Source organism: Diadema antillarum, unplaced genomic scaffold, assembly GCF_040938485.1.
Source record: "Diadema antillarum isolate AM-2024a unplaced genomic scaffold, OU_Dant_1.0 seq00000719_RagTag, whole genome shotgun sequence".
Classification (NCBI taxonomy): domain Eukaryota; kingdom Metazoa; phylum Echinodermata; class Echinoidea; order Diadematoida; family Diadematidae; genus Diadema; species Diadema antillarum.
This window is the reverse complement of record NW_027271623.1, coordinates 939,514-1,083,692: the sequence shown is the minus strand read 5'-3', so window position 1 is coordinate 1,083,692 and position 144,179 is coordinate 939,514. Positions and strand designations below refer to the sequence as shown.

General features: G+C 37.6%; 3 protein-coding genes across 3 annotated transcripts; all 3 read right to left on the bottom strand.

Annotated features, from left to right (window-relative positions):
* Positions 1 to 12,308: 12,308 nt before the first annotated feature.
* Positions 12,309 to 14,162, bottom strand: LOC139738023 (uncharacterized). Its single transcript, XM_071648688.1, has 2 exons — positions 13,904 to 14,162; positions 12,309 to 13,771 (listed from the first exon to the last, which is right to left on the bottom strand). Exons 1-2 carry the CDS (start codon positions 14,160 to 14,162, stop codon positions 12,309 to 12,311), a joined length of 1,722 nt encoding a protein of 573 aa, XP_071504789.1.
* A 75,856-nt stretch (positions 14,163 to 90,018) lies between these two features.
* Positions 90,019 to 115,389, bottom strand: LOC139738041 (RUS family member 1-like). The gene is made up of 14 exons (XM_071648703.1): positions 115,249 to 115,389; positions 113,706 to 113,783; positions 111,039 to 111,153; positions 110,187 to 110,232; positions 108,482 to 108,514; positions 107,838 to 107,943; positions 106,233 to 106,334; positions 105,383 to 105,453; positions 103,740 to 103,930; positions 101,780 to 101,837; positions 100,490 to 100,563; positions 98,141 to 98,253; positions 91,930 to 91,987; positions 90,019 to 90,209 (listed from the first exon to the last, which is right to left on the bottom strand). Exons 1-14 carry the CDS (start codon positions 115,387 to 115,389, stop codon positions 90,019 to 90,021), a joined length of 1,377 nt encoding a protein of 458 aa, XP_071504804.1.
* A 20,750-nt stretch (positions 115,390 to 136,139) lies between these two features.
* Positions 136,140 to 137,915, bottom strand: LOC139738022 (uncharacterized). The gene has a single exon (XM_071648687.1). The coding sequence runs from the start codon at positions 137,913 to 137,915 to the stop codon at positions 136,140 to 136,142; it is 1,776 nt and encodes a 591-aa protein (XP_071504788.1).
* Between the last annotated feature and the right edge of the window lie 6,264 nt (positions 137,916 to 144,179).

Sequence of the window (144,179 nt, the reverse complement as noted above, 5' to 3'; positions counted from 1 at the left end):
TGGATATCTGCCTCTTCAATCTGATGTCCAGCTTGTAAATGTTTTAACACGCCGCATTTATGGCAGACGTACTCTCGACAATTGATACAGAAACAGTCTTCATCCTCATTAGGGTATTTCATGCACTTCCGTCGCCTCTTGATGGATACTTTCCCCGAGAGCACCTCATCCATGGGAAACACTTTATGGTTAGAGACCGGTTTAAAGGCAAAGTGGTTTATCTCACATGATTTACACATATAGCTCCCACAGTCCTGACAGTAGGACACAGTTGGAGATTCTTGGTCTGTTTCACAAAGGGTGCATGTTGGATTCTTGGCTTTTGCTTCGTCTACGAGAGAACGCAAGCGTTCGTTTGTTTGTAACTTACTCACATCTCCACTGAGTGTTTCTTTCCTGCATACAGGGCATGTTATAGTTTGTTGGTTTGGCTGAGTGAGAAAAATACGTTCCAGACAGTCTTTGCAGAAGGTGTGAGAACATGTCAGTGATTTAGGTTGGTTGAAAAGTGTCAGACAGATAGGACACTCAAGTTCCTGGCTGCTGATTTCATGAAACGTTGCCATCGTGTCTGTCTTTCTGTCTGTCTGTCTGTCTGTCTGTCTGTTTAACAGCAATAAAAACAGAGGTTAACACATAAGCAAGCATCAGCAGAAATATATCTTTAGTATGGGTCTCATGTATCAAATAGAAAATGGAAGGTTGTATAGCTCGAAAACGCTATGAGAATTTTTGCATTTGTGAAATCGAACTCAAGGATGGAACACAATTTTAGTACGGGATATCATGTGCTACGTATGCTTTATGTGAAGTTCGATATTGCTAATTTATCGAGGTTCATTTAGTTGGAGGAGACCACAACCTGTTATCTGATGAGCCTGTCAAATAAGATGGTGAGACATAGGAATGATATGATATTAATTTTCAACATCGTAGAAAAGTATTCATTTTGTTCAATAAGATAATCAATTTTGATGCACTCACACAAATATGATGGGATTATTCCAGCAGTTATCATGAGGGGTGTATTTTTTTTTAAAATCGTGACTCTGTATATAGACCTATTATATAAATTATCATTATATAGGGCCTACAACTGTAATACATTGGTATTTTCAAAATGTTGATGGCATATTTACGTTGTCACTATAAATGCAAAACGCATCAATACATTGCGACAAGGTTAGTGTGATACTAATATACATCCTTCTTGTAGTATTAATTACAGGTGAGGTATATAGTATGGATTTATGCTGAAAAAATAAACATAACGATTACAGAATTCATAATGTAGGCATGATTGTATGAAACGACAATAATTGTGTAACATCAATGACTTTGATACCATTAATAACAGTGCATAACATTTTATGGTGAAAAATCGATTTTTCAATTTCAAAAATCATTTTGTCTTTTTGAAGATATTCTAAATCTTCCCTACGTTTCACTCTGGACTTTTGAAGCCAATAAGAGTAAGAAGCTTGTCTTGGAATTTGCAAATATATATGCAATATTTCAAAAGTTAATACCTTGTAATCAAGAAAAAACATCCATGTGAGTTTGATAAAGAAGAATGCAAAGAAAAAGAAAATCAATGAAAAGTGAGCAAATTATCATCACTTATAGAATATGGCTTGGCACAAGTCAGTCAAAAGATTCTTGACAAAGGTACATAAAGTGTAGAATGTATATGTATATATGATATTCTTTACTTCAACTTCAATCGTATACATACAAGTATTTGATAGGTTTCATATCTTACTATATATATGCAAAAATACGTTGTGCGGTGGAGGCATAATATAGGCATAAGATTATAGTGTTTCACTGTTCAAGACATAAAGCATCTGCTTTCCCTTTTCTTTATGTAGTTAATATTCATTTTGATGAAGGAAAGAGAAAGCAAAAGCTAGTCTGGAACGGCGAAAAACTACTATCTTATGCCCATGTGTGTGTGTGTGTGTGTGTCTGTGTGTGTGTGTGTGTGTGTGTGTGTGTGTGTGTGTGTGTGTTGTGTATACATATGACAGTGCAAGTGTTGTGGTTTGTTCAACAGGAACTACAGTTCCTTTCGATTACAATAAAAATAATAATTTCGATGAAATGTTTGCAAAACCAATAGATGGTATAAGCAGTTTTTGATATGATGCTTAGTTTGCAGGTTTGGTTAGGGTTGTTTTCAGGTCCCTTGCATTTGTTTCTAGACATGCTGTAATGACATTCAGTTAGACTGATTGTAATATGTGCTTGAAAACCTTAATTGCGCTCTTCATTTTTTTTTCTTGTATGCCGTACTTCAACGTTCAACATTGCTACTTAATTCCGAGTTCCGACGAATATTGAATAAAAAAACCCTCTCTTTATGTTTTGCATTACAGCGTCACGTGACATGTGAAAGATGATATTCGGGTATATAAAATGATCTTATCTGTAAGACTCCAAGGAAGTATTCATCGTTGATGAAATGAGAGTAGAAGTACACTGTACAGAGAACTCATAAGGTGATTCTGTTATCAAGACTTGGGGCGTTCCTCGAGACCAAAGGTTCTCTAGACCAAATGTTTGCCGAATGATCTTGAAAAAATGCACGTAGACACAAGTGAGTTTTGTGTGCCTACTTGAAATAGGGGCATGATTACGAATGTTGTTGCACTGTCAAAGTAAAGTACAAGTGAGTATAGAAAGAAGTTATGTTCAAACTGCTGCTATCTTTGGGAAAACTATTCCCGTGCTTGTGATCTTCTCATGACATTTCATGAAAATCAGGGACAATTTCCTATCCTTTAGCACCTGACATGCCTGTAACGAAATAAACGCCTTGTGTGAACTATCCTTCCCACCAACTCTAACACCTTCGAACTTGTAAAAATGTGTCTATAGGGAAATGAAAGAATTTACTTAACAATATTACACTTGTATGTGGTACTTTGTTAATTTATCCCGTACTTTATTACACCTTTCAATACGTAGAAACTATCCTGAAACCGTTTTTTTTCCCACTTATGTTTACGCTTTTTTTTTTTTGGGGGGGGGGTAAATATTGTTGACGTATCTTTTGGGAGGATTGATTTTGATGTAATTACATTAAGTCTATGGTAAGTATGCTTCTTTTTTTGTCACCCCTGTTTTCTTTTAAACTTATTGTCAACCTTATTTCACTTTCACTCGCCAACTATAGTGCGTCAGACATAAACAGAAATCAGATGAGATGTTATACTGATTCAAGTAAATGGGTTTGTTATTTTTCCTTTACCTGCTAAAGGGGAATATGAGTTCCTCTTGTCTCCCCAATCGTACTCCTTTCCACAGATTACAATAGAGCGTAAACTATCCCGGTTGCTAAGACTTTGTAGACCGTTTTCTTTGAACTCCATAGGCCTTCAGTCATCAACACCTTTATAGCCAATTATGAACTTATCTGAGGCCTGTGAATACGGCTCTTAGATTGACTATGAGTAAGTGAAATGAGACGCATTACTTATAAGCATAGTTTACCATTTGCAGAATGTAATAAAAATCCATCATTAATGCTTCAAAATAGCTCTAAAATATGGGATAGGGACAGAAACAAACACTGTGAAAATTAGAAGGAGTATGATATAATGTTAAATATTGTTAGGTGATTGATACAAAATTTTTATAATAAAATGTTTCCAGACTAAACCGTCTACAGTTACGGTTTATTTAGAAAATTATGATATCCCTTTATTTTTAAAGTTTTACTGCAAAACTCTTAAATAGTAGGATGATTTGTCATACAAATGACCTATATGTCATCATTAATGAGTTATCTTTCATATTTTTTTTTTTAGATTACTGCTTCCAATAGTAAAGAAAACCTTTAAAGCACTATATCCGTGTCAATGTTTGTCACTATATCTTGGAAGCCGTATTCATATATAAATCATCACTAAAATTTAGACTTTAGCATAGATTTTGTTGTGCAGGGTCTTCATCTCAAAATGTTGGAAGATAACTTATTTCTTTTTCTCTTTTCTAGGTTGAGAGGAAATGCTGGTATATCTCTGTGAGAAGAGGATCTGCAGTTTGGCCAATTTCCGTCATATATTATTATCCCCTCACTTTATAAACTTTTCCAAGAAAGAATGTATAGCCTACTTCTTTGTGTGTTTGTGTGTGTGTGTGTGTGTGTGTGTGTGTATGTCTGCGTATGTGTGTGTCTGTTGGGGGGGGGGGGTCGAGGATTTCCATGATGCAGCAATCATGAAGTGCTCAATAGCACTCATGCGATCACGGAAAATGTGAAACAAATAACTATATATCTTATTTAGAAAGCAACAAATAATGGGCAAATGGCAAGCACTAATATGACTAAAAAGATGATTATTATTCGGCACAGCTCAAAGTTGAATACTCCCTAAAAAGATAACAAAAGAAAAAAAAATGAAACAAAAGGACCATACATGCAGGTTATTTTAGTAGTGGAACGACAGCGCACCATGGTGAAGAACTTTCGTATTCTTAGGGCTGAAATGTTCAATGAACAAAGCAGGATAATGACGAAAGCCGACAAACAAAGTTATTCTAGTTATTCCTTGCATTTTGTAAATATGAAGAGTTTGCTCGCAAAAACCGATAAGTCCATGTTTGCCAAATGGAGATATTTACGATTCTGTCTTCATTATTATTTTTAAAATGTATTACAATAACAGTAAAGAAAACATAAGATGTCAAACGCCACCAGTGGACTGAATTACAACACAAATTAATTTCTGCAAATTCGTTCGGAAGTTAGATTCGATGCTGAGCATTATGGAGTTCCGTTGAATTTATTTACATGAAGATACAACTACCAAAGAGGATATGTGTATATAAAAACAGTTTCTTGTACTTACCAAGTAGCCAGTACTCTCGAGTCTAGCTTTGCTGACTGATGTTTAGCTCCAACATATATTCTTACAGATAACGGCGATCGTCGCAAACTGTGTGTAAAGCTCATGGAGCGGTCCGAACGGAAATTCGAATGATCATGGATTGTATTCAAGACTCAAACGGAGAGAAAAGAATTTCGCATTGCGATGCACTGACAAATTGCTCCAACCATTAGTTTGTCTTGGAACATATTTCGCAAGACCAAAGGTTGGTGAGAGCAAATGTTTGCCAAATACAATGTTTGAAATACGCACTCGAGACATTTTTTTATTTTCTCGTTTTATCATCTCCACGTGATTAATCTTATCTTCCATATGAGTACGCAATGCAGTCATCAAAATGAATGAAGGCAAGATATGCCTACTTTCAATTGGTAGGTTTATTTCATCTGCTAAAAAGGACTACGAACTTGATTTTATAGTTTTCATCCTATTTTTTCTCCCTCTCCATTTCACAACTAAGTCAACAGCTGAGATTATGAAGTGCCATTAACATCTATTACGACGGCTTCAGAAAACAAGATCTTTGAACTAGAACAGTCCCCAAACCCTACAAACATTGACAAACCCATCGCACAACTAATCAGGTTTAGGGCTATAGATAAAGCCTGTCGATTGGCACTGTGATGAACAGTATTCTTTGGGGAAATACAACTATCAGACAATTAGATTCAGAATTTCCCACCTCACAGTGTGAAACACACGTAAAAGTCGACCAGTGTTGAGTGACAGTATAGACACCAGGAAATTTCATACAATTTTTAGGCCTACCTATATACCAGAGGATATTTCAGCTGCAGATTTTAACGAGAGTATCAGGGAGGGCGACAGATTTTCTTCGAGATGTATTTTTTTTAAAATAAAAGTGTTCTCTTTCCACTGCACTCACAAATAATACACAAATGGGAGTAGACAGGGGATGGAGCGAGAGTATTCATATGCATGACACAACAGCTGCTCTCAAGGAAGGGGGAAAGGGGTCATGTATAATAGCCATCTCCCTGGTACAATGGACCCAGGTTCTGGGGTTTTCTTAAAAGATCATGTATCATTTTTTTTTTTTTTTTTTATCAGGAATGGAAAAATTATTCAAGCTGCCAATACCAGCGCAATGGCTGTATTTACCGCGACATTTACACTGCGAACCTTTCTATTTATAGAAGCTGGTTTTTTTTTTTGCTACATCTAAAGTACAATGTGTCTATCAGAAAATCACAGCGCAAAATGAAATGTTGCCTTGTAGTGTGAATGCATGCGACTCTGCAGGCATAGATGAGACTTTTCTCAAAAGAGAAAGATAAAACATATCAAGTGAATATCGTCGTGTGCAAGAAGGAAACGACGAGAATCTAAAAAAAAAAAAACAGATTATAAATTAATGGGAAAATCATGTCTTTTTTCCTTTCTTGAATTCCTAAGCTGCGTTTACACCATATCCCTTGCAACCACGGCAGCCAGTTTCTCGCCATCGTGGACAAAAACGCAATGGACTTGAAACAACACGATAAGATGGGACAGACAAACACGACAGGCCATGACTGCCTCGGATGCTGTGTCAGATTTTTAGAATGTAAAAAAAAAAGAAGAAAGAAACAAGCCAGCGGCAGTCGTGTTGATAATGATTAATTTAGTATGCAGTGATAAAACTGAGTGAGCGCAACAAAACGGTGCGAACACGTAATAGGCCATAACAAAACTTGGAGGCTGTCCGTAGCGGGACGAGACAGAAAATATTGATAGCCTTGCCTGACCAGACGCAATGAGAACAGCGTCTGATAGCTATTATAATATTCACCGGGCGAGGTCTGGATCGAATAAGACTACAATGCGAAAGGGGGGGGGGGGTTAAAAAGAGGAGACTGTCTCATCTACCCACTACGTTTCGGGCAAATTGGGCTGCAGTGATCGCAGGGAACATACAATGGTGTAAAAACGTAGCCATCAGACCAGACCGCGACAAAAAACAAAACAAAAACAAAATAAAATATAACATAACACGTTAGTGGATACATTGGTTGTGGAAAGAGGTGGGTATGTCCAGGGAGGTGTTCTCTTCTCCTTGGTATGCTTGTTCCATGCACCATTGACAAAAGTGGAGAAGTATTCAATGATATCTGAATTTCTTTGAATATCCAGCTTGAGGTATTTTCATTGTTCATAAGTTATAATCTTCTTATAATCTGCTCCTCTACCATGAATGCTCATTTCAGCACATGTTTGTTTCGTCGTGAGGGTCCGTGGTGTGACAAAGCTGAACACTGGCTTTATGACAAGGGTACTCGAACTCTTACCACCCGACAGCAGTATAGGAATGAAAAAAAAAAAGCCGCACAAAGTTCATGTTTGATGCTGATCAGTCTCCTGCCTGGTTTATTGTGACATAATTTACAGTCGTTGTTGTTGTTGTTGTCGTTGTTGTTGTTGCTGCTGTTGTTGTTGTTTTTGTCATACAGCTATATGTTGAGACTTCCTCAGCTATCACACTGTAAATCGTATTGTGGTTTGTCTTTGTTATGCTCGTCCGGAGGGATTCATATTTATGATCTCTTTTCACATGATAATTCATAATCATTATATTGGATACATAAATCAACGAATCATTCGGTGTGTTCAAGTGGCTAACCTTTCATGTACAAAGAGCGCCAACTATTGTTCGGCTGCTGCCATACTTTATTTATTTCTTGTCTATTTTGTTTGTCTTGTTTTGTGTTGTTTTGCTTTGTTTTGTTTTGTTTTGTTTTATCTTTGAAATGCCATGGGGGTGCTGTCAATGGGATCCAAACGCAGCACCGGCCAGCCAGGGGGAGGTGTACAGCACTTAAATGGCCGAAACACTGGTGATCCCTGGTGTGCTGCTGACGACCCATGGCATTTGCGGAGTTAAAATCTTTCTGTTTATTATATTGCTCTCTTCCCCCCTCTCCCACCTACTCTCCCTCCCTCTCTCTCTCTTTCTTTCTTTCTCTTTACTGAAAGACAAGATGAGCCAAGAGAAGAATAGAGACACTCTGAGTGGATTACTGACAATCTTCAAAGATATAAAAAATAGAGTCGCAGTCATTAATTCTTTATACCGCACTTACCGATCTGATTTACCCTCTAGAAAAGTGCTGTAGGAATGAGAAAATCCTAATTATGATGATTAGCAGTAATTGTAGTGGTTGTGTCGTACCACCAGCGAGGTAGTCAGTATGATGATAAATTAACTAAGAGGGAAAGTAATAATATTGAGATGATTCTGAGTATCAATCAACATGATGAATGATATTCTTCTTCTAGTGATCACACTCCATACGATGTGAATGAATAGGGCATCAAGAATCTAACGAGGAACCTATCCCATTATCATTTACTTCAAGCGATGCTCCCCAAGCGTATCCGATATTAAGGCTGATTGACATTTTATCGTCGATGCTACCTATTAGAGCCTGTCCAGTAGAAGTTCATGAGCAATGTTGGGAATGAATGGATTTTTTTTTTTGTCATCAATGAAGACACACACGCACACACATACAAGCTTGTAAATAAATTTCTCAACAGATATTGATAATCTAATAAACTCCTGTAACCACAAATACAAATGAATACAAGGATGGAGAAAATTGTTGAGTGATTGCAAGCAATTTGATACAACAATAAACACACACACACACACACACACACACACACACACACACACACACACAAACTGTATACGTAGAAGAACCAGAGCAGTTACGGGTATTAACAGACCAATATAATATCACAAGTTATTTGGGTAAACATGTCTATTATTTGATTAGATTAAATTTGGATGAAATGCAGAACTCTCAACTAATTCAATTCTTGCTCAGAGGGGAGAGAGAGAAATAAATAGGGCAAAGATGAATTCAAAGACTGAAAATAACGTTTGTAACGCCTAGGGGTTGATGGATTATCAGATTTCTGTTGTCATTATTACAGTTGAGGAGAATTTATTAGCGAAACATTGAATTTTGGTTAGACAAAAACGATTATCACAACCATATGAATGCACTAAAAAAACAACAACTAAATCATATAATCGCTTATTATCAATCAAAGCATAGCAATGTAGTATAACATTCCTTTTGTCTTAAATATAATAGAGTAATAATCTTACCATCATGTAAAGCGTGCTGTACAGGACTGTAATAAGATGACAAATATAAATTCGAAAGAAGTCTAATACTAGCAAAAGCTATTGTGCTGCAAATGGCAAAAAACAAACAAACAAACAAACAAACAAACAAGCAAAACCTTATTGTGTGTAATATAATAGTTTGGAAATATGACCAATACATTCTTAAAGTTATATACATTCGAATAGATTGAAATCTTGCTATGTGACTACTAAAGTGAAAGTTTGAAATCGGTCTTACAATCCTATCATGCCGATTTGGTGATGCACGTGTACGATAAATCATGGGATGACATTTAATCAAACATATTTTGATGCTATACTATACGGATAACCATATATGGTATTTTAGTTTAATTCTTTAAACGTTGATCATTATGATCATCCTTCTTTTATGTTATTCTGTTTGGTTCACCACAATATCAGAAATAAAATTCTACGTAATACAAACAGTAACGTCAGTAGTTTATACTCCACTGTTTTGATCCAAACTTTATACAAAGAGGGAACAATCTCAACACGCATACATCGGTCCGCAAGAAATAATTATCATCAGACAGAAATGTGGATGTTATTGAAAATGAAGATGAGAGAAAGAGAAAGGGGGAGGGAGGAGAGCTTGCTGGACGGGGAGGCCCGGATTAGTTGAAAAGGGAAAAGGAAAGATGAAGCAGAAATTATGATATGTTTGTAGAATTGCCTGTATTATGATTAGTCCGAAATATGATAGACTTTTCTGAAACTTAGAGAAAAAAATTCTTCCACCGAAACAGTTATTTCTTGTGCAACAAAACAACCATACAAAACACACCGCTACCTAATTACAAGAAGAAGAAGAAGAAGAAGAAGAAGAGCAGCAGCAACAACAACAGCGCATCAAGAAGAAGAATAATTGTTACAATTTCATTGCTTATAAATACATTATTTTTCCTCGCACCTAATGATGAGATAAATTATGAATTATTACTCTCTCAATGCTGAAGCAGTAAACCACTGTCCATCCTCATGTTCTATAATCCCGTGGGATGTGAATTTCTGCGTTTCAAAGCCGGGTTATGCTACTAGTCATGCCAAATAATAACTCACTTACAATCTCACTCAATGCATTATTAAGCACACTGAGACATTAATACCAACAGTGCAAAATAATCTGATTCAACAATAAATCGAAAAGTTCAGTTTACCTCCTATTCGATCAAACCATGGCAAGGCATATCAATAGCAAACCTAACAACTAGGGAATTTTAGATTCCCTGGCAACCTGCGTCTACCAAATTTGTAATATTTTGATGATAGTGGTGTTGAGCAGAGTAAACCACCTGGGTATACATTTCTAATCTGTCATGTTTTAGGTTTTGGTATTGAACACCGCACATGATTGAACCTAATACCAAATTATTTTTTTTCTGTTCGTTGTAACATTTAAGCTCAAAACCATATCAAGGCTCCAATAAAGACTGCATTTTAGGTTTACATGAAATTGTGGCTCATGTAACAATCCATTTAACGATCTTTTTTTTTTCTCCTGCATTCCATTTCAGTCATGTCATATTAGAATGGATCTATGTACAAAACCTAATACTGTCACCTGCTTGATTCTGCTCAATTGTGGTCAGATTTGTGATACTCAATAAGAGTAAAATGTGATGAGATAATCTCATATTCAAACTCTTCTCTTTTCTTTTTACGATAACAAAATACTACAATTCTGAAAATTTTGAATCCACCATAACGTACTAATAACTCAGGTGGTCATCTGTACCGATTGTGCGTTCCCGATTTTTAGGGAATAGGGACATCATTTAGAGTCTCCAATGCGGGAAGAAATCAAAGGGACTACTGATTTCAATATTGATTTCGTTTTTCAGAAATATTTTTGATTAGGGATAGTTTTAAAATCTTCCCGGAACAATCTTGAAATAGGGTCCAGTATTGGATTAATATAATCATAAATCCCTGAAAGATTCCGAAATAAGGGAAGCGTGGCTTTTTCGTGTATGCCCGATTCTCCTGGACGTGTTTACTGTTCATGTTCTGCTGCAAAGCATATTGGGCTGGCCGCCTTTTCGCACGACATCACTTTTAGCCACATGCGGCGTGTGTCGATCAGTAGGCGTACGCTAGCTGGCTTCCCTTCTAGAAGCCCGTGAAAGGTGGTCAAAATCCTAACCCCTTCCCATCCTTAAAATCCTTAAAGGGTCTTTCTCTAAGAATCTGGAAAAAACACAATGTGTATGGCTGACTGCCTGAGTTGGGGGGGGGGGGGGGTTGAATCTCCACTGTTAGATCCTTTACATGTAGGCCTAACATAATATCAACATATTCTATAAAATGAAGACATCTAGCCATTGGCTCTAAAATGGTTTTTCACAAAGTATACACTCATCAAACATGAGATGAATGTTTGACTTAAAACGGCTAGAGAAATAGAGGAACTGAGAGGACAATGGATTCAGTGAGATGGGGACTGTAATACAGGCACGTTTGACATTTTTATACAGTGGGCAAGCATTACCTGCCTGGTCCAGGAAGAGTGCGCTCCTCAGCTCATATAGTTCAAACTTGAGAACGGCACTCAATGTCATGACGTGTCATTATGCGTATCTATAACTCAAGACAGAATTGTAATGTAACGTATACACCATGTTAAAACAACAACAACAACAACAACAACAACAACGTACCAGCCACAATACTTTTATGAAAAAACCGATAACGACAAGATCGATGATTCGTAGATCATAATAATTGAAATTGTCAATCATTTTTAAAATGAGTTAAACATTGTATAGTATTATTATACGGAAAATTATACACGTATAAATCTGAACTTAAGAATCTTGGATACGCATTCATTATATTATGTAGGCCATCGCTACAGGGGGTTATGTACACCCGCCATTACAGTGACCCCTCCCCCCCCCCAAAAAAAAAAACGCTTTAGAACTTACGGTGAATAATATGATAGATTTTCACTGATTTCAGTTGAAGAGCATTTCCCCCAAACAATATAATATTTAGAAGGGTAACATCTAAATACATGTGCTGTTACAGACCATGTTTTACGTTAAGATCGATCATCTATGAAAAAAAAATTAACATTACGACATAATCAAGCTCCTTATAAGAATTTGCATGTTAGTATAGACGTGACACACGTGTATCCAATTATTACATGTAACTGTATCCAAGGTGTATGTCATTTACTCAGAATATTTTACCCAAAGATTTCTTTTTATTTTTTTTACCATGATATTACTGCAGAAGAACAACATCTATCACACTTCACATTTCACATCAAATATGTAAAGTCTATCTGGAGTACAGAAAGCTATCTCACCACTCTCAAACTCTTGTAGATAGTACCAATCTGTTTCTGGTACTATTATTTTGAAATCAGTGATGAAATTGTGCACGTGCTCCAAATCTTTTGTGTATCGATCGATACTGACGAGACCCTCGTTGTACTTCACCCAGGCTACAATCACCGAATCATCTCGACAAACAGCTGGGATGGCATACATACCCTCCTTCATCAAGATATTCTCCTCCTTCCCCTTACCATCAAGGCACACGACAGCTGATGTGTCTGTCAGAATCAGTTTTTCCGTGGTGTGAAAGGAAAATAATAGCTCAGGTTTATATCCATCACACATTATTTCTCTGACTGCTTTACCTCCCTGTGGGGTAAATACCTGGATCTTGTCGGAATTCCAATAACCCACGTAGATATTATCATCTCTACCCAGAGTGAGACCACCATACCCTCCTTCATCCTCACTCATTGTCTCGAACGTGACGTCAAGCTTCTCCCACTGTGAAGTGTATAGTGACATCTCGTTGTTTGTATCACACACAGCAATTCGACCATCAGACAAGAATCCCATTTCAGAGACATAGACATCCTTCAGCACGGTCTGCTGTAACTCTCCATCAGGGGAGTAGAGATGGATTCCGCTTTCCTCCGATACCACTGCCATCTTCCCGTCTGGTGCAAGAGTCATACACACCATGCAGTGTTTGACTGGGAGCTCTACGTCTGCTTTGACATCCCACGTGTAACCTTCCAGGTCTCCAAGACAAAGTTCGTTGACCTTCACGTATCTACGGAATGACATCTTCTGAGCTCGTTCTGTCACACCTCTCGGTGATTGATCGTCAGGATCAACTCGTCCAAGAAAGCTCTTCAAGTTCTCACACAGCGTGTCGTGTGCAATCACGGTGTCTTTCTCTAGCGGTACCTTTACACCGTTAGCTACCAGCTCTTCCATTGCGTTCATTTGAAGAATTGTTTGGTGACTCTCTTCCTCCATAGCTTGTAATTCCTTCTCGAATTTTTCAGACAATCGTTTCACTTGACATTTCAGCGCCTTTCTTCTGTTTGATAATAGTTGCATGTATTCCTCGTACGTCTTGTCGATGTCATCGTTGAGCCTTCTCATCATGTTTGTTATTTCATTGCGTTGTGTCTCTATGAAATCGATATGAATTTCAATATTTGTTTTCTTTGATTTTGCCCTTTCTTGTAACTCCTTGATATTTTCCATCAATTTCTCCTCATGGATAGCTGCCTCTTCGATCTGATGCCCTGCTTGTAAGTGTCTTAACATCCCGCATCTTAAGCAGAAGTACTCTCGACATCCGGTACAGAAACACTCCTCATCATCGTTAGGATGTTTCTTACACTTACGTCTCCTCTTAAGCGAAACCTTTTCTGAAAGTATCTTACTCATGGCTGCCACTATGTGAGTGGAAAATGGTGCCCAGCTAGAATGTTTTGAGTTACATGATTCACACATATATTTCCCACAGTCCTGACAGTAGGACACAGCGGGTGGCTTTTCGTCCATCTCACAAACTGTGCACGTTGGGCTCTTGGTTTTCACTTCGTCCACAAGAGAACTCAACGGTACGTTTGTTTGTAACCTACCCACATCTCCACTTGGTACGGGCGTTCCTTTCCTGCATACAGGGCATGCTATAGTTTCTTGGTTGGGTTCAGTTTGAGAGATACGTTCCAGACAGTCTTTGCAGAAGGTATGAGAACATGTCAGTAATTTGGGTTGGTTGAACAGTGTCAGACAGATAGGACATTCCAGATTCTGGCTGCTGATTTGATGAAACGTTGCCATTGTGTCCGTCTGTTATAAGCAAAAGAATCACACTGCGGTAAAATAAACATCGACAAGTAGGCCTACATCAGAATAATTACTATGAATGTTATCGATCACAAAATTAGCAGTATTAGCATTATCAATAAAACAATAAAAAGGAAAGTTTATGCAAGAAGTGTTAGAACCAATGTATTCTTAAATCAAACAAAGTAATGAAGCTCATTTTAGGAAAGTTGTGTGAATAACATTGTTTATCATTCAGGTGTGAGTTTCTTCAGTTTGTCTCCCTCTACAAACTGAAAATATTTGTAGAGGGAGACAAACTGAAGAAACTCACACCTGAACCTTCACCCCTCTGAATGATATCCTTCTTTCATTTATTGTTTATCATGTTCACTGTTTAAGGGATAGTACAGTATTGGTGGAGATGAGAATTGGGCTTTTAAAGGAACTGTACAGTACTAGTTGAGGTAGGGATTCATGTTTTGAACATTTCTAAGTGAGATAATGAAAAGCCTCTTATGAAATATGAAAGAGCATGTAATTTTAAGAAGGATTCAACGTTTATTTGATGAAAATTGGTTTTCAAATGGCTGAGATATCCAAAAAAGTGCTGATAATAAAAGACGACATGCCCCAACTTTATTAGTATCTCTTTGTTTCACCTTTGTTTTTAGATATCTCACCCATTTCAAAACTGATTTTCAACGAATAAACTTTTGATACCCCTTAGAACTGCATGCTCTTTGACATCTCATAGAGTGGTTTCTGAATATCTCACAAAACGTTAAAAGCCAAATCTGCACCTCGACCAGAACTGTACACACCCTTTAACTTTTTGCGAGATACTAAGAAAACACTTGCGAAATAGTACAGAGCATACCTTTTTAAGAGGAATTCAAAGTTTGTTTGATGGAAATCGGGTTTGGAATGACTGAAACATCCAAAAACAAAATTAAACAAAGCGATCGTAATAAAGTGTGGGTCCCACACTTTTCTAGAATCGCTCTGTTTTGGATATCTCATCCATTTCAAAACCAATTTTCATCAAATAAACGTTGAATTCCTCATGGAATTACATGCTCTTTCATATTTCATAAGAAGTTTCTCATTATCTCACCAAAAAGTGTTAGAAACTAGGTCTCAACCAAAACTATACGATCCCTTTAAAGTATGCTCTATTTCCGGGCTCAATAAAACGGATTTATGGTAATTCGTTTGAGTGAAGGAAGTCCCATTAACTAGTTTAGTGAGCCCGTCATGGGAAGATTCAACTTAGAATGAAAACATACAAGAAGGAATACTTAATTGTTAATACTTAAAGGCGTATCACAGAAAAAAACAAAGTGTTGCATTACAATGCACTCACGAAATGTGACTTGATGATTCGAGCAGATAATGGACGGAGGGACTTTTTATTCGATCATTGTTTATCTATAGTAGGGAATTTTCTCCAACGATGTTGTATACAGAATTTGAAGAGAAAACGTGAGCAAAATGAGAGAAATTATTGTTTAGAAACATGCGTTCGTTTGGCTGTTTGTATGTCATGTAACAAGGTGCTTCTTGCTTTTTAGTGGATCGCTATTTTCCATGATTGAAGTTATTTTCCGACCGCGGCATGCATTGTTCCTCGTAATTATTGTACATTATGTTGTTATGTATAATTTATTTCATATACTACATGAATCTTTTGTAAACGTTTGGACAATTTCATTTCATAACATGTATACTTTGTATTATGTTTATGATCTTCGTTGATTGGAAATAAACTATGATTGAATTGAAAATTGAATTGAATTGAATTGAAGATGTCCTTCAATAAATGCAAAATATCCGTATAATTGACAGCTTGAAAGATTGTCTAGATTTTCTCTTTTTTTAACTTGCATAAAGATACTGACTTCACTTGTGTTGCAAGACTTGTGGAAACTTTATTGATATATCTTATACATCAAGAGTTGGGTACAAAGAAACTATTTCTTCCCGGGATTAAATTATGTTACTGAAATCCCATGGACAAACAAAACTGGTAGGAGCATTTTTAGGAATGTTAAACGATTTCTGTTAACAATGGGACATGGAAATTGAATAAAGTAAATGAGTAAAGAACAATGACCCTTCAGTCCTTGTATGACTGAAGGCAGTCAAATAAGATCTACAGTCACTGTAAACTCGATGTCCCATCATGGTTTGCTCACACGCTATTAAGCTAGCATCCCTAGAAACGCTCCTCTAGACAGCTGGAAAGATTTGACTGCTATGATTGGCTTCCTTTATCCCTTACCAGTCATTCATTGTCTGTTGATAACCCCATTTGAATTTGAACGTTGAGTGTCGTCTGGTGACTAGTAAAAAGAAATGCTCACATCATGGGAATAATCCTTGCATTGTTGATTAATCATATACTTATTCAAATTTTGATTAACACCCCTTAACAAAAAAGAACAAAACAAATAGAAAAAGAATGTAGTGGTAGAACATCTAGCAGTCCGGTTCTTTCTTCCAACATTCCTCATTGCTTCTCTTTCTGAAGCGAAGGCCAAATATTCGCTTTCAGGTCATTAATTATCCACAATTAATTATTTTATGAGTAAAACAATAAACATCCTTCACACAAGGGGAAAAGTAACTCGTGTTCCAAAAGAAAGAGGACAACAAAAAGGAAACGGACATCGTCATAAAATTTGACGGATGTAAACATCCTGAGGTCTCGTTCAAACCGTTTTCCAGATGCAAGCATATTCATTCGCTACTTTCCTGTGGCTATGTTGTGTACAATGTATTGGCTGCTATGCTAATGGTCCTGAAATTTTGCTGTCATGTTAACAAATTTGGTGGGACTAGCATGAGGCGAATACATGTGTAATAGGATTATTATTCATAGCACCAATGAGAACGCGGGATGAACAATACAACAAGCACTCTTTGAGTAATTTTGTTCTTTATACGCAGACGCCCTGATCAAGTTCCAAAAATTCTATAAGCATGAACAGGCACCTCTCTCTTGTGTTTCATTTGTTGAAGTTAAGGAACAAGAGATTTAGCAGGCCACTTTTAATATATCAAAAAGGAGCGTCCTAAAGAGGTCTGACCTATATTAAGTTTGATGCATACACTGTATCTCATGATCCCCAAACTCTCTCTTTACACTAATCTGTGCTTCATTCCCTAAGTCGTTGACTTATTTCCAATGAGACAATGATTGCTATTTTTATTCAAACATCACTTTTGTAACAGGTTATCCCTATAAAGGTTTTATTTTCGGTACGCTGTTAGCTAAGTAAAGATATAAGTATAGCTTTTGGAGTTAAAGATGTAAAACAAAACCAGCAAAAGGATAATAGAAATGTTAAACAAACAAGTAAAAATCATATTTAGTGATCATGCATTCTTTGTTAAACTGCGTACCAGGCACCATACTCAGTAACATGCGTGTATGGGTATCGTTTCGTAAGCTCACCAAGTACACTGTACTTCCGGGTTCAATTTTGCTGATTTATGTCGGGCTCCGAAGTACAGTTAGACATGAGATCACAACCAGTACTCTGTTTAACCTGTAGGAAGGTTTGCGAACATAAATAAGATTGAATGTGGTCTGACTTGTAAGACCCTATCAAAATATTAAGAGTTCGTTTAAGGACGCAGAGAGATGCAGTACGTGGCACACACAAAATGATCGGGCGATTCAAGTAGCTTTCAGAAGCTCGTCTGTTTTTTCTATGACCTTTTCATTCTGACCCCTTATATTTATAGAAGCGGGTTTTCCCAATACCTTAAATGTTGTGTATGTGAAAATCACAACGCCTTAATGAAATTTCGCCATGTATGCAGTGAGCTGCTCATGCAAAAATGAGCCAGACGATAACTTCTCAAAAGCGAAAGATATTGAAAAAAGTCGTCATGTTCAAGATTCTGATTGCTTAAATTTTTCCAACCCGTGAAGCGCATCAGGGAAAGTCTGACATGTTATATTACGCATGTTTTGTTTGCTTGTCTATTGTTTTGTTATTAACTTGTATAATGTCTTGCAAATGCCGAAGAAATCATAATAGTAGTAGGAGTAGTGGTAGTATAGTAGTAGTAGTAGTAGTAGTAGTAGCAGTAGTAATAGTAGTATTAATAATAATAATAATGATAATGATGATGATGATGATAATAATAATAATAATAGTAATAATAATAATAATAACAATAATAATAATAATTATTATTATTATTATTATTATTATTATTATTATTATTATTATTATTATTATTATAATTATAATGATTACCTTAACGAAAATCTGAGTAATTAAAAACAAGTAATTATTTGAAATATTATGTAATTCATCGGTTCGTTGTATATTCGTTGTCTAATTCTTTAGTCAATAAGACGTATCAAACCATGACAAAGAAGATAGGTTGTGTGCTGATAGAAATCGTTTGATGTTCTGATGATATGGAGGAAAATGCACCTTTTTACTGGTAATTTTGTGAGCACATCGTATTTCAATTTATGTCCCATAGTGTTAAATATATATCATCGGAACATCCTGTGTGTTGCGGTGGGGGGGGGGGGGTGGAAGATAATGGTTAGACATAAATAGTGGGAATTTTCCTACCCTCCCAAGTTCACCATAATTTATGTTATATGATACACTCATGTTTGAAAAAAGTGTAGAAATATTTCAGACCGGTCTTGAATGATCAACGGTCTTAAAATGATCGAGGTAAATTGAACAACTAAACTAAATTTAGACCTACCGTATATTCGATGATATTTTCGTCCTCTTTGTTTGTTTGTTTGTTTGTTTGTTTGTTTGTTTGATTGTTTATTTGTTTGGTTTCTTTACTTGTTTCATTTTCCATCTAAGAAGATAACTGGAGAGCCCATTAACTGCACTATATCTGATCTCCTTATCCCTGACTGTGGGGGTTCAACTGAATGTCACACGAGACCACTTTATATACCGGGTTATGAACCCTGCTCTTTGCCATGAATAAACGAAGCGGGATCTTTTACAGGTTGTAATTTTCATTCACGGGACCTCTCTAATTAATGCTCATCCGAGGGAACGTGTTTTGCCCGGTTCTAGAGGAGACGGAATAGAAATACACACAACATAATTGCTTAGTTTGACTCAGAAATCGAGCCCTGGTCTTTTGGATATGAAGGCAGACGCTCTACCGACTGAGCTAAATCACCGCCTTAATACTGGTGATACCACCTGATGTTGACATTGGGATGGGGAACTGGAGCCTATAGGATCTCAGATTTCATGTGAATTGGTGCTTGTACTTTCTTTGCTATACTGGCATAGCAAATTTATGAATTCATGCCAAAATTGCCAATACGTTTAGTATGAGACATGCATATGTGTCACAGTCTGGAAAACAACAACAACAACAACAACAACAAAAAGAACAACAACAACAACAACAGCAAGAAAACTTTGATAACGTTATAGGAGGGGAGGTATGTTTTGACAACAATCCTCGAACCATCTATATATAATGTTGATTTGTTTTTGTTATTTTTTTATATCTTTCGAAAAGCGATTCGCTATTCACTCAGGTAAATTTGTGAGACATTTCTTGCGAAGACATACAGACTGAGACATGCACGCACGTCTCATACTACACGTTTAGTTCAGGCTTGAAGTCACTTATTAACACTATCAATTCACATCAAAAGTCTAAGAGCTTAGGTTTCAGTTCAGTGAGACTTTCTGGCGAAGCATTATTTCCCTGTAATTCAATAGATTGAAGTGATGCCTTTTGTTGACAAGCATAGACCGAGAAAAACAACTCTTTTTTGTCAATTTGTCTGATACCAGACTATTTAGAGAACATTTGAGTGGATGAATCTGTCATTTGTATTATTTTACTCGTAGAATCGGAAAACAATTTGCTTTTCACCCTTATCATGACGTCGAACAGAACTACTTGTTTTTTAATAAATTATAAATCCATGAAAATATTTAACCTTTTTTATACGTATACTCTATATGCAACGGGAAGCTTCAATGCGTACAGCTTTTCTTTCTTTTTATCATTCTCTTTCTCCCTCTTTCGCTCTCCATCTCTCTCTTTAATAATGATCATGTTGTGAACACTCTTAGAGCTTCCTTAGTATTTTAAAGATGTTTGCAATATGAATACGATGCTTAGATCATGATGAAAACAATAGCATGGAAAAGTCTCAACAAATCTATACCTCATTAAACATAATATCTCTTATATTGATCACATCATTCCTTTAGTTTTGGTTTGCATAAAATCTGCATTTGCAGACTGAAGGATCGTAGTTCAAAGCTGCTGTTGGGTCACACTAATTCTTACATGGCCCTTGTTAACCAGATTCAGTGAAAAGTCCTAGCAGCTGGTTGAGAGTTCTTTGCAAGTCTTTTCCATTCCACGTTCAGCCATTCTTCTACAATAATAGTCGCTAACCACGAGAAGGCGTTTTGTTTAGTCTTTTCACTAAGTCCAAATTCGACTAACACTTTACGTATAAATGTAAATGCAAGCATCAACTAGAAATGTCGCTATGGCGACTGTTATGCCTCCGCCATAATGCATGATTCTCCTAATAGGTCTAGATAGTACATGTGGACAATGTGTGATTACATTTTCACAAAACTGGCAAAATATTGAAATGACAAGTTTGTCACAAATGTGTTGAATGTTCACCTTCCTTGACCTTGGTTTAATTGGATGAATAGGAGAGCATGTATTTGGGGATTTAAGGACTTTAACTTGACTTTGACCCATTCATACATTTATGCATTGAGTAATTTTCATGGTACCAGTATGGAGAAAAAGTGCAATTTCTGTACTGAATAGTAAATTGTTACCATGTTCATCTGGCCTTTGACCCTAAAATTCATAAGATAATCACTTTCAGGTAGAACATGCATAGATATGCAGTAAGTTTCACGATAAATTGAGCCACTTCCGAGATATGGAGGAAAAAGTTAGTTCAGCACTTTCACTTGATCTTTGACCTTTTGACCTTTGAGGCAATAAAAAAGAAAAAGAAAAAAAACTCTCCAGAGAATTTCTATTAGGTTACACATGCATTCACCGAGTGTAAAAAAAAAAAATACTAATCCTGCTGGCATTGCATGAACATGAGGTAAATAGTAAAATTTTGAAGTGTTGCACTTGACCTTTGACCCCTGACCTTTGACCCCATGAACCCTACATTCTCTAGATAATCACTGCCAGTCAGTACATGTATATATACTATGTTCCATGAAGATACCTTGAACAATTTTCCAATTTACAGAGAAAAAAAAGAAGTTTTAATACTTTTACTCGACCTTTTGACCTTTGACCTTTGACCTCATGACCCAAACTTTCACCAGAGAATCTAAATTGGGTAATACATGCATACACTAAGTTTCAAGAAAATATCTTCAGGCTTGCATAGATATGGTGGAAATAGTGACATTTTATGTATTTGACCTTGACCTTTTGACCTTTGACTTTGAGCACGTGCACCCAAAAGTTGATAGGCACAACTTCACCCCCTAATACACATACATGCCAAGTTTCATTAGGATACCTCAACAGCTTTTGATAGTTACCTTGTCCACAAAATTCATTACGGACGGACGGAAAGACGGACGGACGGACGGAAGGACGGACGGACGGACGGACGGACGGACGGACGGACGGACGGAAGGACGGACGGACGGACGGACGGACGGACGGACAACCCGAAAACATAATGCCTCCGGCACCACTTCGTGGCGGAGGCATAATTATTTAAAATCTAACGTTATGACTTGTTCAACTGGCTTCGCCGTAATGGAGAAAGAGCGCCAGCTATCCTTCATTGCTGCCACACTTTGCTGATTTCTCGTCTTTTCCACTCTTCTCTATACCTTCCTAGCCTCCCATCATTTCTTGCTTTCTCTCTCCCTCTCTCCCCATTTCTCTTTGCCGCAAGGTTAGATGAGCAAAGAAAAGGTGAGACATTGTGCACGGATTACTACCAATATTTAAGACAATTAAAAACATAACGTCGTTACGTCGTCATTACTTCTACTATAATACTATGTGCTGATCTGATTTACACAGTAGCAACGATCACTGGAAAAAAAACACATAATGATGATAAGAACGGTGTGGCAATAAGCACTGCAGCAACTGTTGCAGTGGTTGTGAAGTAGCATTTCATTTTCATGTCATTAAATATTTAACTTATTTCCAACGATGCAAAAACATTTACATACACATATTATCACAACATCAGAGGTAGTGGTTATGATAATACGACTATTTTCATTATCATAACCACTACTTTATGATTGTCTAAATGTTTTGCATTTGTTTGAAATGAAATAAGATTCAATGAAAATGAAATACTACTACTAAACCACCTCAACAACGGACAAGAAGAGGAAGGAAACAATCACGATAGTTATAAGTATCAATCAAAACGATGAATATTTTTTTTTCCGATTTGTGATTGTATTCCATAAGATGTAAATGAGTGTGGCATCAAAAAGGTTTAATAGATTTCCGACCTCATGTTATTTACTTCGATCAATGTTCCCTAAATATTACCGAAATAAAGGCTGATTGACCTTTTATTGTCGATGCTATCTAGAACCTGCCCAATAAAATTTCATGAGCAATGTTGGGAATGACTGAAATTTATCAGGAAAGAACATCCCCATCCTGTCACGCGCACACACACGAAGAAACATGGAAACAAACTTCTCAAAATGTATTAATGATATAATGACCTTTTGCCGTAAACACACAACAAACTAACGGAAGTCAATATACGGTGGTGATAAACAACAAACAGCACTGAACATAATTACACAAAATTGATTTTATTCGTAGACGAATAAAGGAGTAGTATGAACAGACAGATTACGGGGTCATCCCACAAGATCGACACCCGTGAGTCATACAGCCCACGAGTCCGACATTGAAAACTAGGTCCATGAGTCATACTGTACAGCTCATGAGTCATACAGCCAACAGCCTATGAGTTCAACACTAGGTTAAAAAAAAAAAAAACAGCCCACGAGTTCGACAAATACAACGTAGGGCTTAAAGGGATGGTATAGTTTCGGTTGAGACCTACTTTCAGGTTTCTAACATTTTCTGGTGAGATAATGAGAAACCTCGTATGAATATGAAAGAGCATGTATTTCTACGAGGAATTCAACGTTTATTTAATGAAAATTTGTTTTGAAATAGCTGAGATATTTCAAAAAAGAGCGATTATAATAAAGTGTGGGACCCACACTTTATTATGATCACTTTGTTTTACTTTGTTTTTGGATGTTTCAGTTATTCCAAACCCGATTTTCATCAAATAAACTTTGATTTCCTCTTAAAATGGTATGCTCTGTATCATACCATAAGTGTTTTCTTGGTATCTCGCAAGAAATTAAAAGTCCAATTCTCATCTCCACCAATACTGTACCATCCCTTTAATGTGTCGGTCTCGTGGGCCTTGTTAGCTTAGCGTGGAACTCATGGGCTGTATGAATCGTGAGCTGTATAACTCGTGGGCTGTATGACTTGTGAGCTGTATGACTCGTGGGCTGTATGACTCGTGGGTGTCAGTGTCGTGACGTTCACCCAAGATTACAAGTTATGTGGGTACATACTGTATGTTCATTTTTTTATTGAAGGCATAATTAACCGTTTGCAGATGAAACAAAAACCCAGCATTAGTGTTTAAAAATAGATCTAAAATGTGAGTTAAGAATAGAAACAGCCATCGTAAAAAATTGAATCTGTATAGTCAATGTTACGTGCAATTTCATTGTTAAATACACTAAATGTGAACAATAGTTATAATAAAAATGTTTCCAAACTAAACCGTCTATAACAGTTATGGGTTATCAAGAAAAAACACTGTATCTCCTTATATTTTCGGCTTTATTGTGAAGATTGTATAAGGTAGGGTGTTTTGTGACACAACGGACCTACACGTACACATTGTATGCATCAAATGTGATATCTTGAACATTTTTAAAATCACTGCACAAAGGTTCAAATTCAAAGTTCTGTTATACCAACACACTCACAAAACCTAGAATGTATAAATGCACTGTACAGATATAAAATGATATTTCATCATTCATTGAAAGTATTGGTACATGTGGAGGTTCTCGTTTTGTCTAGACGAGTGTAAAATGAGCTGTAAAGGACTGTAGCAGAACGCCAATTATGCATATGAATGAACAAAGTGAACGCTTTCTACTACAGTCAATCGTAACGTGCTACAAATGGCAAAAGACTTGCCGTGTAATAGTGATTTTATGATATAACCAAAAAACATACTATTTTCAAAGACGTTGAAGCCATTTACATTTTATGCTCAAATTGTGCTTAGCAAATGGGTAAAACTGGTACTCACAGTCCCATCATGCCCATTTGGTTATACGATATTCATGTGACGTTAATCATACATATTTTTTGATGCTACGTGTAATACATGCTATATACGAATAACTATAAAGGCATTTGAGTTAAACTCAATTATATAATGTTGGTTGCAATATACTGCCTCTCGATCATTATATTCGATACACCACAATATCAGAAACACGTCACCTCAAACTTTTCTTTTACAACAAGAGACGTCAGTAGGGAGGCCAGTGTAGGAATGAGAGGCGAATTCATTTTGATGATATCATCGCCATTACAATCATTATTATCCAAAATCTGGCAGACTGACTTCTAGCGCAAAACAAAAAATCTCTCGCTCATTACACCAACTTTACAGATGAGTTTTGACATGGAGACCGTTCCCTGGCTGTTAATCGCAGCTTGCTTTCATACAAGAAGTATTCGGATATCAATTAACTCTCTGAATGCTGAAGCAGATCATCACTATTCACTCTCATAATATCAATTTTATCCTCTGGGATATTAACTTTTAAATTCAAGAACACGCCAACACTACCAGTCATAATAGCAATACCTCAGTTATAATCTCACTTCGTTCATTACTAAACAGAAAACACAAAATTATGAACAGAGCAAATATAGTTCAGTTTGTCTCCAATTCAGTCAAGACGGGGTGATGTTTATCGAAGGCAAACCCTCCAAAAAGGAGGATTTCAGTTTGCCTAGCAAACGTTTACCAGACGTCATGGAAATTTGTGTTTGGACTGAATTCCGGTGGCTGAGTTACACCAAAAATAATAAATTCTCCAGCTCATTATCTGATATTGTTAGCTCAAAATCGTATCGAGGATTAAGAGGTTGCATTTTTAGGTTTACATGAAACTGAGGGGTATGTTTGTAACAATATCCATCAAATGAAAAGTTTTTTTTGTCTCTCTCTCTCTCCTGCATTCCATATCAATAACATCATGCATAATGAAGAAGACCTACAAAACCTTATTTTATGACTTGCTTTTGACTTCTTAATGGTGGTCAGACCTGTGTTACTCAAAATAGATTAAAGTTTGATGAGACTTACAGTCATAGATGTGATACCGTTTGTTAACAGCTCGCTGAAGGACATTCATATTCAATCAAATTATGATTGATAATATTATTGTCCTATGCCAGAATATTGCACCTTCACTGTTAGGTCCTATATAGTATTAACACATTCAAACAACTGTTTTCTTTCGAAAGCGTGAAAATATCTGAACCATTAATAACGAATGGTTTAAACCAAGCATACTCTCGTTAAACCTCGGCTGCTTGTTTGGAGTGGCCAGGGCTTAAAGAAGAACTGTAGGGTAATGATCTGATAGGCATAGCAAGATGAAAAGAGCCCAGGATTAACAAAATTAAAAATAAACATGGAAATTTAACGAAGAGCTCTCATCAACAGACTGATGGATACAACCATGAACCATCAGTGTGCACGCATTACTAGGTGACTAGTACTGGTACTCATCCAAAAGAGGGCGCTCTCCATCTCATGATTCCATTTGGTGAAGGGCATTGTAGTCTTGTTGTGTCATGTCTCAGTGATACTCAGTATTCCATTTCATAATACCACATCCATAACTCATCACGGTATAGTAAAGTACACATCACTTAAAGATTAAAAAAAAAACTCTACCGCAGCCAGAATACTTGAAGTAAAAATCGATTATAAAACTTAATGATTTAAGGATCATAACTATTGGCATATTCAATCAGATTATAAAATGAGCTTTAGAACATTTTTGTAAGAGAAATAAATTGCACACACATTCTGAAAGTGGGCTTGGATACTCATTCATAATTAATGTAGGTATACGCTGCAGCAGTGGGGCTGTAGTATCTGTTTCATTTCAGTTTTCTCAGAAACTATTTCGGTACTTGCAGTAAATATTAGCTCTTTTTTTCTGATTTTATCTAGAGACCCCTCCGATTAATGTTGTATCATAGCTTGATGCAGCACAAATATCGCAAAACAAATGATGTAACTGATGGACCCCGTTGTACTTTTTGGAATGGTTAACCGTTCATAGAATGAATTTTTCCGACATATATTAACGTCGTTATAAGTTTATGAATATTCGGGGTCATCCCACGAGACCGACACTGACGAGTCATACGGCCTACGAATTCGACAAGGTCCATAAGTCATACAGCCATAAACTCGATACTAGGCAAAATAAGGCCCATGAGTCCGACGGTAGGTAAACGAGGCCCACGAGTCCGACACGAAACAAATAAGGTCCACAAGTAACACACTATAGGCAAACAAGAATCACGAGACAGACACTACGTACATAAAGTCCCTTGAAGTAATGAATGTCGAACTCGTGGGCCTTGTATGCCTAATGTCGGACTCTTGGCACTTTTTTTTTTTTTTTTGTCTGATGTCGGACTCATGGATCTTGTTTGGTGAGTGTCGGACTCATGTGCCTTATCTGTCCGGTGCCTTAAAACTTATGGGATGTATGGCCGGCGGGCTGTACGGCTCATGGGCTATAGCTCGTGGACTGTGCGACAAGTGGGCTCTATGACTTCTGGGTGTCGAAATCGTGGCGTGCACACATATATCCATGTGCGTAGGCGCGACGCATTCATGTGCAATCCATTATCATTATACATGTAAATTCATCCAAACTGTATAACTTTTTTTCTAACGTGCCACTGCAGTACTGCAGTGTTTTACCACAGTATCTACCACATGTCATACTATATCATTAAATCAAATATTTAGAGCCTATCGGGAGTGCAAAAACCTGGGTCACCACTCTCAAACTCTTGTAGATAGTATCAATTTCTTTCCGATTTTGTATTGTGAAATGGGCTGTACTACTCATGGGTGTCCAACTTGTGACGTGCACCGGAATATTCGTGTGAGTAGGCTGGCGCCTGCATGTGCAGTCCATTTGTTCATTTCCATTTTGGAAGATGGCTGGATAGCACATATTCAGCTACGTTAAGGTGGTCTTCCATGGTGTCCAGTTGGATTTGATGTGCTACTGCAGAACAAAAATCACCCAGTATTTTAACAAAGTATTCTACTACATTTCATATCATATCATTATCAAATATGTAGAGTCTATCTGTAGTGCAGAAAGCTATCTCACCACTCTCAAACTCTTGGAGATAGTACCAACCTATTTCTGGTATTAGTATTTTGAAATCAGTGATGAGACTGTGTGTGTCCGCAAAATCTCTCGTGTATCGATTGATACTGACGAGACCCTCCGCTCTCTTTACCCAGGCTACAATGACCGAATCATCTCGACAAACAGCTGGCCAGGCATACATGCCCTCCTTCTTCAGGACATTCTCCTTCTTCCCATTACCATCAAGGCACACGACAGTACATGAGTCTGTCAGAATCAGTTTCTCCGTGGTGTGAAAACTGAATAATTGCCATGGTTCATATCCATGGCACACTATTTCCTTGAGTGCCTTACCACCCTTTGGGGGAAATACCTGGATCTTCTTGAGCTCCCAATAACCCACGTAGATATTATCATCTCTATCCACGGTGAGACCAACAATCCCTCCTTCATCATAACTCATTGCTTCGAACGTTACGTCGAACAGCTTCTCCCACTGTTGAGTGTATAGTGACATATTGTTGTGTGTATCACTTACAGCACATCGACCATCGGACAGGAATTCAATTTCATTGATACTGACATCCTCCAGCACGGTCTGCTGTAACTCGCCATCAGGGGAATAGAGATGGATTCCGCCTTCAGATAATCCCACCGCCATCTTACCGTCTGGTGTACGAGTCATACAGTTCATTATGTTTTTGCTAGGGAGCTCTACGTCTGCTTTGACATCCCATGTGTAACCTTTCAGCTCTCCAAAACAAAGTTCATTGACTTCCAAGTATCTACGGAATGAAATCTGAGCTCGTTCTGTCACACCTCTCGGTGATTGGTCGTCAGGATCATGTCGTCCCAGAAAGCTCCTTAAGTTCTCACACAGCGTCTCGTGTGCAATCAAGGCGTCTTTCTCTAGCTGTACCTTCATACCGTTAGTGACCAGCTCTTCCATAGCGTTCATGTGATGGATTGTTTGGCGACTCTCTTCCTCCATGACTTGTAATTCTTTCTGGAATTTTTCAGACCATCTTTTCACTTGACATTTCAGGGACTCTCTTCTGGCTGACAGCAGTTTCATGTATTCCTCGTAAGTTTTGTCGATGTCATCATTCAGATTTCTCAGTATGTTTGTAATTCCATTGCGTTGCGTCTCTATGAAGTCGATGTGATTTTCAATGATTATTTTCTTTAATTTTGCCCCTTTTTGTAACTCCTTGATATTTTCCATCAATTTTTCCTCATAGATATCTGCCTCTTCGATCTGATGCCTTGATTGTAGGTGCTTTAACATGCCGCATTTATGGCATACATACTCTCGACAATCGATGCAGAAACACTCTTCGTCCTCATTAAGGTGTTTCTTACATTTCTGTCGCCTCTTGATGGGAACTTTCCCCGAGAGCACGTAGCTCATTGGCACCAGTAAGTGGGTTGAGAACGGCTTCCATGCTAAGTGGTTTATTTCACACGTTTTGCACATATATTTCCCACAGTCCTGACAGTAGGACACAGTTGGAGATTCTTGGTCTGTTTTACAGAGCGTGCATTTTGGAACCTCGCCTTTCACTTCATCTACGAGAGAACCCAAGCGTTTGTTTGTCTGTAACTTACTCACATCCCCACTGGGTAGGGACGTTCCTTTCCTGCACAAAGGGCATGTTATAGCTTGTTGGTTTGGCTGGACGTGTAAGATACTTTCCAGACAGTCTTTGCAGAAGGTGTGAGAATATTTCAGTAATTTCGGTTGGTCGAAAAGTGACAAACATATTGAACACTCCAGATTCTGGCTGCTGATTTGATGAAACGTTGCCATGGTGTCTATCTGTCTGTCAGTCTAGCAGAAATAAAAACACAGGGAAACACATGAGCAATTATCATAAGTAATATATCTTTAGTTTAGGCCCTATATCTCAAATAGAAAATGGATGGTTAGCTTGAAAACGCTGTGAGAATTTTTGCATTTGTAAAATTGAACTTAATGATGAAACACAATTCTAAGTTCAGGATATCATGTACTAGGTATTGTTTATCTGAAGTTCGATATTGCTGATTTATCGCGGTCCATTTTACTGGAGGAACTCACATCCTGCTATCTTATGAGCCTGTCAGAAAAGATGGTGAGATTCAGAAGTCATATGATATTACTTTTTAACATCGTAGAGGAGTATTTGTTCAACAACAAGATAATTAATTTTGATGCACTCAAACAGATATGATGTAATTATGCCAGCAGCTAATTGAGGGATGTCTATTTAAAATCGTGACCTTGTACACTGCTGTAAATTATATGGTACACTGGTATTTTCAAAATGTTGATGCCATATTTAAGTTGTCACTATAAATGCAAACACATCAATACATTGCAACACCTGTGGTATTGGTATTGTTCTACAGCCTTCTTGTATTAATTACAGGAGAGTAATATGATATGCATTGTTTCTTTAATGCTAAACGAAATTAACAAAACTAATTGATCACAAAAGTCATTATGTATGCATGATTTTATGAAACAACAATAATGTTAATTACTTTCATACCTTTATAAAGAGAGCCTAATATTTTGAGTGAAAAAAAAAATCGATTTTTCGCTTTAAAAAAAAGCTGTTTCGTCTTCTTGAAGATATTCTTAATCTCCCCTACGTTTCATACAGGGTTTTTAAAGCCAATACCACTAAGGAGCTTGCCTTTGAACTTGCAAATATGAATGCAATATTTCAAAAGTTGATACCTTGTAATGAAGAAAACCTGCCGTGTTTTGAGGTTTTTCGATTCCCTTCCATTGTTAATGTGATATATCGTGTTGATAATTCAATACTATATATAATCATAAATTTTATATGTAAAAAATGTTCGGTGGAGGCATAGACATAATGTATGTATCGTATGTCACTGTTCCAGACGTAGCATCTGCCTTCCCCTTCCTTTATTTAGTTAATATTCATTTAAATAAAGGAAAGAGAAAGCAGAAGGTACGTCTGGAACAGTTGAAAACTACTATATTACGCCCATGTGCTTGTCTATGTGTATGTGTGTGGGTGTGTGTGTATTTTGTGTATACATAAAACATTACCAGTGTCGTAATTTGATCAGCATAAACTAACCATTTAGATTACAATGAAAATAATATAGGTTTTCCCGGTCAATTTCATACTTTTGTCATTCAAGTTCCTATTCCGAGCATTCGATTTCACGCATTCCACGCTCGCAGCACTGAATCAGCAATCAAATTCAAAATCCGGTCATTCGAATTCACTATCCGAGCATTCAAATTCACTGTCGGAGCATTCAAATTCACTATCGGAACATTCAAATTCACTATCGGAGCATTCAAATTTAAGAGAGGAGCACGCATTTCATCAATGAGCAGTCAAATTCATGTCAAGCTGGCGACGGAATCTCGTCGGTCATTCAAATTCGTGAATAGGCAACCATGTTCCAAATAACTGCATTCAATTTAAAAGAAGTCCTGAATTTAGTTAGTTTGGGGTCGTGTATGCATGTGCTTCTCATTTGGCTTTGAATATATTGGGATTTATGATGATTATCTATTTTGCAGTAGAGGTCCACCTGTTCATTGACAATTTTGAACTCGCACTTAGCAAATAGGAATATACAGGCACATGTCCCTCGGATTGGACATAAAATGGAGGTCCCACGTGGAAGAGAGTCACAACTCATGCACGTAAAAGATCCCATGCACTTCATTTATTCATAGCAAAGAGCAGAACATCAAACTGGACCCCATATTATGGAAGACCACCTCTTGCAGCTGAATATGGGTTATCCAGCCATCTTGTTTGATAGAAAACGAAACAAACAAACAAAAATTAGGCACTGTATAGGCCTACAGACGAGCATAATGCGGATGGTTGGTTGACACTTTCGAGGAAAAAAAAACAATTTCGGCTATATTGAAACTGATACTTTAACATTTTATACGTGCTGTTTGTTGTGTATTGCTGTCTTATTGGTTTACATTTGCGGGACTATGTGAGATCACTGTGTGTCAGTTTGTCTTTAAATTGATGAATTGTCATTATCACGATTATGTGGTTGGTGTTGGGGCGTTGTCAGCATTCAGTATCACCAAGAGATATGATTACTAGTCGTTGTGTTGTTTGGATGCACTGATGATGGCTGATTGGACATTGCAATTTGAAATTTATTGAGATGAAAAACAAAGAATACGTGAACAGAGAACAACGTAGAACCTGTAAACAACCATAATTACACTATATGCAAGCCTTTATTGATTGTGTTGGCCCTTTTCCCTTTCTTAAAAGTCTACTTCATTTTCCTCGTTAAATTGATTGCACGAAGTAGGAACTTGATCGCCTAAAAATGAATTTGAACGCTCCAAACAAGCTCATTGGGACTATCACGTGACTATCGCATGAATTTGAATGCACGAGTACGAAAGTCGGTGCTCGCATTTTGAAATTGAATGCCCAATCGTGAATTTGATTTCACGAAAACGAAATAGAACCCCCATAAATGAAATTGATCGCTCGGATTCTGAATTTGAATGCCCGAATATTTTCGCGTGCGTGCGCTGCGTGAATTTGAATGCACATTAATGAATTTGAGTGACAAAAGTATGAAATTGACCGGGAAAACCTATATATAGTACCGATGATTATATGCAATTATAGTGGGCGACAGCAGCAGTTTTGGGTATGATGCTCAGTTTACGGGTTTGGTTAGGGTTGCTTTCAGGTCCTTTGCATTTATTTCAATACATGCAGTAATGACACTCGATTAGACTGATTGTATGTGCTTGAAAAACCCTTAACTGCATTCATCATTTTTTTTTTGTTTTACGCCGTTTTCCACGTTCAACATTTTAAGATTTATTTGGAGTGCAGACGAATATTTCTGAAAACCAAACATCTTTTTATGTTGCACGCCGTTTCGTGACAGGTGCGAGCTGATATTCGGGTAAATATGATTTCATCTGCAAGACTCCAAGGAAGTCTTGATGAGATGAGACTTGAAGTGCACGGAGCAGAGAAATCATAAAGTGATTCTGTTATCAAGATTTTGGGCGTTCCTCGAGACCAAAGGTTCTTCAGACCAAATATGCCAAAGGTTTGCCGAATGATCTTGTAAAAATTGCACGTAGACACAAGTGATTTGTGTGTGTGTGTGTGTGTGTGTGTGTGTGTGTGTGTGTGTGTGTTTGTTGCTACATATTGAAAAGAAAGAAAGAAAAGTAGGGGCATGATTATGAAAGTAGTTACAGTATTGAAGTAAAGTACAGGTAAGTATAAAGTGAAATCATGTTCAAACTGCTGCTATATCTTTGTGAAAACTTTTTCTCGTGCTTGCGATCTTCTCACGATATTTCATCAAAAATAAGGACAATTTCCAATTCCTTTACAATAGCACCTGTCATGCCTGAAATGAAAAAAAAAAACGCCTTGCGTGAATTATACTTCCCATCAACATTAACAACTTTGAAATTGTAAAAGTCAGTCAATAGGGAATGAAAGAACCTCCTTGACAATATAAGGTCCATGTATGATGTTGTATGTATGTTTTGTCATCTTTTATGTTTGTATGTGTAGGGCCCCCAGGAAGAACAGTACCTGCCTACTGATGGGGCCACCCTGTTGAAATAAGACTGAAATGGTAGTAATGGCACTTTGTTAACTGATATTGCACTTCATGACATCTTTAAAAACGTAGATACTCTTCTAAAACCGGTTTCTCACTTGTATTTACGCTTCTTTATTTATTTTTGTTATATTGCTGACGTATCGGTTTGTAGGATTGACTTTGATGTAGTCGCAATTGTATTCTAAGGTAAGTAAGTTTTTTTTTTCACTCCTGTTTTCTTTTAAACGTATTGTCAACATTATCTCACTTGCCAGCTAGTGCATCAGACATAAATTGACACAAGGCAAGATGTTATTCTGATATCAAGTAGATGAGTTTTTCCCTTTTACCTGCTAAAGAGGAACACGAGTCCCTCTTTTGATTCCATATTGTACTCCTGTCCAAATATTAAAATAAAATGTAGGCTCCCAAATCATCCCTGTTGCCATGGTTACTAAGACTATGTAGACCATGTTCTTAAACTTCACCAGCCTCCAATGATCAACACCGTTAAAGCCAATTATAAACTTTACTGAGACCTATGAACACGGCTTCTCGATGAGACACGTCACGAGACAAATGATTTATCATTTGTAGATGAAATAAAAACTCATCATTCGTGCTTCAAAATAGTTCTTAGATGTGAGTTACGGTAAGAAACAAAAACTGTAAGAATTTGTATAAGTATTATTAATATTAAGTATTGTGGAATATACAAAGTGTAAACAATGGTTTAATAAGTTAAACATATTTCCAAACTAAACCGTCTAAAGTTTATTGAGAAAAATGGTGATATATCTTTATATTCTTAGTTTTACTGCAAAATTCTTGTATAGGTAGTTGGATTTTTGTGATACACTTGACCTACACATATGGATTAAATGAGTTATCTTGAACATTTTTTTTTAAATCACTGCTCCCAATGATTTACAGGACCTTTAAAGCACTGTGTAAATAGTGTTGTCACCATATCTTCCGTCTTTTTAGGGCTAAAATTTCTAATGAACAAAGCAGGATAATGACGAAAGCACGAACAAAAACAAGTTATTCTAGCGATTCCTATCATTTCTTTAAATACATAAGCAGGGATGAGAATATGCTGTAGCATTGTCATAGTATGTCCTTATCATTGTTTTTAAATGTATTACAATATCAGAAACGAAAACACAAGATATCAAAATATGCTGGGGGCGAACTGAAGTACGACATGAATTAATTTCTGAAAATTTCTTAAAAAGTGAGGTTCGATGCTGAGCATTATGGGGTTCCGTTGAATTTGTTTTACATGAAGGTATAGCTACCGAAGAGGATGTGCGTATACAGTTTCTTGTGCTTACCAAGTAGGCAGTACTCTCGAGTTTAGCTTTGCTGATTGATGTTTAGCTCCAACATGTATTTACAGATGAAGGCGATGGTCGCAAACTGCGTGTTAAGCTTCTGGAACGGTGCGAATGAAAATTCGAATGATCATAGCATTGTATTCAAGACCCACACGGAGAGTTTAGGAGAAAAGAAACACCAAAAGAATTTCGCATTGTGGTGCAGTGACAAATTGCTCCAACCATTAGTTTGTCTTGGAACATATTCCGCGAGACCAAAGGTTGGTGAGAGCAAATTAATGTTTGCCAAGTATGTTTGAAAAACGCACTCGAGACATTTGTGTTTTTATCTTCTCGTTTTATCATCTCCACGTGATTAAACTTATCTTCCACATGATCGAGTACATAGTGCAGTCATCAAAATGAATGAAGGCAAGATATGCCTTTTATACTTTCAATAAGTAGGTTTATTTCATCTGTTAAAAAGGACTACGAACTTGATTTTATAGTTTTCATCCTCTTATCTCTCCCTCTAAAATCATCACAACCAAGTCAACATCTGAGATAATGAAGTGCCATTAACATCTATTATTACGGCTAACAAGATCTTTGAACTAGGACAGTCCCTAAACCCTACAAACATTGGCAAAAACATCGTACAAACAATCAGGTTTAGGGCTATAGATAAAGCCTGTCGATTTGCACTGTGATGAACAGCATTATTTGGGGAAATACAGCAATTAGATTTAGAATTTCCCACCTCACAGTGTGAAACTCACGTGAAAATCGACGAGTGACGAGTAACGGTATAGACACCAGGAAATTTCACACAATAGGCCTACCTATATACCAGAGGATATTTCAGCTACAGATTTTAACGAGAGTATCAGGGAGGGCGACAGATTCTTCGAGATGTATTTTTTTTTAAAATAAAAGTTTACTCTTTCCACTGCACTCATAATACACAAAGGGAAGTAGACAGGGGATGGAGCGAGAGTATGCATGACACAACAGCTGCTCTCAAGGAAGGGGGGGGGGGGGGGGGGGGTTATGTACAATAGCCACCTCCCTGGTACAATGACTCCCGGGTTTTGGGGTTTTCTTAATAGACCATGTATCATTTTTTCCCCTTTTTCTACTCCTCCTTCTTCTTATCGTTTTGTTACTAAAACAATTATCTTCTGTTTTTCATGACAATGTTTGACGCATGTTATCAGTCCGTCTACCTTACTGACCAAAATTCCACTCATGACATCCCCATGAAATTCTATAGGGGAGGCTCTAATAGGTAACATCGACAATAAAAGGCCAATCAGCCTTAATTCCGCCAGTGTTTGGGAGCATTGCTCGAAGTAAAATAATGAGGATTAGATAGGTTCCTCGTTAGATTCTTGATACCATGTTCACATACATCCTATGGAGAGTGATAAGGAATGGGACAATTATTCAAGCTGCTAGTACCAGGGGACTGGCTGTATTCACCACGACATTTTAGTCCATGGGCCAGGCCAGATATTGGTACCACCTGAGGTGGCAAAACCTTTTCGGTGTAATTTTGTTTGTCGGGCATAGATATGCTTAACAAGCTATGATAGCATTTCCAAATGAGTAGCTTAGTAATAATAAATGAATTTTTAACCAATTTGGTCCCGTTGTTATATCCCTGTACTTCTGAATCGAAACTAACCGCTATACAAAGAAGAGCACTGTCTTCTGTTTGTTCACAGGTGTTCTGTTGTAAACGCGGTGCGCTTAGTCTTATTCAAGGCAGCGAAGGGAATATCCAAAGATTATGATGTCCATAGCGCTTAGTCTTTATTCAAGACTGCGAAGGGAATATCCAAAGTTTATGATACAGTGTATATCCCTTTATCTAAAAACAACGACAAAAAAAGGCAATTCCTCGTGAATTTTACCGTATTTTTCAGTTATTTATCATTTTCCGGTGAAAACGCTGCGGTGAAAACGCTAATATCACGCCAATGTCGCTTTATTTCCATCCAACAATGAAAGATAATGCAAAAACAATGTACCGGTACACTACAATACATTATAATGAATAATATTGTAATGAACAGAGTGATTTTTTCGTTTAAAACTGATGTATTTGTTGAGAGGTAGTATAAAAACAGTATAGATAATCCCTTTTATTAGGAACTTTAGATATTAAAACGGTACGTTGTTCTAGATAGAGACTAAGCGCACCGCGTGGCAGCTATGGACATCATAACCCTTTGGATATTCCCTTCGCTGCCTTGAATAAAGACTAAGCGCACCGCGTTTACAACAGAACACCTGTGGACAAACAGAAGACAGTGCTCTTCTTTGTATAGCGGTTAGTTTCGATGCGGAAGTACAGGGATATAAAAATGAGACCAAATTGGTTAAAAATTCATTTATCATGACTAAGCTACTCATTTGGAAATGCTATCATAGCTTGATAAGCATATCTATGCCCAACAAACAAAATGACACCAAAAAGGTTTTGCCACCTCAGGTGGTACCAATAACCCATTTTTCGAGTCTTGGACCATGGACTATTACATTGCGAACCTTTACATTTATAGAAGAGTTTTTTTTTTTTTTTTCCACATCTAAAATACAATGTGTCCATCGGAAAATCACTGCGCATAATGAAATGTCTCCCTCTATTGAAAGTGAGATTTTCATGCTACAATGCGAGCGTGAGCTGAGACATTTCTCAAAAGAGAAAGGTACAACATATCAACCAAATGTCGTCATGAGCAAGAAGGGAACGACGAGAATCTTGAAAAAAAAGCAAAAAAAAAAACAGATAATAAATTAGTAGGAAAATGATGTTTTTTTATTCTTTCTTGAATTTCTAAGCTGTGCTTACACCATATTCCAGGCAACCACGGCACTCCGTTTCTGGCCACCGTGGACAAAACGGAATGGACTTGAAACAGCGCGATAAGATGGGACAGGTAAACACGACAGGCCATGACTGCCGTGGTTGCTGTGTCAGATTTTTAGACTGTCAAAAAACAAAAACGAAAACGAATAAAAAACAAACAAAAACAAAAAAACACGGCAGTCCTGTTGATAATGAGGAATTTAGTATGCAGTGACAAAACGGAGTGAATGCAACAAAATGGCGCAACAAATAACAGGCCATAACAAAATTTGGAGGCTGTCCGTAGCCAGCGGGACGAGACAGACGCCATGAGAACAGCGTCTGATAGCTATACTTATTATATTCACCGGGGCGAGGACTGGAACGAATAAGGGGAGGGGGTGGGTGAGGAACAGATGAGACTGTCTCATCTGATGTAGAAAATGTTCTGCTGAGTTTACATGGACGAAGGAAACTCAATTTCGCATGGGGGTGATCACGGGAATATTGCGTTCTGCGGTGGGGGGGGGGGGGGTACGTTAGTGTATACATTGGTTGTGGAAAGAGGTGGGTATGTCCAGGGAAGTGTTCTCTCCTCCTTGGTATCCCTGTTTCATGCACCATTGACAATATTATTTCATAATCTCTTCGTATACTCAGTATCCAACTTGAGACATTTTCATTTGAAATCTCAGGTTCTTTAAAAAAAAAACTATTACGGATAAGTTATGAACTCCTGCTCTACGGCGGATGGTCATTTCAGTTCATGTTTGTTTCGTCTTAACACCTCTCCGACACAGTTGATTCAAAGTCTGCTGAATACTGTCTTTATGACAAGGGAACTCGAATTCTCTCCACCACAGCAGCACAGGAATGAAAAAGTCGCACACAGTTCATTTTTGTTGATCAGTCTCATGCCGGTTTAGTGTGACAGTTTTTTTTTTTTTTTTGTCATACAGCTGCAGCTATGTTCTGAGACTTCCCCAACTATCTTATATTACATTGTATAAATCGTTTTGTGCTTTATTTTTGTTTTGATTTGATTTGATTTATTTATTCACCGTAAATTCAGCATAAAAAAAGAGTACAGTAAAAGTATGACAAGCACTATACAACATATTATGATCAACAGTAGAATAATACATAGAATGCATCAAATATGGAAAAGAGGAAGAAAACAAGAGAGAAAAATAAGCAACGAATATGTACGGTAGGATAGCCCATTCAGCTCAGTCTACGAAGACATGGCTGTTCTTTCATGGGGTCCTAGTATAAAATTGATATTGACATCGGGAAAAAAAACACATTCAAACTGTAAAGAATATGTATATAACTGACAAGAGAAAAAAGTACATTGTTTGTCGACTAAGCTACAAAGAAAATAAACATACTATAAAAGGATCACAAAAAATCTGGAACAAATGATATCAATTTATTAGAAAATGAAGCAGGACTACAAACAAATTTTAAGCTTGGAGGGAGATTGTTGTATTGCACAGCACCCCTATAATAAAAAGTTCTTTTACAGTATTCTGTCCTGGGTTTTGGCAATGCTAAGTTACCTGTTGACCTAAGTAAATAATTAAAATGAAAATATTGGAATTGATCTTTTAAATACGGAGGTGCAAAATCATTTAATGCCTTAAAAACCATGGTGTTCAAATGGCAACAATGGCGAGCTGCTAAAGACTTCCAGCCTAGACGTGCATGCAGCTCTCTGGCCGACATATGTCTATACGGACTTATTCCTAATATTATTCGACATGCTCTGTTTTGAAGTTTCTGTAATAACATTGTGTGTTTAGTACTGGTTGTGTCCGTCCGGGGAGATTCATAACTTCGATCTCTTTTCACATGATAATTCATATTTTTGATATGTACTATGATTGTATGCAACAACGAATCATTCGTTGTGTACTGGTGGCTGACCTGTCGTATAGAAAGAGCGCCAGCTATCGTTCGCTGCTACCATCATTGCCGGCGCAGCCGTGGGGGCCGTGGGCCCCACACTTTTTGTGCAGCATACAAAGGAATACATAAGGTGTCATCACTTTGGGCCCCCACACTTTTTTTTAACCCGGAAGTACGTAAGTGGCACTAAAATAGAAAATAGATGGGGATCTTGAAGTAAAGCGGCGGTAAGGTTATGTTTTTTCTCTGAAGACCTTTTTTTATTTTTTTTTTCTTGTTAGCTAATGAAACCCGGAAGTCACGTCTGGGCCCCTCACTTTTGAAAACACTGTCTCTCTCTGCAAGGCAAGTTGAACAAAGAAAAGTGAGACTTTGTGAGCGTATTCTTGATTGAAAAAAGCGTTTTTATCGCAAATCGAGCTAACTCCATTTTTGTTAAGTTGAGATATTTGTGATTAAAGCTGCTAAAAAAACAAAGAATGTGAAAAAGTATATGGCACATATCTAAGCTTTTTATTGTAACTTCTCGAATATTCCTTGGTATTTCTTAAAGAGAATAAGATTAACGTCGAAATCATTACGTCTCCACACAATGCGTAGAACGGAATTACCCTGTATAGGAATGATCATTAACCGGAGAAAACCATATGACAGTATGAATGGCGTGACATTTAACAATTCAAATTCAAATTCAAGTTTATTCCGTTTTTCGACAATAAAAAGATGACATAACATACATCACTCTTTCTTCAGTGATAAAAAGCGTATAAAAACAAAAACAAAGTGAGTTTAACAGAGTAAAACAGTACTTGTATACTTGCAGTAAAGATACATTACAATGCCTCAAGTAAATTGAAATAAAGTGGAATATCGACGTACACAAGGCGAAAAACGGAGGGACCCACTGAAAAGACGAAGCTTGTAGAGTGTGGGCCCCTTGGGAGAGAAGGAATCAGTGAAAATATTGGTAACAATTATCGGCATCAGAACGGTAACGAAAATGTCTGAAGCAACAACAGCGAAAATAGTTGTAACAGCAGAAAAAGAAAAAAAAATAGAGAGAAAAAAATGTTTAAAAACATTGACAAAATAGAAATAGAAATGGAAGCCCGTGTAAAGAGTCAGACAGAAAAGGAAAAAAACACATAATGACAACATTAACATATAAACGGACATAAAGCGACACTGGGACATCGACGAGGCTATAGTTAAACGCAAAAGACAGGCTATCACAATAATAGGATAGCAGCAGATGTAGGGAGTGTGCAGCAACCCCGGATGCAGTATTACGATATAGTGGTAATGATGACAGTTGTAATGTACAAGAAGTCATAGAAGGGAAGCAATTATGATAATTCTAAGTATCAATCAAAAAGATGTTATTCTTCCATTCCTGATCACACTCCATAGGATGAATGTGAACATGGCATCACGAAGCTGACGAGGAACCTATCCTCGTATCATTTACTTCGAGCAATGTTCTCCGAAAATTGGCGAAATTAAGGCTGATTGACCTTTTATTGTCGATGCGGCCTGAAGCCTGCTCAGTAGAATTTCATGAGCAATGTTGGGAATGAGTGGAATTTTGGTCGGTAAGGAAGACGGGGTGATAACATGCGACAGACGCAGTTGACTGGATAGAGAGAAAGGGAGAGGTTATATGGAAATAATAGAAGGAGATAATGGCGGTGCATCCGCCTTCTCGATGAAACACAATACCGCTGACATCATGCAAATCCGTTGCAATGGAATCTACAGAGAATTGTGACGGAAATTGGCAATCGTCATGCAGAGGCATCACACAGGACCATCGAATCGGATTTTGAAAGATTCGAAGGAGCTGAAGAAAGAAAACACTTCTGTGATAGAGCGGGGGTAGATCCATAAATACGTATTTTTTTAGTCGTTTTAAATCCAACTACCTCATTCCCATCGACTATGTCTGACAGAAAAACAAAAATGTCTGTCCATTGTTTAATAATTGCTTTCTTCCTAGGCTGGGGTCTATAGCTTCGAGGAAAATATATGCCATGATGAAGGCGAGGTCAATCTAAGGCATTTCTATTTTTTTCTAATTCCTTACCCATGCTTTCTCAGTAAGCGGATCACATAAAGACGTCAGCGGTTATGTTTTAAATCTTAGAATGTGATATTCCTTGAATAAAGAGTGCGGTTTCTATACCTATTGAAATATTCATCTATTAGCATCATCTGGCCCTTTTAAAGGGGGAACCAAGAACAACGTACCTATGACATTCAGCTATCTATCTAAGTGTGGTCGTAGCGTAGAGCGTCGTCGCCCATTCAATCATATTGTACATGGTCAATCAGCGCGATTGGTGACATGATTAAATCGAATTAGATAATTAAACAAATACCACAAAAATGTTTGTGTTACTGCTCAAATACTCGTAGATCGTGCAGCAGAACGGAGTTAGTTTGCACATGTACAAGATACGTGGGTGTGTGAGGAACTGGGGGGGGGGGGCACTCATCTGACAAGCATAAAAGGAAAGTCGCCTCATGGGTTTGATCTTTATTTTCGCGTGTAGCCTCCTATTACATTCATCAAGAAGAGACTCTATCTAGCTAATTACATGTTTAATAGACCTGTACGGTGTGTACACTTGTTTGGTATTATGTTGGAAAATATGCTTATCACTATACTGAATAGTAATGGCAGTATGAAGCATATTACAACAACAACACCAACTACTACTACTAGTAACTACTACTACTACTACTACTACTACTACTACTACTACTACTACTAGTACTACTACTACTACTACTACTAGTAACTACTACTACTACTACTACTACTACTACTACTACTACTACTAGTACTACTAATGCTACTAATACTACGTACTACTACTACTGCTACTGCTGCCGCTGCTTTTGCTGCGACTACTACTACAACCACTACTGCTACTACCAATACAATAATGATAATTATGTTAGCAATGAAAATATGATGACAACGGTGAAGATTACCAGACCAGTAGTAAGATTGAATTCAAATATGATATCGGTTACATTTACAGCAAAAATAAATAAATAAATAAACTAAAAAAAATATATTTGCATTGAAATATAGGCATGATGTTCGTAAAACTAACACCGAAAATATGCTTCTCTTGTGAATTGCCTGTCAGCTTACTGCGTCGTAGAGTTCAGTACTCAAGGAATCCTAGGGAAGAATATGAGTTTGTTTGTTTTTTGTTTTTTGTTTTTGTTTTGTTTTGTTTTGTTTTGTTTTGTTTTGTTTTGTTTTTTTTTTGGGGGGGGAGGGGTTGAGGGTTGCCTTTTTAATGAAACAATGGAAAGAGAAATAAATTCCAGGCACCGGAATCGTATCTTCACAGACAGTGGACTTACGATGTAAGTGTATTAATTTGGATATAGAGCAAGAGGATGGGAAAACGTGATTAGAAAGGTGGCAAAAGTTACTTTTGTTGTTTGTTTCAATGCACAGTGTATTATGCTGTCATGTATGCTGAAAATTGGCAGACAGAGGACGTAAGACACGTGCTGGGGAGATCAGGTGTGATCACAGTGTGCTGATGTATTTGGATTATTTGGATACACATCTCTCGTGAGGGAAGACAGAGAATTCCTTAGGCGAATATAAAGGCGATATCTTCTTTTGCCATCATGTTATTTCTTTCTTTTAGAGGGAGTGGGGGGGGGGGGGCATCAAAAAGCTTGTTTAGAACAATAGAAAGCAAAGAAACTACACCAATAAGATTCTCCTGCATTCAATGACACACTGCAATAACACTGGTAAAATAAGATGATATTGAAATAGTGTACGTTCAAATTTTGAAAAAGATCGGACAAATCATGTCAAAATCGATGTGCAACATCGAAAAGTAATCCTGCATTGATCTGAAACTAGACCAGTAACATAAAAGTGAAACATGCCAACTATATAATGTACAAAAATTGAGGGCCTATTATTTTTAAACTATTTCCGTCTGTGTTCTATACATTTTTAAATAATTTGTGAGTATTGATTTATTATCTTATTTACTTTAAATAAGTTATTGTGATCAAACTTCCTTCTCAACCAGAGGCAAAGTTGGTCTTCATGAATGATTATGGCAATTATTATAGTAATAATGACAATGAAAGTAAAAGCTCTTATATATATATATATATATATATATATATATATATATATATATGTATATATATATATATATGTATATATATATATATATATATATATGTGTATATATATATATATATATATATATATATATATGCATATTTGTATAATGTGCATACATGTAGCTGATGTATTATCGTAATGCAGCAAAATGTGTTATGGCTTGATATAAGCTAGGAGGACCAAGAGAGAGAGAGAAAAAAAACAAACAAATATCATGCAATCCTAGTAGATGTAATGCGTTTCTTTTTTTCTTTCTTTTTGATCTGTTACATGACTTTTTATTTCCTTTTAAATCCTTTCCTTTCGAGGCCTTCTGTCGTTTAATTTGATCTAAAGTGACCCCCCCCCCCCACCGTCCCTCTTTGACCGTGTCATTTGACAAGCAAAGATCGAGGAATGGTAGTGTGAATCGTTGAATAGTTGTATTCATCAGAGAGCATTACATCGTTAGGTGCCCTTTATGAACGCCATACCTATAATGTGTAAACACCGTGGATTCGATGAAGTGGTTTTCATCGGCTGCTATTTATACCAAATTACGAACCTTATTGAGATATTATGAAGTCACTGAGACTGCAAAAATCGTGACGTCGTCGATGGATCGACTATAATACAGCTCAGGCTGTGGCAGGAAGATATGACCTTTAAAATAAAGGGTGATGGGTTCAACTGTAGGCCTAATCAGTGCTCCGATAGAAATTCGATGCTGCAGTTGTTATCGTAGTTGGTTGCATCTTTTCCTTTCATTTCCCTCTTCAATTACCATTTCTTTTCTCTTTTTTTACGATTTCGATTTACGATGTTTTTGTTCTCTCTCAATCTATATTTTCTTCTTTCACCGCGTCAATATACTTCTTCAAATATATCAATTTCCGTTGTGCCTTCTTACCGATTTGCATCTAAACAATTGCAGACAATAATTATATCCATCTTTTCCTTTGTATAATAGTACCTCTTCAGTGCTTATCACTCTCGTTAGATTTACTTACAATTTGCAGTATCGAGAGTCCTTTTGTAGTGAGGTAGAGATTTCCTAGGACTCTTCAAAATCTTATTGACACAGTGTATTTATTTTACTTTCAATTTGAATTTCGTTTCGAACGCAATTTTCACATTCCAATGTGTTTACTCTCCTCGCTCCATAGCATCTATAATTATGTTAAGCTTTGATAGGGTAAGTGTTGTAGATCCAATGATTGAATACGCAGTGCTATATTCTGCAGTTCGTTTAAATTTTGATGCCAGAAGTATCAGTAGGCATTTAACAGTCACTCGGCTAATAAAGAAAATATTAGCGCATCTCTGAGTCTTTATCATTAATAATTATCATAAATATTATGCTGAAGTACGCGGCGCTATAAGCATATAAACATGGAAAGGGAAAACACTTCATTAGATTGATTAGATATTGCTTGGTTTAGCAGAGAGGTATCATATTGTGCTCTGACTGATCTATACCAGTGAAATATCAATACATATACACGTGCAGCAATAGTGTGATTGTGTTCGTTCCCATCATCTATTTTCTACATTCACACGAAGTGTGGAGAGGTTAGAAGCGCTAATGAATTTCAGCCGCTCGTTTCTAATGAGTGTCATCTCCGAATAGTAATAGCAGTGGGAGCAGCATTTGATTGGCTCTAACGAGCTTGCGCAGACGACACGACAATCATCAAATTTACTCGGATGAAGGAGAGAGAATAACGTGCAGTTGGAGCGTCATAATGATCGCACGTATATCCGTCGTTCTCCCAACCTGAATTGGTGTATTTCTCACTACGTGAGAGAGGTGGGCGAGAAAATGGACTGTTTTGCCTGTTTTAAATCCCTAGTGGAGTTCAGCAAAAGAGGTGAGACTTTTTTCTCTCTCTCTCACTCCCTCCTCTCTCGAGACTTCGCCTCGTCTATTGATTGCCGCTTCTTTCGGTAACTGCGTTGACGTAGAACGCGACGACGTGCAGTACAAAGCTAAGCGCTGAAATTAGCTTGCTAGAGTGGCGCCCACATAAGAGAGCTGCGTAGAGGGAGCGGGGTCAGATCGTGTGTTTGCGCGAAAAGGATCACATTGTGGCGTCTTCCTGCGAAATCTGTCATCATAATCAGATTTCGCCACGCTGATTGTCTTCGATTACTGTGACTCTACCCCTAACCCGTGTCTGAACGAGTCTTTCGATACACCATACTCTGGTAGGAATACTCTCTGATGTAAGCTATAAGTACGAGCTGCTGTTTGTGATTCATATTATTTGTACATAACAATTTCCTGTGACGTTCACTTGGAATCGATGATCGTAATGCCTCTTCGAATCGGACGTCCACGGAGCCTGTCTCCGCAACCTCATCATAGGCAGAACTTCCAGCATGCGCCTCATCCTCCGGATCACCATCCTCCGGATCACCATCCTCCGGATCACCACCCTCCTGTTCATCGTCAACACAGCGGCTCGAATCGAGAACGAGGCTCAGTGGACGCCATGAACTCGTTTCTCAGTGGCGTCGGTGTCGGTGCTAATGCTTCCAGTGTCGAACCAGGGATCGCTCGATTACGAAGTAAGGAAAACTCCGTGCTGGATGCAGCAGCCGTCAAGAATCGGCAGCTTGCCCTTAGGCTTGGTGAAATAGATCGCGAGTCACAACGACTGCTAAAATTGAGGCAGCGCGAAGCTGCAGAGGTGCGAAAAATGAAAAAGGATATTCAAAGGCACAGCGTATACGGTAATTCCTCTATGCCTGGAAAGGGCAATACTGACAAATTTGACAAATTGGCGGACGTTTTGAGTCATTCTCCAATAAGTCTCAACCTTCCACGTGTGTCGTCGAGACAGAATTCCCCCCAACATTCTCCAGCCCGTACCAGAAAAGCAGAGTCAGGGAAAAGGGTGACTCCAAATGAGCAGATTAGAGTGGTTGTCAAGGATTACTCCAACGTGTCCAAGTCGTGTGAACCTCAACGAACTTCATCCGATTCGGACTTACGTGGAAACGAAAACTTGTTATCTCCAGGAGTCAGGAAGCGGTCCATGTCAGCGTCGAGTTTGTTTCCCAAGGAAGTCATTTCACACGAGTTCCGTCCACCGGAAATGACGTCGCGAAGCGCTACGTCGTCGCCGCAACACACACCCACTATACATATAGAACCATGTCTAGAAGACTTTGCGTCCTGTGCGATAGATGACTCCTCAAGAGAAGACTCGTGCGATGGAGGTGAACGAAAGTCTTTCCACTCCGAAAACGATGACCCAAGTGCTGGAAACGCGAGACGTGCCAAACCCGTTTGGGAGCTTGGCTTATCTCCAACGCGCCGTGCAAGATCACCGGGCGAATTGCGAAAGTCGCAAGGTGTCTGTTACTCTTCCACACCCCACTGTAAGCAACATCACCTACATCACAGCCTTCCTCAAGGGGAGACGCCGCTTCGCCACTCCAGGTCAGAAAGTACTCTCGACTCTGTCGACGACACTTCCGTATCAGATCCACGATTCCAACGCCTTGCCTCTGTTCTTGTCCCGAACGACGTATCAAGATCTGACGAGAACATCGGAGCGAGAGAATCAGAAGAGAGCTGCACTGTATCAGAAAAGTCAGGTCACTCCTCATCCTTTTTGCAGCTGCCGACGCTGAAGGTACCTGATGGATTCTACGATGAGATTCCTGTAGGATTTGTACGGCAATCAAAGGAGGTAATTCGCCCAGGATCACCGCCACCCGAACGTCGACCCACTTCGCCATCTGCCAAGATCAGTCAAATTCCGCAGTTGCCCGAAGTTAAATCTTCTGCGTCCCCTTCGGTGAGTCCGAAGACTTCACCCAGGGGCATTCCCACGAGTCCTCGTCGCCATACTACAGGTTCAAAGACCGATCGTTGTACGTCGGGCGGCAGGAAATCAGCGCCAGTCATCAGCCAATCTTTCCCTCCTTCAGAGAGCAGCTACCTCAGCCCTGGTCCCGTCGACATGGCTTCACCCCCTCTTACACCTGCTCCTCCATGATGTGAAATAGGCGATGTGTATACGAGGACTTCCGTATTTTGGATATTTAATGACCAAGTCACAGGTAGACATCTTGTGGATCTTAAACCTATCCCCTCCAGCAGCGTAAAGACTCTGCACACCGCCATCCGTTGCTCGCTCCACAAGTTATTTAGTGAAATGAGTTTAGTATATTACTTGGTACTGATGATTGCGGTTTTTTTGTTTTATTCTAAAGTACTGGTTCATTCTGGACAGTGGTAAGACCAGAGTATCTGGGACAGGTTTTTGATGGGCAACGTACACCACTGTACTCATATCAACATTATTATCATTATGGGGGTAATTCCTTCCACAGTACACATTACATTTCAAATATTGCAAGATGTACTTGGAACGTTTGTTGTTGTCGCGTGTAACGAATTTCAAGAGGTCAACGATGACCTTTATAATACATCAAATCGACTGATAGGCTCTGACGGTATCTGCCAATATGTGTGATGGATATTTCCGCTGTAAACACTGCACTTTTTGGCACTTTAACTTGTAAACACACAGTGTATTCTTACTTCTCAAACAAGTACACTTCAATAATCAATGTGTTAATATCTTGTTGTTGTTTTTTCAGCGCGTATGTCCGAATAAATGTCAATTGACACTTGGCAGGGCTTATTCTGCTTCAACGAATTATTATCGAAGCATTTAAAGAAAAAGTATTTATTTACAGAAAAAAAGACTTCCAGAGACTTACTATGATGCTTGCTCCGGATCAATATTATCGCCCTTTTAATTTCGAGCATGAATTTATATGAAATAAGCTTTGTTTATCACTGAATTATAACTACAAGTTAGGTGATTCACGGAGTATTTATATTTATATTTGTATTATTTATGATTTATACAGTGCGTCCGAGAAAAACAACAACAACAAAACCGTAAAACAAGGTCTTAGTGGCTTTTGGCTTAGACTCTTAGCACATCAGAAAAAAAGGAGAGATATACATTTCTTAGCTCATTTATTATTAGCTTATTATTCTTCAAAGCACTGTTAAAAGATTTGTTACAAAATCAATCATGTGTTATTCCCCAAACGTTTCAACCTGACTGCCTGCCCTGTCATGGCAAAGTCCACATCGTCTCCGTATGCCAACGACAGCACGCCTCACCAGTAATGTATATGTGTCTCTTTTGTGTATGAATCGAAAAATGTTTGTTTAAACATAATCATTTTGAACATTTGCTTTTAATCATACACCCCAGTGATGCGTCCACCTCAGTTTTCTTGATGTGCTCACTGTCAAAGCCAACAAGTGTTATACGAGAGATATTTTTTTCTTTTTACATTAAACTTTCAAAGACATGATTCTGAGAAATGTATTAATAAAAAGTGAATGTACCGTTATTTTAAAAGACAATTAGTCAAAGTTTATTTCAACGTGAGTTGTTATTTTTCGATCATACGCCCCATCGCTTGCTCATGATAAGTCATTTATTCAGGGTTCTGTTTTCTAGGGTGCACTGTACAGCAGAGCACGCAATTGTCCTTCAGAACTGATTATGACGTTTGTTTGCACATGTCTTCAGAACGTTGTAGGGAGAGCGTGAAATGCTATCTATATTCACATTGGATTTTTTTTCCTTTTTTGCGCTCTTACTTTGGAAAATGTCCACATTTATGTGAGTTATGCATATCACCTATGGGCTGGCACCATGATTGGTATGGATTGGCTGAATAATTTGAATTTGGATTGTCTTATTGATGGATGGAGGAGGTGCAAAAATATATCAAAAGTGGTCGAAGTGTAAACTGACTTGCCTCTGTACTCGTTTTTCTTTCTTTCTTAGTACGCTAACTTACCGCTGCATAATTCATACTGTTAGTAGAATTTGAGAAAGATGGGCTTAATATCCTATCCCACACCCCGCTAAAGCTGGATTGATAGGTCGGGTAACACCAGAAATTTCATAGCTAAAGCAGGCAAAAGAAAGTTATGAGACTCAGAAGTTTCACATGAATTGTGTTCACCAAAATAATATTATTGGTAAGCACAAACTCAATGGAGTATCGAAGTGATGATGTCACCGTTTTTTGTTTTAACTTGGGTTCGAACCAAGGGCGAACATGGTTAACAACAAAAATGTTCAGAGATATTCGAACCAGACAGGTCCACATGAGGTTGTTTGGAACCAGTTTCCATGGTGATGAACGATTATGACATCACACTTTGGCACTCTATTTGGTAAATGCAATGACGTCATCACTTCTCTTTGAACTCATGATGTCACCACTTCCAAAACTATTACGCACTTTATCTAATGTCAGGGGAATCATGTTTGTTGTATTCGATGATTTAGCACCTTCAACACTTTCCCCTTATGTGTAACCTTTACAAGGTTATGATAAGACTACAATCATTGATGCGAAAGAAATCTGCATTTCTTTCCCTCATGCTATCATGCTAAAATGAGGAGAAATGAGGAACATTATCAGTATTCATGAGGTAACGAAATCATCACCTTCCTCCATTTTGCGTAGGTAGTTGGCCCTAATATCACTGGTTTAACGAAGCATAATGGAACATTTTCCAATTCAGAGAGAAAAAAACTTCAGCCATTATGTTCTTCTGACTTTAGTCTATCTGTAAAGAAAAGAAATACAAACGTATTTGACCTCGTGTGGATGTGTGTAAGTGCGTGTGTGTTTGCATAATGCAGATTGTGAACTGACCGGCCATTTTATGAGAACTCGGAGCGAATAGAATAAAGTGAACTCTCCCCCAGACAATCCTCCTTCATAATAATGTCCCATTTCACAGTAGGAGCAATAACTCAGTGATGGAAATGATGATTCAAACTTTTTTTTTTAATAATTCGAACTTTATTTTCATTTTATAACAGAATGTACAATGTAATTTATGAAATTTGACAGGCGTGTCGTTAAACACATACATAACCCGTCAGAGATAACAACATATTCACGTCCATGTCTATGTGATCAGTACAAAAAAAAAAGGACATACAATCGTATTTATACAATCTGCGAAAAAAGGTGGAGGTACCCGCTAAAAGTCTAAGCCTGTATAATTCTGTGGGATGCACCTCTAATTTTGACGAAATCATATATTCTAAATGTATATATATATATATATACATATATATATATTTATATTTATATTTATAGTACATCTGTACTGCCACCTTATGCATTTACGGGTGTGTTCGCGTTGTGTGTTGCTTGCTGTTAAAGATAATATAAATTTTTGGTACCTCAACGTTTCCCTGAATTTCCTTGTCTTAGTTTGTGTTTCAGGTTAAAGTACCTTTCATATAACTAACACTGTGAAACTTACTCGCCCCCAAGTGCTCTCATGTCTTAGTAATCATGCAATTAACTGCGACCAACAGCCCCATACGCATAGCGACCAGCAGCCCCATACGCATAGCGTAATGGAGCTTCGCATTGTAGCATTCAGGATCATGACAGACTATACTATCGCGGGTAAATATCAACTTAAAATCCAAAAATTTCCTCAATTTGAAGACTTACCAATTAAGTTGAAATATTGAAAACAGGCTTCGGTTAACGTTTGGTTCTGCCAATAGTCCCTTTCTGTTCGAATTGATGACTGAATGTGACTCGGTCGAGAGGACCTTGGGAGAGCTACATACACTGGATACTACGGCCAGCGCATGCTCACACATCACATGCACACAAATTTCAAATCCATGAACGGATAAAAAGTTTGTGTGCGCATGAGCTGGCCGTCAATTCAGTGTAGCTCTCCCAAGGTCCTCTCGACCGAGTCACATTCAGTCATCAATTCGAACAGAAAGGGACTATTGGCAAAACCAAGCGTTGACCGAAGCCTGTTTTCAATACTTCAACTTAACTGGTAAGTCTTCAAATTGAAGAAATTTTTGGATTTTAAGTTGATATTTACCCGCGATACTAAATCTGTCATGATCCTGAATGCTACAATGCGAAGCCCCATTTAGCTATGCGTATGGGGCTGCACGCTGCTGGTCGCAGTTATTATACAAATGATGCACAGGATAGAGTGCGTTAGTGTAGGCGTATAGTGCACTCGAGGGTAACAATTGTGAAACATGCACGAGGCGAAGCCGAGTGCATGTTGCACTACATTGTAAATACCCGAGAGTGAGCTACGCACTAACGCCACGAAATAATCCTGTGCATCATTTGTTTTATAAAATGGGTCGAAAATTCGAAAACTAACAGCATTTGTCAGCGTTTTTCACGTACCTTTGTGGGTCAAGACGTCCGAGGATGTTCGTCCCAAACATTTACACACGTCGAACTCGGAAATCCCGCACATGTAAGTACTGTACGTATAAGCGTATACGTACGCTACATGATTGTTGTGCACAAGAAAGGCCGGCTGGCAGCCCGAACGAGAAGTTGTTTACAGGATTGACAGCGCGTATGGTAGCGCGCGACGCACTTGTAACAACTGATTAAGTGCGCACTGCTAGTGTAAACATTGTGACGTCAGTGACTTTACGCTTTTTTTTGCAAGGCCGTGCATTATAGTAAAAATTAATGCACGCACACGTGACTCATTTCAGCGCTTCCAATTGGCTACATTCTTGAACCCATTTTATAATATACGAATAATTTATGAGTTGTGAGTGCATCAGGGCACGAATCTCGCGCCGAGTGCGATATTACGTGCCCCAATGCACGAACAAAATCATAAATTATTCGTTTTATACAACACCTTGTCCACAATCACAGTAATAACTTAGTGACCGCCAGCTCATGAAGGCCCCAAAAATAAATGTAACAATTAGGCCGAGAATTGTAAACCACCCTGTGTACTGCTTTCAAACACTCGTCATGATTCGACCACACAGTCACAGGAATCACAAACTCTGCAGGGTCTATACCCATTCTACACTAAGTTAGATCGAGTTAGGCCTGACTGTTAGGCCGATCTGAGATGTCGGTAGATCTAATGTTAGTAGTAGGTCTAGACTTTGTCTATTTCCGAAAATGATTTTGTATAAAAACACAGAAAATAATCAAATTACGGTTTCTCAGCTGAAGTCTTGATTTTGGGATCACTGTGGTCCACGTAGCAGATCAGAGTCAAAAGTAAAAACACAGCAGTAGGTAAGGCCGCAATACATGCAACTAGCTAGGTAAGGTAGCTAGCTGCGCGTACAGGTTAACGTTGCAGTACTCCGCCGCGCCTGGTCTGTGAGACTTACCGGCAGCGCAGCGCAGCCGGCCAGCACGTAGTTTGCTGGCGCTTTGCTAGTGTGAGCCACAGAACTCTACAGTGAGCGGCCGTGCAATAGTAGCCCCCCTGCGAAGCCGTGCTATAGTACCTTCGAGCCGTGCAATAGGCCCATGCCAGGGGCCTATTGCATGGCTGTCACTCTCAATGGGTTTGATAGGTATTTTCTATTGAATGTCATGTGACATGTTCTTGGCCAATCACAATTCGACATCATTCTGAGGTGTTGTATAACATGCAATAATGGTTTCGTACAATACGTGTACTACCTCGCCGCCTTATTGCATGGTTACTAAGACATGAGAGCACTTTGGGGCGAGTAAGTCTCACAGTGTTAGTTATATGAAAGGTACTTTAACCTGAAACACAAACTAAGACAAGGAAATTCAGGGAAACTTTTGAGGTACCAAAACTTTATATTATCTTTAATGAAGATGGAAATTTACAACAATTTGCTCATCTTGGAAATCTCTAGACAGAACATGGGAGAACTGTGCATAGGAATCTGAATTAAAACTTACAAACATGAAAAGTATTATCATTATTGTTATTATTGTTATTATTATTATTATTATTATTATTCATTATTGTTATTATTTATTCGGCATACAAGTGATGACAGAGAAACAAATAAAACAAGCAAAACACAAGAAAACAAAGTGTCAGGCTTTCCCTGTTGAGCTTCCCTATTCAAAGGAGCCGGGTTGGAAAAAAGCAATGGCAAAATCACTATGACCCTTCGCATATGAATAAATAAAACATAGGCCTAGACACAAACGTACACATACACACACAAGATAAAATTCAACAAACAAAAATCAAATATGAAAAAGACCACCTTTCTGTCATTTTCTCCGTGTGCATTTTTTTTTTCATGCCCAAATGTGTCTATGGAGACACATGATGGTCTCAGGATGCTGGTATCAGTCAGTGTCAGTATGTGTAAGAAAACACCATATTTTAGTATGGACGCATTATATGAGGTATGAGGGGTAATGTTCTCCTTGTAAGCTTTACTTCTGCGTTACATCGTTGGTTTTTCTAATGACATCATGTCTACTCTATGTACATAATCATATACATACATGTATCTAATGACATTTTCAGATTTGTCAGCTCGCGTTGCCCGCTTTCTTGATCATTCACACCTATACGTACCTGTCAATGGCGTCATAATTACATATTGTCAATTTAAGATCAAGGTACAACCTCATTCGGCAGATAGAAAATAATACTCCGTCTTAAATCAACTCTGACTTCGTCTCATGCGTTCGGGAGTCTTTCATTTGGACAGCTTTATTGTATAACTGTCACATTATGGCTAGGACTGGTTAACTAGAATCCCAAATTTTGACATGATGCGTTCGACTTCGTTGATACCGCAATCAGGCAATTTGCTTACTTTGAGCCGCGGTGAGACAGAAAGATACTTATCGTTCTTCCTTCTCGGCACCTTACATAATATTTAATGTTCGTTCCGTCGTCTTTCCTGATCAGCCTTGTCTTGTTCCTCTTTCGAATTTCCCATCATCGTCTTCCCATCGTCCTCTTCAACCTCCTTCTCCTCCTCCTGTTCGTCCTCTGCTCGGTTTTATATTCTCCTGTTTAGATTGATGTGATTGGGATAGTATTGTCTTCCCTCTCTCTCGGAAGACTGAAGGTGAGATGTTCTGACGTGATACCATAAAATGACTCGTTGGCTCCTTTGATGTCGCAGGTTATTAATGGTCGGCATGGTGATAGCAAGATGCTTGCGGTGATTAATTTGTTATTTAATCCCGTCAGCCATCTATTACAAGACGTCCCGCATCCAAGAGCACACTTCTCGAAGGACAGGTACAATGAAACCACTGTAATGCTGTCTCTTCAATATATCCCCTGATAACCTTAACATGTCTTCAGCTAGATGAGGTCTCAGAGAACAAGATGGGTTGTTCGCTTGGACTGTCTCACGTCTGCATTACGTGATAGTGGTGATTTTTCATCCGTGGTGTGAATGTCGCCCATATTTCCACCCTGAATAAATACGCATGCGCTAAGGATGTCTGTCTGCATTATGTGTAAGCTCTGCAAATCCCTCATGCACACGCAGAAACTCCCACTCATTGGTCCGAATTCACGAAGGTGGTACAAATGAAACCATGGTTTAAACCATGGACAAAAACCATGGAGCGCCAGGTGTCGCACGGAATATTTCGTTACGAAATTGGTCATTTCGTCGACAAAATGACTGTTTCGTTAACGATATTATCATTTCGTGGACGAAATTTTCATTTAGTTACAAAATGCTGTCATTTCGTTACAAAATAATCATTTCATCGACGAAGTGACTGATTTCGTAACGAAATATTCCGTGCGACACTTGGCGCTCCATGGTTTTTGTCCATGGTTTAAACCATGGTTTCATTTGTCTACCGCCTTCGTGAAATCGGACCATAGGGCCTACTTCCAGACACGAACATTTAGGATTTTACTGTCCGACTCCATTTTTCCACTGCCTACATACAAATTGAAATGCATCTCGCTTGGTTATTACATCTGTGTGATTAATCTGTTTAGAGAGGTAAAAATTAATCACTATGGGACAAAAACAGGCTAGATTATTTTCAATCGTCAAAGTAAGACATCAATTATGACGTCAACACTCTTGTTAAGTGATTGTTTCATAATTAAAAACGATCCTCACTTGAATTTCTTTTTCCACTCTTCGTTAACAGCACTTACCCTTCTCAACAGTATCACACACACACACACACACACACACACACACACACACACACACACACACGTACTTTTCATATGAGTGTATCATGCGCGTGTGTGAGTGTAGGTGATGATGATGATGATGATGATGATGATGTGTGTGTGTATGTGTGTGTCTGTGTGTCTGTGTGTGTGTGTGTACTCGGTGCCAGTTGAAAAAAAAAATCACAGTCTTGAGAAGGCTAAGTACTATGTATTTTGTTTCACTATAATACACTGTGAAGAAGTATAAAGCGAATATTGTGTGTTACCGATGTGGAACTCTACTGCCAGAATACTGTTGTCGCTGTTGCATTGTCGTATGCATCATGATACAGCGTGGAAAAGCATCTGATAAAACCACTTAGTTGAAGGGAGAGAGTTTTCCAGTGAACTGATGGAACATTTTAGGAGAAGGAATGTGCAAAGGTGGAGGATATATAGTAGCTGAAATTACTCAGGATGAGGTGGGGAAGGGAATCACGTTTGACACAGAAAAGTTAGTTCCTCATGCAGAAAAAATAGATAATTGTGGAATAATGATAAAACTCTGGGACACGATTGCCTCGAATCCAATGTTGAAGAAGGAGAGAAAGAAAGAAATATCACACTGTAGCCTGAAATGAAATCTTAAGATTTGTACTCTGTGTTGGTGTTCCGGCATGTTTTTGGATGCATTTGTTCTGAATTGTGAGAAAAGAAAGGAGGAAAACAGCAGCACCAACAACAACCAAATAAAAAACAAGACAAACAAACAGACAAATAAACAAACAAATATGTACGCAAAGATACAGATAGACAGACAGACAAACAGAGCAAGAAAGAAATTAATACAGAAGAAAAACGAACAAAGAAAAAGTAAACGTAGTGATCCACAAAAACAAACCTTGTACAAAATGTACCAATTGTCACACTGGACTAAAATTTTGTTCGGAAGACAGTGAATGGATGGTTGTTGTGAGGCTGGTTTGTTATAGAAGATGTGACAATGGTGGTACAGTCATTGCATGCGTTGGACATACAGTATTTTCTGCATTAGGAAAAACTTTTTGACAGAGATTTTCCATAATACTTGTACAGATTAACATCACATCAGAGTCAGCCCTGTTTTTCTTTAATACTCCTCACCCAGATCTATTAAATAGTGGCATCAGAATATAGATAATTCCTACTCATTATTCAAATTTGGTTCAGTATTTCTCATTTATAAATCCTCCCAGCAATCGAAAATAGCATAATACGATCTACGAAAACATATTAATCAGGGTCCGATTTTATAATAACTTTTTTGACATCGTCAACCGTAGTCAGAATGTTTTGTGTAAATGCAATGTAATATGTGTTTAATAAAAAATAAGATTTCCCACTTTTGATCCTGAATAAAAACTAAATCATATATCAGGTAGCACTGACATTGATATGCGCCGTAGCTGAATAGTGTACAATTTTGTTGGAGGTAATTTTAGAATGAAAGCAGGATTCAGTTTCATGAAATTAAGCATTGATTTTCAGGTAGGTTTCAGATTTTGCTCTGTTTTCAAACCTCTGTACAAAACTTTAACTTTGCACAGAAGTCAATTGGTGTGTATGGGAGTGTGTAGTTGACACCCAGACAATGATCCTGGACAATGACCAGGATTTGAATGCTCCATTATTCATTCATGAGGAATTCCACTTTTACAGCTAGTCTTTATTCATTCTGATATGTGATGTATGCAAGCACATGGAAACATGTGCTTACTTTTTTTCATGTGCATGCATTTCACCCTTTGCCATGAATTCAGACTAGCAGTGCCCAGGGCAATCCATCATAAATAATCAATAAAGCATTCATGTGCCTTGGAGCAGAGCTCTGAACAGGTGGTATCCACGTCCATTGTTCAGGGTCATTGTAAGTACACACACACATACACATTAAATCCTGTGAAAAGTTCAGGTTTTGTACAGAGGGTTAAAATTGGACCAAAACCGGGAACCTATAGTATTGAAATTAATCGTGGATTTCATTAAACTGGTATAGGTTTTCATATTCAAATTACCTCCAACTAAATTGAACAATTCAGCTTTTACACATATCAATGACAGTTTTCTCTGATATATAGTTTTCGAACTATTAAGCATCAAAAGAGGGAAATGTTTTTGGAACACCTAGTACATGACACAAGTAAAATAGTCTTCTTTTATGATAAGTAAGAGGAGGGGAACATACGGGGCTAAATGTGTAAAGCTATTGAAGCTATACATTTTCAAAAGCTATAGTGGGGAATTTGAAAAGGGTATGAATACTAAGACTAGGGAACACCACAGTAACGTCCAATTTAAATGAAATGATTTTAGTTATGACTGTGATTTTGGCTGTGTTATGATGATTATCTTTTCTTTCTTCCTTTTTTTGCTACATCTAAAACATAAATATTTCTCTAAATTACACACTACACATAAATCGCTTAGTTATTGATATGATTGAGGATCACACGATTGATTTATTATTATCATTATTATTATTATTATTATTATTATTATTATTATTATTATTATTATTATTATTATCATCATCATCATCATCATCATTATTATTAGTATTATTATTATTATCATTATTATTATTGTTTTAGATATTTTTTCATTTCCACATCAACATATTCGGAGAGCGCGTTCAATAAAGCTATTCAGCTTACACTACTAGTACATGGTATGGCACTAGACAGGCAGTATCATCCAGCAAGTCACAATAGGCTTACTTACCATCTCACACTCCAATGACACGGGATTGTTCGTTCCTTTCAAGCAACCGGTTGATTACCTATGACGCCAACAAGCAGTAGGGTCATTTACGAGGAGTATATTGGAGGCAGGGGTGCGAAATACGAACTATACTATAATTATTACACTGCGTGTCGTTTCGCCACGATGTTAAATAGTGAGTTTTTTCTTTCTTATCTCTCCTCTCTCTCTCTCCCTCTGTCATACACCTCCTCTGTCGCGAACTCGTTATCATTCGAGGTATAATTACTTCATCGGCTTTAAAATCGACATTAAAAGACGTGATTAAGAAAATCCGTGTTGATAATACGCAAACTTGCAGGTTACCACGGATATCAATTGGTCCATGCATATTATTATATATATATATATAGATGATTACACACACAAATAAACACACGCAAACATTCATGTGACTATGTGGAAGCCCACATACTGGTATCATTATACACTTTAGATCTTGTGATATATTTGCGAGTGTCTTTCTACATGTCCTATAGTATGGCTATATACATATTCACGTGAATGCATAATATTTATTCTCATAAACATGTGAATAGTGTGAGTGAATGAGTGCACATGAGTGTCCTTGTATCTATCTATCGTATCTGAAATACTCTTCCTTCACCGTTAACAAAATATGCTAGTTTGTTTTGCATGAAAGGTACACTAGACACAGGTCAGTATTGCGTAGGAGCAACAAATGCACGCTGGGGTTTCTGAATAAAAATGTTTATCCTCGCATCAACGTTTTTCTCTCTGTTGCCTAACTCCTCTCCCTAGATGCCTCATCTGTTTTGCTTCTCATTAGAATTCTTACAAGCCGCTGATACCTGTTTCTTTTCCTCTCCATTATCCACCCCCTTCTCTTTCTCTCTCTCTCTCTCGCTTCATCTGTCTCTGAAACATTCTTCTCACGCCCTTTTCCCATGACTACGTTTCCGTGGATCCGCGATGCTCTCATTGTGGATTTTTCCCAGGTCTCTTGCCTGCCGGAAGGAAGGAGGATTAGAAGAAAAAGAAGAAGGATGAGAAGGAGAAGAGGGAGAAGAAGAAGAAGAGGAGGAGGAGGAAGAAGAAAAAGAAGAAGAAACCCTAATGGAACGTGTCCCCGTCCCATACGGCTCAATGTTTGCCTTTGAAATCAAGATAATAATCAAACGCATCTGAGGAGACATATCCAGCCGATGACAAACGGTGTCTCTGGTGTCTGGTGAGACTTCCAACGTCGCCATCCAAGGTTTGGGGTCACTCGTCCGAAAAGTGTGGCATACTCACGTATTCCTCGTGATATCAATCGTCCTTACCCTCCCTCCCCCACCACCCCGCCTCCCAAATGATGCGCGCGTGAAGTATTCATGATTTCAATCGTGCGTTGCCGCTCTGTCGAGTAGTTGTACCCCGGAACACGCCGAAGAAGGTTTTGGGGTTTGATTAACATAGTCTGGAAAAGGCTATATATGAAGCTCCTCAGTTGGATGACGATCTCTGAAGATTGAAATGGTGTTCCCAGAAGCATAAAGCTGCATGCCTCGAAAATCCTTAACATTATGCTTTGAGCAGGTTGTACATGTTGTTGTTGGGTTTTTTGACCTCGAAAACACCTGCTTTCAATAGTAAGAAGAAGTAAAAGATGAAAAGGATTCAAAATGGATTGCAACATTGACAATCTAGAGATGAGGCATCCCTTGCCTCCAGTCGTGGTCACATTGCTCACCTCTTTTCTTACTTTTCATCTGCAATGAAAAACACTAAATATCAGGAATATCGATGAAAATGTGACTTCTCCCCACTCCCCAAATAAAAACAAATATACCTAACAACATTAACAACAACAACAACAACAACAAGAACATCAACAGCAACAACAAAACGGAACAACGATGCCATAAGAAGATATTTAGCAGCACCAAGCCACTGGCCATTATATCGAGCATTTACATTGTAAATATGTCAAACTGAAATAGGCTAACAAAGGAAAGAAATGATGTGATGAATTCTTCAAGTCAAGTATTGTCGGCGTCATGACATATTCCGCTCGGGTTAAGGGTAAAGATAAATACAAGCACCTGCGTAATTTTGTAGCCTGAAAATTAGCCATAATGTACTTTTCTTAAAACCAATGTAAATGTATTCATCCCGCCGTTGTCCAAAGCATCAGCAACTTTTCTTGTCATTGCTACGCCGTTAATTTCAGCTGTTTCCATTTTCTTTTCTTCTGAGGAATACAGGTATATTTGTTCAACGGTACAGAGCCGCATGAAATCGCATCGCCGGTATCGTAGCTTGGAGATTTTCCCCTGAATATTGACGTATAGCGATGCATTGCAATATTCTCGCGGATGATTTATTCCTGGGAAACCATATGAAAATGTATGTATTCGAGCTTCTGAGTCGCCTAACCAAGGTAGCCCGTATCCAAGGGGAAACACCGCTCGCATCTTTAAAGCTTCCAATAATGCATGAGAGGATAAAACAACATTAACTTTGTTATTGACGTAAGGAACCGATTCAGTCTATTTCCTCTTCGATGTATTGTTCAAACCTAACAAAAGATCGATAGTAGATGGACAAAAGGTGGTAAAGATGCTTAGAGACGTTTGAAACGTCACATACCTTTTGTATACGATACATTGAGGTGGGGTTGCTCAGTATGATGATTTTTATGTAGATGTTCAATCCCCCTGTCAGTAAGATTGGAAGCTTTGCAATGGACTTATTTAAGTCTAGTGGTGAAAGAGCAGTGAGCAGGTATCCCTACTCCTAATTAAAGATCCTATTTACTTTGAGAGCAGAGTGATTTAAAAAAATGTTCAAGATATCACATTTGATACATATGTGTAGGTCATTTGTGTCACAAAACATCCTACCATATAAAAATTGCAATAAATCCTAAAATATACAGAGATATCACTGTTTTTCTCAATAAACTATAACTGTAGACAGTTTAGTCTGGAAACATTTTTATCATAACTATTGTTTACATTTTGTGTACTTAACATCCATTATACTGATTCAAAATTTTACCATGGTTGTTTCTATCCCTAACTCACATCTTATAACTACATTGAAGCACAAATGCTGGGTTCTTGTTTCATCTGCAAATGGTAAATTATGCCTTTATTGAAAGGAGAAGACGTACAATTCAGACAGACAATCAAGAACACAGAGAAGCAGACAAAAAAAAAAAAAACCACCAATCCGCTCTTTTTTCTCTAATCTCTCCCTTTCCCTACGATCCTAATACAAATCTCTCTCCTGCTGCAGTCTATCTCTCTCTTTTATTATCTCTCCCGCTTTCTCGTTGTTGGGTAATAACTGATAGCTTTCCAAGGTGTCCATTTATACATGGCAACATGACTATAGTAACAGACAGATGGAACGAAACAAACGTCGAGAGAAATTAATGATCAACAGCAGTGCAATGTCCCTTACTTGTCGCACTTTTATCAAATACTAAAGATGAGGAGAGCGAGAGGGAAGGGAAAGGGGGGTCAGTTGTAAAGACTTCTTCTTGTTCAGCTTATCATTTTTTTTTAATTGCGACAGTATTGTGGCACGTGTTCCTGTCTGCTCAACATTAGAACATACACATCACCCTGGTACGCCTCAAGTGTCGGTCTGATGAGAACCTCACGCCCCGAGGGCAGCTGGTTTCCGTGACAACGGGAGAAAATGTATAATGGCATGACAATCACATTCAATAGATTTCCCTCCTTTCCACTACGTGCGCTTGTCTGCTTGTACCACAATATTGGCGAATACGTGTTTTGTCCTGCGGTTATTCACATGATAATTTTTCTCACCGCGCCACTCAGTTGTGGTGAAAGAAATGAAATGTCATGACGGAAAAGGTTATTTCTTCTCGCTGGGGAAGAATAAATTCAATAAAAGGCCAGTAAACTTGAACAGATGCTTGGATAACATTGGAGAGCATTCTGTAAAAGGGAATTTGGAATCCATGTTCTTATAAAAACACGACACATGAAAGAAAATTAACTTTAGGTTTTTGAAATGATAATACCCCCCCCCCCCCCCCCCCCCCCCCAGGAGAAAAAAATATCAGAAACGAAGAACAAGATTACATTATAGACCATTAGGATAAGACATGGTTGATGATAGCATGTTTGTTTGTAGATGAGTTTATTATTGTACATTTTTGTTTCAGGTTACGCATAGTCTAGTTATAATGGCGTGTCAGCAGTAGTTTACAATACGCGTCCAATAGAAATCGAAAGGTTCGCATCCATTGCAATATATATCACGCGTGGGCGTTGCAATTACAATCCAACACTAGTAAAGTGCATTTGCATAATTATGTACTTACAAACTATACGTTATTTCACAACAATTCACACCGCATCATCATCTATATTCTTCATGCTATCTGCTTCGTGTTTATGTTCATATTCTACGGCGCTGCAATAAAAAGAAAAGTCATGTCTGCTTATTTTCTGTTTAGATTTTATGCCCAAAACAATTACATATCTAAAAAAAAAGCACTATTACAAAAATATGATAGTTTATAGTCCAAGAAATACCTGACTTTCAAATGGAGTTCGAATTCTGCACAATGCCAACCTCCCTGAGTGCAGCGTTTTATCCCCGATGGCTCTCTCTACATACAGGCAGATTGGTGTATGTATCCGAGTGCCTGGGGGTATAGTAGGGGTAGATGTACTGAAATACTTTAGACCTTCATTTCTTTATGGCATGAACTCAAATCTCCCTTCGGTGTTTTTTTTTTTTAATATTCTTTTAAAGTCAATCAATATTCGTGATGTATTATATGTAATATATATGCATAAAGTATAAAACGCTATCTCAAACCATAAGGGTAAATGCCGGAATTTTGATAAAAAAGCATGGAAATATTCAGAGAAAATGCAAATATTGGCCTTTTTGAAAAAAATTCTGCATTAACATGAGAATTGAACTGACAAAAGTACAAAATGCATCTTATATCACTAAATTCTGTACGTTTATGAGAAAATACAACTATACCTAAATTCCCCCAATGACCCGTTTTCTATGAACATCCAATATATTACAACCATTTTTTTTTTTTGGGGGGGGGGGGCATCCCTGCCAATCTCCCCTAAATGGTATTGATGATACAGTTTTAAACTATACACACTATGACATAAAAATGTGCCCCACTGTGGAGTAGTTCTGAGGCCCCAGATCAATGATAAGGCTTTGAAAAAAATTCCCCTTTGGAACAGATTCCCCTTAAGATACCTCGTTTTTAGACGTATATTCCCTTGTAGACGTTTTTATAATCATATATATTTGAAGAATTTATGTATAACAGCATGCATCCAGTCAAAACGCATTAATTTTCGCTCACTCGCTGTGGTGAGCAACGAGCTCCAGCTGAGTTGATATTCGTCACTGTGGTGTACCGCATCTTCTTACTATGAAGTCCCCGTGAAAATGGTACCTGGTTTTCCAGGGGCAGACATCCACACAGTGCGAATGAGAGGGTAGTCAACTGTTTACGTAATCCGTTCGGGTCACTATGCTCTGCTATTCGAAAACAAAACAACACACACACACACACACAAAAATAAGCATAGAGATTGGAAACAGCTACAGCTTTTTTTTTTTTTTTTTTTTTTTTGGTTTTGTTTTCCCACTCAGTCTTGGCAAGAGGAAGACAGCTTTGGTGTTGAGAGGTCCCGAATAGGTCCCGAAAGAGATGTTGCAAAACGAGATGAGATACTATGAGAATTTAAAACTAGAAAGTTTGACGAGATGGCGAACCACAAAACAAAAAAGCTTGATTCGCTTTTCCTCCTCCAAAAACGCGCCATCAGAATTATCAATAACGCTGGATATCTATCTCATACAAATGAATTTTTTCACAAGAATAAAATTTTGAAATTGCCTGACTTGTTTGATTACAACCTAGGTATTTTCATGTATAAATACTCCACGAATGATCTTCCTGATGTTTTTCTTCACATGTTCAAAAGAAACTACTCAGTTCACAATTATCCCACCCGCCAACGGGACGCTTATCACCTTCCACGTACTCGAACAATTTTCGCGATGAAAACAATTATGTATGCGGGACCGAAATACTGGAACGATTTTCCCTCTGAACTCACAGGTTGTTTATCACTATCATCCTTTAAATGCAAATTAAGACAGTACTTATTGAATAATTACATTAATTCAGCTCACTGAAATTTGTTTTGTGCTGTACAGGACTATCCCGCTGTACTGTACTCCAGGGTTGTTGTTATGTTAAAACCAGCTATTTGTGCCCTCAAATTCTGTCACTGTGTTTATGACATATTGCATTTTCTTCCTTCTCTAAGACAGTTGGGGCGAGGTAACAGCTGGTATTTTGATTCCTTCTGCACTGCAACTGGTTGTTGAATGTCTTTTTTTTGGGGGGGGGGGGGATTTGCAGGTGCATGTGTTCCCTCTTTAATACACGCAATGTATAAATCTCTAATATTTTTAACCGTATCATTGTTATCATATATTGAGTCATATTGTTATTATTGCCAGAACGACAATGGTTCATCTGCCTACAGTATGTGGCTTATCCGACCCCAAATCTGCATTCGTGAAGAATTTGCTATGACTGTATAATTGTACTTTTTTTTTTCTCTGTGTTTCGGTCATTATTGTACCCGTGCTCCCCATCTTAATCTTTAACTCGATTTTAACTGGAACCTACGCCCAACAAGCTGGCTTTTAAGTAGGTTCCTTCATATTTCTTTAGCATCCATTCACAGATTCAAAACTTCATAGATCGACCACTATATGTTTTATATATTTGCAATATTTTATGTATGTCTCCAGCTTGATATCATGTACTTCATTTAATTTTGTTATATTTGATGTATTTTTTCATCGAGAAATATGAAAATAAATCGAGATTGAAATTGAAATAAAACAAGACATTAAATTGATAAGGGGGAGGGAGACAATGAGTTGTGTGTACATTTACAATCTGGGCAGTCTTACTGACTTGAAGCTTTTCATCTGCTTTAATTTTCATTATGACAGGGATTATAATTCATAGGAATGAAGATTTGGTAATTTCCTGTGATATTAAGACTGACATGTAATATCAAATGTCTGAATTGGTTCAGACATTATCTAATTAGTATCTGAATTAGAACGAATTGGATTTATGTGCTTTGCTTAAACATTCATTAATTTACTCATTCATTTATTTTTTTCCATTTCTAGAAGAAACATATTAATATTTTACAGAAGTTGAACTTGTCAAAAACGATGAATAACAAAAGATATGGGACCACTATTTAAGGCAACATTGAATGACGAAGCAAGTAAAGACTAAAGGCTTTGAATCCCAACCGAAGGACCAGCAATGTTGATAATGCGCCTTTCTCAGAGGGGCACAACTACTGCAGCGACTAGAGTCTTGAACCAAGAACTTCGTGGTTATTAGTATGCCATCTTATTCTCTGAACCACAACACAAATTCGTTACGCATTCGGCTGGTACTGTTGTGTGTGCGGTGCACAGTGCATACATATTGGCGTGTATTTCCAAAGTTCTTTTTGTGTGGTTGTAATTTTTGACCGAAAAAGCACAATTTTTACTTTTCATGACAAAGTCTACAAAGGTACTAAACTCAATTGTGTGCAATTGTCGGTTTTCCAACTGTCTTATGTAATGACAATTTTAATATATTGTATACGATACTTATCTTTTTCAAATCGTTGAATTTCGTATATCAAATATAGTATGCATAATATGATTATGATAATAACTATGTACATGCGTGTTTGCATTTAGCTGATCCGGTAGTGTTTGTGTGAGCTAGGATGCAAATGTGAGTGCGTTATTGCCTGCAAGTTCAACATCAACAACAAAAACATATCAGCATGAGGAAAAGGAATGATTATTGTCCCCATGACAAGAGACGGCCTGCCATACTGTCTACCCCATTCCCAGCAGACAGCAGGCCGTAAGAGATAATAATCGAGGCTTCCGAAATTCTCAGAATCCGCGGTCCCCTGCACTGAATGGTACCAGGGCGAATGGTGCGCAGAAAGGCGATTTGATGGGGGTGAATTCAAATATTTGCCAAGTCCGCCAAGTTTTCAGTGCGAGCAATTCTCCGTGAAAAAGCAAAAAGGTAAATACAGATAATTTTATGACGATAGGCGGTTTCTTGTCTCGTATATAGAATTACAGTGTACTGTAGAATTAACTTGTTGTTTCTGTTCAGAACGTAATGTGCGCCTTATCTCCATCACGTGTGTCCGTAAAGCCCCAGTGCATATCATTTAGACATACACGGGAGCATCCGATCACCCTGCGTATTTACATTTTGTTAGCCATTGTCCATAGTCATGATGATGTACCTCTAACCTGCATTCAAAGTATGAATTAAAGACTTGAATGAAAGTCCCTGGGTAAATCAACCCCTAAGCTGTTTGTATTTATATAAAACCTACCTTGAACAAAATATCATATCAATATGTGCACGTATAGAAAACTTGCTACTCGTGATATAACATAATGCTTAAAATGTTTAAGTAGATGCATTACATGTTCACACAAACATGGATTCTTGAACTCAGCGAGACAAAGAGGGATAAAAAAACACATTTCGAGAGTCTTTTTTTAAAAACATTTTGATACATCTTGTATTGTATTCATTGTATTTATTTATATGTGTACATGTACATGAATGTACGTATGTATGTATGTATGCATGCAGATATTCCTATGTGTACACCCATATGCCAACAACAAGAATTTCCTATATGGAGAATAAATGAATCTGAATCTGAATCTGAATCTGAATCTTATTCATTCAAAAAATGTGTATTTTTGCTTTGGATACCTCCATTCCTCTTGATATACATACATATAATATATTTCTTTGGCCTTTTGTAAAATGCCTTTTTATGTTTTATGTTTATCATGTTTCAAGATTCAAGATTCTAGCTGGTCTCAATTCCATCAAATAAACAGAGAAATTTTACACAATGTATAAGCAAAACATATACAACGTATTTGTAATAACTGTGAAAAAAATGAAAAACACCGTGAATTAACAAAGTACACATGTACATGTGAAAATGAGTTACAAAAGAAAAAAACACAATTGTATTTTTAAATATATTATGCGTATCATACGACCTAATTAATGATGGGATTGGAAATGGAGTGTCCCACTAAAAAGCAAAGTTTGTACGATATGGGAATTCATCATTTCCTTTTAGCAATTATACGTTCAGAAATTGTAGATACCGTTTCATCTATCTATACAGGGTCATCATATTTTACAAAATTCTTACCCTAAAATAATCATGATCACTCCATGTTCCCAAAGCCTGTTCATGTATACGTCTGCGATATTCTTGAAATCGTAAACATAATCACAGGCAGGCAAAAATCCTGGAAATGTCTGTACAGATAATACATACTTATCATTTGTGTATTAGATAGGTTAGTGTACGCTAATTAATTCATCACTATAGAATGATAGGTTTCCGAGCTGTTCAAAAATCACAAAGCGTGTAGACATTCAAAGAAACGTTAATCAATCATAGACGTATAATCGTGCATCTTTATTGGCAGTGTTCATTGAGATATTTGAACAGCTATATATACTCATTGTTTTTCAGGCTGTTTTATCTATTCTTTTACAAAGCTGTGGAAAAAATAATGATAATATTGATGATATTGATAATACTAATAATAATGATAATAATAATAATAGTAATAATAATAATAATGAAATAAAATGAAATGAATGAAATGAAATAATTGCATTGATATTGCGCTTTATACTGGTGTTTCTAAGCGCAATCATAATAAAATGTAAAGATCATACAACTAGAGGCATGCATGAAGCCAGGGAGGTGAGAGTCACCTACCTGCATAAGCAAATCCATACACCCACACACACACACATGCACACACACATACACACACACACACACACACACACACACACACACACATACACACACACACGCACACACACACACACACACACACACACACACACACACACACACACACACTCACACACAAAACACGCATATTACATAGTCGTATACACGAATGCAATTTATCCATAAAATGTATTGATTAGGAATTATCATAGATTATTGTGTACATACAATAAATGGCCTCAGTATGTTTTATCCTAAAAAGGATGCCCTGCAACTGTGACAATGCGTGTGTCCTCGGATCGGTGCGGAATTATTCAGCACAGGTTTCAGCGAATCAGTCAGTCGTCTTCCTGCTCCTTGGGGCATGCCTTCGGGAGATTGTCTTGTCAACTGTGTAGTTTGGCACTCGACGCTTCTTGAGTCGCCTCCAGGGATTTGCTAATGAGCGTGTCGTGAAAAGAAATCGTGCGGACAAATTGTCTAATGTCCGAAACCGCGCTTAAGACGCCAAGTCTTACTGTGGGTGTCGTGTTGCCGTCTTCTGTATACTACACTCAAGAAAGATAACAGTAGGGATGAAAGAAAAAAGAGATGAGGAAGTGAAAGTGTAGAGGAAAGGAAGAAAAACGCCTTACATAAAAACTTTGGAGAAAGAATTGGGCAATGAAGAGAAGTGAGAGAAGGAAATAGAAAGTGGTGAAAGGGGAAAATAAATATTTCATAATGCTAGAAAAACAAACAAATAGAGTAGAGGCTGCTTATAATGATAATCCCGATAAACGCTGATAGGATAAAAAAGAAATGACTGCTATGGATAAAGGTTTCGACTACAATGCTACAATAAAGATATTGTAGAAGGGGACGCAACTCAAATCGCAGGGCAAGGAATGTGAGAAATGAAATTATGAGAATTATAAATGAGTTTATTATAACAACATTTATGATGTAACAGACGAGAATGTGGTGAAGACCATAGGGATGCTTGTCGTCAAGACATATGTCTCGACGACAATATATATTTAATATATTATATATATTATATATATATATATATATATATATATATATATATATATATGTGTGTGTGTGTGTGTGTGTGTGTGTGTGTGTGTGTGAGTGTGTGTGTGTGTGTGTGTGTGTCTGACTATAGTTATAGCCGTGCCCACTCAGTAGCGGTAAAGCAAAAGGTAAGAAATAAATTAAATACCCAAGCGATGTGCATTATAATAAGTTTTTTCTTTCTTTTTTTTTAGCAATACCTTGATCTGTCTATAGTCATGTCGTTTTTACTGTTCGATGCATCGGGGTCATAAATACAGTAATATGTATATGTATTTATGATAACGGATAACAGCATTAGCAATTAATGTTGTTATCAAATACTCACCAATCACCACTGATCAAAGGCCTATTGTCCAAACTTTGAAGGAAGAGGTATGGGTTATTATATTTATGCATAATGTGAAATACCGTGTGGCGATATGTACATTTGTACATGTATAATGTGTCAGTGTGTGGGAGTGTGTGTGTGTGTGTGTATGTGTATACGTATGTATTATGTACATGTATGTGTACGTGTGTGTGTACGTGTATGTGTATGTAATGTACATGTATATGTACATGTATATAACATATGTATATGTACATGTATGTATATGTCTAGTACTTATACTAATGTCAATAAAACTAGACAAAGCAATATATACAAAATAAAATGAAGAAAGGCTACAACCGTGCATCTATACATCTTTTCTGATGCACGGAAAAGAGACATTGGCAAATACTTAGCATCGAGATGAAGAAGATTATAGTAATGGGAGAAAGAGAAAGAGAGAGAAAAGAGAGTGAGAGAGAGAGGGGGGGGAAGAGAAGGGGAGATATATATAAAAAAATAGGCAAAATTGATTTTGGCAACGCGCCATGGATATTCATCCGGCATTCAGCCTTCGTTAGTCGGTTTGTATGTGGCTGTGTGTCCAAAGAGAGAGAGAGAGAGAGAGAGAGAGAGAGAGAGAGAAAGAAGAAGACTATTCTAAACGGAAATGAGTACAGTAGCTCAAAGTCGTACCATCTGCTTGGCATTGACAATTGAATACTCTTCAATGTTAGAACATTGTGATAGTTTAGATAACATTTATTTAAAAACATGGATCAAAAGCGTCGATTAACTGGTTTTCCAAAGCACAATACTGTTCATGGCATTTATCAATATTGGTCCAAGAAACAACGCTAGTGAACAACGATATGATCATCAATAATCACATTCGACAGTACAGCCAAGAAACATCGTTAATTGATTATTAACTACCACGAAAATGTCACGTTAAGTGACCATAACGTGTACGGTGAGGCTGTGTGTAAACGGAGAAAGCGAGCAGCTGCCCTGACGACCGCGGAAAAACCAACTACTTACCAGACAGATCGATATTAATGAAATTTCACAGCCTCTCCTTCGCTCTCCGCAGAGTTCACACGTTGCCTAGCAACCCTCTGCTTTTGTGGTAATGCGTGTCAATACTCGGTGTAAATGTTTCTATATTTGTTCTTATTCTGTTTCTATATTTTTTTCTTATTCATTCAAAGATAAAAAAGGAACATAGATTAAAACAGGAAAAATGGAGACGCAAGACATTTTGTTACGTTGTATAGTATTTGATCGAAATGTCAGGCGTAAAGAGAGCAACAAGTTTGTTTGTTTGTTTGTTTGTTTGTTTGTTTGTTGCTGTTTCTTTCAAGCATATCAGAAGCACACAAGCACACACGCAAAACAATAACAGGAAAAAAAGACTATGGTATATCTAAGTCGTATTTCTGTTTTTGAGTGTAGGTGTGCTGGAGTAATGTTTGCGTGTGATGTATTGTTCTGGCTAAAATTTTGAACATGACATCTGGAATCTTCAAAGACCCGGGAGCGTGTATGGGGGATCATTAAATAGGAAGGCTGGCTAGGTTCGGATATGTTCTATAATCCCCGTAACGAATTGCACACTCATTTCTGTATAGTATATGTAAGTGCACATCACTCAGCCTAAGAATTCGAAGGCGACAGTTACCGCTGAGTGTACGCGACGATCCACGTATATCCGCTGATAGGCAACGAATGAATTTTACCAACCATGAATCCATTATAGGCTGCCGGGTTTTTAGAGTTTGGGCGAATTGAAAAGAAAAATGAAAACTGAAAAAGAAAATATATGCATATATATATGCATTTATCTACACACATACACACACACACACACACTTATATATATATATATATATATATATATATATATATATATATATATATATATTATATGAAATCTTTATTGATTACAAGATATAAAATGCAAATAATTATGTTCTCAAGTATTCCATTGGTTTGCTATCTACCTTTGATATGAATATAGTCAATACACATAAGCAGAACAAAAATTATATAAGTGATATAATGTAATAAAGAAAAGATCCTCACCATAACAAAGAAAGAAGATTATCTTCCATCATGAGAATGTAATTTGAACACCATAAAGAGTTAATGCTTACTACCTGGTAGACACAAGTTTTGTGTAGTATACACCTGTACATGTGTGTGTTTGTGTGTGCGCGCGTGGATGAAGATGATAAATGTGACCCTGCACCTCAAAACAAACAAAAAGTCGCCAGACATGAATTTTTAGTTAAGACCATATTCTGAAAGAGCAGACTTTAAGCTTTAAAATGATGTATAACTTAAATCAAATGGACTCTCCTAACCTATCTAAATATTGGAAAGAAGCACAAACTCAGGCAAAGTGTGAACTGAGAAAAGAGGCTTTGAAGTACAGTGTCTATTCAAGCGCTAGATATTTACCAAACCGTGCTGGCTGTGCTATGAATGGGACAAAAAACAGGAAGTAAACCACCAGAGTAACAACAATGAAGGGATTATCAGATTAAACTGAAAGTAAGCATGCCTCATTAACACATTCTGTCCATAATTAATGCCAACTTTCAAAGCAGTAGCACTATCCTTTCGAAAGTTATTAGAGTTGAAAGTGAAGAGTGTGGACAAGGTTTTTCAGAAATGAAAAAGGGATTCTAAAGACACACCTAATCACGCTATTCTACCAAAAATGTTCGAGATAAACTGCTGAAAAAATACACTTTCCTGCCCGTTTTATGATACCAAATTTGAGCATAATGTAAAAGAAGACCCGCTCTTTCAGAAAATATGAAAAAGTCAAGTTCGGCTAGGTTGAGCCATTTCACTTATTTTCAGTCCTCACGCAAAATCAGTGTGTGCGACTTTACGTTCGTTTTGAGGTGCACGGTCACAAATGGAGATGATTGCATAAGATGAATGCATACACCTAGGGTGTTATTCGTCGAGTTTAGTTTTGCCCGTGTTTTGATTACTCATTACCACCTATTTGAAAGATTAGATTCTTGCAAGCTGCACCACGACGTTTTACAGAATACATAACTATACAAACATGCCAATTAAAGTATTTTTACGTGTGTTCAAACCCATTTCATAGAATAATGCAATACATGAGCCTGCCATTAAACATCATTGCCTTAAAAACATAGGACCGAATTCTTCTTCACTGTCAAATTAAATTAGATCAAGATGAGCAAAGAGTCGTCCTCCTTGGTTTGTCGAATCCAAAATCTCAAATCTCAATTTCAATTTCAATCTATTTCCTCAATGAAAAATGCATGACATACAAAAAAAAAAATGATACATGATATCAACCTTGGATGCAGAATGAAATATATTTATCATAGAGCATGTCCGTCAATTTATCTCGAAGTTTGAATTTTAAGTAAAAATATTAGAGAAATACGATGGAACCTCCTTAAAAGCAGGCTCGGCGTGACGCCTTTCAGGGTAATATGGTGATTGATAGCATGACGTCAGCCAAGTGTTACTTCCATTATTCAAATTCTATTATTTTAGTTTCGTTTTATGAAAATCAACATCTCTTTGGCTTGCAAACAGGAAGGAACCGTCACAGTCATGGTGGAGATGGGAGATCCATATCGACTGTTTGTTTGATTTTCTTATCATACGGATGCACCCGGGTTAAGAATGAGAGCGCAATTAAGCATCGAACTTTCCATGAAGACCCCGTTTTGACGTTCCCATCCCTTCCACACGAGCTATCTCAATATCAGTCTAGAGATTACGGATGAGCGGCAGAGAGCTTCCATTAATGGGTTAATTTGACAAGTACGGTGACCACAAACAATTAGAGCGAGGCCTTCTCTGCTAGAAAGATACGTAAATGCTATTTTTTGACAAATCGAATGAAAGCGTAGCTGGATTATGATAATTCTTTATAACAATAATGTTATCGCTTTCTATCTCTCATCTACGCTTTCCCTTCATCTCATACACCATTATATATTAGCTAATAGTTTTATCATAGCTTTTGTGTATGTACATTACGTTGTATAATCATGTTCATAATTATAACGTAATACGATGTAATATGAATATTTATAATATATATATATATATATATATATATATATATATATATAAACATTTATATTGCATTAATATACATATACATGTATATTTATATATATTTATATATACACCCAAAAGAGACATACACTCATGTATACACACAATCATATACGTCTGTGTATACAAAATTTGTGTACAGGTAAATTGAATGAGAGTGAACGCATGCATTTTTTTCTCTTGATACACGCTTGATAATACGATCTTATATAACTAGTTTGTTCAATGGTCAACACTGTATTCACAATATCGCACTCGACCACAGAACTACCTCTAAATTGACCGCTAGAAATCCAAATGGTGTACGATAGGAATGGCATACAGCCCTCGTAGCTTCGTCATTACTGCAAATGGCACTTTATATTAGGAAATGACGTACTTGCTTGAGCAGCAACACGGTGGATTACAAGTTGTATATTTAACGTGGCTTCACCTCTTCAACTTTAGATAAGAAGGTTAATGCTAAGAAATTAAATATTCAGTCTGTAGAATCAGAATTCTATAGTCACTGGTTAGCAAAGAGTATATATCATACAGGACGCTGTAAGCACTTTGTTTTCTATAATTCTGTAGTACGTTTGATATGCGGAAGCATACACACAAACACTCACATACAAACACAGACATACACGACAAAGAAATACGACAAGTAGGGTAAAAGGGGGTAAATTTTTGAAGACACTTGGGACAGTGGATAGCAAATGTGTTTCTCCCTAATATTTTTCTTCATTAGCCGGAAACCTCCAACATCTTTGTTTTGTTTCGTTTTTTATCTGAACAAACCTTACCATCCATTTCTTGGATGTGAGCCAATTGAATTTCTTATATTTCCCAACTCTATCATGTCACAATACGTCAATGAAATAATCACTCAAATAGACCCTCCCTTGAAACAAAGCAAACCGAAATAAAACAATACAGAAAGAAAAGAAGTACTCGAGAGTAATAGTAGTATAGTAGTAGAAGTAGTAGTAGTAGTAGTAGTAGTAGTAGTGGTAGTAGTAGTAGTAGTAGTAGTAATAGTAGAAGTGGTAGTAGTAGTAGTAGTAGAAAGAGAGGGGGATTCTTACTATTTAAAAATACACAGGAACTTCTTTATTTTATGGTCAGATTATAATCCACTTTATAAAAGTTCATTGCCTGTCTGAATGAAAACCTGAGACCATGCCTCTTGCTTTTTGACCACTTTTTCCTTGTGGATATGATGTTTGTTTGAGATCATCTCTGTGAATCTGTATGATAAGATATCTAAATGTAAATTGTAGGTATAAGGTCTCTTAAAATTCTACATCTATAGTGTGCTATAGGCTTTAATGATGTGTACATCGGAACATAATAAAATGTAATACATGTAATTATATTCACCACATTGTTGTACTGATTTCGTGACATTATTTGTACATGCAATCATCACATTGTATCCCTAATTTGTTGAAAATGAAAATAAATCAACTTGAACAACTTGAACATGATGTGTGGGATTTCTACTGAAAAGATTTATAGACATTGAAACGGTTTGAAGTCCACTATTTCATGACCATGATCTTACGTATGGAGGAGTAACCAGTGGTATGATCCTTTAATCAATCCAGTAGCATGCCAACCAGTCAAGGAGGAGATGGTGGCAATCCGCTTGGAGGCAGGTTGCCATGGCAATGTCAACCAACCAGCGTAGCGGGTGATTATCTCTTCGAGGAGTTTTCCTCTTTTTTTCCCCCCGTGAATCAAATCTGTGCTAATAAGCACCAACACACTGATAGAAGTCAATATACGAGACTCCAAGCTCTTTTATTTGCTTTTATCATTCCCTATCACCCCACCCCAGGGGGCGTATGCGGAAGTGAAATTCGTATTTAAATGTGTACAATATACTGATGTCGAATATAATTTGTAATGTGTTTCATATGCGGTTTACAGTGATTTTTGGAGATGCGAAATATACTGCCATGATGAATGAGATTCAAACTGCTAGCCCGTTTTTATGATCATTGTTTTTCTTTTTCATCTCGAAAGACAGTTGCATTTCATTTGCAGCATTAATGGCCCAATATCATCAAATTAATTAACTTTTTCCTGTTTTCTTTTGCAGTGAATTACAATCAATGAAAATTGTTATTCTGTTATCCAATTCAATTAAACTTTTGCCTCTACAGATCTTGCAATTCATATACTTAATAATTGTTCTAGTGTCAGCATAGGTTGAAATATCTTTTGTGGAAATTAGATTTGCTTGTCATTTTTTCATGTTTGTGTACTTTATTTGCATTCTTTTTTCTTCATTGGGCCTAGAAAAATGTATGAATATTGATTTTATTCACAAAGGATTTTTTTTACTCTGAGTGTTCTCAGAATTGGTAATGTAGTATACTACCCTCCGCAGTATCAGGTAACAATATACATCACATACACCTAGGTCCAGAGGGATTTGGTTAGGTAAACATCTTGTCCTACGGGACTCGAACCCAGTGCTCCCACACGTTGAGACGTCAAGCAAGTAATCAAACGATCCAACACTTGGCAAACACGCGCACTCTAAATCCCACATCAGCTCCTCCACGATCATCAGAGGAGATGCTGCTTACATCATGTGTGCCTCCAACTGATGAGGCATCTCAGGGAAACAGGGAAAAACAACTCTGCACACGTTAGTGCTTCCGCCAGCAACTTAACATCCACGAACAACGGGATTAACAGCATAGACACAATCGTGAAATTAAGTCGGCTAAAAACCCCTCACATTATTGTGTTGTTTTGTAGAGTTGCCCCAATTTGCCCGTTCCAGTTTACTATTTAGGAGTCAAGCGTGAGGGAAGGGAAAGGAAGGAGGAGGACAAAGAGAAAGAGAGGGAGAGACGGTGGGGGATGGGGAGAGGGCGACTGTAAGAAAAACGCTTAGATATAAAGAACAAAAGTAAAATGGCTCGATCGGCATATATCCCATGACACTAGAAAGTGCTGCCAATTTGCAGATGCATATATTGATTTCACATCGACAGATCGACGCGTCTCAGTTCCGCCTGAAGACCTCAAGAGCTGTGTGACAAATATCTAGAATTTGGACATTGATCGTCCGTCTCTCTCTCTCTCTCTCTCTCTCTCTCTCTCTCTCTCTTAGTTCGTAACCTTGTCCGTTGGAGCAGAATGAACAGTTGAAAAAAGAAGAATGCTCACTTTTAGCCGCGTCTCTGCCGTACGGAGATGAAAATCGAGGTTGATACGCAGCTAAAGGCAGTCTCCCATTCTCAGAGGTTCTTTTTTATCTATACCCATTCGTCAGCGACGTTGTTTACTCAAAACGTTAGAGCTTATCCAACCCACGCGTTTGTTTATCCCATGTCGGAGAACAAATTTTCATCTCATTCCCTTTTCAATGGATCTACGACAATCTTGTTTTCCTAATACCATAAAAGGTTCAGAGTATGACCTAAATGTGACGTAAAAATGAAAGCATCTTTTCAAACTTATGCAATCATTTTAAAGCATATATGTACTTACAGTTGATTTCTTTTTTCCCCACATCTATCGGCTAAAGTAATTGTAGCATTGTAAAGAAAATACAAATGTTGACAAGTTACCTATTTGTTCAATGATTCTCACATTCATCTACTTTCAAAGTAAGAATTACATATATTCTTACTTAAACGATTCATGACGAAGACCCACAAAGGACTACGTGCATGTTTTAATGAGGTTATTAACAATATTGGTTTTCTGAGGAACACTTATTCCTCGCCAACCAATCTTCCTGGAAAAAAAAAATGGAGCTACAAAGAGTGACAAATTATGAAGATGAAAAAAAAAAATCCATATTATAGTCAGATTGACGGAATAAGACTCGATAAAGCTTTAAAAAATGAACAGAAATTTGGGTGCGTCGATGACCCCACTGGTGCGGACGGAAAGAGAGAAAGAGAGAGAGAGGGAGGGAGAGATAGAGAGAGAACTATGGTGGCAGAGAAAGAGAGAGAGTTCAATATATTAGAGACAGAAGTGGGAAAAAGTGTGTGTGTGTGTGTGCTTAATGTGTGTGTGTGGGTGTGCTTAATGTGTGCGTATGTGTGTGTGTGTTTGTGAGGATAAAATTCATGAAAAAGGTATGTGTGTGTGTGTGTGTGTGTGTGTGTGTGTGTGCGTGAGAAAGAATCGAGGGGTGGGGAAGGCGGGCTGGAGAGAGGAGTAGGATGAAAACACACACAGTGTGCGTGTGTGTGTTTGTTTGTGTGTGTTTGTGTGTGTGTGTGTGTGTGTGTGACACAGACACAGACACACACACACACACACAAAATCCTACGTTGGTTTGGCCATGGATGGCGACTAGATTTCTCTCACAAAAAGGCTGCAGATTTGTATACAATTTATGCTCACGAAGACGCCAAACACTCCACGAGGACTTCCGGTAGAGTATTCCTCCATCCTGAGTCTTTCCCTCTCCTTTCAAACGTTTGACCTCAAACTAGATTTTTTTGCTCCCATTTTCCTCTTTCTCGGAATAGACACCGACAACGAGTGAGTTTGCACGAACACACAAACCTGCAGCTGGAAAAGACCAGAAGAAGGGGGAAAAAATCAGAGATCATTGTTAGTAGTGAATAATCTCACATTTTAGGGATACTAGAGTTTTGATTGAGACGGGGGAATAAGATTTTAACTTTGTGCAGGCTATAAAGTAGTAACCACTTATGAAATATTAAAGAGTATACAATTCTAAGAGGTATTCAGAGTCTTTTTTTGTGAAAATCAGTTATGGAATGGCTGAGATATTGAAAAAAAAGTAAAACAAAGAGGTCCTAATAATAGGTTGGCCCCACCTTTTATTAGGACCACTTTGTTCCTGGGTATATCAGCCATTTCAAAAGCAATTTCATCAAATAAACTTTGAATTTCTCCTAGAATTGTATGCACTATCATATTTCAGAAGGTTTCTCATTATTTCACAAAAGTAAAGACTTGAAGCCCCATCTCAACCGAAACTATATTATCATCCCTTTAAAAACAAGAAGAAAAGAAAGAAAAGAAAAGGAAAGAAACGAGCAATGTCGGGAATGGCACTTTTGTTGTTAACAGTGCAACATTTCTGATCATCACGTACCTCTTCCCCGTTTATTGTATGAATAATATGGATATATTCACAAACACTGTTTTCTTCACCGAGTTCATATAAGGCGTGTACTGTCCACGATTCCTTGCCTTTATACGCAAATATGTCCTTGTAGAAAAATTAAGGACAAAAATAGAGTAAAGTCTACGAATTATACGCTTATATGAAGCTAATTCTCTAGGCTGCCTTTTCGAAAACCTTGACCTGTCCTTGCTTTAATATTTCTGACGTCATATCCCTTAGTGTCTGTAGATTAGATCAGATATTCTCGCCTGACGCATGGAAGGGATAGAAATATGTATCATGCACTCATAACAAGATTATTGCGCTACAGCTACCGACCCGACAACCCTACTTACTGATAAGAACGAGGAAAAGTAGTTTTATTGATTATGAAAAATCCAGTGTTAAGCACATTTCCATTCCTCTCATCCCATTTCTATATTTGGACGACTGATAAATAGATAGATAGACAGATAGATAGATAGATAGATAGATAGATAGACAGATAGATAGATAGATAGATAGACAGACAGATAGATAGATAGATAGATAGATAGATAGGTAGATAGATAGATATACATAGATAGAGACGGAGAAGAGGGGAAAGAGGAAAAGAACGGAAAAGACAGAAAATTTCCACCCCGCCATGCATTCCATAAGCTGTTACAATAATTATGTAGCGTGGTGAAAGCCGATAATTTCTCTTATTTTTCCGCCTTTCTCGAAAAGCGTATTTTGTTTGAATCCACAGCTTAAGTCCGTAGTCATTTCTCCGCACCCGACTACTCTAGCCTTTTTTAATGTGTGGCGTACAATCAAATGACATTTCAGAGAGCGTGGAAATCTAGATTACAGACAAAAGCCTGGCACCTTCATGTGCGGCGTCTTCTCAGCCATCCTGTGATCGTACACCCCCCCCCCCTCCCTCTTTTATGAGCTTGAGTCCATTTAGTGCACGTGCCTTCCTATCCCTCTCCCTTCCCTCCTCTCTTATCATTCTGTATCTCACCCTTTTACATTAACAGCGGTGTGAAAGTAGGGGAAAATACCGCTGCTCTTTTTAAATTCTGGCTGGATAAATGAGAGGACAACATGGATACATCATAAATGGTCAGCAACATGAAGTGGGTCATATATCCAAAGAAAGAAACAAACAAACAGCAGTAGCAACAACAACACATCAACGGGCACAGTTGGAAAGAGAATACACGGGGGGGGGGGGGGTGAGAGATGTAGAGAGAGTAACTGATATAAAATAAGGGTAGATTATTGTTTTATCTCTTTTTTCGGTTCTCCTGTGAGCTTTCACTCTTACTCCAATGAAAAGAACCACTAGCTTTATGGGATATTTACAAAATTGTATTGGATACAAGTGTATACACCAGTGATGATATTTCGTGTGGTGTCAATCCATTTAAAACCATCATGAGCAAAGTAATGCTGATGTAACTACTACTGATGATGACGATGACGACGACGACGACGATGACGATGATGATGAAGGTGATGATGATGGTAATGATTAGGTCTCGAAATAAACATTATTTAAAAATGACACATAAATATGTAAAACAATACAAAATCATATCGGTTACGTCTGTTATTCTCGTCAATGACTTTCTACAAATCTAAGCTGTCTTCTCTACCCCCACAGTTTCTCCTCGAGTTCCACACTTTTTCTTCGTCACATCATCGTTAAATTGGTGAAGAGGCATGCGGCTGATTGCCTCACTAGACCTTCTCCTGCGTTATGATCAACGTAGATTGACGGCAGAGAAGATTCGCTCCGAGCTGTTTTTCTCGACAAAATTCACCTACGTTGAGCCCTCACATCCTCACAACCACGTGTGGAGACCCGCTCAGCACAGGATGCAGCCTCGAAGGGGTTTAAATTCCATTGAGGGGTGGCAAATAACTGAGGGGCTTCGATTTGATATCCCCGTTTATCTGCTAGAATTAATCTCTGCGCGCGGAGCAGGAAGAGTCGAGTGAGGACGGTGGTAAAGAGTACAGAGCAGGTTGCCATGGCGACAGCTTACGCACAACTCAACTTCCATCGCCCCGACAGGATTATCACTTCGTCAAACTTGCTTGAAAATGAAAGCAGTTAAAACAATAAAACAACGGTCTGTGTATGGCTCTCTCCCTCTCTCTCTCTCTCCTTCTGTAATACACACATATATTGTCCATAACTGGTTATTATCAAGGGTGCTTACTGCTTACTGGATTACAGACACCGAGAGAAACATCAATTAATCCTGGATGAGTCCAATCAAAATTACCCTGACGCAAACGAGACAGAGCATAGTAAACAGATTTAACAGTTCACTATTATAAGTCACCATGTCGAAAACAGTTACATGCAAAGGTTATATGTCAGTTAATAATAAGAATACTATATTCATAATCAAATTATAGAAAATAATAGAGATTATATAACCTGGCAAAATAGTCAATGATATGACTGCTTGCCATTAAACGACAACAAACAACACCAACAATCAATGTTCAAGAGCAAATATTACAAAATAGCGTAAACTTAGATTGGTTTGCTGAAATGAGTGAATGTGTAGATGAGATAGCGTTACATCAATATTGATCTTCATAAAATACCAGAGCTGTAAAATTCCTGCAAAACTCATATGTCATTTCACAGTTCCCCACCTATCTCTATCTATTTCTCTATCCATATCTATCTATCTCTTTATCTATCTCTTTCCATTCATTTATCTATTTATAAATCTACCAGTCCATCTATCTCTCTACACACCAATATCCATCTTCCTTTTGATAATTCCATAAGTCTATATCCCTGTCGTTATTTCTTTTTAACATATTTGTTGAGATACATCATTTTCATCATTTCTGTTACATTTGTAATATACATAATACAGATAGATAAGTAGCTAGATGCATGTGGGAGAAGTATTATACACTTATTCCTGCCTCACACGACTGAAACGCTAGAACATTAATCAACTGTGTGATAATTCCAAAGTCTGTGAGCATGGCCATTGATGACGCAATTGTTGACGTCACGCCCTTAATTGTCAAAGCTCGCTGTCTACACTGGGGAAACAAATTATGGTCTACAACATTCCCTCCAATGCTTAAAAATTGATGTAGGTCCTACAGGTACTTGAAGTTCCACTGGATGGAAAAGTCGTCTAAGATAGTTTCATAACTCTCTTACGTCTGACCATATCGGTAAAAATACCATCAAAATATATTCGGAATCAGCTACAAATACCTTTAGCTTCTTCCATGACCTTCCTAGTTTGCGAATGTAGATGACTTTTGGCATTAACGGAACTCATTTTGGTTATTAAACCAAATTCCGTTTTTCAGTTTGACAGAATCGAATCAGTTACCCTTTATGCCTAGACAGCTTTGGCGGTTTACTGCTTGTCGAGTCAGGATATACGACAAATACAAATAATTCTACTTTACTTCTCTTCTTCACGAAAAAAAAAGATGTTTATCACATGAACCATTATCTCGAATTTGGAATAAGCCTGCGTTTATTCAAGACAAAATGTAGCAAAACGAGGACTACCTTGTTTTGATTTTCAGAGGTAACGGACTGCCGAATGAGCTGAGGGAAACACTTGGGTAAATCCGAATCGATTACTCTTTTTTTTTTTTGACTTATGAAAGATTAGTCTGCATACGTGCGGTGCGTAATGCAAGCTCAACTGATATATTCCCAGTTGTATGGGGATTCTAAAATAAAGACAAGATATTATCCCCAGTCCTCGGGCTTTCGACACAAACAAGTCGAGGGACTCTTGAGACAAATCTGATTGCAGAATACAATGACATGGTTGCTCAAAACAAATTATGCACCACATTGTTGTTGTCGCCGGCTACTTGTGCATACCCTCCTATATGTATGTATGTATGTATGTATGTACAAGTATTATAATACATATATTATATGTATTATGTATTTATCTATCTATCTAGTCTATCTATTCTATAATATCTATATTTATCTATCAAACAAGATACATTCAGATAGACAGACAGAGAAAGAAAGAAAGAAAGAAAGAAAGAAAGAAAGAAAGAAAGAAAATAAAGAAAGAAAGAGATACCGACTGAGGAGAAGTTGCATGCGTTCTTAATTAATAATGGGAAATACAATGTAATGAATACAGGTTATGTGATTACCGAACTGGATATTATATAACCTCTTATATAATAATAAAAAGACCCCCACATATTCCGGAACCGGGGAAACAAAATCAGGGTTTCTTTTTCAAGTTTTTTTTTCTTTTGTTTCTTTTTTAGTATTTTTTGTGTTTTTTGTAGTCTTTTTTTTTTTCAGTTGGGAATGTTGTTTAGATACAGCTGGCTCAATCGTGCAAACAAAAAATAGTAAAATTGAAAGAGCTTATATAAAGGAATCTATGACTGCATGATGTGAGCTAGTATACTAACTGCAATAAACCATCAGAAATGACCTGATCTAACTAGAAAAACAGCTTTCGTAACTTCCGTAACTTTTCTTGTAGATCTACATAGACAGAAAAATACTAATTTCAGAACTGTGTCATTCTCTTAACCTTTAACCTTCATCGTGGTGGTTTCTTATTTACAAAAAAAAGGGGGGGGAGAAGGTATAACCTTATAAGAAATTCACTGATTATAGGTAAATATTTGATGAAAAAAAAAAACATCAAGAGAGCCAAAGAGACAAAAGGCGCGAAAGTTTGACTTGCACGAGAACTACGAGAAGGTCAACAGTTTACACTCATATCAACTCTTTGTAACTGAGCAAGAGTGGTGTGACTATTAAATGCCACGACACAGTATTAAGACTGCGCTTTTGTAGTGCGGGTTGTCTGAATGATCCAATCTTTAAAGGACAAGTTCACCTTCATAAACATAAGGATTGAGAGAATGTAGCAATATTAGTAGAACATATCATTGAAAGTTTGAGGAAAATCAGACAATCCGTTCAAAAGTTATGAATTTTTGAAGTTTTTGTGCAGTACCCGCTGGATGAGAAGACTACTGCAGTGTATGAATAACTTAGATGTCACATGCGTACAACAATATAAGGAAAATATAAAGAGAATTTCACAAAATTCCATCTTTTGAAAAAAGTACACATTCCCCTGACTCGTTACCGACAAATGTTATGGGTAATATTATCCCCCCTGCCTTTAGAAAGAGTCAAGTCAAGTGCACTTTTATTATGCCAAAAAAGTGAAAATATGTTGAATTTTCTTTTACATTTTCTTTATACTGTTGTACGCATAGATGACTCACGAGCTGTAGTAGTCTCCTCATCCAGCGGTTCCAACACAAAAATTAAAAAAAAATCATAACTTTTGCATCGATTGTGCAATTTTCCTCAAACTTTCACTGATGTGTTCTACTAATATTGTTGCATTTTCTCAATCCTTATGTTTATGAAGGTGAACTTGTCCTTTAAAGAATGATAATGTTTTAGCGCTGATACGGATATCGTACTTTTAGGAAAAAGAGAAAAGCAAAAAGATATCTAAAAAATGGAAAAAAAACAGGGGGTTAGGGGGTTTAAACAAACCCCGTGGACGTTTTTCCACTTTTTTTTTTCTTTGCTTGTGAGCGGATTTGGGGAGAGAAGTTGCAGCGTGTGTGTGTGTGTGTGTGTGTGTGTGTGTGTGTTTGCTTGTCATAGTCCACTGTCATTGGGTCATCCCCCCATCCCCAGCAAAAAAGCTATATCAAAAAGCTAGATCCGCCTCTACGGGTATTCGTCATCTTGTGTCACGGAGAGTCAAAAAATATATGACGACCACACCCTTGACTCAAGCGGAAAAACAATTCTTATTCCGAAGGTTCTTTAATCCGAAGGTTCATTACTTCAACTGTCCGTTATACACAAGCAAGTTCTTTCACATCATAGAAAAGAGAGCATTCTAGTGAAACCAAAGCGAGGAAAAGCAAAAACCAGATACAAAACGCTGTTCCATCGATCCCCCTCCCTCTCGCAATTAGAAAACCGTGAAGTGCGCCAAGGTCACACCAAATTGATACCATCACGAAGAGAAAAAAAAAAAAATGATACAAAAGATAATGCAAAAATATTACACCCATGCAGCACAAAAACCTAATGTTAATGATAATTACACATAGTGCGTTAGTTAGCCTATTCAACCTCATTACAGAACCCCTGACGGTACGTCAAATTATCGGATGAACAATTACCGTTTCCACAGCGCTGCTCATTTACTGATTATGTCCCTGGTAACGTGTATTGTCAATTAACTTCCAGTGATCTTACTCGATATCCATTAACGAAAGGAAGAACCAAGTGGGAAAAAATGCCATTCTGAACACGTTCATGGCAATTACGCTTTTGGGGAAAAAGGAATGAAACCAACCTCTACGCAGTTCAGGTATAGCGAAATCCCTCATATGAATCATGAACAAAATGTGACAACTGAAGGTAATTAAACATAAACCAAAATATTTGAAGTGTTGATAACGTTTTGCAATATTTTCGAGGTGTTGTGTACCCCATTCAGTGTTCAGACCTTATATCACCAAATCAAGGTTAACCCTGGGTAAAAAGTGATGCAGTTTCATTCACTCGGTGGTAATTATTGGTAATTATTATCGAGGTCATCAGTAATAAGTCAAACAATACTCTACGGTAATCTCGCACGCTCGTAATGAAACAGGCCTTGCGGTCTGCTGCGGCTACTTGTATACATGTACGTCCTGTATTACGTGAATACACGCAAGTTCTGCCGAGACCATACATGGCTTTAATAGTGCGGGGCAAATACAAAGTACACGCCTGAAGAATACATGTACGTATCATAAAGGGAAAAAAGCCAATGGATTCTGTAGAGTGAAAAAAAAAATCATATTATGTGCACAGTCTGTCAGTTATTGTCAATCTACGGAATATATATGTTCATAACCATACAATATGACATAATGTATGTACATCTCCAATAATCAAAGGACAAGTTCATCGGATGAATTGAGAGAATGCAGCATTAGGACACATCAGTGAAAGTTTGAGGAAAATCGGACAATCCCTTCAGAAACCATGATTCTTTGGGTGAGAAAACGGCGACAACTTGTGATGTTACATGATTGGGTAAAATGATATTAAGAAAATATGAAGAAAATTCAACATATTATTTTCACTTTTCTCGCATAATGAAAGAGTATTTTACTTGCCTCTTTCAGAAGGCAGGGGAATAATATTGATAATTTATAAAGTTTAGGAAATTCTCTTATTATTTTTGTATCATTGTTCTACGCATGTGACGTCATAAACTTTAGTAGTCTTCTCATCCAGCAGCGTGACTACACAGAAACTTTAAAAATTCATGTTTTGAACGGATTGTCCGACTTCCCCAAACTTTCCACAATATGTTCTTCTAGTATTGATCCACTCACTCAATCCATATCTATACGAAAGTGAACTTGTCCTTTAACACAGTAACATGATCTTGACTCTGTGATGTTTCTCATATCTGCATTTAAAAAAAAAAAAAAAAAAAAAAAAAAAAAATCTGTCGGCAAGCCCTAGTCCCTTTAAGTACATGTAGTTTTGAATTCCCTCAGTAGTTTGTTTAATGGGAGATATTCCCTTCACTGCCTGCTAGACATCCGAGGTAGAATGGTGCCATTCGTACGTCCAGCAATGATACTCACGAATTGTTTATCTTTAGAGTACATAATCAAATCACCTTCTTTTTTTTCTTCCTGTGAGGTGCCCACGTTGTACAAGCATAGTCTTTTGAGTGGGTATCTCCACTTTTTTTGGCAGAATGTATAAATATGTCTGTATGAAAAATGCCTAAATTTGTAATGATTATTGACAAATGTTATCCTTTGCTATCTATGTATCATTCCTTCAAACGTATGTCGAATCTATATTTTTTTTTTGTACATTCTGTTGAAAGAAGTGAAAATAAAACCTTTGAATTGAATTGAATTGAAATCAATTCATTCAACCATTCATTCAATGCAGTACGGCACGGCTGCGTTTTTTTAATGATACTACATGTACAATGTATTATGAATTGTCAAATACTCTTTATCCTATCATGTCCACCTATGTTCTGTTCTTAAACTTGATTTTTTTTTTTAGAGTACTGCATTGAGTGAATGGTTGAATGAATTGATTTGATTACTTTTTTTTTTCTTTGAAGATTTTTAAATCACTGCTCCCAATGGTAAACAGTACCTTTAAAGGTAGGGGATACCTTTTACAGACCTCCCAAAATGCAGCAAAACATTAGATATGAACCTCAGGGGACTTGCTTAGGCCACTGCTTAAAGATTTGGAAGTCAACAGTTATCTAAAATTTGAATAATGCACAAAACTCAACTACTCAGTAGTTCTGTGTGTCAGCCACCTCAAGCCTTTTTGTTGCAGTCTTCTGTATTTGTTATCTATAAACACAAATCTAAAAGTACAAGAGCTAATGTAATAACATATAGAGTGTGTGGCAAGAATGTATATAGAAATGTTTGTAAGTGTTGATGAACTTTCTTCACAAAATATACATGATGGACACACATGCAGTGCATGGGTCTGCAAAGGTAGCCTAGTAATGTACTGGAATTTACGGTGAGCCCCGAAAAAAATTCAATTCAAAATCTAACGGTCAAAAAAATGTACTAAATGTTACCTTCCACTTTCAATACTTTATGGGAGTTTCTAAAATGATACTCTCTTCAACATACCACTGTATTTATACAACTCTTCATTTAAGGCATGCAAATGGGATTCCCTACCTTTAACTGACTACAATATGAGCTATAATAAGACAAAACTGTATGATGAATTACTTCGTACAAAAGAATGTTTAAATGATTAATGAATGATGTCATCTGTACTGATTCAAACTGTTGTGGTACATATACTATAGAGACATTTTCTGTAGCAAAAGACCGACACACTACAGCACTTTACCTTATAAGTCTGCTATTCTTTATTTGGAATAAACATACAGGGAAAGATAAAAGCCAGCTTTAACTGACATGATACAGAACAAGAAATAAGTGAAATACCCATGACAGCAGCAAGTAAATGTTCAGCAGATTCTGGCAGAGGAAATATCTTTGACAGAACCAAGCAAAATACAGAAAAAACAAGATGACTTACTGTACACACAAACATTTTCTGTGGTCATTGATGCAATGAAGCTATGCAAAAGTAAAATGAGCAAAGAAAAAAAAACATAAACAGTGTATGTACATAATCAAATAAAAACAACATTTTTAAAGCAAACTATAGCCAGCAATGTAAACAATGTTTGACATCATACAAATTGTTAGCCTTCAGTGAACTGTCCGCTACATGTTCAAAGTTGCATCATTTATTTTACAAAAAAGAAACACAAATATGATTTCAGTATTCTTGAATGTCAGTTACATTCATTTTTGTTTTCCATACAATTTCAGTCATATTCATTTTAAAATAGTCAGTTGAACTGATCTTAATTCATGCATTTCTACAAATTTGTTTTGAAGAATATGTCTCCATTTGACAAGTTGGTGTTTGCAGTTTATTCATAAACAAACTCAGTATGCACTTGGAATGTATCACAAAATATGCTGAAATAATGATACTTTTTTTTTTCTTTGCCAAAAAGATCTGGAAGGCAGGAAGAAACACCAGACATCACTGTTCTAAGAATAGACAACATGATCTGAAACAGACAAGCCTTGAAATTAGGTTCAATGATTTTGTGAGAGCAAGTGAATAGAGCGACTTTCTTCCCTGACTTCACCGATGATACAAATAAAACTGCAGCCCATCGTTCCAAAGTATCGAGGCCAATCTCCACATGATTATAGTAAACCCAAAGCAAAACAAAAAAGAGAAAAGAAATAGACTTATAATCATCTGTCAAACCAATGCTGTGAATGTGTCCGAACTGATAAATACAGTCAGCTCAAATAGTTTGGAATATTGAAAAAAAAAAACTGCTACCAAGACCAAGTGATTTTTCTTGTTATAGTCTAAAAGTTGCTTTGCGTTCCATTATTTCTACAAACTCTGTCAAACAAAATACCGATTTAACAAACAGACTCCACAAGTCTTTGGAGTGTGCTGTGAAGGGATTTCAGAGGTACTACAACTTTAGAATATTACGGATAAAGGGGCAGATCCTTTGGTACTCGAGCACAAGTCTTGTCACTGAGTAAACAGTTCTCTTCCTGTTGAAGCTTAAACATTACATAGTTAAACAGAAGGAAAAAATCCAAGATGAAGCCTGAAACTTTGAGGTGACTGAGAAGCCAAGAAGCTGTGCTAAGACTTTTTACCTTCATGTGGTGAAAGTCTGGTATCTATTAAATATTTGAGCCTTGAAAACTGTAACTTCAGTCATGGTTATCATTATTTATTTCATTGATGTAGTTTAAATGGTTTATAGAATATTTAAAAGCTACACTCATGTTATGATATCAATTAGCTTTAATGATGTGTTCTCTTGTATTTGACTCCAACTGACAGGATAGATACTCGATCATTAAAATCTCAATTCCTGTCACCATTTTATGGTGAAGATTCTAAGAATGGTTCATATTTTGACACATCACAAATCCTGAAATGCACAGAAAACTGGAAGATCTGGGATTAAATCCTTTTGCAATCTGATTGCACTATCTGAAATATTATGAGTTTACAAACTGAATTCTTAGTACACTAATTTTGGCCAATGATTGTTTAAAACCTTGAAGTAGATGTACCATGTTCACATGCCCAACTAAGTTGACAGCCTACCAAGTTTGCCTGTTTTGCTCATACACACAACCCTATCAAAGCCAATCGTGATAAATCGCCCAATGTCACAGTACAATGAAAGTTTCACTCGCAATGCCATTCCTACTAGATATAGCTTGCAATGCCATTCCTGATATATATACAGCTTGCATTGCATGTTGATTGAATAGTGTTGCTTCATCAGAGTTTTGGGAGTAAATTCTTATTCTTATCCGTTGTGCCAGCCACAAAGCCTCTAAGGACGAGATGACAGCATATCCAATGCCCATTCACAAGAAAATAATGTGATTTGTGATCAAATCTCCATCACGGCTAAGCTTGGAATTTCCTTTACACTTTTGCTCACGTCATGCCTGGTATAAAGGCTTTTAACAAAAAGTTACTCAGAATAATGGTTTCCAAAAGTGCTAATGCACTGCGTCTGAGAGGAATGTAGCACACAGGAGATTTAGGCTTAAAAATTCACTTCACTTTGCTAGACAAAAACAAGTCAGACATTTCATGAAATCTAGGAAAAGAGTGGATTGATCTCTCTTCAGAATGTTTTCCTTAAATCCAGGCCAGAGCTGGTCCATGTTGCCCGCCACTCATCCACTCCCAGCTGGCTGTGACCTATGACCCAGCCGGCTTGACCTAGGTCATGGAGGAAGCGAGGAAAGGTCGCACTGCAGATCTGATGCGAGAGTCGAACGACATCCCAGCAGTCCGCTGAACTCATAACAGAACCTGGAAAAAAATAAACCATAGTACGGAGCTTCAAGTTTCAGGTCTTCCCATTTCCACAGTCTACAATGTTATTGATCTACTTGTACTGTGTATTATATTACATACATGTAACTTTAGAATACACCCAAACACAAACTACTATGGATTATAAGTCACTATTTTAACAAAGTATCTAGACAATAAAAAGGAGAACATCTCTCAGGCAGAGGCTGGGAAAAAGGGAAATGGTTATGTATCCACATTTATACAAAACACAAAAACATCAAGCTGGAAAGACTGTGAATCACAAGCTTGCTATTTTGGGAACTGTAATTTGCAAAATTTGGCTTCCTTCAGGACATAGACATGGTAAAAATGGCAACAGAAAATCACTCAGAGACCTTATGACTTCTCTTTCTATAGCCTCACTCCCTCCTTCATGGTCAGTAAAAAATAACAACAACCCCAAAATAAAGAAGCTTGAGGCACTGTCTATAAATAGAGAGTTCCATGATTTAACCAGAATAGCCTTGACAAAAGCATTTTCTTTTAATACTGGCAGGACCTTTTTCACTGCTTCTGCTCTCTTTAACCCATTGAGGACGAACTGATTTTGCCACAACACACATTTCTGATAGACACCTGCCCGACTATTCTTGGGATTGTCCTTAACATGTTAATCAAAATGTTAGAGAAGTGTTTATGGATTTATTTTCAGTCTTATTCAAACAGGGTAGCCTCCTCAGTTTTACAACCGTTTGCAAAGGAGCCAAGGAAACAAATAACTATTACATAATAAAGCAGGTGAACTACAAGTCACAGTCTATCATGTATTCTAATCTAATGATTTTTCTCCAAAATCTGCACATAACTGGTTGAGGACGATTTTATTTTGCTACAACATGCATTTCCCATAGATGCTTACCCGAGTATACTCAAGACTCGTCCTCAATGGGTTAAGCAACACAGATTTTGGTTTTTGTGTTTTGTCACAGAGTGCAGCATTCTCACAGATAGAATGTTGATTGCAAATGTTCACTGTTGAAAAGCAAAGTTACAGGGAAAGCTGAAGATAACCTAAAAAGTCACACTGTAACACTTTGTGGTTTAGTGTGCTTGAGATCTGTGCTTCAAAACATTTGAGATGGAGAGAGTTAGATATATACATACATATATACATACTTACATACATACATTCATACATACATACATACATACAGACATACATACATACAGACAGACAGACAGACATAGAAATGGAGAAAGAGGAAGAACCCTATTAGTGCACATCCCAGAAATTCCTGGCGGCACAACTGGGTTGATGAACCCAAAATTGTATTTATTCAGACCATGAGCAGAAATCGGATGCAAATTTGTTTGGCCATGGAAGACAACCCAAAAAGAAAATTTAATGCAAAAACTCTAACCTCAATTCTAAAAGAATTATAGTGTCAAATCTGAAATTCAAGAAGTGTAAAAAGGATTCCCATTACATCTCTCTCTCTCTCTCTCTCTCTCTCTCTCTCTCTTGCTCTGTATTTATGTATCTTTCTATATTTTGTATGTATTCATATATCTGCCATCTGTGTATAACTATCTATTTATCTCTTATATATTCATCTTTGCTCTTTTGTTGGTTGACAGAAATTCATTACTATTGGACATGGAACAGCTGCCAATACATTCAGGAGGTTTGAAGGACGATCTATTCAGCTGATAATTAATTTCTGCATCACCTCACCTTTCTGAAGAATGGCTGTAAGGTCCCTGTATAAACCATGCACCCTGAGATAAGATCCCTGTCAGAGAAAGAACAGAAAAGGGAATCACTGTGAATGTATTAGCTCAGTCTTTATTTCCAGTCAAATACTTACCTTGATTCTATTTTTCTTACTGCTTCATTTCCATTCTTCACCTTGCCAAACAAGCACAAACAATACAATCTCACAGACACACACTCGGATGCACAAACACACGCAAAAAAAAAAAAGTTTCACCGGTACTAGGCAAGAATAATTACACTTTACTGATAAGAAGCAAGGTATAAACTGCAAAACACAAAATATTCGCGTCATGAAAATTTCGCGAATTGGAGCCGATGGACTTTCTCGCAGCATGAAATTTTCGCGACATACCACTAGCATTCAATGTATATTGTGTAGGCAAGAACTTTCACATGCATTTTGATTTAGCGAACGTTGCCGCTCACGGAATTCAGGAAATTAAAATGCACACGAACATTCCTCGTTATACAGTACATTACTATTCTGTCATCAAGACCTTAAAATTGTTTTCCCTTCAACACTATGAAACAAGTAAGACAAAAAACACATCTCCTCCCCCCCCCCCACAAAAAAAAGACAACAAGAAACATAGAAATAAATACGTAACAAAAAAGGCAGAAAGTCTTAAATGCAACATTAGTGATCTTTCTATGATGACATCAATGTAGATTATTAAATCTCATGAGGGAATGTTTAGTGACTGCACCCTGGACTGTGAAGAGATAGAGCAGCCTTTACCACTGTCAGTAACTCATACAGGGCTCCATTTAAAGAGATGAGTGTTTATTTTTGACAACAATTACCAATGAATCACATTATCTGCTATGAAGCACACAACTGCCTATTCCATCTATAAGATCAGGGTTTGCACTCTTATTATCTACTGGTTTAAATGGTCAAAAAAAAAATGTTTTTGGTGTTTGTTTGATCAGGACACTAACAATTTTGACCATGATGTTTTGCATTCTTGTGATCCCTACAGCTGCTCCAAAATGAAAATAAAATCTAGTACATGTATAGACAAGTACAAATGAATGATATTCACTTGTCTTTTCATATTACTTTTAAAAAGATCATTGCGGTGTAATGCAAATTTGATTGCATAACATTACTTATGTGAACTGCCTCCCTATGAAAAAATTGAATAAACTTTTTCTTTTTTTCAGTATTTTTCATTAGAGAGGGTTTGTCTCCTCATGAATTCAGGTACAGCTTGCAACAGCTCCGAGGTTCAGGGATGTCACTGCCATATTGAACTGCAAATAAGAGTTGCATTCATTCAAGCGGCTACATCTCGAATATTGGAAACACAGTGAAAAATGCCTTATTAGTTTTAAAACACACAAGTTCGCTGTATAGCGCAGGGATGTGCATTGTACTGGATGAACAAGACTTTCACGCACTACCGCCTCATTCAAACAGCTCCCCGCTGCCGATTTGATTACATAGCATTATCGCTGCTGGCAATGAATGTCACTGCCTTGGGTGCCAGCCATAAATAACTTGATTTCAGAACTGCCTGACACATTGGTGCTGGTAACGCAGGAGAGCCAATGATCTGATCTTAAAGAACTTTGCCCTTGGAGTCTGTGCAATTCCTAACTCAGCATCTTTAACCCTAGGCTTGTCATACTGCACAAATATTTTCATTTTCAAAACAACACAACTCATTACGATGGACAACAATTTGATTAGTTACCAATTACAATGCACGACACACTACTATTTGTCACATCTTTGCAAATTCACTTTTTCTTGCTGGGGAGAAATAAAAAACGACAGGATGCGGGGAGCTACCATTGTTTATCAAATTATTTTCCTTGCATAACAGAATTCCTTTAGGGTATTCAGTACCATTTCTGATCAACTCGTGTAGATGCAACTTACACGTATATGAATAAGAGTGAAAAAGGCAACAACTTGTGGCATTTTGTGCAGAAGGTAGTAGTGATGGTGTGTGTGTGAGTCTGGGGGAGGGCGAACTGTGCTAGATTGCCGAAGCATTTGGCGTGCAAGAATATAACTACAACAAAAAAGACTCAGAGTGATTCAAACAAACTCAGTCTAGTATAATCACAAATATATTATGAGGCAAAAAAATCAAACAAACAAACAAACAAAGTAATTAAAAGTTATGCAACAACTCTTGGGTAAAACACCATCAAATATGAAAAAACAAACTTGATATTTTCTGTCATTTTTGTCTTTAATTGTTATCTTTATGCTCTTTTTAATACAAGCTTGATGTCTCCCCACAGAATATTCTACAAACTGTAGGGAAAATTTCTAAAGACATGTATTTTCAAACAATACTTGAAATGATGAACGTAATACTTGTTAACGTAATTGCCCATCTTCCCTGCCACTGGATGGCGGTTGACCAGTGTTATTCTCAAGTTTTGGTCACATTACTCCTATTGGGCAGATAACTGGGTACATCACGCAAGAACACTGAGGAAACATGCAAGAACACTGAGGACTGATCTGACAGCTGACAACAGTATATTGACAGGGGCGGATCTAGGAATTCCGTAAAGGGGGGGGGGGGGGTGCAAACAATATTTCTTGTGCTACTTCCAGGTTTCATCTCATTTTTCTCTTTTTATTTCTTTTTGTATGACAATGAATAATGAGGGGGCATTAATCTTTCTGGCCTGCACACTTTTTCTGAGGATAGAGATGAAATATCATACAGCCTGCAATAACTTTGCATCCTGCTTTAATCAGCTGGAATGATATGACGTCAATCAATTCATGAACAACCTTCCATTCCATCACCAACAGGCATTGCACCCAGCAAGCTGGCATAGGAGTGAAAATCACTACAGTGTTCAGTAGTAGAATGGGGTGGAGACGGTTGGCACACACCCTTATCATTATTTCCCCCTCCTGTTCTTTAGCAGCTCCCTTCATTCAATGTATGAGCAGTTTGGCGCTAGCCAACCATCCCTCCACCTTTCACATGATGTCCAGCAGCTCCAAATGGTTGAGAATGGACTGATTTTCTTACAACACACATTTCCCATAGATACCTGCCCGAGTATACTCGGAACTCATCCTCAACGGGTTAAGAGGTACTCTCCCAAAGAATGCTATGACTATGTTCTCAGAAGACATGTTGACTAAACCTCCAATGAACATAATTTTTCCCCATTCCCCCATTTAGTATGCATATCCTGTTCTTTAATGGTATTTTGCATTCATTTCTTTTCATTCATTTTGTTTGTCTCTGTATCAATTAATTCATTCACAAATTCATTCATTCATTCATTCATTCATTCATTCATCCATTCATTTATTCATTCATTCATTCATTCATTCATCCATTCATTTATTAATTTATTCATTCACTCATTCATTCATTCATTCATTCATTCATTCATTCATTCATTCACTCATTTATTCATTCAGAAACTTGTACTGAGGAGGAACGGAATGTGAGTCTGCTAGTCTGAAACTGGTCATCACATAGCTCCACATTACAAGTAAAGGACAGTAGAGTGTTTTAGATGTATCAGCAATTCTGCATGGGATGAACAAAAGAGGGAGCTATACATGTACATTTCAATTACCAGCTGACAAGTCTGTGGAATCACTACACTTTCTTCCCGGCTTCTTTATTTTTGATTTAAGGCCATTACTTTGAGTACCATTGAACCTGAACTATGAAATGAAGGAGAAAAAAAAAATCAGATATGGAGAAACAAATCCATAATTACAATCCAGGGCCATTCTGTGCCTTATATAGTACCGTACTGACATTCGAAGCCACAGAGTTTGAGTATAGTCCCTGAGTATTTTTACCCACACATCACTGCGATCAGTAACAAGTCTGTAGGTCTTCAGTTCCTTTTTCACCATTTTGCTTTATACAACTGCAAAATTGTTCTACTGCCTTGTTCAAAACCAAGCAGGATTTCCATTCCATTCTTGATAATTAAAATTCCAGCTATGATAAAATGAATAATTAAGCCAGTTTACCAATACAAAATGCACAAACAACATCATAAAATCATATACTTGGAAGAGAGAAAGATAAAGTGCACATTGCAGGATAGTCAATAGTCTCTCCAGGGCACTGTATGGCATCAGTATACTATAAAGCAAGAAATATTCATGGCATGAAATTTGCATGACTTGGGGTCTATGGCCTCTTTTGCAGCATGACTTTTTTGTGAATTGCCACTCATACCGAATGATGCCTCATACAGGCCTCATATCAGTTATACATGCATTTTAATTTTGCAGATCTTGGCTCTCTGGAAATTTGCAAAATTAAAATACACATGAAAATTTCTGTTTGACAGTAAACAGCGGTTACAGTAATGCCGGAAATATGAAATTAGGTTAATTATCATCTCTCTCTTTTCTTTTTTTATCAAATGAGTGGGAACGACGTCGTGCCGTCTCAACTTTCCCCAGTCACCATACATGGACATTCAACCTTGTGTTCATACTTGGAATATGTGCAGTCTCCTTTGGCAACAAGAAAGGAGGTAAATCAAATTAACTTCACTTATCCTATCAAACTTATTGCTATCCCTTAGTGTGTCTATCAATGCTGAAAACTGCATGTTTTGCAAGCCAAGGACTTAGACAAGTTTTGTAACTACCTTATTTATATAATCCTTTTATTGTTAGCATAGAACATGCCATCAGGAATGATATCATCTTTATTTCTGCAGCATCATGTGACCAAGGTCACATGACTTCTCATCAGTAGGTAGCCAGCCAATCACTGATTAGTACTCCACAACAGCTCCTTACTCAGTCACCTCACGGTTGATTAGACCAGTGTCAAAAATGAAGCCTTGCTTATCATGAACATATGTGGCAAGGTCCAACTATTATATTTAAAGTATCTATAATAGTCATGTGAAGTAACCTCCAAGCTAAATATGGGAGATGGGGAAAAAAGCAAGGTAGAAAAACAATAAAACAATATCCCCAAGATATCCTAGAGTCTTAGAAATTCTAAAAACTGGGTGCATAATATTCAAGTTTGCATTAATTGTATTAGAGGAATTAAATGTGTAGGTTTTTGACTTACTTAAATATTACATTATAACATTGTACCCATAATTTCACTACAACTGTAGCAGTGAATGATGTTGTTGAGTGGGAGTAAGAAGTATGCAGTGATATAAACTGTAGAACCCATGTTCCACAGCAATCTAGAAATACTGGCTAAGCTAAGATAAATATTCAGCAAAATAGCCACAGAAACAAGAGTAACGACACCTTCTGCAATTTAACCGTTGAGGACAGGCTGATTTTGCTACAACACACAATTCCCATAGACACTTGCCCAAGCATCTTGGGACTCGTCCCCAATGGGTTAATAGGAATGGGGAATAATCACAAACTAAACACAAAAAGAAACAATCAAACCTTGATGTTCTCAATAAATATTTATGAAATAAAATCCCCAGAGCAAAAAAACAAAACAAAAAAAAACACCGATAGGAAATCAAGAATTGCTAGTCACAATGCACACAAAGACATACAACCATAATCATTGTAGAATTAATTACAACTGAAATATCACCTTCTCACAATTATAATAAGGCAAAAACATAATTCTTCGCCTTCTCCATGCTACTACACTCGTGTTCTCATCTTCATGAATCAAAGTTAAGATTTACAACATCATATTCTCGCATTTACTATTAAATGGCATACACACAGCATAATGTTATGTCCAAGCATATGTCACATCTGATTTTAATACAATCGAATGGCAGAAACAAAGAGTGTCTGAATACTGGGTCTTCAACCGTTTATGTTTTCTTGGCTAGAGATAATAGGGCGCTTTAGATTTTTGCAAGGGGTACATTCAGAGGAAAAAACATGTTCTGAGCATGCACAAAATCATTTTTCGATCAGACGCGATCTATTTATAGCTCGCACTGTCTGAGTTTTCACTATGCGTTCTGGGCTATTTTTATGTCTGCTCAATTCATGACATAGAAAGCTACTCATCATATGCACCGATCATATGGGGGCGGCATTTTATTTTTTATAGGTTGCATCTCCATGTAATATAAAACAACTTTTTATCAAGACACAGGGTAAGCTCAATCGTCTTCTCAAACTCCGCGCCGCAAATCTAAAGCTCCCTAATCATATAGACATACTCCCTGCACTACTGTTCTTGGTATGTCTTACCTGATAGCCTTCACGTGGCTGGGATAATGCCTGCATGATGATTTCAGCCTGAAAGCATGCCTTGATGATGTCTTCAGATGAGGCGTTGTGATGGACAACGATGTTGATTTTACCTACACACAATGGAGGCAGAAAACAAAAACAAAACAGGGCCTCCATATCCTGGTTTACTACTCTCTGCAAAATGTGACTATGTGACTATGTTATGATTATGAAGTTTTTATGTTGCCAAAAGCCTTAGCTGTAAGAAATCTCAATAATCTCAATGAGAATCTCACTTCCTATAGATCTTTTCTTACTTTTTTTCTTTCTTAAAAATTTCAACAAGTTTAACATTGAACCCATACATCTTGGATGATATCCCTCTGGCGGTGATTTTTTATGCAATCTGCACTCATTCTACGAATAATCAAAGGCTTTGAAAAAGAAAAAAAGTAAAATCATGGGTCAAGTCCTCCCCACTTTTTCCCATAAATTGTGCTTGTGTAATACTCTTGATGCTGTAATCTCCTTGACAGTATTTCCTTGATGCAGAAAACTGGTAAAATGACATTGCTCATGCCCATTACTGAATCAAATCTAGTTATTTCCATCTGAGAGCCAATAATCTTTCCCATGTATGCCTCACACTGAGGGAGGACTATGGGCTGTTTACTCTCCAAAGTCTATGCGATGTCCATCCTTTGGCTCTGGTTTTAATCTCTTCAGAAGCCATATGCAATCTGCTGCTTTTATTCTTTCTTTTTTTTAACTGGTCTAGCACATTCTTTACAGTGCATTTTAACATCATGTTTAAATGTGTGGCTTATAGAAATGGTGATAGACTGAACAAGGAAAAGTAGAAATTACGCAGTGCGTAATATATGTCCCCGCCGGATGTAGCATTTTGTAGCAAAATGTGCAATACAGGTCAAAAATCAAGGTCAAAGGTCAAAGAAGTCAAAGGTCAAAATTCTGTGTAGAAGTTCTGAAGCTCTCAACTAGTGCCATCACATAAAGCAAACGGAATCAAAATCGGGTTAGAAATGGCGAAGGAGTAGCATTTTGTAGCAAAATGTACAATATAGGTCAGAAATCAAGGGCAAAGGTCAAAGAAGTCAAAGGTCAAAATTCTGTGTAGAAGTTTTGAAGCCCTCACCTAGTGCCATCACATAAAGCAAACGGAATCAAAATCGGGTTAGAAATGGCGAAGGAGTAGCATTTTGTAGCAAAATGTACAATACAGGTCAAAAATCAAGGTGAAAGGTCAAAGAAGTCAAAGGTCAAAATTCTGTGTAGAAGTTTTGAAGCCCTTACCTAGTGCCATTATATAAAGCAAACGGAATCGAAATCGGGTTAGAAATGGCGAAGGAGTAGCATTTTGTAGCCAATGTACAATATAGGTCAAAAATCAAGGTCAAAGGTCAAAGAAGTCAAAGGTCAAAATTCTGTGTAGGAGTTTTGAAGCCCTCACCTAGTGCCATCACATAAAGCAAACGGAATCGAAATCGGGTTAGAAATGGCAAAGGAGTAGCATTTTGTAGCAAAATGTACAATACAGGTCAAAAAATCAAGGTCAAAGATCAAAGAAGTCAAAGGTCAAAATTCTGTGTAGAAGTTCTAAAGCTCTAAACTAGTGCCATCACATAGAGCAAACTAAATCAAAATCGGGTTAGAAATGGCGAAGGAGTAGCATTTTGTAGCCAATGTACAATATAGGTCAAAAATCAAGGTCAAAGGTCAAAGAAGTCAAAGGTCAAAATTCTGTGTAGGAGTTTTGAAGCCCTCACCTAGTGCCATCACATAAAGCAAACGGAATCCAAATCGGGTTAGAAATGGCGAAGGAGTAGCATTTTGTAGCAAAATGTACAATACAGGTCAAAAAATCAAGGTCAAAGATCAAAGAAGTCAAAGGTCAAAATTCTGTGTAGAAGTTCTGAAGCTCTCAACTAGTGCCATCACATAGAGCAAACTAAATCAAAATCGGGTTAGAAATGGCGAAGGAGTAGTATTTTGTAGCAAAATGTACAATATAGGTCAAAGGTCAAGGTAAAGGTCACAACTGAAATTCTGTGTAGAAGTTTCAAAGCTCTCACGTAGTGCTATTATATAAAGCAAACAAAATCAAAATCGGCTCATAAATGACAGAGAAGTAGCAAATTGAAGATTTTGATCACACACGGACGGACACACGGACGGACACACGGACACACACACGTACGGAGCCCGTTTCATAGTCCCCTGCTCGAACTCGTTCGGCGGGGACAATAAACAAGGAGTTGGAGGATTCCTACTTATTAAACCTACCTACAATAACTAAGCAATAAGATGAAGCTCAGATGCTATATATATTAATATTGAGGCATTTACCTTTCTTCATGTCCAGCTTGAGTAAATAACGCTCCTGATCATTTGCTTGTAAACAAGTCTCAAATTCCCGCATACTGATATTGAGACAAATGAGGAAAAGAAAAGAAAAAGAAAACAATTAAATTAGTTCTTTTCTTCTTCTTTTTTCAGTAATATTCTCATCAGAAAATGATGAACACAAGTATGTGTAGTGTTCTTTAGCAGGATGTCACAGTGATGGTTAAACTTGCTGTTATCACACATTCACTGCAATATTTGAGGGCATAACAGATACAGCCCTTCACTGAGATAAATAAAGCATTCAAGGTTATCATATTGGCTACTCTTGCCTCTTACTTTATAAACAGTTGAAAACAAAACAAAACTGAAAAAGAGAGAATTCCTAAGAAGCATCAAAATGCAAATTTCATGCAGACAGTATTCATCTCAAATTATGCCATATTATACCAAAAATAAGGAAGTGTTGCTGACAGTGTAACTTGTTCGTTTCTTCTTCTTCTTTTCACTCATTGTCTACTGGAAGCTGGTGGGACAGGTGTAGAGTGTGTTTTCTTTGTTCATACTTATTCAGTTTCTCAAGTTAAAACAGAACAGAATTACTTCTCTGTGTTAAAGAAAACAGAGATGTTCCTGTTGTCAGGGATGTCTGTTACGGCATTCTAAAAGTCTGCCAGACTGACCTATGTTGGGTGTTGTGTAGGTTATGAGAGAATGTTGCATCATAATAACTTAAGAAGTTTGAAAGAACTGTGGCAGCAAATTCTTGGAATATTTGAAAATGAATATGTAAACTTTTTTTTATAGAACTTGTGTATATCATCAACACCATTCATCATCATCAACAGTGTAAAGAATAATAAGTTAATTTGGCACTCCAATCCACATTAATGATTACAATTCTGCCAATTATCTTAATCAGCTGAATCAAACCCAATATCTTTCATGTTATGTGTAAAGTTATGGCAGACTGCATAAAGTTAATAGTAAACCTACAAATAGAACTACTACCAAATGTATATTACACAGAGGGGCTAATCTGTCAAAAACTTTCAAAACACCACCCTTGTATACTCGGGCAGGTGTCTATGGGAAATGTGTGTTGCAGCAAAATAAGTCTGTGATAATTATTTACAATGTTTTTTTTTTTACATACACTGTAACTCTTTCATAATGCCAGCAGACATAATCATTCTATCCCTCTGTAAATATAGTGACTATTTTAAAAATGCAAGTCCAAACAGGTGTATCAGCTGAAGTTTTGTTTGAATTTGGAAGGCTGAGAAAACTCACGTTTTTACCACGGTAGAGAAGGGTGAACCTATGTGGATTTCAAGCGGCTTCACAAGTCCTGAAGGAGAAGGAATAGAGAGAAAGAAAAAGAGGGAGAAAAAAAATACACACATAATATAAGCATTCGGGGACTTTAGAATTGGTTTTGATGTATTGTGGCCAATGACTCAACTAACAGTATGTCCCAAAAAAATTACAATGAGATTTTTGCATTGATAACACCCACTTTGATTGAACTGTCTTAATGCTACTTCAGGGTCTTAAAATATAACATCTTGGCTCTATTTTGCATAAAACCCCATTCAATTTGGTTAAGCGGTCACAGAGAAATGTGGATTGTAGTAAAGCATGTCTTAAGTCTAATTCTTCAAGTTTAGCACTTGGATGCTCTTGCATATCAATGTGCAAACACAATAGACAGAACTTGGAGGGAAGGGATTCCTGACATGCTCTACGAAAATCCTCATTTCCCTTTGACCATTGAAGCAAATTGAATGGGGTTTTCTGTAAGATGTGGGCATTGAGTGATAGTTTCATACACTGAAATTGTATTTGGATTGATTCACTATTTTCAAAGTTATCATTGTGCAGGTTACCACTGTAATTGTTTTGGGACATACAGTATACAATGATCAAAGAGAGTTTTCCTGTCAGTCAACCCCTCCCCCCCCCCACCTCCCCCCCCCCAAAAAAAAGATGTCTTTTCAGGACAATTTAGTTGTGAGAGACACAACTGCGGCATTAACAACTGGTTAACAAAAGAACATTAACTGTGAATCAACCATTACTCCAATGGGGTCATTAGAATTTATAAAACCATCCAACATGAGGAAATAGTCACATGAAGGGCTTTTAAAGAAGTTAATATTTTTTATTCCTTGTCCTGTCAGAGACAACCTTTGCACCTTGTAGCCAGAAGTCAAGTTTCCGCTGCATTTGTGTTTCATCACTGTTTAGTTTTAATACCATCTTGTAGCTAGAAAGTCAACAGCAAAAAGTTTTCTTACAATGTCATGAAGGCTGTACACATGTAAATTTCCAACATAGCTCAAACTCAACTGCATACTACACACTGGACTTGTGAATAACTATGAGGATACATGGATGCCATGATAGGGGATACCAACCTATAACAAATCATAAGGTATACTGATGCACAATTAACCTGTTCATATGGGAACCTGGTGGCCTGTGTATAAAGTCTATGGGGAATCCGGAATTCAGTATGGAAAGGGTAAAAAAAAAATTAAAACCAATAGCATGTGTTGGAGGCAAAGAATGAAGGGTGGTTGAAAACAGAAAATTATGCAATAATGTTTTCAATTGTGCATGGTATCTCAATGTTTTAAATTATCATCTATATAGGACGTTTTAGCGGCGCATTAAAAATAAGTATTGTAGTCCGCTCAATTTTTTCCGTTCAATATCAGAGCATATTGAACAAAACGCATAGGCCAACGTATTAATTCCCCATAGGCTACCGTTGTTACTTGCCGTTCAAGATCACACCATATTCAATTCTGTCTCGTTTATTGCGCAAGCGCTTGCTGAATGCGCAAACGCTTCCTACTAGTGCGCGTCATTTTGTTATAATTCACAAGCGCGCAAACATCTTGCCAGTTGTTTGTTTGATACGCAGTTTTAGGGGCTTCCCCTTTTCAGCGCTGGGATGTGACTGCTGAGTCAACTTCAAAGACGAGTAGAAGCCAGGTAATTTTGTGCAGTTTATGCTGGCTCTACTTGAATGTATAGATGATAATAATTATATTGGATGGCCTTGATTCATGGAATACCAGGGAATATTGCACTCGTTAGGGCCAATATTCCCTGGTATCCCATTCATAGCCATCCAATATAATATAAATATTACACATTTTATTTTGAAATAATATTTTCTAACTTTGGATAAAAAGAAAACATGCTAAATTAGTATAAATGACAAACTTTGATGTGGACTCACTCCAGACTACAGGTTCTTTTTTATTGACAGACTCTGGACCTGCCATGGTGGGCTGGGAACTGTGAAGATATTCCTGAGACAGAATGTGCAGTCTGGTCTGGTTTAGGGTTTCCATGACAACGCAGGTCACTGCCCGGTAGTTGGCATAAAGATGGCCACCAGTGCAGATGAGGAAGAGACACCAGGTCAGCCTGGTGAAGATAATCAAAATCAGAAGAAATCACAAAATAGAGATAAAATGAGGGATGTATTGTCCTAAGTGAAAAGTTTAGGTCTGCATTTGTTACGTACCGGTACTCAAAAAGCTGCATCACTCCAGTGATCCCACGCATTCATCCCCAAGCTGAATAATCCTTCGGGTTTATGCCAGGTTTAAGTGTGTGCGTGTGTGTCACACACAAACACACTGCTATAGCTTCTGACCATCTGAGCATTGAGAATTTAGGGTTTCTGGGACGAACACAGAACTAGGGCTTTCTATAGCTCAGTCGGTACAGCACCGGGCTAGCAATCCAGAGGTTACGGGCTCCAATCCCCATGGAATCCTGTTTTCTTTGATCATTTTATATTTTCCACTACGTTTAATACTAATTACAAATGGTGGGTGCCTACAGTGTACCATAGAACCACCATTGCCATGAATAACATCAGGTAAAGAGCCCAACATGGATAGGGAAAAGATGTTGGCCTTTTGACGGTCATTTTCATAATTGTCAAGCTTGAGGTTTGGAACATCACAAATTTTAATTTTCTTGATTTTTTTATTCTACCCCTAGATAGATAATCAACTGTCCATAGCAATTGTACATGACAGGACAAGTGTCCACAGGATACAGGTTCAAATTCAAAATTCAAAATTCAAATCCAATTCAAGTTCAAATGTAAGTTCCTGTCAGCTACTGTCACATGGATTTCGTCATGATCATTTACGGAGAAAAAGCTTTTTTGATCACACGGAAAATGTTAAGCAGGGTGACTGTTAACAAATTTAGGCTCAATTCAATCATTTTTAACCCGTTGAGGACGAGTCCCGAGAATACTCGGGCAGGCGTCTATGGGAAATGCGTGTTGTAGCAAAATCAGTCGGTCCTCAACGGGTTAATGGCTGCCATGAATTTTAGATTCACCTTTCCAGCCACTGGTTAACAGTTCTCTCCCATCTGACCCTCGTCACAAAGATTTTTTTTTAATTTTTTTTTATTCCAGTAGAATGTCTTCTTCAGGAAAGGGAAAGAGCATGACTACTGTAAAGCGAGGAATGTTCGCAAATTTTGTGAGAGACAAGATTCCCGAAATTAAAATGCACTCAAAAGTTCTCGTCTACACTTTATGCACTGACTGTTAGAGGCAACTGGCAAATATTTCATGCCGCGAAAAAGGCTGTCGGCTCCAATTTTCGTGAATATTTCATGCCGTAAAAATATTGTGCTTCACAGTATGGTGTGGTAGTGGATTTATTTCTGTTAAGAATTCAAGTCTAAAGCCCTGCATGATGAACACTGCCCTCTGCTGCCAACAAAAGATGGAAGGATGATGATGTGTGTTGGGGTCTGTGGCAAAGTACAACGAAAGAAATGCAAATACAGAGGTATAAGATAAAGAGAACAAATGATAAGACTGAGGTGCACAAAGCACAGACTTACATAAAATTACCCGCAGCAAGGGGAGTGATCAGTAGACCCATCAGCAAGGCAGCCAGGTTCACCAATGTCTCCTGGGAACACGGATAGATTGTCAACATTTCTTCAGTGAGGGGAAAACAACATACTGTACTGTATCCCCACCCCCCCCCCCAAAAAAAAAAATAATGATAATAATAAAAAATTACAAAAATACAACGGTCACCTCCGCAACGATAACTTAATCAAAACAGTACCATAGTGAATCCATTCAAATACAATTTCATGGTATGAAACTCCAACTTATTACCAACATCTTACAGAAAACCCTATCTGATTTGCCTCAGTAGTCAAAGAGAAATGAGGATTTTTGCAGAGCGTGTCAGGAATCCTTTCCCTTCAAGTTCTGTCCTTTGTGTTTACACATTAATATGCCGTTCCAAGAGAATTCAAGTGATAAACTTGGAAAAATCACATCCACGACATGCTTCACAATGATTCACATTTCTCTGTGACCACTTAACCAAATGGAATTGAGTTTTCTGCAAAATATAGGTTAGATGTTACATTTTTAGACCATGAAATAGCATTCAGACAGTTTAATCATATTGGAAGTTATCAAGGCCAAAATCTGATTCCAATTTTGGGGGGACATACTGTATATTGTGCACGATTTTCATTTTTTTTTTTTGACAGAAAGTGTTTAAGTTTGGGCTCTACTTTTTAATAAATGTATACTTCACCTGTTGAGGACAAGTCCTGAGTATACTCGGGCAAGTGTCTATGGGAAATGCGTGTTGTAGCAAAATCAGCCCGTCCTCAACAGGTTAAAAAGGAAAGATTTCTAGACACTGATAGTAAGAAACTGCCATACCTGACTTCCATCCTTGGCCGAGACGTCTGCCATGTTGTTCCTTCTGGCCTGGTGCATAGTGAGAGCAGCTCTGGTTGCGCCTCCAGCTACTCCAACCATGGACTGGGGGGGGGGGGGGGAGGGGAGGCAGCGGCAGGTGGAAGAACAGAAAGGGAAATATTCATGAGTGATTGGAAGAAAAAGGGGAGAGACAAACAGATGCAGGCCACTGAACTCTATAGTGGAAGTGACGTTACGCACAATGTTTGAACCCAGTGCTTTGCTTTTACAGGTGCCACCATTTGGGGACTCAACTTTTAGGCCCCGCCACTTTATAATGTTGTGTGGAGGGTAAGCAGAAAAAGCATGTGTTCCTCAGTTGAAAGTCACTGTGGTGTACATCATGGGGTGCCAATATCGAATGGGCTATTTTGTAATGAAATGGCTCTTTAGTAGATAGAATATACACGTCCTCGCAAAAGAACTGGTTTCGTGACAAAATGAAAATTTCTTCAATGAAATGACTGACTTCGAAATGTCATTTTGTCAACAGAATTACTCATTTCATAACGAAATAGCCATGTGACACTTGGTACATTATTGGTGCCCCACAGTAAAGTCCAAATTCACTGCCACCAGTCATTACTTCCAGTGGCATTAAAACTTGTAACCAAAGTGCAACACAAGCTTAGTGGCTTTTCAGTGTGCAGTGCACGCTAAATGCGCACAGCACCCCTTCCATTATAGAGTCCAGTGATGCAGGCTGGGAAAAAGATATACTGTACGAGCTGAAATTTTCGCGTACAGATATTTTCGCGAATTGCTACTTAGAGGACATTTTCGCATGTTGTAAATTTTGTGGTTGCGAGTGTCTAATTGAACTTACTTATTCGTGTGTTAATTTTGCGTGTTGTTATTTTTGCGGTTCAAAGGCGATTCGCGAAATTCACGAAAATAAAACAACTGTGAAAATTTCAGCTTGTACAGTACGTTGTAGAACAAATATGTTACAGTGGAAGAGAGATGAACATGAAAAAACAGAAACAGAGATAAAGAGAGAAAGAGGAGATGGGGAGGATATAATACCCTGTATATGTACATGTAATTGAAAGATTGATAAAAACAATAGAGGAAGATGTAGAACAGGAAATGAAACAGAACAGTGACGAAAAGTAAAATTAAACAGGCAGAAAGAGAGATAGCTGAGCCAAGCAGGGTGAAAAAAAAATTTTAAAAAAATTAAAAAAAACAGGAGAAATAGATAAAGTATTAAAGAAAGGAAAATGGTGACATATGTTGGGATAGAAATGTAAATCCATCAATCAATTTTCAATCAAAACCATTATCCCGAGGTCATTTTTCATAGAGCTGCATGAGATAATAAAATAAATGCAAACTTTGTATGTTTCTAAATGAACTCTGTTAACAAAGAAAGACACATTTCTGTCAGTAAGATCAGTATGTCTAAGATTCTAGTGTGAACAGTCTAAATGTAATTGAAATACACATACAGTGTATGTGAATTTTGTCTGATATCACAGTTTTAATTCATATTGGTGGATGTGCTCTAAATTTTGTTGTCAAATATTAATAGACAGATGGACATTTATTTTGCAGAGACCTTACCTTGAAAAGAGAAGAAACGCAAGCTATGAGGATGAAGAACTGTGGAAAGAGGCCAGACACCAGCTCAATGAAGATTGCTGCATCATTCATTATATCAGCAAAGAGCCTGTATATGGAAGGAAAATCTTAATATCACATATCTACAATCACATGATCATTAAAATGCAATCACGAAAGCAATACATAGATAGAAAGAAAGAAAGAAAGAAAAAAAAAACAATAACATAAAGCTGGTGACGATTTCAGAGCTAATTGATACAATTTGTCAACTTTTCTCCAACTGTTCCCCAGCTTTTAAAGACTTGAAAGTTTCCATGGAAACCAAAAAGGAAGTTTGCTTTCCTAGCATGTCCACTTCAATACATCTGTTCTAATACTGTAATAGTGGATATTTTTGTGTGACTAATTTGTCACGCTCAGCAGGGGAAAGGTGAGTTTCCTCATGTTTTTAATTCCGCGGAATCAAGACATTAACTCCTGGAACATATGGAAAGCAAAAATATTTGCATGCTTTTACTTTCATGCCAGTTTCTGGTTGTGCAAAAATTTTCACTTTTACAATAATTGAGTAAAATCATCTAGCATATAATAGTAATGATATTACAACAACGCTGAAACTGAGCAGAAGTCTGCATGGTACATACCTCCATCTTTTGGCATCACTGTCTAGACTCGATCTGTCATGTAAGATGAAGAGGAGGACATTACATCAAAAGAAGAAAAACATCTCATCAGAATGAGAAACAATTTAGCCAGCTTCATGTCAATCATATACACTCTGGCCCTTGGGTAGCAACCATGTGATTGTGCAACCCAACATAAATATTCAAAGGATCATTACTTTTTCTTCCCGTCAAAGGGGCGTTCAAATTGGCAATAGTACTGGCATGTCATTTTATAAATATGCATTTTTTTTTTGCATCAAAATTGGTACTTCACAGTAAGGTAGCCTATCTGGCACAGATTGTGTTTTATCAAAATTTGAATTACCCCATCTTGTGTTGGCCAGTGGACAGGGATAGTGACTGACATTAGATTACTGGCGTCTTATTTTCTATCCTCTATCTTTGTTTTTCAATCTCCATTCTAGTACAAGCAGCGTGTAAAACTCTGATATATCGGTCCCTGTTAGTCTATCCAAAGAAATCAAAACAATATACATGTATAGGCCCTACTGAAATTGGTACACAAATGACACTTTCGACATGTGACACTGCGTCACAAAATCACCATCAAATCGCCAGACATGAATTTTTTTATTTAAGGGCAGATTCTGAAATGACATTTACTTCAATACAAATAAACTTTCCAAAGCCATTTTAATAATGAAAAGAAAGTGCACACTGTGGAAAAGTATGTACTGAGAAAAGAGGCTCTAGAGTTTAGGGTTTACTTAAAGGAACTGTTTACCATTGGAAGCAGTGATTTAAACAATTTTCAAGATATCACATTTGATGCATTTGTGTAGGTCAGTTGTATCACATAACATCCACCATTAAAGAATTTGGTAATAAAGACTAAAATATTAGGATATTTCACTATTTTCCCACTTAACCATAAATGGAGACGTTTAGTCTAGAAACATTTTCATCATAACTATTGTTCATATTTTGTATATTTAATAATACTCAACATTGATTATACTGATCCAAATTCTTACATTGGTTGTTTCTATCCCTAACCCACATTTTAGAACTATTTTGAAGCACTGTAGCTGGGTTTGTGCTTCATCTGCAAATGGTAAATAATGCCTTTTAGTGACTGTAAATAGTTCACCAGGCTGTGGTCTCTACAATGAATAGAACAAAGAGCAGGATGTAAAACTCCATGGTAATAACAATGAAGGGATTATCAAACTAAACTGAAAGTTTGTACATCATTAAGTACATTCTATTCAAGGCCCAAACTAACTTCCAATGCAATAGCATCATCCTTTCAAACCTTGGTAGAGTTGAAAGTGAAAGTGCTTGACGGGCTCCTTGTGCTGTGAATCCATAAATCTGAGAAAGTCTACGTCAGACTGAAACAAAGTGTTCTTGAAAGGAGTAATTTCCCATTTGTTTTATGATCCCAAAGTTTAGAAGTACATTGAAGAATTAGTCTTTCAGAAAATATAAAAACCTAAAATAGACTAGGTTTTCCCTTTCCACTTTTTCTTGGTTTGAAATGCACGGTCACATATCATTATAGCAATCATACCAAAATGCATAGTGAATTGCGATGCGACAATAGGAAAACTATTTCCTGCAGCTTTGTTAGTCTGTCTTGCATCCACTACTATCAAACAAACACAGACAGTTCATGGTAGAGTGTATATTATATTAATATGAAGGTCAAAAATATACTCACCCTTGATACCAAGCAAAGACGATTCGTCCAGTCATGCTAGTTCCATCTGGATACAAGATACCAGGACAAAGACATCATTTTGTGAATACACCAACTTGTGTGGAACATCTATAAAAGCAATAATGGTAGGCAAGTTCATACTCAGTTTCTGTTGTCAATCACCACTTTACAATTAGTCCATGCTTTGATATCCTCTAGGCTCGATTTTGGAAACTCTGTCTTATTTAACTTATCACAAACTCTCCATGCTACAGAGGCTTCAAATTATGGCAGCACGCATCATTACACTATCCAAGAAGCTCACACTCACATCTCCCCTATTTTGAGATCACTTCATTGGTTACAAGTCAAAGATCGCATTATTTTCAAGATTTCACTTCTGACTTTCCATTGCATTCAGGGTGCTGCTCCTCAGTATAACATCGACTTACTCCATAATTACATCCCTGCTAGATCTCTACGCTCATCCAACTCCGGTTCTCTTATACTTCCAAGATTCACTACAATATGGGGCACACATGCCTTTGGCCATGCTGCTCCCACCTTATGGAATAACTTACCTTCAGCCATAAAAAATTGTTCTTTCTCAGATTCCTTTAAAAGCAGTCTAAAAATTCACCTGTTTAAGGCCTCCATTTGATTACTCATTACATGTATTTTGAAGTTTGTATGTTCTTTATCTCCTTCACTTTCTCTTCCTTTCGCATCTAGATCACTCTGCAGAGTGGATTTGGTGCTATATAAATCATATCAATTATTATTATTATTACATGCCTAAGAACCCTTTTTAACCACTCAGGTGTACATGAGGCTCAGAAGAATCCTGTCATAAGTTGTTTCAAATCCTCCCACCTCTCAGCAGCCAGGTGATGGTGGCTGCTGCAGCTGTTGCTGTCTCGTCACCAACTCCCACTCCCTTCAGCATGGCATGGGTTGACAGAGTCCCTGAGATGCTGCTACAGAATGCCTGAAACACAGAATATTACAGCACAGCAAAAAGCAACAAAATAAACAACAGTAATAGAAGCAGTAGAAATGACTGAAATGGTAATGATGGTGGTTAGTGATAGAAGATTTACTCGTCATGAAAAATGTTCTGGCATTACTTGTTTCACCCATTGTTCTTCAGCACTGAATAAAAGTAAGGAGTTTTCTGAGTGCCCCAATAACATGATCTCCAGTTTAATGCATTTTACTTTGTACATTCACAAATGGATTTCTAAAACTCTCTGAGATATCAACTTTTTGTGACATACATTCAAAAGGTCAAATCAGGTTTGCCCTCTCTCACTCCATACAGTATACAGAGGTCACTCTGTACTTTATGACCTTTTACCTTCGACCCATCACCCACTTCATTCCACGTTAATAACAGGGCCTACACTAAAGCATGACTAATCAGCTCTAACTGATTATACTTGCCACTTGAATTCTAGAATGTGACTGCCCAGCTCAAAACCTACAAAAAGTCACAGATTAGGATTTTTTGTATTGGACCAAAATGTTATCTGAGTTGACAAACACATACTTCCTATATTTGTCTTACTTGGGAGAGCAGTGGCAGATCTTTTATATCTGCAGTCAAAATTTGGCTTCTCAAAACAAAACCAAGATCAAGTATGTCTGCACCATGCTCTTTCAGATGTGTTTTTTTTTTCCCACTGGGAAATAGAATACTATTTTCATTGACATTTCTGCACCAAGGACGCCTGAGTGATCCTAATCTTTAATCATCTTTTCTCCCTTTTCAATGACACTACATATACACCTCTTAAATCTCTGTTATTTCAATCACTTATTGAATGGGTTATGATGGTCCTGTTGTGTAGAAAAGTGAGAATCCACTGTGGCAAACTATTGTGGGTTTTGCGCTGGACAGTCACATATTACACTGTAAGGATGTGTTTATTCCAAAACCTAATCTTTTGAACTTCTTCCCTGTAACAAGATCTGGGGTATATGTGACCGTGCACCTCAAAACGAACATAAAGTCGCACACACTGATTTTGCGTGAGGACTGAAAATAAGTAAAATGGGTCAACCTAGCCGAACTGGACTTTTTCATATTTTCTAAAAGAGCGGGTCTTCTTTTACATCATGCTAAAATTTGGTATCATAAAACGGGCAGGAAAGTGTGTTTTTTAGCAGTTTATCTCGAACATTTTTGGTAGAATATTGTGATTAGGTGTGTCTTTAGAATCCCTTTTTCATTTCTGAAAAACCTTGTCCACACTCTTCACTTTCAACTCTAATAACTTTTGAAAGGATGGCGCTACTGCTTTGAAAGTTGGCATTTATTATGGACAAAATGTGTTAATGAGGCATGCTTAATTTCAGTTTAATCTGATAATCCCTTCATTGTTGTTACTCTGGTGGTGTACTACCTCTTTTTTGTCCCATTCATCGCACAGCCAGCACGGTTCGGTAAAGATTAAACGCTTGAATAGACACTGTAATTCAGAGCCTCTTTTCTCAGTTCGCACTTTTCCTGAGTTTGTGCTTTCTTTCCAATATTTAGATAGGTTAGAAGAGTCCATTTGATTTGAGTAATACATCATTTTAAAGCTTAAAGTCTGCTCTTTCAGAATATGGTCTTAAGTAGAAATTCATGTCTGGCGACTTTTTGTTTGTTTTGAGGTGCAGGGTCACATATATACAAATGTTTATAAGGAATAGACGTTAATATAGAGAATATGTGACCCTGCACCTCAAAACAAACAAAAAGTCGCCAGACATGAATTTTTAGTTAAGACCATGTTCTGAAAGAGCAGACTTTAAGCTTTAAAATGATGTATAACTCAAATCAAATGGACTCTCCTAACCTATCTAAATATTGGAAAGAAAGCACAAACTAAGGAAAAGTGTGAACTGAGAAAAGAGGCTCTAAAGTACAGTGTCTATTCAAGCGCTTAATCTTTACCAAACCGTGCTGGCTGTGCGATGAATGGGACAAAAAAACAGGAAATAAACCAACAGAGTAACAGCAATGAAGGGATTATCAGATTAAATTGAAATTAGACATGCCTCATTAAAACATTCTGGCCCTAATTAATGTAAACTTTCAAAGCAGTAGCACTATCTTTTCAAAAGTTATTAGAGTTGAAAGTGATTAGTGTGGACAAGGTTTTTCAGAAATGATAAAGGGATTCTAAAGACACACCTAATCACACTATTCTACAAAAAATGTTCGAGATAAACTCCTAAAAACGCACACTTTCCTGCCCGTTTTATGATACCAAATTTTAGCATAATGTAAAAGAAGACCCGCTCTTTCAGAAAATATGAAAAAGTCAAGTTCGGCTAGGTTGACCCATTTCACTTGTTTTCAGTCCTCACGCAAAATCAGTGTGTGCGACTTTATGTTCGTTTTGAGGTGCACGGTCACATATAGACATTAACAAAACAAACAAACTAAACACAACAAAACAAAAGCAATACTCTTGCACCACTCGGGGGGCTGATGTATGAAACAATATTCTTAGAAATCAATGACTGTGTTGTATTTGTTGTAGGCATTACCTGGATGGTGTCCCATATCTGATATTGCATGTAGTCCCTGCTCACACTGTCTGGGTAGCCTTGTGGTAGAAACACAGTCTGAAAGAAAAGAAGAACACAAGCTTATGTTTTCACCTCCACCATGAAATAAGGATACGGACCAGCTTACGGGTCCCAGTCTTAAACTCTGTATATTCATTGAATCAGAAACCTCTGATTATGACAATCCTTGCTGGAAGGGAATGTACCGGTACATCATATGACTATCTTACCTCATTGAGTGAACGGCTCATGAATACAATACCAGGTACCGAGTATTCCGCGTTTGTTTCGTCAATGCCACCAACCAGTCCACTTGAAGTCCTTGGTCCTAAAATTCTGGTCTCTTACATATTACACATTAAGAAATCCTGGGGAACAAGTCTTTGCTCATGTAGAACCCCCACTGAATGTTAAATCATTCATTCCCACATGAACTTTTTGAGTAATTAAGCTCCTCAATATCTTTGAAGCACAAAGAAAGATCCTAACCACATGCTTTCTGAACACATACATTTTTTTCTCTCTGATATTTTGTTTTGGTATAAAGCACCTCGAGTATTCAGCCACAATAGAAAATGTCACTAAAAATATATTCTATCATTTACTAACTAGAATGGTAAAAATTAAAATCTAAATGCATTTCTACTAAAGCATTTTTGTTTCAATTCAACAAATTCTGGGCAGAAACCATGTTCAAACCTCAGAAGAATGATGCAGTTTATATTACAAGACGGTTAGTATTAACTCCAGTATGCCAATAACCCCCAAACACTCCTTGATGTACACAGAACACTTCGCATTCAGGCTGGTCCCATTTATTTTGCCAAGGGCAATGCTCCCATTTTCTTACATTAAGTTACAAGTCAAATGAATGGCTACCCACCTCAGTTTTCCTTCATTCAAGAGGATTTGCGGAATACTGGTACGGTATATACTGTAAATATACTGGGTGACTAGAAGAATGGGCAAAAGTAAAAATAATTTAACAACACACCCTGTACAACCTTGTCTATAATGGTGATTATTTATATCATATGATTATGTGCTTTCTTTTCCTGCGTTTTTTATTTCCTAACTGTACCAACTGACTTCGAGTGACAGCATTTTTTTTTCTTCAGACATGCATGACGTCTGACAATAGTCAATGGTGATACACAGCAGTAGAGTACTAGGACTAGATCTACATGTATATTTTGCAATAATTTTTTAATAGTAAACTTTATAACGTTACTCGTTAGACATCTAGTACTGCTGTTATTAGTATCCATAACTGTAGTTGCGATCAGTCGAACGCAAACCGTTCGGGGTGTTCCCACAGCTGCAGTGTAGACAGTGGAGCGCCCCGGTGGTACCATCATCACTACTGCCAGGGGGGCAGGCGAGGGGCGCAGACCTGCCTGCCTGAACGAACACACGAAGGCATCAGCAGCGGAGACAATACATACAAGTCAAGGTATGGGACTGTATAATATATACGTTCTCCGCATTCTTCTTCTTCATCCTGCATCATTTCTGCCCTTACCCGAAACAGTTGAAACACGGATGAAAACCTCCTCGACCTCGAACTCTTCCCTGCCTCATAAACGTGTCCATCATCTTCGCAAACATAATCTCTGGGATCACTGTGTGATCCATACGTTTCCCTGCAGACGAGTACTGACATGGTGGAAGTTAGCACACTACGCCGTCGTTCACTCCTGATCCATGTACGTTCACTCCTAGGATCACAGAACTCTACTGGTCCTGACCACAGAAGTTCTGTGGTCCTGACCCATGAGTGTATGTACAATGTGTACGATCTTTGGGCAGCTGCGATACGTAGTGCGCGCGCAGTTTAGCCCAGTAGATCGTATACGGTGGTGGGTGTCATACAGACCATCATTACCTGGAAAAGTTTTTAAAGTACATTGTATCACTGCTTGTACAAGAATTCCTCGTTGATTCGTGTTCTAGATGGAAGGATATCGGAGTAAATTTAGCTTAGCTAACACCTTGGGCAACTTTTTTTGTTTTAACCTAATTAGCATAATTACGTAATTGGCACATATAAAATATGTAAAATATTGCTAGATTTAATACAGGATCGATCGAAACCTAAAAACATGGGAAATACATTTTTGACTGAGGTTTTCACTTTTTATATTAAGGAATCTAGTCATAACTTTTTAATGTTCAATTTCAAACGATGAAAGTGTCTAAAATATCGTAATCATATAGCATTAATGACCGCGTATTTGCATATTTTAAAGCACTAGTTAATAGTGAAGTAGATGGTAATATTATGCCATGACAACAGGCCTGAAACATAAGCACAAGGTTTTGTTGTTGCTGTGGTTGAATCACATTTTTAGATTGGTACTTATGAAGTTAACTGATTTGCTTGTTACCTTGGCAACCTTAAGCACTCATTTTTAATGGTCTCATTTGCATATTCAGCTAAAATTAGCGCAATAATATATGTTGTTAAGCTCGAAAACACAGGTATAATACGGTTTTCACCTTTGTTTTAAGACCATGAATCCGTTTGTATCATGCATCGGTTTGTTAATTCAAACCATGTAGGCCTATCTATAAGCATATATATTAACGAGATAATTAGCACATTGTATGTACAGTGTACAATAGTCCAATACATGGCATATTATGCCACGTACTGCAGGCCCTACTATATATGACCGGGAAAAGTTGGTATATGTACAAGGTAGACAAGTTTTATAGACTTGTGTGTTAGATGGGTAGGCTATACTAACAACGCAGAAAGCTCAGCTTGGTGGCCACCCTTTCAACCTTGGGCACTTCTTAGCCTGATAAGCATATTTGAATACGTATATATGTTGTTAGTTTTATACTAGGACGCCTGGATATTGCAAAAATACAGGAAGCATGACAACACGAAAAATATAATTGTTACTAGGGTCTTGTTTCCTGAAGGAGGAATCCATTTCTAACACCAGTTCCGACTATCAGGAACTTTTTGAAGGTTCAAGTCTCACAGTGAATGTACAGTTTAATGACTTTTGCTTTTGATAGCATAATGGATGTATAAACAGTTCAAGTTCAATCAATCATAGTTTATTTCCATTCAACGAAAATCAAGAAACATAGTACAAATTTCCAATCAACAGAAATCAAAACATAGTACAAAGTATACATATCATGAAATGATATTGTTCGAACATTTGCAAAAGATTCATGTAATATCCGAGATAAATTACATGTATATAACAACATATGTTTATATATATATATATATATATATATATATATATATACAATAATACAAATATACTTCGTGGACGTGCGAAAAATAAATTCGATTATGGAAAATAGTGATCCACTAAAAAGCAAAGCTTGTGGGACGTGGATCGCTAGGTAAATAATGAGTAAATATTAATATATTATTTCGAGGGTTTTTATAGCTATTATATTTGATATAGATTATTTAAATCATTTGTAAAAAATATATGTGTAGTTATATTGAGATACGCAGGTCGGGAGAAAAGTGTATAATATCAATGTTAATGCCTGGACACTGTTCACTAAACCACGTGTACCGAGAAAATATGACAAGGACAACACACTCGTATGCACATTACTCACACACATATAAGACGCGAGACAGTACCGAGAGGAGAGAAGACGGTAACAATGCAAGTCTACGAAGAACAAAAGACAGGAAAGGAAGAGGAGAGAAGAAAGAAGAGAGGTCCGCATGCAGAACACGCAAAGTGCTGCGACATCAGGACAGGTGAAAGCTCTCAAACATGAATTAAAACAATTTAAATTATCTAAAATTATAGGTAGAGAGTAAATATTTTCTGAATTTGTATTTAAATGTGACGAATTTAGGGGAATCTTTTAAACTATTGTCTAGATTATTCCAAAGTTTGGGTCCGGTATAAAGAAATGTACTTTGGGCATGTGCGGTTCTCATTAATGGAAGATGATATTCATCGGATCGTCGCGTGGGATAATTATGTACATGACTGTTTCGATGAAATAAGTCATGAAATATTTTAGGTAAAAAATTACTGTTATAATTAAACATAAACTGACCAAGTTGAAACCCATACAAATCTTTTATTTTTAGTATTTTATGGTCAAAAAACAAAGCATCTGTGTGTTCTCGGGTATGTAGATTAAAAACGATTCTGACCGCTTTCTTTTGTAATAAAAGAAGTTTATCTAGTAATATCTTATATGTATTACCCCAAGCAAGAATTCCATAATTTAAATAAGGTAATATTAAGCTAGAATAAAGAGTTAATAATGCAGAAGAAGGAAGATAATATTTTAATCTGTTCATGACGCCAATATTACGTGAAATGATTTTACATATGTTATTGATATGATTCCTCCATGAAAGCTTGTTATCAACACAAACACCAAGAAATTTAAAAGAAAAAACTTCTTCTAGGGGAGTAGTATCAAATGTTATATTGCCTGGGAGTTTGTCTAAAGAGTTACTAAAAAGCATGAATTTTGTTTTTTGAATATTTAGTGACAATTTGTTTGCGTATATCCATTGTATAACCTTTTTCAATTCATCATTTACTGTGCTTGTTAAGATATTTGGGTCTGGGTGGGAAAAGAAAAGGTTAGAGTCATCCGCGAATAATATGAGAGATAGTTTCTCCGAGGATCTATGAAAATCATTGATATAAATAATGAATAACAGTGGGCCTAGTAAGCTCCCTTGAGGAACACCACATGCAATTGTTTTATTTTGAGAGTCAAAGCCGTTGACATGTACAAATTGGGATCTTTTTGATAGGTAACTCGTGAACCACTCCAAGGCCTTTCCACGTATGCCATAATGAGATAATTTGGCGAGAAGTATTCCATGGTTAATCGTGTCAAAGGCCTTGGAGAAGTCCAAGAAGATACCTATTGTGTGTGAAAATGTTTCGAGTGCGTGTGTGACTTTGTCGATGAGGGCGAGTAATGCGTGTGTTGTGCTGTGATTTTCTCTAAATCCAAATTGAAAATTTGAAAATATGTCACAGGTTTTAAGAAAACGTGCTGTCCTGATATAAACTATTCTTTCGAGAATCTTAAAATAGAAGAAATAAAGATATAGGTCTATAACTGTTTTGGAGACTTGTAAGATTATCTGCAGTAATCTTACGTCGCTTATAATAATTATTTTGTTTAGTCAATTTGATTGGAACCTGGGCAAATATAGGATAATGGTCAGTGATGTCTGAGAGGACGATACCAGACTCAGGAAGTGGAAGAACATTACAAATAAGGTTGTCTATGAGGGTAGCCGATTGGCTGGCGACGCGGGTAGGCTTGGAGATTAATGGTAAAAACGAAGCAGACATTAATATGTCTATAAATTCTTGTGGGCTATTTTGGGAGTTACATTTCATGAGATCGATATTAAAATCGCCCATCAGAAATGTATCTTTATTGAGTATAATGGGATTTTGTACTAAATCCTGCAAAACTGTCATAAAATCATTCAAATTCGACCGAGGGGGTCTGTAAATTACGCCAATCACAGTATTTTTTCCATGTGGATTTATCAATTCAATAAATAGGGATTCGAGTACAACGCTCATAACACTTATCTCCTCATGTATAATATATGTAAATTTTTTCGAGATATACAAACCAACTCCACCACCAACTCTCTCGTTTCTATTTCTAAATACAAATTCGAATCCGGGTAAAGAAAATGAATTACTGATATTGGAATTCAACCATGTTTCTGTAAGCCCTATAATGAAGCAAGATTTTTGATCTGGATTTTCTAAAAATAAACGCAACTTGTCGAAGTTTCTATTAATACTGCGTATGTTTAAGTGAGCTAGCAAAAATATTTCATCATCTGTCTTCGTAATTCGATTTTTATACTGATTTTCAGTCAAATAAACACATGATGGTTTCTGAACCGGATCATTTGAGTCAAAATTATTTTCAAATTCTTGTGCTGAGGTATTGTATTTATTGGATATATAATCTTCATGCGAACTGGAAATAATGTTTACATGATCAGATTCAGAGTGCCTTACTGTATCATAAAATTCATCACTATTCAAAGAATTAAAAACAAAATTTGTTATATTAGTCATGGGTTAAAATGTAACGTATTCGGGGGTTAATAGCTGGCCTCCCGCCCGGACCTAACTCAGCAGCTACGTGGGGGTATGTGGACCTGGAAGAAGAAGGGGAACCGAAATGCGTACAGAGAAACATGAAAGACACACAAAACAATGGAACGAACAGGAACACAGATAACACAGTCTACGTGTACATGTACACACATTCTTTCATAGACACGTGATAGACATAAATTACTACCATTCTGTCGCAGTGGCACCAGAAAATTGTTGTACTTTGGCCAGACATAGTAGATTCTATTATCACAAAGTTTTTGATTTATGCTATTTATTTATAAGTTATGTGCCTGTCAAGCTAAGACAAAGGTTGGTACAAAGCAAATGCATTATCAAAAGGGAGATATGACTTTGCTATGAATATTGCAAAAAATATGACCTATCTTAACAGTTCTTTACTATGTTTATAACATTGTGATGTCCTGTTACTTTTTAAGATTCAGGTTGTAGTTCCGATGAGTATTTTTTTTTTACTTTGCGTTATCATATGCAAGGGATCATCCTCAGCAGGAAAGTTACAAAATGTAAAATAATATTAAGCACAATATCATAGCAATATATCTATGATTCTTATTGGGGTGTCGATAAAGAGCATAAGAGAGTGCTTGAACTTCTTTTGTTCCCAGATTTCTGTTGTATTCAGACGTTGTTAAGATTTATTTCTGCATACTTGCGAGCCAAATTTTTAAATTCATCTCCATTTGTTTAATTAATCATCGTTCAACTCTCCAACAAGTGGCACAATGCATTTCAAAGCTGGCAAAACAAAAAAGGCCACTTCTTTAATCCGAAGATTAAAAGTGGTTGTAATAATCAATCCAGAAACGAAAAACTTTTTTTGAAAATAAAATACCGTGTTAGTTAAAGTCATAGATACAGTCAGTGCAAACATATCGTTTTGCCCCCACTCCCCACTCCAGATACCCGAGATGTGGAATAGTGGTTCTAATGTTTTTTGGGTTTTTTGATAGAAAGCGGTCCAATTATTTCACAAAAAAAGTGCACCATTTATTGTTGAATTTCAATTGTGAAAATGCAAAATCTCCCTCTCACGATGTGTGTGTGTGTGTGTGTGTGTGTGTGTGTGTGTGTGATGGCGGGGGTGGGGGGGATACCCCCTTATCCAACCTCCCACACCCTAGCTCCCAAATTCGGACCTTTCCTAATTCCCATAGATTTCAGTACACTTTTAGATTGACAGATTTCCGTATAGGCCTATTTCATAAAAAGTGTGCATCGGTTCTGTCACTCCAGTTTAAAAAAAAAAAAAAAAATTGAAAAAAGGTAAAGCCGTCTCGCTTGGAAGGACATTCTTTTTGTTTTTCCCCGTTTGGTTCTTGTCGATAGATTCAGTACACTTTGAAGATTGACAATTTCGTTCCTGAATCCTTGGTTTCTTTATACTGAAGTTTTGTTTTTCGATAGTTCGTTATTCCATCTATCCGTTAATCTGATGGTTCAGTTATTCGAAAAGCAGAGGTTTGCTTTTAGAATACCCTGAAATGAAAAAGGGTTTGTTAATCCAAAAATGACGGAAGCTTTGTTAATCCAAAACTGAAATGTCAGTCTTTCGCTAATCCGAAGATTAAAGGGGGTTCTTACATTTAGTCTAGAAAGATACAAACTTACAAACTTCTTGAAAATAAAATGCAGTGAAATAGTTGAAATCATTAAATGTGCAATAGGCGGCAAAGATATCGTTTTGCCCCGTATAAATTTTCATCAAAAGTGTGCATCATATTGTGTCACTCCATTTCAAAAAATGCTAAAACCTCTCGCTTGAAAGGGAATTTCTTCTTTATGTTTTTTTCCCGGTTTGATTCCTTTCCATAGACACGCGATAGATTCAGTACACTTCGACAAGGTTGATAATTTCCCAAATTCTATCAAAAATGTGTTAGTGAGATATTTCGTAGGAATTCTAAGAACACGAAAGCTACCACGTATGGATGTGCGTCGATCCCGAAGAGCAAGGGGGCACCCCCCCCCCCATGAAAATAGTTTGGGTAGGGCAAGTATGTAATTTTACCCAAAAATATTTCTAGAGAACAGAAAATCTTCTTGCTTTTTTTTAATGAAAAATTGTCCAGAAATTTCACCCATAGTGGTGCACCAGATCGTTCAATGTGACTATTTGCTTTCCCAGGGTTTCAATGATACATCTAGTCACACACACCCATATATATATATATATATATATATATATATATATATAAACATATGTATAACATATAATATATATAATATATATATATAATACAATATATATATATGTATATATATATACATATAAATATACATATATATAACATATAATATGTGACCCTGCACCTCAAAACAAACAAAAAGTCGCCACACATGAAATATTAGTTAAGACCATATTCTAAAAGAGCAGACTTTAAGCTTTAAAATGATGTATAACTCAAATCAAATGGACTCTCCTAACCTATCTAAATATTGGAAACAAAGTACAAACTCAGGAAAAGTGTGAACTGAGAAAAGAGGCTCTGAAGTACAGTGTCTATTCAAGCGCTTAATCTTTACCAAACCGTGCTGGCTGTGCGATGAATGGGACAAAAAAACAGGAAGTAAACCACCAGAGTAACAACAATGAAGGGATTATTACATTAAACTGAAATTAAGCATGCCTCACTAACACATTCTGTCCATAATTAATGCCAACTTTCAAAGCAGTAGCACTATCCTTTCAAAGTTATTAGAATTGAAAGTGAAGAGTGTGGACAAGGTTTTTCAAAAATGAAAAAGGGATTCTAAAGACACACCTAATCACACTATTCTGCCAAAAATGTTCGAGATAAACTGCTAAAAAACATACTTTCCTGCCCGTTTTATGATACCAAATTTTAGCATGATGTAAAAGAAGACCCGCTCTTGCAGAAAATATGAAAAAGTCAAGTTCGGCTAGGTTGACCCATTTCACTTATTTTCAGTCCTCACGCAAAATCAGTGTGTGCGACTATATGTTCGTTTTGAGGTGCACGGTTACACACACACATATACATACTATATATCTATCTATATCTATATATATATATATATATATATGTACACTCAGCAAAAAAAGATAATATTTTTCATAGAAGATTTTGATGAAAATCAATTTATTATATACCATATTAAAGGTAATCTAACTGGCTATCACGTTGGTAGGTTCATACAAAAGGAAATTTTACGCATGAGTGAACACATTCATTTTTGCCCGCCAAGACACAAAAGTAAAAATTACAAAATTTGACAAGTTGTCCTTCATTTATCAATGCCCTTCAAGATAACAATGACAACAAAAAGCCACTTTTACACAATGAGAGACATTAATGAAAGAGCATAAACAAATTTTTGTTCTCTTTATTTCTTTATAACCTCAAACAAAACCATAATGGGAAACTAAAGGGGGAAAATAAGAATTTCCTGTCAGCTTGAACTTCAAACGACATAGGGAGTAATGACATAAAGATGATCAAATAAACATAATTTCTTTATTTTACTCTTATTTTAGTAAGTCAAGGATTCATGAGATATATTTAAGAACCAAATATTATTTACAATTCTCCTAATTTGAAAACAAATTGAAATTCCTACCATTTTTATTAACATTGCTTCGTTTCTTATTTCATTTGAATTTGAGCTTGACCCAAGATTCTTCATTTTTCTCCCTTTTTTTGCCTTTATTGATATTTTGGGCTTCAGAGATATTACAGAGACCAAAGGTTCGTTTTGCAACTCAATTCATGTATCTAATTGTGTTAACTTTGTCTTTTGTTCTTATTGTTATATGGAGGAGCACTTGCGCATGAATAACAACTTGTTCATTTTTGCAATTTTTGCTTGTGTGGCTTGGAAGAGGAAAACAAAGGTGTTCACTCATGCGTAAAGTTTTCCATTTTATTGACCTACTAGGCTGATAGCCAATTTAATAACCTTTAATTTGGTAAATAATACATTAACTTAGTCAAATATTCTTTGAGAAATATAAACTTGAAAAAGTGTTTACTTTCTTTCTTTGCCGAGTGTATATACATAAATGTGTAAAGTAGAAACTAATGTGCTCTGCTTTACAGCATTGACCACTTTTCAGTCCTCAACAAACTATATTTTCCCGACGGATATATGCCCAACGGATGTATGCCCAACGGATGTAAATATATGTATATATATATATATATATATATATATATAGATATGTAAAGAAAAAAAACTGGTAATGCATTTTTGGCCAATAGGGCATGACTTTATTCGCGTCTCTCTTTTTCGGCGTCCTGAAGAAGGCGTTGGTCGCAGAAAATTTGAGTTGAATAAACTCATGCTTTATTGGCCAGGAACGTATTGCTAGTTTGTTTTTTCATTTCTTCGTGGAGCCAGTACGTGAAATCTCAAAATGTTTATAAAGTTTATATATAATAATAGATATGCATGTATGCATGTATATATATATATATATATATATATATATATATATATAGGTACATAGATAAATAGATATGATGTGAATAGGTAAAGAGAGAGATGTTGAGAGGGATTTTAACTGAATCGTGGAGAATTCATACTGACGATTTATTTCATGAAAGTTAAGTTTAAAAACCCATGATCTATACCGTTTACAATTTGGACAATTCTTGTACAAACTCAACCAACCATTCTTTCCCCTTTGTATTTGATTCCATGTTCCCTAGTCTTTGACTAGGACACTTTTTGCAAAATCTTTATTCTCTTTTCTCTGGACCAAAATGTTGGAATTCTCTTGATGATGAGAGAAGCCTTAAGTTTTAATACATTTTTTTTTTGTTTAAAAGAAAATCTTTCACAACAAAATAAGTTATTCTCTTGTCAGTTTCAAAAGTTAAAATTGTTGCTGTTGCAGTTTAATCGTACAACTCCCATTACCTCAGCGAGTCCAAGCTTCTGTGCCTCACTAGCCCTGGTTCTGGCCTGTCTCCTTTCCCTTCTCCTTTGCCTGTCCACTACAGTTTTGCAAGCTTTGCCATCCTCACCAATCTTCCTATCGATTTTTTTTTCTTCCTTTACAAGAGCGCTGCCTCGTGATCGTAAACATGCGTCCTTAGGTGTATGTGCATGTGTGTGTGTGTGTATTACTCTGTCTTTTTCTATCTCTTTAATAGGCAAATTGCGCAGTCTCTTTACGGTTTTGCAGTTTGATTTTTTTTTCTTCTTGAAATGAGGGTTTAGCATTTATTTGTATCTCTGTCAACAATGACCTGTGTCTTTATTACATGTTATTATGATCATTACATATTTGTATTGATTTCGTGACATTGCGTTCACCAAAAACAGTATTCATTGTATACTCAATTTGTTGGAGATGAAGTAATACAACTCGAACTTGAACTTGTAGAATATATTTTGATATGGAACTATTTTGATTACCGATTTCGATATCATCCATCCATCCACTACCTCTCGTGTCCTTCTATTTTTTTGGTCTTTTATCTTCACTCCACGCAATAAGCTGCTTTCTCCCCCCCCCTCTCTCTCTCTTTCATACACACACACACACACACACACACACACACACACACACATACTTCTTTGTTTCTCTCCTCTCTCTTCCGGCATGACAGCGACATAGTGTAGGGATTTGTTCAGGGTTTTTGTTTCGGATAAATTAGGTTATAGGTCTTTTTTTCTTAGTTTCTTTGTTTCATCCATTTTCAATGTTTATCAGTCATTGGATCATATAATTTCTTGTATTACGTGTGGGGGGAATGCACCCTACAAGCTCAGCTTTTTAGCATTCCTCCCCATTTCCAACATTTTCCTATACCTACAAGTTTTCTGTAAATGTATCCTTTACTTTGTATAATGAAATTTATGCATTCCCTTTTGTAATATATCTATATGTTTTTGTTGGAAATGAATGAATGAATGAATGAATGAATGAATGAATGAATGAATGAATAAATGAATTCCTGTGAAATGATTTTTATATCATGGTGAACTCATGAAAATTCATGTTCAAGCGAGGAACGGCTAAAATGATATTTTCATACGCTTGTTCTATACAAATTCAAATGTGTCTGATTAGACATGTTAGAGCAATTATTGTCTTGTATTGAATAGAATCTTAAACTACTTAAGCATACATAGAAGTGTGTGTGTGTGTGTTGTAGGGCTTGCTTGTGTTGAACTTCTGCCTGAAAATCCAGTGGAATCCACCATCAAAGTTCATTCTTTCTGGTCTACAATCACCTAATATTGGAAAATCATCATTTCCCCTTGCGTTTGGATGTGTTATTTTTCGCTTTCATGGTGCTCTTAAACCTGATATTTTAACTTGAATTTCTGCACTGCTGGATGTGTTGGGCTGTTCAACTTTGTGTAGTCCCATCTATGCACAAGCGTGTGGTACAGAGGGAACCTACTCAACATCTACATGTACTATGTCTATGGCACCTCGGTGTTCTACCGTGTTCAACTGTGTATTCTGGGACACCCGTGAGATATTATCACCCTCCTTCTAGAGCTGAATTGCCTACAGGCTTCAACTTGGGCAGGACTCAGCTGATATCTATCATCTGATATGTAATGTATTATTAATACTTACTTTAGCTTAGTCCTCTAGTTCGACTCTGCCATGCTACTGTGTCAGCTTCATAGTCTATAAACCTCTATGTCTTTATCACAAATCTCAGAATAATGAACCAGATTGCATAAGAGATAAAACAATGCCCAGAAAACCCAAATATCCATGTGGAATTTGCTCCAGGGCTGTCACATGGAAGTCCAATGGAGTCCAGTGCGAGGGTAAATGCGAAAAATGGTTCCATGCTGAATGTATTGGTCTCACAAGTAGTGAATATTTAGCTTTCGGAAACAGCTCTATTGTATGGATATGCAATCACTGTGGAGCTCACAATATCTGTAAATCTATGATGACATCAACCACCATTCCTCATGCCAACTCAAATTCCTTTGATGTATTGGATGATAGCAATGAAAAGCAATGCTACTCCACTTCAAGCTCAAGTGATCCAAGCTCCCCAGGCTCACCAGTGCTCTCATCTTCTCCACTTCCTTCAAAGCCAAAGAAAACACATCACAAGCCTCGAGGTAGAAATCTCAAGGTGTTGAACGTCAATTGCCAGAGCATCAAGGCAAAAAAGCAACATTTTGCACTATTGATACAACAACACAAACCAGACATCATAATTGGTACTGAGTCCTGGCTGTCCGAATCTGTTACGGACACCCTTACGAAAAAGTCCTGTGGTACTCCTGTGGTAATTACCACAGGACGGTACCACAGGACAGTACCACAGGACAGTACCACAGGAAAGTACCACAGGACAGTACCACAGGAATTGTCCTGTGGTATTTTGGGACATACCACAGGACAGTACCACAGGAATTCCTGTGGTATTTTGGGACGTACCACAGGGCAGTACCACAGGAAAGTACCACAGGACCGGTACCACAGAACAGTACCACAGGACAGTACCACAGGAATTCCTGTGGTATTTTGGGACGTACCACAGGGCAGTACCACAGGAAATCCTGTGGTATTTTGGGACGTACCACAGGGCAGTACCACAGGACTAGTACCACAGAACAGTACCACAGGAACTGTCCTGTGGTATTTTGGGACAGTACCACAGGACAGTACCACAGGTCGATCATTACCACACAGCATTACCACAGGGCAGTACCACACAGCATTTCGAAAAAAAAAAAAAAACTGGGAGAATTTTAGTCACATATCAAGGAATATTCCTGATAGGTGAGTGATGGATTTCAGTACAAACGTGGCCCTAGTTAATAACCTGTCCTACTCCTAACATATAACCTCAAACGAGAGTCTAATGGCCAAGTGCCAATCTAGTCCTATAATAGATCTATATAGTCATATTCTATTCCTAGGTGGCCATCGACCGTATCAGTACACATATATATGGCCGTCTATCCGTAAAGCATTAAGGCATGGTTACTAACTCGATTATACTTTATTATCAAGATATGAAATTACACTTTCATAACAATATCTATGATATTGGGAATAACATAACATAATTAGACAATCTTTCATACAGTTCAAAGTAAGTTCCATCATTAATACTTTGACTTTTTAAGTCATATATGTATTTTCTAAAATCTAGAGTGCTTTTTATGAATATTCATGAGCTATGTAAAAATTTGTACCACAGGAGTACCACAGGAGTACCACAGGAGTACCACAGGAGTACCGTACCACAGAAGTCCTTATGAAATTTCTCATGCTTTACATCAGCACTTTCACTAAATAGGTAATACTGTAGGAGTATAGGACAGGATAAGTAATGGCAAATCAATTGCTATAATTCACAGCATAACTCATCTATCAATTAATTGAGAAATATTAATATGTGCTTTTCTGTTTGTATTTTTGTAATGAATTTCAGTAGATTCTGCCTTACAATTTTCCTGTGTGGTACTCCTGTGTGGTACTGCTGTTTGATATTCTCCTGATGTGATAGTCCTCTGGTATAAAATGTTAAGAAAAAAAAAAGAATATCCTGTAGCAGTTTTCTGTGGTACTTACGAATTTAATTTGCTGTGTGGTACTTCTGTGTGGAATAGCACCATATTATGATTTTCCTGTGGGATTTAATTGGACAGTTCCTGTGGTACTCTCCTGTGGTATACATCGAAAATTACCACAGGAATTCCTGTCGTACTGTCCTGTGGTACGTCCCAAAATTCCACAGGAATTCCTGTCGTACTGTCCTGTGGTACGTCCCAAAATACCACAGGACAAGTCATGTGGTACTGTCCTGTGGTACTATCCTGTGGTACTCTCCTGTGGTACTGTCCTGTGGTACTGCCCTGTGGTACTGTCCTGTGGTACGTCCCAAAATACCACAGGACAAGTCGTGTGGTACACTCCTGTGGTACTATCCTGTAGTACTGTCCTGTGGTACTGTCCTGTGGTACTGCCCTGTGGTACGTCCCAAAATACCACAGGACAAGTCGTGTGGTACTGTCCTGTGGTACTATCCTGTGGTACTTTCCTGTGGTACTGTCCTGTGGTACTGCCCTGTGGTACTGTCCTGTGGTACATCCCAAAATACCACAGGACAAGTCGTGAGGTACTGTCCTGCGGTAATATCCCAAAATACCACAGGACAATTCCTGTGGTACTGTCCTGTGGTATGTCCCAAAATACCACAGGACAAGTCATGTGGTACTGTCCTGTGGTACTATCCTGTGGTACTGTCCTGTGGTACTGTCCTGTGGTATTGCCCTGTGGTACGTCCCAAAATACCACAAAACAAGTCGTGTGGTACTGTCCTGTGGTACTATCCTGTGGTACTTTCCTGTGGTACTGTCCTGTGGTACTGCTCTGTGGTACTGCCCTGTGGTACTGTCGTGTGGTACTGTCCTGTGGTACTGTCCTGTGGTATTGCCCTGTGGTACGTCCCAAAATACCACAGGACAAGTCGTGTGGTACTGTCCTGTGGTACTATCCTGTGGTACTTTCCTGTGGTACTGTCCTGTGGTACTGCTCTGTGGTACTGCCCTGTGGTACTGTCCTGTGGTACGTCCCAAAATACCACAGGACAATTCATGCGGTACTGTCCTGTGGTACTGTCGTGTGGTATACGTCCCAAAATACCACAGGACAATTTGTGTGTATACTGTCTTGTGGTACTGTCCTGTGGTACTTTCCTGTGGTAATGTCCTGTGGTACTGCCCTGTGGTACATCCCAGAGTACCACACGAGCCTGTGACACAGTACCACACAGTTCCTGTGTTAACATATATTTGTGTGGTACATTGTGTGGTACCAACCAGTACCACAGGGAGTACCACATGAGCCTGTAAAACAGTACCACACAGTTCCTGTGGTAACATTTATTTATGTGGTACATTGTGTGGTACTGACAAGTACTACAGAGAGTACCCTACAAGCCTGTGGTACAGTACCACACAGTTCCTGTGGTAACATTACAAGTGTGTGGTACATTGTGTGGTACCGACAAGTACCACAGGGAGTACCACAGGACTTTTTTGTTAGGGCAATGAGGTCTTCCCGACTGATCAGTACAGCATCTTACGTAGGGACCGTCCTCATGATCCTCACGGTGGAGTTTTTATTGCAGCCAAACACGACCTGCTCATTACCAGGGAAGAAGAACTGGAGACTGACTGTGAAATACTATGGTGCCGCATTGAAATGATGGGAACCAAAACCCTTCACATAGCAGCTTACTACAGACCACACGAGGGAGATGAAGCAAGCATCGTAGAGCTTGGAAAGTCTCTATCGAGATTAGACAGGAGGCACCTTGTGATACTAGGTGGAGACTTCAACCTGCCTGGATGGAACTGGGAAACCCTTCGTGTCGAAGCCTGCAATCATCCCACCCTCCATCACCTCTTTGGGGACATCATAAATGATTTTGGCCTAGAACAATTGATCCAAGAACCCACTCGCCAAGCAAATGTACTAGACTTGATACTAACCAACAACCCTACACTGGTAAGCAGCGCTAAGGTAGTCCCTGGAATCTCCGACCATGACTGCCCTATAATTGAAGTAGCCGCTCACCCGCCAAGAAAACAACAGTTGGAGAGGAGAGTTCCGGTCTATGGCAAAGCAGACTGGAAAGGCTTTGAAGACCACATGCTGCAAGTTTCCTCTGATATTTCCTCAAAGTCAGCCAGTGCATCAGTAGAGGAATTGTGGCAGATGTTCAGATCTGGCATTGAAAAGGGAACTGAAAAATTCATACCCCAGAAGAAGTTGCGAGCGAGACGCAATCTGCCATGGCTAAATGGGAACATACGGAAACTCATGAAGAGAAGAGACAGACTACACAAAAAAGCAAGGAATCATAGAAAGAAAAATGAACCTGTCCCTCTGAAACTGGAAGAGGAGTTGCGCAGACTGAAAAATCTCATCCAGGCGGAAACAAGAAGAGCATACTGGACCTATCTGGAATCAATATTCACAGACGATGATGAATCAAACCAATATGCAGGAATGAAGAGGTTCTGGAGATTCATAAAGAACAATAAGACTGACTGTACTGGAATCCCTGTGCTGAAGATGAAGATGTGACTGATCCCAAAGCTAAAGCCGAGTTACTCAACAATCGGTTCAAACAGGCATTCACAGTAGAAACAGAATTGCCTCCCAATCTTCTTCCTGAAGTGTCACCCTTCAACACAATGCCAGACATCAACATCACCACCCAAGGCATTGAGAAGTTGTTGGATAGCCTCAAAGTGGGGAAAGCGCCTGGACCGGATGACATCCCACCACTAGTCTTGAAGAAACTGTCAAGAGTTGTAGCACCAGCACTATGCACCATCTTCAGGCTTTCCTATCAGACAGGTGAGGTACCGGATGACTGGAGGCTTGGAAACGTTGTTCCTGTGCACAAGAAAGGGGACAAAACAAACCCTGAGAACTATCGCCCCATATCACTCACTTGCATTGCCTGTAAAATGATGGAGCACATCATCGCAAGCAACATCATGAGTCATGCAAACAGAAATAACATCCTCTACCCACTACAGCATGGCTTCAGGGCAAAGAAATCTTGTGAACTCCAGCTTATAGGATTCATTAGTGACCTGATGAACAACATGGAAGAGAACAAACAAACAAATGTCATTGTCACTGACTTCAGCCAGGCATTCGACAAGGTTGGACACAAACGATTACTCCACAAATTAGAGTTCTATGGAGTCAGGGGTCAAAACAACAGATGGATTGCCAGCTTCCTGAAGAACAGAAGACAACGAGTTGTTCTAGATGGTTCCACCTCGCCAAATGTAGAAGTTGGATCTGGCGTCCCTCAGGGATCGGTCCTTGGGCCCTGCCTTGTTCTCTTCTACATAAATGACTTGCCTGACCACATGTCCACTTCAGTCAGACTGTTTGCAGATGACACCATCATGTATATGACTATCCAATCTGCAGAAGATGCCAAGCTCTTGCAACAAGACCTGGATACACTCAGCAACTGGTCAAACAGATGGGGTATGGACCTCAACGCCAAAAAATGCCACTCGATATCTGTCACCAGGAAGAGGCATAGACTACACCACCGGTACACCCTGAATGGTACAGCCCTGGACTCGGTTCCATCTGCCAAGTACTTGGGCATTACCATCACTACCGACCTCAAGTGGAATCAGCACATATCGAACATCTGCCAGAAGGCAAAAAACACCCTCGCCTTCCTACGTCGAAATCTCCGGATACACAATACACAACTCAAGACAAGAGCATACCAGACACTTGTTCGTCCTCTTGTAGAGTATGCATGCACAGTGTGGGATCCGTACACAGCTGGATGCATACACCAACTGGAGATGGTACAGAGACGAGCCGCAAGATTTGCACTCAATCGTTATCACAACACGTCAAGTGTATCTGAAATGCTCCAGCAACTTGGTTGGTCATCACTCCAGCAGAGGAGAGAAGACATGAGGCTGACTCTGCTGTACAAAATGCGAAACTCACTAGTGGACTTTAACCTGCACCACTACATACAACCCATCACAAGACAGACACGCACAGGCCACCCCTACTGCTACCAGGTTCCTCGTTCCAGGACGGAACAACATCAGCAGTCATTCTTCCCCCGCACTGTTCGGCAATGGAACAGCCTATCGCAAGATGCTGTACTTCTCCCCACGGTGGAAGCCTTCCGTTGCCACCTAGCGGAGGATGTAAACTAGAGTGTGGGAATAGTTTTTTTTTTTTTTACTTGCACCATGTAAACTATGCACCCTTCATCCAGGCACTTCAACGTAGGAATGCCCATTGCAATTTATGCACACACACACACACAGTCATCTGCAGTAATCTTCAGGACTGAAGGATGCAGAATGAACAGAAGAAGAAGAAGAAGCAAGAGGGGTGAGTCATAATATCTCTGCGTGTCTCTACATATAGACAGCCCAATGTGTACAGTAGGCCTATTATAAGCTTATCATAATCAAGCTATATCAGTATCCTGTCGAGCTTTTGATCGACATGAGTGGATACAGACTATACAGAGGAGTGTTATGATGGTATCCATACAGTTTCAGACCTGTCAGGCGATTAGTATTTTCTCCTGCCCTTACATAATTTGCGATTTAATCTGAAATTGACCATGTTCTATTGACGCATTCTGTTCATTATCAATGCCAACTTTCAAAGCAGTGGCATCGTCCCTTAAGAGTTGAAAGTGAAGAGTTTGCAAAGGATTTTCAAGAAATGAAAAGGGGCCTCTATATAAGACATATAATACCTGATCTCACTATACATGTACTTTACATAAAGAAAGGGTTGAAGAAAACCTGTTGAAAACACACTTTCTCATTCATTTTAAGATCCCAAACTATGGAATAGTATAGAAGAAGAATATAGTTCTTTCTGAAAATATGAAAACCCAAGGCTGACTTGGTTAACCCATCTCAGTTACCTCAGAGGATTGTATAGCTGTGAGATGTTCACAGATTTTCACAGATTGGTTATTTGGTAGTAATTTCTGGTAAAGAATAAGCAACTTGTGAGTACCGGCAGCCATCTTTTGCGCATTGTTTATTCCACAGACCATTAATTTTACATCGCTTTATTCTAGTTACCTTCATTTTGATGGTGATAATAATATCTACATGCAACAGAAATGAATCTTTGTCATGAGTTCCACTGGTGAGGAAACATTGTGTGTGTGTCGGACGAGGAAAATTAAAATATTCTTACAAATATCTGTGGGTTCTAGATGTCAAGCTGGGAAAGTTTCTAGTGATGATGCCGCCCAAACAGGGGTATGGAAGAGGAATTATTTAATGGTTATGCTGTAAAATTACACTTTTCTCTCTTCAAGTAGAGAAGTTCAACTTTTCATAGCCTAATATAAGATATGAATCTGTAACTCTTGGGAAGTGACAAACAGTTTGCATTGCAGCAGCTGTTTGAAGGCTTGCAATGCAAGCCATGAATAGTTTATCCATTGAAACTTGCGTCTTGGTCGTAAAGTGACAATGAGTGGTTGTCCAAACAAGCATTGTGATATTAGACATACACTTGTTCTTCAGTATAAATCTATTCGAATGTAAAACCCAATCTTTCACACGTTTTGTCAAAGAAATTAAAGATATTCAAAATAGTATGAGCTAAATAGAAGCACCAAATTAGTATGATTAATCATACTACGTGAAGTAAGCATCACAAGTCTGAATATGACTTTGACACTTACCATGCTCGCCTACAGTGCACTGGCCAATCAAAGAATCAATTTATTTTATTATAGTATCTGCTGACACCTGCAAATAGCTGAATATTTCTGTTCATCATCAATCTAAATTGCTATTACCCTAACCCTACACGTAGCTTTCTCACATTGCAACAATTTTTTCCAGTGTATATAAGGTTCATCTCAATTTGGCCAATACATAATGTATGATGAGAACCCATCGAAAGCTCTTCAGTGACAATGACAAGTTTTGGTAGAGGAAGACAATGAATGTCATTGTCCAAAATCAAACTCTAGTCAAAACTAAGTACACAAGATGTTTTTATTTGACAGCAAGAATTAGATTCTTTCAATTCATTTCCTTAAGATGACAAAATGTATCATTGTCGTGCTTTGCAGCCTCATCTCACCAGGGTTTGTCGATGAAGTCTCAAATGAGATTGCTCTCAGTTTCTTGTATTGCCATGATTATTGAATGGTCAGGAAGTTCACCTGTCTTTCAGAAATTGATTGTTACATATTTATACTATATTGAATGGCAATGATTCGAATGCCTGCGTGATGATCCTGTGTTGTGTATTGCAATCATTTTGTGAATGTATTATGTGTATTGTGCATATATGTGAAGAGGAAGGAAATTAAAAAAAAAAATCATTCAACACAAATGGTGAGCTTTCTCCTTTAATAGTCGTGTCGTATCTCTCCCGTAAAAACCATATTTCATAATTCGCATTTATAAGTCATCACGGCATATTAACTACATACCTCTGACAGAAAATCTTACTTAACAGACGTAATAATTGGCATATCCGGTTAATTTATGAAATATTTCGATGGACCATATTACTTTGTGAATAGAGTATATCATATGCCTAATAGACGTATTACATGAACGCTAAAAAAAAAATATATATATATATATATATATATGTATGCAAGTAATTTCAACTAACATCAAGGACCCTTCACCCTTTGAATTATCATATATGCAGTAACTGGTATAGATAATACAAAAACTTTATCTGAAGAACAAATACTGTCAGCATTATTTCATAAGACACAGTCGAACACTAAATCACTCCTCGTCATCAAAATAAAATCAACTATAATTGTGAATTCCACTTCTTCTCTAGCGAAAGCACATTTTAAATAATATAGAAACCTCAATCTGTCTTGACTTCTGATTGAATTGACTGATAAACTTAGGGGAAACCGAGCGAAGAAAGAAACATAGCTACAACACGAATAGTATATATTTCTTTGGTATTCAAAGGTATGCCTTGTGAATTATGTTTTATTACAGAGTGATGCATGCGAAAGAAAAAACTACTGGAAGGTTTTTTGTCCTTTTTTGTGTGTTTTTTTTTTCGCTTGCAATAGAATCGCCTACATAACTGAAAATGATCAAGCAGTAGACTGCAATGATCAATTCTCTCTATAAAACACAACTAGAACTATTTTGTACAAGTTCTGCTGCCCTGCCCAGTCGTACGTTTGGTTTGGTTTCGTTTGATTTATTTTGTTTTCTATAGTTTATTTCGAAGTACTATGACAAATTACTACAAAGTATGCATAAAAATAAAGTAGAAATCAATATACGAATTGTCACTTTGGCGGAAGAACGAAATCAATATACGAATTGTCACTTTGGCGGAAGAAAACTGTTCATACTAGCATAGCATAGGCCTACTATAATCATACGTAAAGGGAGAAAACACAATAAGAGACCGACATCCTCAGCAGATCTTGACAAGGATGTGGCCCTATGATAGATTCCCATTACTATTCATACCTTTATTATATTACCATAAAGATATATACATTATTTACATAATTATACCAAAGTATTCATGTCACTGTGGTCTATATGAATAAGCGTGGTACATGTGAAATCCATTACCATTATGCAAACTTAAGTGAGATGCAATTCAGATAAATCATCTCCTTACAGATCATTTCTTCCAAAGAAAAATAATGATGATAAAATTTATAACGTCGATTGCGCCATTAAAATGTCCCCAGATAGCGATTCAAATATGTAGAGTCTATCTGGAGTGCAGAAAGCTATCTCACCACTATCAAACTCTTGTAGATAGTACCAACCTCTTTTCTCTGGTTTTTGGATCTTGAAACAAGTGACGATATTGCGCACGGGCTTCAAATATTCGATCGATATTGACGAGACCCTCCTTGTGCTTCACCCAGGCTACAATGATTGAATCATCTCGACAAACAGCTGGGAAGGCTGTCATACCCTCCCTCTTCATGACATTCTCCTTCTCCCCATAACCATCAAGGCAGACAACAGAATATCCATCTGTCAGTAGCAGTTTCCCCGTGGTATGGAAGGAGAATAATTGCTGAGGTACATATCGATCGCACATTATTTCCCTGATTGCCTTACCACCATGTGTGGTGTAAACGCGGATCTTCTTTGGTATCCGATAACTCACGTAGATATTATCATCTCTATCCACAGTGAGACCACCAAGCCATCCATCATCACTCATCGTCTCGAACGTGACGTCAAGCTTCCTCCACCGTGGAGTGTATAGGGAGATCTTGTTGTGTCCATTACTTACAACACTTCGACCATCAGTCAAGAATCCTATTCTCCTGACATCGACATCCTTCAGCACGGTCTGCTGTAACTCGCCATCAGGGGAGTAGAGATGGACTCCATCTTTACACGATACCACCGCCATCTTACCGTCTGGTGCACGAGTCATACAGTTCATGCCATTTTTGACAGGGAGATCTACGTCAGCTTTGACAACACAACTTTTCAACTCTCCAAGACAAAGTTCATTGACCTCCACGTATCTACAAAATGAAATCTTCTGAGCTCGTTCTGTCACACCTCTTGGTGATTGGTCTTCGGGATCACCTCGTCCCAGAAAGCTCTTCAAGTTCTCACAAAGCGTCTCGTGTGCAATCAAGGCGTCTTTCTCTAGCGGTACCTTCATACCGTTAGTTACCAGCTCTGCCATAGCGTTCATTTGATTGACAGATTGCCGACTCTCGTCCTCCATAGTTTGTAATTCCTTCTCGAATTTGTCAGACCATCGGTTCACTTGACATTTCAGGGCCACTCTTCTGTCTGTCAATAGTTGCATGTATTCCTCGTACGTCTTGTCGATGTCATCATTGAGCCTTCTCATCATGTTTGTTATTTCATTGCGTTGGGTCTCTATCACCTGCAGGTGGTCTTCTATGGTTTTCTTTTTTGTCTTCACTCTTTCCCTTAGCTCGCTAACATATTTCATTAATTTCTCCTCATGAATGGATGCCTTTTCAAGCTGATGAGCAGCTTGTATGTGCTCTAGCATCTCACACGAATGGGAAATGTATTCTCTGCAATGGAAACAGAAACAGTCTTCATAAGCGCCGATTGAACCTGTGTTCAACTTCCGCCGCGTCCTGAGCGACGCTTTTCCCGAGAGCACCTCACTCATGGGCACTACTTCGTGGTTGGAGAACGCTTTCCAGGTGACGTGGTCTGCCTCGCACGTTTTACACAAATTTGTCTTACAGTCCTGACAATAGGACACAGCTGGCTGCTTTTCGTACATCTCACAAATTGTGCACGTTTCGCTCTTGGTTTTCACTTCGTCCACTAGAGAACTCAGGGGTATGTTTGTTTGTAACTTACTCACATCTCCACTGGGTACGAGTGTTCCTTCCCTGCACACAGGACATTTTATAGTTTGTTGGTTTGGTTGAGTTTGAACAATACTTTCCAGACAGTCTTTGCAGAAGGTGTGAGAACACGTTAGTGTTTTGGGTTGGTTGAAAAGTGTCAGACAAATAGGACATTCCAGATTCTGGCTGCTGATTTGATGAAACGTTGCCATGGTGTTATCTGTGAAACAGCAATAAAACAGATGAAGGTAAAGAGTATCATCATCAAATATCAGGAGAATCATTACACTCGGTGTAAGTATACAAAAAAAAAAATCTGCACTATTAATGGAGCACTCGTAAAGTGGTAAACTGGGTGAATAGCATCCTCCCTCCCCCCCCCCCCCCCCCCCCCGAGGCAGCCGTCCCCATCAAATTTTCCTTTGGGTCGCTCTTATTTCCTTTCCATCTTATCAAAGTAAGAGTTATCACAATTTAAAAATGCATTTAAGCTGCTCATGATATTTATTTTGATACACTGAACTAGTCTCTTATCATTTTTCTCTTTAATACAGGCCAACGAAAAACATTTTACTACTGCAGGCGTTGCCTCTTGACACACCCCCCCCCCCCCACCCCCTCCTGGATGAAAGAGAGGCAACAGAGGTCCATATACAGCTGGCAAGACTGCTAGGAGTTTCATTCGACGTGAAGGGGTATCCAGTTGTATATAATTCATGTCAAAGTACTAGTAATCAAATGATTCTCCGCTTCTCTTTGTTGGATAGCTACTTTAATGTCCATAACAGTAGGTCTCAATGATTTTAGATAATGACAGCAAAATTCTTTGTGAAGTGCTTGTAGGGCCTATTAATAACTTTGATACATATATTTTTTTTTCAGATTCATCCAGAACTGACAAAAGGGTAATATAGAGAGCCTGTAGAATGCATGACTTGAATCCTGTCAATGTAAATTGCTACATATTATTGTCTATCAGTTAGTCATTAAAATGGATATTCATTATGTTTTACGCATTTTGAAACATTTAAAAACAATCTGTCAATTTTGTAAAACCTGCCAGGCTCCACCTGCCCTCCCTTTAAAAAAAGCACAATCTTCCAGATCCACATTTTCAGGATGACATCATCTGTGCATCAATAAGACTAAGCTGGCTTTAATTTAGTGAAAACAAGTACGCTTACATTTGTTTTGGTATTTTATTGGTGCACCAAGCCCGTACAGAATCAAACCAGTGCCCAGCGTCACTGATGGGTCACAGGGGGACCAACCAGGGAGGTGGGACCACCAACTCAACTAGGGCCTAATCTATATGCAACTTCGGGAGGTAATGTGTACGTTTTGACCTGTTGTTTTTTATACAGATCTGCACCAACGTTCCTGGAGACAGTGGTACAGCTAGAACCAGCCGTTAGTTTCAGTCCTTAGAAAGCCAGAGAGCCAAAACAATGTTACGTGGTATGAGAGGAGAATGTGATGGTGTGTTTCAAATTGGTATGCGCTTGACATAGATGATGCCTTACAGATCCAACACATGTGGGATTTCGTCCAGAAATGTGTCTACACACTTGGAGAAGGAAAGGGTATGGACAAGTCAGTGCCTAAGGCTGCGTTCACATAGAAGTATACTATTCGGGTATTCGGGCTCGTTTTTCGAGGGCACGCGAATAGCTTGAATCGAACGATAGGATTTCCTCACACCGGTTCACATAAGAGGGCACTATTCGTAAGTACCGAATACCTGCGAAAAGTATAGCAAAGTGGGAATCGAACTTGTTCGATTTTCTTGCAGCGTATACCGTCTCTCGTTCATGAAATAATAACAATTTTGGTCTGGATTTGCCCTTTAGCAAAAATAAGCATGTAGACTGACATTCTGATGCAGTTTAGAAATTGTTAATAAGATTTGCTGGGATGTAGGAGGAAGAAATCCTCACTGCATGGGATGGTGAGTTGACGGTGCGGGTGACGGTGTACTCGGTGCCCGAATAGCGAATAGCGAATAGCGAATAGCGAATACCGAATACTTCTATGTGAACGCAGCCTAATGTTACCATGCTACGTTATCGAACACTCTGGGCGCAGTCAATATGGAAGTCAGCTATCCATGAGAACAGACTAGTACGAGGACACAACTTCACCAACTTGAAAATAACAATGGTATGGCCCACGCTATCAAATTCTATTTTGATGCCTTCACCTGAAGAACTGGCAAGCATTTTCATACTCTTCAAATTTCAATATGTAACTTGTGTAATGATCCTTGCATGTTATCGATAACTTTTTTTTTTCACTAACACCTGAAACACGTCGATACTGCACAGCATCTTAGGTTTTAATTTAGATCTTAATTTCATTTGCAAATAGGAATTTGATTCAATTAGAATTGTCCTTTTTGTAAACAAAGCATTCTTTCAGAATGTTGATTATAATAATAATAATAATAATAATGGGTCTTATTTACCCAGGGTAGCCTCTTCAGTGTTGCCACTGCTCTAACAGAGGGCCCTGCTATTATTATTACCCTAGCGTCGCCAGGTACCCATTTATACACCTGGGTCGAGAGGGACAGTGTGGATAAAAACATCTTGTCCAAGGATGTAAGCACTGGGCGGGATTCGAACTCACGGTCCTCCGTTCGGGAGTCGGAAGTCTTATCCACTATGCCACAGCGCCCCCACAGCGCCCCACACTTGAAAACCTTTGTTCACTATTTGTTAAAATGTTCAAACTCTATCCATTTTTTTGAACGTTGATCCTATCTTCATGCATGTATTTGAATGGACTCTACATCACTTTTATACTAGTTGTACTATTTTGATTAATGTTGTGCATAATTTTTTGTTCAATAGCCATAAAGACACTAAATTCATTTTAAAAAATGTATTAGGACATAGAGACGCAAGCACTGACATAATTCATCTTGTGCATTACCTCCGCCCCCCCCCCAAAAAAAATGTAAAAAATGAATATTTTAAACATTTATGCTAGCATTCATGTGGACTGGTAATCATTCTGACACTACATTATTGCAAATCACCTTGCATTAATTCATGAATATTTAGATATATGTAGAAATTTCAGCTCCAAGCAAGGGTTTGGGAATTCATCGTATGATCTTTAAACATGTACACATTCTTGTTAAGTTATGAAAGGAGCTTTAGATTGGTGATGCGAGCCCTGTCATGGGACTCTTGGCGAAATGTTGTTACGTGTATGCACGAGTTGGCTGTTTTCTGTCCATCCTGCATCCTCTTTTTTGTTTTCACGATGGTGACGAATGGTTCATTGTGTATTTCCAAAATCAAAAGAAACATGATGGAAGGAAAGGAGAGAATGTAAGTGATCCAAAAAGATTCAGTGTCAAAAACTCCGTTGTATTTTATAACTCCCTTGTATTTTATACTGTGATTCAAAAGTCATGCTATATTTGACTGGACTCTCAGTCATTCTCTCAATATTGTAAATTGCCTTATGCATTTACTTTTTCTTTCAATAGCCACGAGTCTGTATGAGTTTGGATTTTAAAAAGAAAAAAAAAAGTAATAAACAGGTTTCCTGAAAACGTGGGAAAAAGTGTATGGTGTGAATTATTAGTTGTTGTTTTTGCATACAGGAATGTTTGATGTGATGCAGAGAGTAATAAGGATCCCAATCATTGCAACCATTTTATCAGAATATTCTCATTAAATTTGATATGATATCTTCTTTAAAATGTGAACCCCCATATTAACCAACATTATACCATTCCTTTAAATACTTCCAAATCAAAATGTAAAGAATAATTAACAACAATAACAAGCAAAGGGTACGGATAAAAACGATATACTTACAAGAATGACACGAAACAATAGAAACAAATAGATAATCAAAAAGGTAAAGTGGAAAGAGTAAGTGTGGAGACAAAAGGAAGAGTACAGCTCTTTTGCAGAGATTTGCTTTGACAAGATAAGGAACAATTTAGAATACCATTAATGGCAACAAAGCAATTCAGAGCGCAAGTTAAGGAGTCAACCGAGTAACTGCACAATAAGTTCGACTTTAGTTTACGGTTTTTTTTTTTTAAGCTTATCCTTTTTTTGGTTGATATACTCTTCGTGAGAAAATTAGAAACCACTTATGAAAAGTGAAACGAGTAAAATTCTAAGAGGAATTTAAAATACATTTTGATGAAAAAAGGTTTTGAAATGCATGGGATATCCAAAACAAGAATGTCGCTATGGCGACTGGTATGCCTTAGCCATAATGCATGGTTCTCTTAATACGTGTATAGCACAATGTCTTCACAATGTGCGATGACAGCTTCACAAAACTGGCAACATATTGACATGACAGGTTTGTTCCTTGAACTAGGTTTGCTATATGTCGTCTAAGAGTGCAGGTACATTTATTGGGGATTTTAGGATTTTTACTTCATTTTTGACCCTTTTATAAGTTTATGCATTGAGTAATTTTCAAGGTATGAAGAAAAAGTAAAAGGTCAGCATAAAATAGTAAAAAATGCATTTTATCCTGGTCTTTGACCCTTAACCATTGACCTTTTGACCTTTGACCTTCTGGCAGGAAATTCCAAGAGAGTCTTCATTAGGTAATACATGTATTTATTAAGTTTCAAGAAAAATCCTGAAAGTATTGCATACATTTGAGGAATATAGTGAAATTTTCAGGGATTGACCTTGACCTTTGACTCCTAACCTTTGACCCATGACCCCTTAATTCCCTAGATAAGCCTTGCCAGTCAGTACATGTATATGTACCAAGTTCCATGACGATACCTTGAACCATTTGTGAAATATGGAAATAAAGTGAAATTTTAGATATCTCTCTTGACCTTTGACCCTTCGGACTTTGATCTCATGACCTGAAACTCTCTCTGGAACATCTTTATTCAGTAGTACATGTCTACACAAAGTTTCAAGAATATACCTTCAGGTATTGCATAGATATGGGTGAAATAAAATTTACGCATTAGACCTTGATCTTTTGATCTTTGACCTCTTGCCAATTTCACTCAAAAGTTACTTACTTAATTGCCCCATAATATGTCATCCTTGGACCAAGTTTGGTGAAAGTTGCTTTATACAGTCTTGAGTTATCGCATAAACAAATACATTTTAGGATTTGATATTGATCTTTGACCCTTGACCTCTGGCCGATTTCACTCAAAATCTAATCAAGCAATTGCTCCATAATGTATCATCCTTGGACAAAGTTTGGTGAAATTTGCTTTATCCAGTCTTGAAAAATCGCGTAAACGGATACAATTTCGTAATTTCATCTTGATCTTTGACCTCTGGCCTCTAGCCGATTTCATCCAAAATTTAATCAAGTAATATCTCCATCATACTTCATACTTGCACCAAGTTTGGTAAAAATTTTCACTCAATATTAAGTTATCGCGCAAACGAATGGGGACGTACGGAGGGACGAAGGAACAACCCGAAAACATATAAATGCCTCCGGCACTCTTCGGGTGGTCCAGGAGGCATAAAAAGTGAAACAAAATGGTCCTAATAAAAAGGTGGGTCCCACCTTTTGTTAGGACCTCTTTGTTTTGGGGTTCCTCAACCATTTCAAAAAAATCTTTATCAGATAAATTTTAAATTCCTTTTAAAGTTGTATGCTTTCTTATGTATAAGACGTTTTTCGCGATCTCACTAAAGAGATGGAAATGTAAAGCTCCATCCTTACCAAAACTATACAATCCCTTTAATCAATTGCTGAATACTATAGTTTCACAAGCTTTGTTTTTCTAGGGTCCTTCGTCTTTCTTTTTTTTTTTCTCGCTTAACCAGTGCATTCCACTTAAGAAGCTGATGGTTGTTATTCAAGTGTAATCGGATCAGTGTTCAGAAGGAAGAAAGATGAATAAACCTGAATCTTGAAACTCGAAACCTATGTGCATAATAGATAGAATACGCTTGGGCAGTTCTATTATAGTCCCGATGGCAATTGCGTGCAGACATGACTGCTAAAGTACACAAACAATAATGTACACGCATATACACACATACACGCACATAAAACTTATAGGCAAATACCACACACTTACATACATGTGTATGTGTGTGCACATGAAAAGTACAGTATGCAGTGGCAGGTCCGCTGAACTGAATTGAATTGAATTGAATTGCACTGAATTGAATTGAATTGAATCAAATTGAATTGAACTGTATTGAATTAAGTTGGAATGAATTACTGAAAATGCAGCGGTCTTTACACTCGAGACACAGTCATGACAGTGAACAGTTCCAGTACGATTATTTTCACTGAGTGAAAAACTAACATATACATTTTGTATACAAGTATACGAGCATATACCATTAAGTTCATAACGAACATAGATTTGCAGTAAAGGCTGCTTTCGCGACTGTCTTGTTTATTAAGTATACTGTCGTAATGTAATATTAGGTACACTTCCTTTATAGCTATCGCTAGTCTTGCGTCTTCATAGTGTACACACTGTACGTATCAGC

Bases quoted from the DNA above. Each gene is read 5' to 3' on its own strand.
- LOC139738023 (XM_071648688.1), bottom strand. From the start codon at position 14,162: ATGGCAACGTTTCATCAAATCAGCAGCCAGAATCTGGAATGTCCTATC. The intron at 13,772-13,903 runs GCCCAACGTGCA...CCACTCACATAG, and splicing joins GGACGAAGTGAAAACCAAGA to TGGCAGCCATGAGTAAGATA.
- LOC139738041 (XM_071648703.1), bottom strand. From the start codon at position 115,389: ATGTCAGTACTCGTCTGCAGGGAAACGTATGGATCACACAGTGATCCC. The intron at 105,454-106,232 runs GTATGGCAGTTT...CCGTGTTCCCAG, and splicing joins CGGCCAAGGATGGAAGTCAG to GAGACATTGGTGAACCTGGC. The intron at 90,210-91,929 runs GTGAGGTGATGC...ATTTTTTTCCAG, and splicing joins TACAGCCATTCTTCAGAAAG to GTTCTGTTATGAGTTCAGCG.
- LOC139738022 (XM_071648687.1), bottom strand. From the start codon at position 137,915: ATGGCAACGTTTCATCAAATCAGCAGCCAGAATCTGGAATGTCCTATT.